General features: G+C 41.6%; 2 protein-coding genes and 1 pseudogene across 2 annotated transcripts; 1 reads left to right on the top strand and 2 right to left on the bottom strand.

Annotated features, from left to right (window-relative positions):
- Nucleotides 1-1,329: 1,329 nt before the first annotated feature.
- LOC104015040 (acyl-coenzyme A synthetase ACSM4, mitochondrial) lies at nucleotides 1,330-13,878 on the bottom strand. Its single transcript, XM_009467736.2, has 14 exons — nucleotides 13,721-13,878; nucleotides 11,202-11,470; nucleotides 10,098-10,308; nucleotides 9,478-9,685; nucleotides 8,957-9,100; nucleotides 8,067-8,223; nucleotides 7,350-7,429; nucleotides 6,460-6,583; nucleotides 5,868-5,948; nucleotides 5,657-5,758; nucleotides 5,157-5,284; nucleotides 4,374-4,473; nucleotides 3,546-3,665; nucleotides 1,330-2,713 (listed from the first exon to the last, which is right to left on the bottom strand). The coding sequence occupies exons 2-14, from the start codon at nucleotides 11,400-11,402 to the stop codon at nucleotides 2,627-2,629; spliced, it is 1,743 nt and encodes a 580-aa protein (XP_009466011.1). The 5' UTR covers nucleotides 11,403-11,470; nucleotides 13,721-13,878; the 3' UTR covers nucleotides 1,330-2,626.
- LOC104015181 (acyl-coenzyme A synthetase ACSM4, mitochondrial-like) lies at nucleotides 13,385-29,897 on the bottom strand (annotated as a pseudogene).
- Nucleotides 26,862-55,276, top strand: PDILT (protein disulfide isomerase like, testis expressed). The gene is made up of 11 exons (XM_009467734.2): nucleotides 26,862-27,138; nucleotides 37,689-37,895; nucleotides 40,853-40,986; nucleotides 43,265-43,402; nucleotides 44,147-44,257; nucleotides 45,236-45,361; nucleotides 46,334-46,531; nucleotides 47,832-47,952; nucleotides 49,301-49,482; nucleotides 53,253-53,342; nucleotides 55,096-55,276. The coding sequence occupies exons 1-11, from the start codon at nucleotides 26,940-26,942 to the stop codon at nucleotides 55,165-55,167; spliced, it is 1,578 nt and encodes a 525-aa protein (XP_009466009.1). The 5' UTR covers nucleotides 26,862-26,939; the 3' UTR covers nucleotides 55,168-55,276.
- The last annotated feature ends 66,620 nt before the right edge of the window (nucleotides 55,277-121,896 follow it).

The raw sequence follows: 121,896 nt of genomic DNA, 5'->3' as shown, positions 1-121,896 counted from the left end.
CAGCCTCCTCATAATGTTGCACTTCTGTAATCCTTATAGAGACCATACGTACCAAAGTCACCATGTTCCTTCCATAGGCTTTGGATGAGAGGCTAAACTCTCAGGAAATAATGTATCAAAATATATTTTATACAGAATACCTTTTCCTATGCAGGTATTACCTTTTCTGTTGTCTCTGAGAATAACATCAAATTGAAGTTGGGCTCTAACAGGGATGGAGAGGAGGTCTCAAAGGGAAAGGCTAGTCTATTGAAAATTATATTTTTCAGCCAGAATGATACAATCCAGTCAAGTTTCAAACTTTGTGGCTCCAAAAGAAAGCTATGTGCTAGAGAGATGCATTTTGCTTTCAACTGCTTGTAGCTGCGAGCCTGTGTCTCTGAAATCATTCTGCATGGATCAGAGGAAATGCATTGGCGATTCTCTGATCCTAGGTAGAGGAGGAGAATTAAACAAATCTTGAACATGAGACAGAAAAGTGTACTGAATATCAATGATAAGAGGTTGCTGCAGCACGGAGCGGAGCACCTCAGAGGCTACAGCCACAGCACGTGGCATGAATAACCTAGCAGCCTGCTTGACTTTGATCCCAGCCCATTCATGCAAACAACCAGGTACTAGAGCACAATAGAAACCCAGTTTCTAAGGTCAGCTAAGCAAGGGATCACCATAAGTGACAGTTGTAGTGTTGAAGCCTGAAGCAAATTATTCTAATGAGCCACACCAGAATTTTGAGAGTCAAGAGTCATGACCCCACTGAAATCAGTGGTAAAACTCTTGTCTTCAATGTGGCAGTTTCATCCAGAACTCTCTTTTTTAAGGCTCTGCACTTTCCCAACTCTGAATTTAGTTGCTTGATTTTAGGTCTTTAAATTTGGTGAGGGGGGAGGGAAAAATCAAGCTCCCAATCCCCAGGCATTACTGGAGTTTAACTGCCCAAACAGCTAACTGCAGAGACATGGATAGTTTCCAGGGGCTCTGAAGTCCAGTTTGTACGCCTGCTTATCATTCCAGTTTTTGCGGACTTTTTGTTGTTTTGTCCACTTTCCGTTGTTTTTCAACACTTGTTTGTTTGCAACCAAGCAGAAAGATCTAGAGGATGTACTCCTGCAAGGCCCAGAAGTACATGGCTTTTAAAGGAAACTGGGTACAGAAAAGAGCTTGAGGCAGCGACAAGTGACATGCCCAAACAAGTGCATTCAAGAAACTAATGATTATCTTTATAATCACGTCATCTAATGCTCCTAGAAACCTTAGGAATGAAATAGTGAAAAGTGTTCTGAAATCTCTGTGAAATACTAAGAAGCATTACAAAAAATGAAGCTACTGTCAAAAAGAATGAAGTAAACATTTATTGACAATTGCTTTCATTTGAGCAGTTCCTAGCACAGAAATTGTTTCACTGACATAAGCAAAGTATTTACTCTCAAGAAATAAAATATTTTACTTTCTCAAAATTAGAATTCTCCAAATCTCACTTTGCAGCTGCAGTAGACACAGAACTCCAGGCAGTGAGACACAGCTATAAAAGACCTTCTTTCCTTCCTAAAGATGCTATTGTTCTCCAGCAATTTCTTCTTATTTAATGAACAGAAGAGGACTCCAAGGCTGGAGATGTTTTTGTCAAATAATGAAAAAATCATGCCAGAAAATGAAATCTTCTTTGAGTACACAAAATTAAAAAAAAAACTGAGGATGAACAGCTAAGAACTGATATAGCCTTAAAGTTTGGCCCACTATTGCATGGGCAAGTGTAAGAAGCAAGGGTGCGTACACTACAGCACATGCTTCTTCATAAAGCTAAGAGCCAAATGTTAAACAGAGATGTGATCATCCAAATCAGATCAAGGGAGATTTTTTCACTGGTTTCAACTCTAAGTGGCTTCAGAAATAGACTGGTCCTGTAGCAAGTGTCTACTATGGCAAAGAACCATGGTCTGTTCTACAAATTGGGTCACCTGCCCAACAGCAAACTTCATTTTAAGGACCACCAGAAGTGGTACAGGAGTTTCATCTATTGTGTGCTAAGATCAGAACAGAGGGCGAGCAATGAAGCTGCTTCTGTATGAGAGAGTATTTGTGGATAAAGCATGGGAGAAGCTGGCACTGCTTGTTATCAACACATGTATTAACAAGAAAGCTTTATGAAGGTCATATGGTGGTATCAATAAAGAGGAGTCTTTCCATCTTCAGTAAATGATAGGAGGGCTGCATTCAGTTTACACATGCTGCATTTAAGGACAGAGCATTTGAACCACTCAAATCCATGCCTGCCTCTTCTGCAGCTTAGAGCTAGACAATCAATATCAGCAATATCTCTTCACTGATCCTGGATGCTATCTGAAAGAGATGGGTCACCAGCCAAATTCTGGTGAACCTGGGGACATTCAGGACTAGAATGGAGTTGTATGGTTTGTTCCTTTTCCCAGCAGTGCTTCAGGAACTGAAACTGTGGTACTGACATTAGAAGCTTCGCAAGCAGGTGCAAACATCACATCTTGGTGTTATCTATAGTTTTTGATGCTCAGGCATTTAACAAAAATAGATCAGAAGGAGGGCCGTTATATCAGAGAAATTTATGTAGTGTTAGTGGAATGAAAAAAGTTCTGTTATATTCCAAACAATACTACATCCGTCCCCACTCTTTGTTTCTTAATTCATTCCTCTTGATCTTCCCAGTGACTGTCTTCGGCAGCTCTTGGACAAATTCCACCTGCATTAAAAAAGACAGATAATGTAGTGCGTTCTACAGCGTTGGTTTTCCAAGACTGGCTCTCAGCATATGTGGAAAACTAAGAGGACTCCCATCAGTAAGAACTGCTTGCCTAAAGCATCAAGTCCAAGCCAAATCAAGGCAGCACATTGTGCCACTTATGAAACAATTTCTTTGGCTACCTAGATGGCCAAACATCTGTGTAGCTGCCTCCCAGCTAACCAAACTGAGTACTGTAACATGAGTACTGTAACAGAAGGATGAATACCTAAATGGTGTCAGAGATGAATGACAAAAAGAAGAAAAAAGGGATGTTATTGGCACAAAGTCTTTAATGGTCCTTAGTTCCTATGAGTTCTACACAAGTGAACTAAGGCACTGCTAGTAGCTCTTTTCCTGTAGTGCCGGGATTACTGAGAAACACCAAGTGTATCCTCCCGGGCTTTCCTCTTATTTATTAACTGTGAGGACCAGTAGATAAAAATTTTTCAGATTCAGTCAGGTACTACCCTAAAGTCACCGGAGAGCACTTTGTTGAAGATTAAATACAAAATGGAGAATTACGATTATGAGCCTGACTTAGAACATGCAGATCTAACCCGGATATCATATGAAGCCTAGAAATTTTTGAGAGGTTTAAACAAATGCTTTATTCAAATGCATGAAAATCAACGTAAACTAATGTTATGTAGGAAAGATTTTCTAGAGCCAGTGCTCTAGCTGAATGTTTACCACTGCCTCTTTCAGGTGAATCATGAAAACCCAAATAGTAATATTCCTGAGATTTATGGAAGGGTGCCCTGGTTTAAAGTTTCTCCTCAGAAGCATTTACCTTTCTAGGGTATTTGTATGGAGCAGTAGTTTTCTTGACATGCTCCTGCAAATCACAGGTTAAGCTCTCCAAGTCACTGGATGAAAAGGTCGGGGACAGGACCACAAATGCTTTCACAACCTGTAAGGTAAGGTCAACAAAAGTGATCTGACACCATCCATTTTTAAGAGCTGATAATACAGGTTACCAGTGAGCAGTACTGCTCAGGGTCATGATACACAAAAGGGAGGAACAGAGAAACCAGCACAATTAAGAAATGGTTGTGCTCAGCTTCTGCACATGTATGTGCAGAAGGGAAAGTTGAAAGCAGAGTCTTCCTGCCCTCATTTGCTCTGTCCTCTCAGCAAGGGTGAAGAAGAAGGAGTAATAAGAGGTGTCTCTGCAGAGCTCTCCCTGAAGCTGAGGAGCATTTTGTTTCTCTCTGAAGTTCACACTGAGGACAGTAGGCCCATATCATCCCAGCACAAGATTGTGCTTTCTCCATACGTAGCCCAAGTCTAATGCTAGGGCAGTTATAGTATAACTTTGGCTCCACCAAGACAGCCAGAAAAGACAATTTCAGTGTATAGACAAGTGCTTAACAACAAGGGGAAAGTAAACATCACTGTAACGTTCTCCACAGAGAAGACCTTCTTGGGTTGAAAAGAAACTAAGACGAGCAAAGGCATGTAAATGGGAAGGGATTTTGCCTGTCACCCCAAGTAGGATTATGCATGATGACATGACTGCCTTAGAGCTGTATGTTATTCAGTAAAGTAGGAACTGCTTTATATAGTTATATATTTAAACAAACATATTGCTTCATCTGTCACTGTTCAGCATCATTACCTCTCCTCTGAGGGGATCTGGGCTGCTGACAACAGCTGTTTCTGCTACTGCTGGGTGCTCTATCAGGGAACTCTCTACTTCAAATGGCCCAATGCGATATCTAGGTAAGGAAACAAAAATGTAGGATTTGGTTTTACGAGCTGGAAAACCAGTACCAAATATTTTTTGATTGTCATATTGAAGAAAAAAAACCAAACCAAACCAAATCAACAACAAACTATAGAAACTTTAGGCAGAATAAGTTGGCTGTGTTAGAAGGCAGGAGCATTTCATGGCAGTCATGTGGTAGAGGACAGCTGGGGCTGTGGATACCTCTTCATCTCTCCCCTTTCCTTGTGGCTCCTAAGCTGGAGCCCCATCCCACTCTGATAGCTGGGGTCTGCAGTACCAGCTGATGCCATGTTATAGTATCACATCATACAAAATCAAATTGTTTCATTTCAATGTGTTAAAATTAAAATGTTTCAATGCTCTTTGAGTCCAATAGAGATGTCCTTCAATTTTAGTCAAAAAACAAATTAGATTAAAATCCCTCCTCTGCCAATGGAAGTCTTCACTCTTAGTTGAAACAGATGAGATGTTGCAGGGGAAACGGATACAGAGATGCTGCTGACATCACCAAGATGATACTGCAGGTCTATGAAAAGCTAATAATAAAAGCAAGTATTCCTAAGTCAAGAGGTCAATAAGTTCATCACGGGACTATCATGTCAGAAGCTCACCAGGAACACAACATGTAAGATTATACAATGGCAGATTTGAAAATGAAGCATGCAAACTGACCCTGAAGAAATGATGATGTCATCATCTCTTCCAAAGAACTGAAAATATCCATCTTCATCCATAGTCCCTCTGTCTCCAGTGACATAAAAATCCCCACGTTCACTTTCTGCGGTTTTCTTAGGGTTATCCTCAAAGTGGTTTACAAACAATAGTTCAGATTTTGAGCATGCATTAGCCATACATTATGCTATAAAGCACATAATGTTAAATGCACTGGAACTTAATGTTTCAGTCAAGGATGTTCAAGAATTGTACTGACATTGCTATAAAATACAATAAAATAGGTTTAAAAAACAAAAACATTTTGATTCTTTAAAAAAAAATTTAACTCGGTCTTCAGCAAATTCTTCTCTTCCCTTTTCTAACATCCGCCAATCCAAACAAATTACTCTGGTCATAAATAATAAACTGGTGAAAAATATTCAGCCTTTTGAACCACTATGCAATTGGAGAGATTTTGGGGAGATTGGTGGTGATGAGGAATAAAATAAAGTCCTTACTACATATTCAGAGAATAAACCAAGTGGTCTTATAGGTTTGCTTCTGACAGCAATTTCCCCCTGTTGTCCTGGAGGCAGAATATTGGCGTTTTTGTCTACGATCTAGAATAAAAAACAACACGTATTTTAGTCCAATGGGAAAAGAAAAACAAACCCAAACCCAACCAAACAAAAAACCCCTATGAAAGGGTCTAAAGAGCAGCCAACAAACCTGCACATCATAAAGGGGAGCTGCTTTCCCCATTGATCCAGGTTTAATCTTAATTCCTTTAAAAACAGAGCAGATTATTCCCTGTAAAAATCAAAATCAAAACAAAGTTTTGCAACAGAAAACTGCTACATTCACATTCAATTCATTAAATGTATTTTCTAGAATAATTCCAAAGTAGGAATTAAGATTCATAGGATCCTACATGTCAGTGCTGTATGGTACAGATAAGCAAAATTAAGAAACTCCATGAAAGAGTCCTGTTCCATTATCTGCGAAGAATTCATGGCCTCTGCTAACCAGTCTTCCTTAGATTCAAGCTCTGCCCTCTTGCCTGCCATTGTCACTTGGAATTTCCTTAAGGACATTTATGGAAATATCAGAGCACATCTCCTCAATCCATGTTTCTGGCAGGTTCTGTGAGGAGAGCCATGAAAAGGTGTTCTTTCACAGATTATCGGGGAGGAGATTACTGAAACATTCACAGAAATGTGAAGGAAGAAACAGGCTGTGTTCTTTGAAAACAAGCTTTAAAGCATCATAAAGCAAAAAGGAATTACACAGATTTAATACAATATTGACCCTACAGATATACCGTTTCAGTCTGGCCATATATTTCACGGATGTCCAGCCCAGTCTTGCTTTTCCACTGCTCCATGACTTCTGGATTGAGTGGCTCCCCTCCACTTAAGCAGTCCTTCAGGTTCATGAATTTGTAGCTTCACAGGGAGTTAAAAGACAAGAGAGGCAGTACTTAAATCTATTGGGCAAGACAAGGAGCATGCAACTATAAACAAATAATACTGGAGAGCTGTTTACTGGGAGAATTAACCCCACAAAGTGGGGAAATCAGAGGATTCCCGATCCAGCAAGGATATCAGTCTGTGCTCAACACTATACATATGAGTAGTAGTAGTAGTCAAACACACATGAAAAATGAAGTAAAATTTTTGCTGAAGTCAGCTGGGATTTAAAGACATGGCTATAACTAACCACAGAGCAATTTGCTGAGCCAGGGCCCTGATTGCTGACCCTCTGCAACAGCCCAAGTGAGAAAGTGCAAGAGGGGAGGAAGGAACGGTGGCAGGCAGCGAGAACTGGAGCAGGGGATGATGTACCACTGCCACAACAAGTCACTCCCTCAGTTATGTTGACACTGACTTTCCAGGATGACAGTCCTTCCCAAGGCATGGACAATTAATGTGGTAATTGAAAATTACGATAAAGAATTTAACAGGCGCTCAGTTTCATACCCTCAGGGATTTGCTCACAAGTTCAGTAGTCAAAGTCTCAAATTTCTGAGGGAAAACATCAGGTTTGTCTGTTTGATCATAAAACTCAGCAAAATTCACAAATTTTGTATGATGGTCTTTTCATGAAGGTTATTTTAAACTAAATTACTACTCTATTTTGGGCCAAGCAGCTAGATCTGGGAGATCACTAGTTAGGGTAAATTAAACATTAATAAATAATTTCTTGACGTACTTGGAGAGATCATTTTGTACCAGCATGCGGAACAATGTTGGAGCACCAACCAGCACATCAACGGGGAATCTGCAGAGAGTCTAGTGAGATAAACAACAAGATGGACATATGAAGCTCAGACAAAAAACTGCCTTGTGGATGTACAGTAAACAGTGATACAGGGAGCAAATGTAGCTCTCCTTTCTATGTAAAAGCACCATATGCTCTCTGTTGGGTAAGAAACCAGCCTACAGTTGGTGTAATATGCAGAAATTCACAGTATATTTGATTGGACAAAATCCCATGCTACCATGTCTACACGACACCCAGACCGCACAGCTTGGAGCATGGACAGAATAAGCCTGTCTCTCTCTACATTATAGGGAGGTTTTCACTTTAATCTTGGCCAGTGTGGGCAGAGAAACTCTTCAGTTTCAGTCTGCATTAATACCAGCTGATACTACTTCCACAGCCACTAGAACAAAAGGCAAGCAATTAGTACTGCTTTTGGATGATCTTCCTTCACATGCTCACCAGCTATGAACAAAATGTATGAATGAACTGCAGGTTTGACCCCTTCTGTGTACATTAAAAATGCAAATAGGGACTTTACGCAACAGATACAGCATCTCGAACACAACTATGGACACAACCCTCATGAAATCTATGGATGCTGTTAAGAATTATTTTTTTGTGCCCTTTCTGAAGATTAACACATCTCCATGAGTTTTTCCTTACATTTAGGATGGCTGCTGATTCAGTCCGTGGTAGCTTATGTATAAAGATGCACGATCCAAAAACCCAGGGATCAAAAACAGATGCCAGTGAAGCTACTATCCATCCTGTGTCTGCTGTGCTCCATATCACGTCTGAGGGAGTCACATCCAACCAGTACCTGATAGAGCAGAAAGAAATGAAAAAATAATGAAAAATTCTTGCTTAAAAAAAACAAACCCAAACCACAAAGAAAACCAAAAAAACCAACAAGGCCAAGGTTTCTGACAAGATACATGGGCACTCCAAATAAGTTTATTTTATGAGCTAGCTCTAGGATAACAGGGCACCCAATTATATGCTTGCATAAATATATATAAACATATACATATGTATATCATACATATATGATGACAGTCATAACATAGGATAGAGTAAGGGAAAGAGAGGAGTCTGAATTTCAATAAAGTGACTTTCCACTAGGCAGGAAGATAAGGCTGAAGCAGCAGCATTCATGGATGCTGTGTTGGACACCAGGTGTTTCAGTTCTAAGGCTGCTGAGGGACCAAGGTGATCTGTGCAACCAACATAAACTCTGCCTTTGCTCATCTACACATGTCACAAAGCTTTCTGCAGTCCAAACAGCATGGCATCTCTTGTTTTTTTGTGCTGAAGTATTCCCAGCTGATGGCTGCCCTTTGAACCACCCTAAAGAAAGCATAAGAGATGTTCATTGAAAAATGGAAACACTGGGGGTGACTCTACTCCCTAGAAATCTGCTGGAGTTTCTAATCCGATTTCAGAGGGAGAAGGACTGGGGCTGTACATTGGTATTTCTTATTCAGTAATTTTTCATCAGTTCTACTATGCAGTTTCAATTATCCCATGTTCAACCAGGCTCAAACATTTCATACCTTTCACTTAAAAGGGGTCTGAAGCCAAGACTACCCTGGGAATGTTCAGTCATCTTTGGAGAACCTGTGGTTCCACTGGTAAAGAAGATGCACATTGAGTCTTGAATCCTTGTTTTGACGCAGGAATGGTCAGCAGATTGGTTTCTTTAAAACAGAGAATGCAATTGTGACTTCAATGGTTACTTTACCCAGGCTTCAGAATGTAATGAAGTATTGCATATCACAGAACATCTACCCCAAATAAGCTTCACAGCAGCTTTTCACCAAATTAGATTAAAATAATGTGGAGTTACATTTCCTCAGAGACTTCCCCTTAAGAAGAACAGGATAGAAACTTCCCAGAACAAGACCACTGTTAGTAAACAACTCTGATGTGGATCAGCAATCAAGCAGTGATGATTAACACTTTAATGTTGGCATTTGATGAGTATTTGTAGTCGATAAATACTTGTAAATGAGCACTTGTGGAAAACAGGTCTGCTTTCTGCATCATGACTGCAGTGTCGCTAACTCATACTCACTTGTACAGGTCAGTGAAGTTCAGCCATCCCTCCCTACTGCCTTTGGACACGATTAGCTTGGTTTTCAGAAACTGACACTCAGATGCCACTGAGTCCACGGCAGGAGCCAGTGTGTCATCGGTAACGATGCATGTGGCCTTTGATGCCTGGAGTCGATATAATATGTCTTTGGCTGATAATTGGGATATTCCTGGAATTAAGACAATTCCTGGAAGAGCAATAAAATTAGTTTGGGATGGCATTTTTTACATTGTTTCTAAGAAGCTAAACTATTAACCATTCCCAAACTGACCTCTGAGATAAATTTGCCCTGGCATTCCCAAGCCAAACAGTTATAGTGGAGTAACACAGCTGCTTGTTCTCTCCTGTAAGGAATGAAACGTGGACCTGTCTGGTGACTTCCATGGCTCCTCCCTGCCTTCTGTCATCTTCATTCCTGCTGCACAGGCCACCTGTCCTATGGCACCTAGTGCAAATCCTTCAGGACTGCCTGCGTAATTGGTAGCTAGGCCGCTCACTACATTACTACATTACTTTTCCTTTATAAACCATATAAATTGTTGATCCTCTCAACTGATTTGCATTAACCAGTTTTACCAGTCTCAGATATGCTCACTGACCTGCTCGCATGCAAGCGACATTCACCAGCCACCATTCTGGGACTCGCGGCAGGATCACAACAATTCTGTCCCCTTTCTGCAGTCCGCATACTTTAGTCAGCACATTGGCCACTTTCCGAGACAAGAACCCCAGCTCCTCAAAGCTCCACTTCACTTCTTCTCCTTTTCCATTTATCCACCAAAAGGCAGGGTTTGATGATCTCTTTCCAGCCTACAAAACACAGGGATTCAAAACCAAAACATTTTCTTCTGAAAGACCATGAAATTATAATGCACAAATATCTGCAAATTATGGAAGATCTGAGTATTTCACAACTGGCATATAAGCTATTATTTTTCCCTTGTCCTTAATGGATCGAGATTTGCTATGGATCAAGCTCAGATTTTCCCAATAAATTCTCCTTTTCTGAACCTGAGCTGTTTACCAGCCCAATTGTCTCCAGACTCAAGTCCTCGTCTGGATCCTATTTCAGTTTAAGCCTTACATTGAGCATTAATATTAATAAATTAATAAATTAATAAATATAAAAAATAACAGATAACATGAAATACTTCACATAATACTCCTGATATTCTGGAGGGAGTTGTGGAATACTGTTAAACAGAAGCAGCACAGGCAGAGAACAAAATAAAACAACAGGACAACATGGTATACCAGGACTCTTTCTAGTCTGATTGCTCAGGAAGAGAGGAGTTAAGTGGTCTCTAACTACAGTACATCTGGATAAATACAGAATCCACTTTAGAGCAAGGCAATTAAACATTTGTGGGAGAATATTCCCGAGCATGCAATGTTATTGTTATGTTACCTATATCTTTATGATGTGACTATCTAACATTATAGTATGCAGAAGGAACAAGCACAGCCATTCCGAGGCTAAATCAAAGACAAAAGGGACTTACCATTGCCTTTTCTACCTACAAAGGGAGCACCAAGGGTCAGAGACACTTTTAAAATAAAGCAAGAAAGAACGAGATTTTGTATAATCTCCTAACGCAAATTGGTTTTGGCAACTGATTTTTTTGATAAAGAAAAAACCCCAACTTACTTCAAATGAAATTTCAAATTAAAGAATCTCATCTGCACAACAAAAGATCATCTACCTTTTCAATCTCAGACCATTTGTCCAGTACGTCACTTGCAAAGTTAAAGTACTTCGGTATTTCCTGTTCGCCCCGCCTGACAGACTCATACTGTGAATATACATCAGAAGCAAGCAGCCTGGGGGGTCCGTGAAACGCCCTATTAGGAGGCTTCAGAGTCCACAAGGATTTTAGAGTCTTTAATTTAAACAAGAACTTCATGGCAGAAGATGATGTACGCAGATGCTGTAGACTATATAAGAAAATTTGCAGAATTGTTGCTATGAATCCTGCAACAACAACAACAAAAGAAGAAACTGAGATTATTCAAAGACAATTCAGTTATGAATGTGACTGAGTTATTAATTGAAGTCACTTAGGCTAGTCACAGCCAAACTGATGTTTTTAACAGTTCAATGAAATGTGAAGTTCCCCATCCTCCTTGCTTATATTTTTTACCACCAGCTTTTTAAGGACTTCATGTACTGTACTGATCTGGCATCTTGTCTGTAGCTCAGCTGATTCTTATAGATTCTTGATGTGTTCTTTGGGGCTGCTAATTGCCCACAACTCTCCGTAGTCAAACACAACATCAGATGTTATTGTTTGCATTTTAAGAAGGTTACTGGTTCTTACACCAAAGCATTCAGTAGCCGATTCTTTATTCTTTTTCCTTCACATGGAGACGAAGAATATTTCCAGACTACTTCCATCAAGATTCTCACTGCTTTAGCTTGAACAGTGGCTGACTGATATATCCATTCACCACATGTATCCCAAGAACCTTCACTTCAGTAATCCCATATGTAGGTCCCCAAATTTGATTTAGACACTTCTACATTTGCTCGCTGTAAATGCCCTCTTCCATCTGTACTCACCATAATGATCCTAAAAGCTCTCAAGTCCAATTACATTCTTCCTTTCCGTTGCTACCCTTCTTTTTTTCTTTCTCTCTTTTTATATTATTATTATTATGATTATTTTCAGCAGTCTAGAAGATTGCTTAAAGAACTGTGCTCAATTTTAATGCTATTTAGAGGCTTCTCGTAAGTGCACATGAAGATTATCAAACAGGGAAAAAAAAAACCTGGCTCGTGTCTGGAAGAGCCCGCAGGCAGAGCAGGAGCCAGTGGAGTCCTGGAGGCCTATGATGGTTCTAAAACCTGGGGCCATCTATTGATTTTCCTTTTTCAACCACTAAACACAAGTTACTAAACTCAATACAAGGTTAAGTGAGTGACTGTTGAAATACAGGTTAATTTTCTTTTCTATTCTTACAATGGATGAAGCTATCCACAAACTAGGAACAAAATTATAGGTAAACTCTTGATTAAATTCTTTTCCATGTGGAATTTCTGTGGCCTGGGTGAAGCTGCAAAGTTTTGCCCTTTGTTCCAGGTTTTGAAGTTTGTTTTGTATTCATTTACCTCTTGCCCTGTGTCTTCAACTGTAACCACTTATCTTTACATCTGATGCATGGATCTCAGTTTTCTTCAAATTTTATTCCCCAAGAAAAAGCAACTTATTTAACAGTGGAATCATTTCCTTATTCCTTAGCAGGAGCTTTTACAGTAATATTTAATTTACCTATGGGGTGGATGAACTCAAATACTTAGAACTTGCACAACTTAATCTTTTCAGAGATATCTGACAGCATAAAAAAAAGCTGGATGCAGATTTTCCCCCCAGAACAGATACTTTGTGAAAACAGTAATTCACGGTGTTCTCCATGCTACATGGAGACTGTGGTAGAGAAATACTGACCAGCTGTAAATAATCCTATAGGATATCATTTGCTCCTGATAAAGCATCATAGGACATGGATATAGAATTAAATGTTATGATGTCCCTAATTGCCACCCACTTCAGAATCAGGATTATAGAGCAAAAACTTATTTAGATGGTACTTACATTTTAAATTAGAACTCTACTAACAGGACCTGGTGGAAAAAATTAATCTAAAAAGGCTTTACTGGTGAAAAATGGTCTTTTAACTATTCCCTAAATACATCCTCTTTGAGGTTGTGACCTATGCTGTTAATGCTAAAAACCAATGGATCCACTTTCATTCCTTTAACAGAAAAGCCTAATCATTTTGATTATTCTTTTTAATAACATAATAAGATATTTCTCATTTCTTAGTCTGCTCTAATTCTATGATTTAGCTATAATCTACAGATTTCAGAGCATTGCAATGACAAAATCTACACAATAGCCTGTAAAGAAAAGAGGAGAGAAAGAACATTCAGAAACAGTATTGAAGATTGGAAATGGTATTCAAGACTGGCAAGATGAAAAACATTTTAAATCCAGGATTCCCTAGTGGTCTAAAAAAAGGTCTGCAAAGTTTTGCTGTGAGAGCCTTCGATGGTTTTTAGCACTTTTTCACCTGCAAACTTAGAGGTAAGAAAATTGAGAAAAAGATCCAGTAGTGGCAAAATCCTCTGAACTGCTGCAAGAATCAGTAATTATTTTTCCTGATTTAGTACCATCTCAGTGATCAGCAACACTAGGATTCAGACAAACAATATTTTCCTGACCTGTTTGCTGTGGACAGTATAGATTGAGAGCTGGCTGGGGTACATCCTCTTCATTCGGCTTTCAGGACACGTGTTTCTCAAACGAGGCACTGTAAAGATTAGCCTTTATCTGGAGAGGTGAAACCTGGATGGTCTTGTCAAAAAGGATTTGGAGTGAAACCCTTTGTACTTTATTATTTACTTCTTTTGAAGTAATGAGAACAAAACATAGCACAAAACAAACCAGGCAGCACAATTCTTTCTGTGGAGTAACTTTTTTCTTGTAATCATTTACGCTGTTGTTAATTGGGCATAACTTGGACCTTAACCTAAAGCACTTTGTATCATCTCTTCTCCGCCACTTTAACCATTTAAGTAGATCACAAATTCACCAAGATGAAGAGAAGTAGTTAAAGAATATGTCTTTCTCCTTCCACTCAGAAAGAATTTGGGAATGTTACAGTGATAGTTTTTGAGAGACAGTATCACTTCACTGCTGATACCCACTACAGGACAAAGATTATTTTTATTAATTTCTCATCTATTTGCAGTTATCAAAATGTTGTAGTTACACTTTTTTTTAAAGGAAGCTATTTATACTAATTCCAGTAAAAAAATTAAACCTTTGTAAGCTCCCGGATCTGTCCCTTCTCTCTCCCATTCCTCATTCTTAATTACTTGCATCTTCTCCCTTCTGAAAATTTGTAAGTCAATGGCAAAAGTGGTTCTAATACCACACATCCTCAAGCCATATGAGTGTTATCTCCTTTTTTTCTGTAGCTTGTTTTTCCATATGTTCTCCTAGTGCTCTGGGTCAAGGGTTTTTTTTAACCCGTTTTAATTTTAAAAATCTGCAACATGTTTGATTCCAAGGAAGCCTAATACATATAGGGAACTTGATGCTTAGAATAAAGTGCATTTCTTTCTATGTATTTTTTTTCCTTTTTACCTCCCTGTGAATTGGATCAGGACTGCTGACAACAGCTGAGTCTGAGGCTGCAGGGTGTTGTATTAATGCACTTTCGACTTCAAATGGGCCAACACAATACCTAGGAGAAAATGCAGATATGACAGCCGTAGCAAGCTAGCCATTCAATTGGTCTTTCCAGATTGAATTTTAACAGGCAAATGAGCAAATCTAAAAGTAACTGACTTACCCAGAAGAATTAATTATATTGTCAGCTCTTCCAACAAAAAACAGACATATCCTTCTTTATCCATAATCCCTCTGTCCCCAGTGACATAAAAATTTCCACACACAGAGGCAGCAGTTTTCTCTGGATTATTCTGACAACAAACATTTAAAAAAATGTATCTGACTGTTAGTGAAATTTAATGCATTTACTTTGCAGTGGTGCTAAAAATGATCAAGACAATTTTTTAAGTTGTTCTCAAAATGAGTATGTTCAATACTATTTTATGTCTTCAATTAAAAAAAAACAGAGCCACATTAATTAGCAGTTTTGTGGTGGAAATATTTGACAGGTGAAAAAGAGCATTTATGTATGTATGGATTCATGTTCTAGGGAAAAAGGGCCGTGCTTTATCAAATGGCCATCCACCACAGCAAATTACTACAATGTATAACCCATCCTCTTCAGAGAAATGACTTATCATTGCAGGGGGTTGCCACAATAACCTCCTTTTTACCCTTAATCTTCAAGACCAAAACACAAATGAGGTGACCTACAGGAAAAACTTCATTATCTACATTGATCTATCAGGTCTACATTACACAGGAAAAACACCTTGACAACAGAAGACGTAACGAAAAACTGAAGTAATAGTACTGAACCAAAACTTTTTTATCACATAATGAGCAGTTACTTTGTCCAAGTTGCTGTTTGAGGATGCTACAAATATCCAAATATGGGGGTTCAGAAGAGGATTAAACATATAGATAGATTCCCCAAAGCTTATTCAACAGGATAGTTCAAATGCAGTGGAGAATATATTTGCCTGATTTTAGTTGTTTTCTTAAGTATATACTACAACTCAGCACCACCACAGAGAGAATACTAGCTTAGATGGACTTTGACCTGAACCAAAACGGCAATTCTTCTGACACATTTTTTAAGCCTGTTCTGCTTTCAGTGGGTAAAGCATTCCCATTTGAATAGTAATGTTTGATTATGTATGCCACTTCCACAAAGCCATATGATCCTCTACACTTGAGGGTTTTGTGCTGTAGCTTGTCTTTGTGCTGTAGCTTGTCTTTGTGCTGTTGATCTTGTGCACATCGTCTGTGTGACAGGGAACTGTACAAAGGGTTTCTCTGACACCAGAGATACGTGCATGCTGGAATGTGTAACTTTTAAAGAATTAAAAGATGAATCTGTGGGTACCTCTGACAGTGGTATGAGGGAATAAGATACCTGTGCTCTCTGGAAAGTCTCCCTGAGCTTTCGACATATTAGAGTAGCCTTTATGGGCTTCCTTCTTTTATCATTAACCAAGGATAGGAGTGGTACAGAAGGGAAAGGAGTGATGCACTCAATGTGAAGCCCATGCCAACCGCTATGTACACGTCTGGAACAAGGTACCCCCTGGTTCATGTTGCATCTTGAAGTTACACTCTGCCAGTCAGTCTGCCCCTGGAATAGCAGAACAATGTACTGATAGGGCTCAAGGCCCTCAAGCAACCTGGTGAGACCTTGTGAAGATCCTGGATGAAATTCTGCTCCTTGGATAAGTCAACAGAACTTTGCCCTGGGTCTCTCTTGGGCTTCTCAGCAGGCACAGACAGACCAACTCAGGCTTACCAACTACTCAAGAGAACAGACAGAATGGTCGCGTTGGTTGAACCTGGACAGCAATGTGGCCTTCTCCTGCAGGCAGAATAGCCCCATGGTCATCTATGATCTGCAGAAAGGACGTATCATTATTGCTTTGATTAGCTCAGTGAAATATCTGTTACAGCACAGTGCAGGACAGAAAAGGGACACAGACAGCATTCCCTTACTCTTGTACCCACAACTGCAGCTGAGCTCAGATGTGACGTATCAACATACCTGCACATCATAAGGGGGAACAGCTTTTCCCAAAGAGCCAGGTTTAATTTCCATTCCTTTCATATTGGCACATATTGTCACCTGCATAATAGATTTTTTTTTTTTAATTTGTGCAACATCTTGTAGACTTTATTATTGTTTGTATTAGGCATGACACCTCTTCATGACTTTGTCGTGATAAGGGCTGAATCAGGGCTAAAGCACTGGTTCTCCAGCACACAGAAGAGGAGTTGAGAGGCATTTCAGGTCATCCCTGTGGAAAGAGGTTGCTTGCGCTCAGTCTGAGCAAGTGGGTTCTTCTGCAAATACTTGAATTTGCAAGACAGCAGATGTGAAATTATTACAGATCTTATTTCAATAACAGGACAATTAATTTGGGACCATATCAAGGGTAAGAGGAGAGAATGCCTGAAATCTGACTCTTAATAGCTTCGTTAACGTTCACTTACAGAGAAGTCTGGGATGTGAACCGATTTAATACTTTTCATTAAAACCTCAGACAGGCCAAATTGATACCCAGAGAAAATTATTTTTTTTTTTAGTTTTGCCTTTTAAGTAAAGATGATGAAGGCATCTGCTACAAGTTATTTGATCTGAGGTAATCTCTGGCATGGTTTCTGCCAGGGGCTGACACTCTGTAGTCATAGTATTTCCTATAAACATTAAAGTATTGGGGAATTTTGGAATTATATCATCATAATTATAGACTCTTTTTAAAAAAATTCACTTAAATGATTCTCACCTTTTCCACTGATTTATCAAGCACATTGTGCCTCATTGTTACCTTTGAAAGGGCATACTGCAAGAATTAATGCAAATGTACTGTTTCAGTCTGGCCATAACCTTCATAGATATCCATCCCTGTCTGGATTTTCCACTTCGCCATCACTTCAGGATTGAGAAAAATCTCACTTGCTTCCTCCGTGCTGTCTTTTCAAGACCCATTCCTGAAGCCTGAATGGCCTAAGGTATGACTAGTTATTCTTATATTTCAGAACATAACTTTCTTTTCTGAGAGTAAATTTTGCTAATTAGATTTCCTTTAATTGAAAAAAATTAAGCAACATAAGGAACAGCCAGAGCTGTCACAGCATTATATCCCAGCCTCTCTCTGCTACCCCTGCACCAGACAGATGTGCAGTACCGGCTCAAATCACGTTGGACCAGCATGTGGTAGGCAGTGGGAGCACTGCAAAAGGCAGTGATGGCGTATCTTGAGAGAGTCTAGAAAAATTTTTTTGTTGAAAAGAAAATGTAATGGTGGGTCTGACCTTGTAAATGTGCAGGTGAGTAACAACTTATGTGCTCAAATGTCTGCAAAATGAAAACCATAAAAACACAACATACATTCAACACAGAGAATGAGAATGGATTAGTGACTATGAATCCTGACTGCAGAGTGGCTGCACCAGTCAGTCCCACTGCTGTAGAAAATACAGTACTTTCTGTCCAACAAAAATCACTCACGTAAATGAATGACCACTGAGAGTAGCAGTCCCAATTAAGATTGTTTTCTGCTTCCCAAGGTGATTGTGTCCCAGGCTCAAGGCTAAGTGACAATAGTGGTCTAGACCAAAGCTTTTCCAATTTTATTCTTGAGGAAGTCTGGGTCTCCTCTCCACACAAGGGGCCAACATTGAGGAGAATAGGCCAGCTGACTGGTTTTGTGAAATGGCAGAGAGGAGGAATAGACATTCTGGCAACTCATTGAAAATTCAGGATAACAGTGCCCTGATTCAGGTCTATGCTATACTCTAATTACTGGCCAATGCTCACCCTGAGCCCTAAGTAGCTGGAAGTCCATACCTGAAGTGAGCTTTAAGCTAAGTATGGGATAAGACAGCAGTGATCCCAAGTTCTTTTTATCCTGCATCTTCCACCACATCTCCTCTACACTGTAGCCATGGCACATGGCGTAACCAGGAGGGAAAACACTTGTTCCTCTAGCTTACTGGGCACCAAAGGGAGGGATGATTGCTTGGGATGTGGGAATTATTGTCCCTGCTGCTACAGAGCAGTGGGTACCTATGCACTGGAGCCCAGCTTGGTTGCTTCATTTATGCAAAATGGAAATAAAACTCACAGTATAAAATGTTACGCTTACCTCTGCAATAACGGCTGGTTTAAAAACTGTGGCTTATTGTGTACAAAGAGACATGATCCACAGATCCATGGTACAAAAACACTGCTCCAAGCTTACTTTACGCAGTCAGTATCAGAGGTATTGCACATTATACCTGAAGAAGTCAAGATCATCCAGTACCTGATGATAAAGCAGAGATGAAAAAAAATGCTTCATATAGTGTGAGAGACTCAGGCACAGGTCACAGCATAATTAAAGGAAAGGGCAGGAGGCTTCCATTAGAAGATGAAGTGTTAGCAAGTGGGGCTCTTTAGAAAGTTTGTAAGAGCTGAAGAGAATCTCAAACATTCTCTTATTTCCCTTCATTCCCTCCTGTTTAACATTTCCAGCATTTGCTTTTCTCCTGAACAGTGCAGAACATCCTTGGCTTGAGTTGCAGAATCTGGACCTAGATCAAAAACAGAACAGATCACTTGGAGTAGGCTTTCCCCACCTTGTGGATTAGAGACATCAGCTAAATCACAGCTTATTTCTCTAGGAAACTAACTAAATTACTTCTGTGGACTCTATACCACCAACTTCCAACTCAGAATGCCTTGGGAAATTCAAACTGAACTGTAACTTTTAGGGTATAATGCTATGGTCCAAGGTTGTTTTGGTTCTCAAGGAAGGTTTACATAATACTAAAGCACTTGACTTTATCTGGTTTTGCTATAAGGCTGCTATCCTTTTTGTTACTCCACAGTCAGCCCTCTGAGCAACCAAACACTGTGTGATGATCTCAAATGAGTCTTCAAGAAGCTTTTAATAATGAGGGTTTCACTGTGAGAGGGGAAAGGTGAGGAAGAAGCAACATCCTACACTCATGAAATGCCTACATTTACTGAAGTTTTTATGGTCACATTTTCAATTTAATTGTGATCATGTCACTTAATCAGGACACTGGGAGCAAGTGCAAGGTATACCGGCCACTGGTTGCACATCCGATGCCATAACTGCTGTGGGAGTGCACAACCATTTTTGGAGTGTCTGTACCTCCCCTAGTAAAATAGATCAGCATTGGGTCTTGACTCCTTGTCTTGACACATTTATGGTCAGCAGATGTCACCCTTCAGAAGAAATAGTATATGACAGTTACCACGTGTATTTTTTCCACAAAGGAAGCAGTATTTTTTAAAGTTTAGGAAATAAAATGGCCCAAAAACTATATGATCTCACTAAATAAATAGTTGCATCACTGTTGTGGTTTAACCCCAGTCAGCAACTAAGCACCACACAGCCACTTGCTCACCCTCCCCTCCCAATGGGATGGGGGAGAGAATCAAGGGGGGGGGAAAAAGTAAAACCCATGGGCTGAGATAAAGACAGTTTAATAGAACAGCAGAGGAAGAGAAAATCATTATAATAGTATTAATAGTAACAACAACAATAATAACAATAATAAGAATAGTAATAAAGATAAAAGAATATACAAAAGAAGTGAAGCACAATGCAATTGCTCACCACCCGCTGCCCAATGCCCAGCCCATCCCTGAGCAGCAATCAATGCCCCTTGGCCAACTCCCCCAGTTTATATACTGAGCATGACATCCTATGGTATGGAATAGCCCTTTGGCCAGTCTGGGTCAGCTGTCCTGGCCGTGCCCCTTCCCAGCTTCTTGTGCATCGGGGAGATCATGGGAAGCTGAAAAGTCCTTGACTGGTATAAGCACTACTTAGCAACAACTAAAACATCAGTCTGTTATCAACACTATTCTCATCCTAAATCCAAAACACAGCACTATACCAGCTACTAGGAAGAAAATTAACTCTATCCCAGCCAAAACCAGGACAATCACATACCACAGGTAAGAGTTAGTGAGCACATTTTGCTAGTCCCAAGTGTATTCTGTATGCCATAACTTTCAAGATGCGAGCACCTACAGCATATTCCAGTGACTTTGTCTACGACTATTTGGCAAGGGCACTCAAGGTGCTTGTTACAGAACAGCAGGTAGATGCAAAAAAAGCTTCTGCCTCAACACATACCGTCTCCCAGTCTGAAGTCAATGGGGGCCATATTCAGGCTATTATGCCAGGTGAGGTGGTCTTAGACACATATTATACCATTTATGTTCAAGAGACTGATGAACAATTCAGATTGCCTGGGCTACCAAGATAGTCAAGGGAAGAAATAACTGATGCCATGTTAGCTGAGCACCGAGAGCTGGCAATCGGTATCTTCTCATTGAATTCAAGAGCCATTAGGCTGCGCTCTAGAAGACAAGCACAAAACAACTGCAAGATTAGTACTCTGTGCTTGTCTTGTGATCACAGCAGAAGCAGAGAGCTTTTGAAAGCTGTCAGGCTGCTGAGTAAGGAGAAGCTGAAAGACCTGAATACAGCTCCCAAAAAGTGTGTTGGAGGGATTTGTACTTAATGCAGTGATTACAGCAAGTTGGCAGAAGGATGCAAAAATATAACTAATTTGTATTTTCGAAATTAATCCTAAAACTAGCCATGTCACCTGACTGATATAGCTTCCTTCACCTGACAGGGATGATGGTAAAAGAGCTGGATACTCAAGCAAAGAATTCTTTGAGGTTCAGCCACCCATCTCTGCTCCCTTTGGCTACAATTAGTTTGCTTTTCAGAAACTGGCAGTCAGGCATGACAGATTCCACTGCAGGTGCCAGTGTATCATTGGTAATGATGCACTTGGCCTTCGAAGCCTGGAGTCAGTATAAGATGTCTTTGGCTGATAATCGGGATGTTCCTGGAATAAAGAGAATTCCTGGAAAAAAGCAACAAGCAATTTAGAAAATTGACCATCTCTCTTTATTATGTTCACAGGACATGACCCCAGCCATAGAAAAGCTGAGCTACTTGCTAAAAACTTATTCTTTGAGAAACAGAAGTAAAGTATAACTCATGTTTGAAGGCAGAGCTTGGGTGAATTTGTGGCCTAGGAATGACCTGGAATCATCTGGCTCCAAAAGACCTCCAAACCCTGCAACACTAATGTTGAGTTTTGTGTCATCCATATTAAAGGTATCTACATCATGAGTAAGATCTAGATTTAAAGTGTTTTTTTGAGCACTTCCTTCATGATTTATGACTCTGGAAGGAAGTGTTGAGATTATCATCCCCTTAAGTATATAAATAAGACAAGCATTTGGATTACATTTACATCTGGAATAAAGCCATTATTAATTTCAGTGAGGAATTAATACCTTTGATATGGGATAAATAGATTGAGGTCAGGTAGCTTACATACATTGCTCCGTCAACATATCCCTCAAGCTTGGATTCACGTTGTAATGTGAACAAACGTAAGTTTGGATATTGAGTACAATGTGACTGAAATCACATTTTCAGGTGGAGGGGAAAAAACAAAATCAATTTAATGCATTTCTATACCTCCTTTTCCCAAGGATTTCAATAGACTTGACCTACAGATTGATTTCTGTCTCCTTGCACCTTCAGAGGTGCCTACCAAATTTTACAATTGAGAAACTGAGGCACTGAGATATGGAATGATATTCTCACATCGTAGTCCAGAAAATCTTGGATACAATAGAATTGGATTCCCTGAGTCTTAGCCCCACTTAAAACCTGCAAGAATCACAGAGCTTAAAAGTGGGACAAAAACACTTGATCATGTCCCTGTTGATGCTGAGTTGTTCTATCATGGATGTTTAGCAGTCTAAAAATGCAATGGGTCAAATTCTTCCTAAGAATTTGCAAAACTGTAACAGCAGAGCAAAAAAATACTGTATTGAATTATTAACCAGTCTAGTCGTATAAGTTACTGCAATAAAACTGTCCACACTGATAATGTATCTGTCAAATCTGGCCTTAGATCGTAACCATTCAACCTTCACTGGCTTCAACTGAGGATGCCGTTTAACTGGACCATGTCTGTTCCGCACCTAGTACAATGTCGCTTTGGTTCCTGTGTGGGTGCTGCCAATTCTCCTACGAAAAAGCTGAATTGTACAGGGCACAGCAGTATATTCCTGTTTACTTGTTTTTCACATTAATTTCACATATTTTTTGTAACTTCAATTTATTTTCTTTCTGCATCCACAAGATCAGTAAGGTTACACACCTGTTCGCATACAGGCTACATTCAGTAGCCACCATTCAGGAACACGAGGCAGAACTGCTATAACTGTCTCCTCTCTGCAAACCACATGCTTCAGAGAGCATATTAGCTGTTTTCCTAGACAGAAATCCCAATTCTTCAAAGCTCCGCTTCACCTCCTCTCCCTCATCATTTGCCCATCAAAAAGCTGGATTTGCTGGTCATCTTCCATCCTAGAATGCAACAGAAGATATTAAAATAAGACGACAATCCTTAAAAGGTTTAATTTCAATCTAAAATAACTCCAGACTAAACAAATCATCCCTGGCAACTAGTCTCTTAAAGTGATACCTGTATTTCTGACAAAGAGAATAAAATAGTGCATTCTACTCTGCAGCTAATATTATCCAGTATTCATCAGGAAAACTGATTTGTATAATCAGAGATTTGTTCTATGTCTATGAAGTAAAAGAAAAATACTACCTTTTCCAGTTGCGACCACTCATTTAAGGTATCACTTGCAAAGCTGAAATATTCTGGCAGTTCCTTTCTACACTGGTTTATAGAGTCATAATGGGAAATAATCTGAGATGTAAGAAGCCTGTTGCATCCATGGAATAATCTGCAAGGCGACCTGAGAATCCACAAACACTGAGGAATCCATGATTTAAGAAATGTTCTCATGATAAATGATGTTTTATCAGACAGTGGGGAAGAAGTCAGATGCACACCTACAGGAATCAGTCATCTGAAATGAAAGAAAATGCATTTAAAAACAGCCAGGTATTGGATGCTGTCTAGTTTGTGATGTTGGATAAATTAATGCAAACCAGCTTGAATAAATAGGTTGGTTGTGTGCCTTCCTGTTTTTCCCCATTATTTTATGTGATTCTTAAAGTGAGTGTTCCTCCTTTTCTGGCAAAGAGATTGTGCACTGTTTTTTCCTTATAATCTTTGTCGTCTACTTTGTCAGCTGATGAATGAATCTCATATCTCCTCTCTAAACTTTCATTTGCCAGTCCTTTTCTAAATATCTATCTCTTGATTCCTGTAAATTTTACATTTTACTTTGCCTGCTTACAGAAATAAAATGCCACTAGTTAGGAAGTGTTTTGAGGACACTTTGTTTATCCCCTTGATTTAAAATGGTCTCTGTAATTATGCTATGTCTTAAATATACACTAGATGGCGATTCACACTGAGCTTAGGCACCAATAAAACTGGGGAATCTCTGATTTATTTCCTTGTGAGTTCTGTTTTCACGGGAGGCATGGAATAAACACAAAATAAATACTGGGCTAGCAAAGGTGAAATGCCAGAGCCTTCCATTTGCTTTGCACTTCAGCTGAAATGTGCAACTTTGAAAAAGATACATGTTGTAAAAAAAAAAACTTGCAAAGAAAGTTCCAGTGCTTCCAGCTTCTCCTAGCCTTTCCTACAGAACATACAGGTAGATGTGTAAGAGACAGAATGGATGATACTGCAGTTATTTAAAGCCCAGCCTTGGAAGTCAAGAAAATTAGATCTTTACTCATACATGCAGAATCTTCTGACAAACTTGTTTTGAGTGTAATCAAGGCCTTAAGAAGCTACCCACCACATTAAATCTAAGGGAATTTTCCCCTCAATTCAATGGAGCCAGCTTTGCTTTTGAATCTTTCTGTGCCGCAACCTTCTCCTTGTTTAACAGCCAACAGCATGTACGTATCTCACAGGGGATACTACACAGTTACTTTCACCTTTGCATTAAGTATTGCAAGTGTAGATGCAGTGACAGCTTAAAGTATTCAATGCCAATAAATAACAGTAACTGACATCACTCTAAAATCACTGTATTTGTGAGGTAAAACAGAGAAATGCAAACAGAAGGTGCTCACACGTGGGGCATGTGTCAATGGCTCTCGACCACACAACAATTTCCAGGGTGTGAGTGGTAACAAAGCAGAAGGCCCAAGAATTGTATTCATCCTGCATCCAGCAATTCCTGCTGACTGGCCCGTGACTTCTGCAGAAGGCAGATTTTCCATAGCTCTCAAACTGTAAAGCACAAAATGAAAGAGGCAGAACTAGTTAGCACAGATGAAGAAATGTGCAGAAATGTGACCTAATCTGCTGTATGCCTAAGAGAAAACATCACACTCCATCAGTTTCACTTTTCTGTTCAGTTCTGCTAAATCCCACTCCATTCCTCATTGCAAATCTGTCCTGGCAGGACTGACAGCTGTATGATCCTCCTCTTACTCCAGTTTCCTTCCAGGACACAGAGGTTAGAAACCCTTTCCAAAATGGTGCTTATTCCCTGGTAGGAGGTTTCCAGGAGGGATCTGAGTTGACTGCTGTTTGTTTCAGTGGCAGACGGGGGAAAACCATCTCTCTAAGCAAATGGTTTTGTCATCCTACCTGTGCTCTGGGAGCCTTAGGCTGTGTTCTGAGCTTACAACATGGCCTGTTCAGATCAAACAGGCCTTGTTCCTCCCTGTTCTTCTGAAAGATGCTTTTTAACCCTCCTGTGATGTTACTTGAAAGACATCTTTGGAAAAGAGCCTGTTACGAAGAGAAAAAGACCGCAAAGTCAAACAGGAGACTTATCTTTTTTTTTTTTTTTTTTTTTTTTTTTTTACCCTTCAGTACCTGATTGCTGCATCTGTATTTACATGTGATCTTATCTTACAAGCAGCCTGAATACACAGCTCCCTCTGATTTCATTAGGCACCCTGTACAAGTGCTAATAGAACACGTCTCAAGGTGCATTACAACCCAAAGCCTTTGAGACTGATAGCAAAGAGTTCACTTGAAACCCAGCCTCACTCACACCAGGCACGAAAACAACCTAAATTGAAGCAATCTGCCACCCGAGATCCTTCACCCCCAACAAAATAGAGGCTACCACATCAACCACCATTACAAACACTCCTTCCTTTTAGCAGTACCCTCCTGATACCAGATTTTTCATCCTTTAGTGTAAGGGTGTGAAGGAGCAAAGCAGCAATTACTGCTCCTCAAGAGGAACGAAGAGTCATTATTGGAGGCAATTCCTTTAAGTATCAGTTTGGTTCTACTAATCTGGACCCATCTGTCCAAGTCAGCTCTGTCCTTGCATGTGCCAACGAAACAACCACCTGGTCCCCTCTAGAGAGGCCAAAGCTTTGGGTGTACAGTTCAAAAACTTCAGCACAGTTTAAGGGTCTAAGATGTTTCTGCTACAATTACAGACTGGCAGATATTTACATTTCTTAGTAAATGGTGTTGCCTTAATCTTTCTGTAAGATATTTCTTAACATGTTCTGAAAAGATTAGCTAGGGAGGCCTCATAGTTCACAGACACAGTTGATAGCTATCCTAAGGATGAAATAGTACATTTGGTACCTTCAGTTTACTGTACAGATTTTAGCTGCCTGAAATTATGCTACCACTGAAAATCAATGGCAAAATCTTCTGGTTTAACCCACAAAGTAGTATCTTACTTGAGCTACAACTTGGCACTTAAGCAGAGATAGAAGCCTCACAGACAAGGTACTGAAAAAAAGCAGACGTTAAAATTACATATGCAAAGCAATGAGAGTTTTTCCTTGGCTTCAGCATGCTCTGAATCAGATCCATAGTAAGTAGCTCTGTAAGTGCAACAGACAACCAAATATTAAGCAGAGGAGCAGCCCTCAAATACTTTCCCAAGTACCTCACTGACTGTTTTGTCTGCAGCTCTGTGCTGGGTAACCGTGACAAGAGCAGGCTGTCTAATTAGAGAAGAGCACTATGAATCGACTGGTGCTTCCGCAGGCAAGTGTTTCCTCCTGTGCTCTCTCACCCTCTCCCCGGGCTTCTGATTATTTACAGAAACAGTAAACTCACCTTCCCCACAGATACTTTTTTTCTAAACACTGCTAAAGATGGGGAAGTAATTAACTACATTAATCTTCCCGTGGAAAGACGCAGTTGGCTCCACTGGTGGTAGACTCCGTTATCAACCTTATCAGCCTCTTAGTTTGGCTGACAGAACAGCAGCCATTTGGGCAGCAAACCCTGCTGCTTAGTGCTCCTTTGCTTCTTTCTTTCTCAGTAACTGGATAAAGGCAGGGCAAGATGAAGACACACCAGGTTTTCTTTCTGCCATTATTGTTTCTCACAGGCTTCCTGGCAGCAGACAGCATAAGCCCAAATGAAACAAAGCTAAAGAAAGCCAAACTCCCCAAAATAAAAAAGGAGAACAGTGTACTTCTGCTGAAAAAGAGCAACTTTGACAGAGCACTGAAGGAAACTAAGTACCTGCTGGTGGAGTTCTGTGAGTATCCATTTCCGCTGTCTCTTACCCTGATGGCTCTGCAGAGCATGACTGACGCTGGGGCACTCAGGTATGCTTGTTGCTTTGTCCTCCAGTAGTGCTTGTTTGTTTTTTTTTTCCTCCATGTATCTATTTCTGACCATGACTACTGTAATTTATTCCTTTTTGGAGTAGTTAAATACCATTCTGCTACGTAAGATGGATACTGACAGGAAGATGGGTCCTCACACGCACAGTGCTGAGTTGGCATTCTCTGCTTCCACTGCCTAATTTTGCAAATACGTGTTTCACAGCAGCGACGGTTGAAACTCTATGTATTAAAAAAAGAATCAGAGAGGGCTCTTCTCTGTCTTACATTTTCATCAGTCCTTTGTATGAGGTTTTTGCCAGATGGCTCTGCGAGCATTTGGGCTTCAGGGAATGGGTTTTTACAACATTTTAGTGTCTGTAATTGCATTATATAGGACTGCAAGACGCTTTCCCTGAAATTAGCACTTGGTTAGGTGGAGGCTGGTTTGTGGTTTTTCTACTAGGTTCATGTTCTTTCCTCATGGGGAGGAAACTAGTGGGACCTTTGAAGTAACTAACTTTGTTAGAAGGTCTGGCTATCTGGGCCTTACAGAAAGTAAATGACAAAAGCAAAAGCCAAACAGTATATTCTCATGATGTTACCCATCTAAAAGTTCAGACGCTGCACAACTTCCCACTCCACAAATATGGAACTGTATTTCCTAGCAGCTTGCTGGTAGCAGAAACTCTTCAATCTGCATAAGACAGCAAGAACTTTGTCTCTGTTGCTTGGGTTTGACCTTGCTTCACTGTGCCATACTCACTGAGCTCAGCGCACACATCCACTTAGCCTTAAATTATACAAACACCTTGCAAACTAGCCCTCCTTTGGAGGCAGGCATTAGATACAGGCACAAGCTGAAAACCCCGATCTATTCCCTATTTGGAAGGCATATTTGAAATTAAGGCACTATCCTAACTTTGCAGAAGTGCATGTAATTTGTTCTTTTGCCTCACTAGCAAACCTGGATGATGATGATGATGATGATGATAATAAGTAGCAGTAGTGTAGGTCAATCTGAAATGAACACACTTGTATTTTTCCAACAACAAAACCTAAAATACACTAACAGATCAATGAAACTAAAAATATGTTTGGATCATATCAAACATCTCATTAATCCTGAAACAACGTTATGAAACTTCAAATATTTTTAAAACTTTCAGAACAATCACGTTAGAAATTTCTTTAAAATTTAACGTTTAAGACTTTTAAACACTTTTGAAAGTGTTGAAATTTAGCAAGATTTTATTTTTTAATTGTAGAGGGTCTAAAGATATTTGCCAAACTCAGTCTACAGTTGTGAACTGTTTTGATCTCTCTGAAGATGCATTATTTTGGTGAAAAAATAATGTATCAGAAAAACCTTAGTCAAGCTCTATTCGCAGCTTTGTAAGAGCTGATTCAAAGCACAGAACCTAAATGTCCAGGTCAGAAAACCTCCTTAGTCCTAGCAGAGCTGATCAACAATGAGATATTGCAACACACTTCAGGATTTTAACTTAATACTGAACGGAAAGAAGACACGTGAGAAGTTTCATAACGAAATGAGAGATGAAGAAAGAATTGTTCAGAATACAGTAGCCCAGGGACTTGGGCACTCAAAGGATGTGGAATATCTAAATTGGGATTTCTTCCCCCTACTTCAGAGCAGAGTCTTGTGCCTCTCTCTCCGATATCCCACCACCCTCGCAACCGGCGTTCTTCAGAAAGGAAGGGCAAACACACTCTTCCATTCCACGCAGCATCTTCCAAAAAAGTCAGAGATGAAACACTGCTCCCCAGCCACACCTTGCTCCAGTGATCCTCACTGCCTTCTGGTTTGGATTCAAGGTCACCATGTCTACCTGAAGGGTTTACTGAAAACTCACGGATTGCCGCCTTCCCCCCCCCCCCCAACTGTAAAGGCATCTACAGTCCCTGCAGAGAATTATGAAATCACTCACGAGAGCGATGAGCTCCACAGCCCAGATACATTATCTGGAAACCACTGGCCTCAATCTCAATAGCTCCCTTTGGAGACATGCCACTAAACAGCCTCCGGAGCAGTGAAAAACCATCCTGTAATGAGGCACTGCCCCAGGATGTAGGAAACCCGAGTCCACAATGCTGAACCAGCTGGTTCATTTGCTGTAATCATTTGCATTGCCACAGCACAAAGAGGTTAAAGATCGGACATGCACATGTGCCTACACAGAGGGACCATAAAGCCCTAATATTTTATGTCCTACTCTTTAAAACAGGCTATCTAAATAAACAATCTATGTGAACATGGAGCTATTAAGGGAACTTAGAGAGACAAAGCAATATTCCCCAGATCACACAGGAAATCTGTGGGGCTGCTAGGAATTAGCTTTAGAAATCCAAACCGAATGCAAGACCTGAGACCTTTCTCTTCTTGACTCATTCTCAACCACGAAGACACAGTCAGAGAATGGGGGGGAACCCAATGGTTCCCAGAAAGTGGGATCTGTTCTGTTGCTGTACCAACATGGGGAAAAGTTTAAGCTCCAAACTTTGATTCAATGCTCTAGGATCTGCCTTAGGCCTATCTGTTATGAGAAAACCCCGACGCTTTCCCTGTTGCATACCATTATCTACTTACCAGTCCCACAGTATTTATCAGTAGAGGCCTGCTTTGATGTCTTCTGCCCAGCGGCTCCCAAGTCCTCCTAATGCCCTTCAGTTCCACCCTCACCATGTCCCAGGTTTGCCTTCTTTCAGGCAAGGCTGACCATAAAAACATATGCTGACTTTCTGCCAAGCAGTATCAGGCTACCCTTGCGAGCAAAGTACACAGGGCAAGTAACCAGCATGGAAACAAAGTCATGACCCAGAAATCTGGCACCCTTCTGCCCTCATTCCAACCGCGTCGTGCAACAAGAAAGCAACCGAAGGGGCAGCATAATGAGGGCGAGGAAGGACACAGGAACACAGGTTCCAGCTTCTCTTTGGTTTTTGGTAAAGGCACTGAGAACAGTGTCTGAAAACATTGTTGAGCAGCACACAGCCGTGCCCCTGCTCTCCCACGGATGCAAGCCCTGCTGCCTGCCCAGCTGAATTACGTGCTTTGTATGCGCTAGGAGCACCCGATCTCAAAGCTCATGTGAAAGGGCTCTTCTGCTGCAGTCCATGGTGTCTCCCCATCCATGTTAAACTGATCTAGATATCACTCAAATGCCTATGAGCACAGGGTATATAGAGCACGTGCCACCAGCAGAAGGTAGATCTTACACCAGTGTTGCCTACATGGAAGAGTTTTACTGCTTACACTATACATTAGGTGAATATAAGTCCCTGTATTGACTTTCATTGCAGAACATTGTTGCTTTGAAAAAAACAAAAACAGAAAACCCCAAGCACTCTGACAAAAATCCTCACCACAGGGAGGATAAACTTTGTACACTTATAAGCACAAACACTACAAGCCCTGCTGCACACCACCGCAAACTGTAACCAGCTGAAGTCAGGTCTTAGCTTACTCTAGTTTTCTGAAGGACAGGAACTGTTTCCACACAGTACACTGCCTGAACACAGTAAAATTCATCTCCTATTTAATTTCTCTTCAAAAGCCTTTCATAAACCTTTCCAACTTTCTGTCATCACAAGGGTTTTTACAGGACTTTGCAACTGTCCCATATTTCTCCATGCAAGAATAGTCCTCAGATCCCCCAAACAGTACGGTGAAGACTATTCATGTTTAAGGCTTCCCCAGGCCAGAGAGGCAGAAATAGCCCACAACATGCTCCAGCCCAGGGGTAAAACATAGCGCATCAGCCCACATTAGCAACTGATCATCTTGCAACTGAGACGTGTTAAATGTACCCAAGTACACTGTTTCTGCAAAGGAGCAGGTATTAAACTGTTCTTTATTTTCACTGGCAATATAATGGGTTTAAACACAGCAGACACTACAGTCAGGGATAAAGACCACCATTCAGCTGGAAGCCTAATGATGTGCTGGAGGAACATGCCTAGGGTAGCTCTGGTATCTGCATTCATGGCAATATTTAAAGCCAGAGTAGTCAAATAGCTGTCAAGATTGGTTCAGATATGGTTTAACTTGCCTTAGGCCAGACCAATGACCTCTCCAAGTCCCTTACAGCTGTAGTTCTGTAATCCTTTAACTTGGCTAGTGGCATATTTTGGGAAACACAAAATGGGTGCAGAACACATGCTAACAACACTTTCTCCCACCTATCAGAAGAATTCAGGAAAAAGGCCCAGACCCCGGTGAATGTTTGACTCCCCAGATCTCTGCTAATGCCTGCTCCTGTCCTTGCCAGTGAAAAGTTTTCAGTTCCTAGATAAACACGGGGATAACCTAAGGACAAGCACATAAGTAGTGCAGACCTTGTGCTGCTGCTTTGTGTGCCAAGTACACTCTCATTTATGAAAAAGTGATGTTTACCTTTTCTAGCAGAACATTTGTATAACCAGTGAGGCACCAGGTCAGCTGTAGGATTCCTGCAGCCTGTGACTGACAATCTGTGCTGAGATAATGACATTTAATAGACAAGATGGGGGTTACTCTTAAAAGAGAAACATCTCCTTTTCAAGGCACAAAAGCTGAAGGTGATGTTATTGAAAAAAACCAAGAAATTGCTGCCTATGTATACATATAGTTCATAAAAAGGGGGATTTCTAGGAAGCAGGGGAGGCATGACTGATTTAAAATCAATTATATAGATCAGATGGTCAGCTCACTCATAAAGCCAACATCCAAAGAATACTCACTCCTGTGCTAAGAACTGATTTCAGCATACAGCAGTCTCCTCATCACAGGAGGTGAATGCAAACAGTTCAAAACCACCCAGAACAGGTATTTCTTACAACTAAGCTCCCTACAGGAAGCTAGCGCAGAGTGAAAGATGGTGGAACGTGATGCGTCGTTCCTGTAGGCTTCATCAGAAATCTGTGTCAGTTTTTTAGGAGTAAATCTTCTGAAAAGAGTCACTTAAATCGTTTGCAAAATATGTGTATAAAAATGAAGAGGACACTGGAAATACATGTCTGGACAGGTACAAGAGTCACCAGATGATCTTCTAGTTGCCTGCTGCAGAGACTTACTGATTAGCACGGGTCCCTTATGTAGGTGTCTCTTACGCATGCTTATTTTATCGAATGCTTTGAATAAGGATCCAAACTGTAGAATAATCCTCAACGTTTACATAGCAGAAGATGTCAAGTAAACTGCAAACATTAGATTAGCTCAGTTTCAAAGTACAGAGGTCAGCACAGGAGATTATGGGCTGTATCTCCCTGTAGAAGAGAATGGGAAAATTCAAGGTCACACAAGAAAGTTTGCAACTGCAGTAAGATTAACATCCTTCCACTCTGATATGTTAAACATGAATCCATCCTTCATCTCAAGAGTCTTCTACAGAGAAATTTATGTAACTGTAGTGAACCTGTAAAACCAGCCTACGCAGAAGTTGAAAAGTGGGACTGCTAAAATGACATTCTGACCATGGCAGAAACTAACAGCAAGGAAATCAGCATTTAGCATGACAACAGGCATATTCACAATGACTGCAGCCATCACTACATTGATGGTCTCATCAATATAGGCTGCAGAATGAAACTGGAGGCCACCAGCAATTAGCTGAAGAAAGAAGAACTCATCATGCTTTCATGTATACTCACTTCAAGAATGCTTTAGGGTCATTAAACACATTTACGTGTCAGCAAAAGCTTTCTCTGTCCATATTTCAATATATTTTAGATCAGTAAGCCGCAGTATGAAAATAAGTAGCAGCTTACTCAGGTTATTGATGTGCTCAAGAGAAAGAGTCTCTCAAAGTACAAGATTTCTGGTTCTCTTCCCACTTTTGCCATATCCATTTGGTGTGGCTTTGGGCAAAATATACTCTGACTCTTTAAGATAGAGATGATGACATGTGATGGTACCCACCTTGTTCTTGATCCTTACGCAGTCATGCTGTAAATTCTTCAGAGCAGTGGGAGTCGTTTCTCACAAAATGTTTTACGTTGCCTAGAACAAGACTGCTAGCGGCTTGGGCTGTAAAAATCAGCATTTTTTTACAGTCTGATTAAAAATCTTTATTCCCTTTCAGTTTGTCGGGCTTTGCTTTCAACGTGCATGCGATCTCACATTAACCTAGTTCGCTGGTTGTCCATGGAAAAACAAAACTGATAAAATTTGAGTTGCTGACATATGAGACAGGTAAAATATAAAAATGCATTTAAGTCCTCAAATATGTAGACCTTATTATAGCTCTTGAAATGGAAAATGTGGCAATCCTCCCACACCCAACACCCTTCCTTTGGGGAATGCAGGTGTATATAAGATTTGCTCTACATGACCTTTACAGGGAGGCATTCTTACAACAGTTCCTAAAATAAGGGAAACTTTAGTTGTCAGGGAAGGTGCTGAAAAATGCAATACTCTTCTTCAGTGTGGGGCCTTCTCCTCACAAAGACAACATGCCAATGCTGTCTGAGCAAAGTGGCTGCAGAAATGGTGATACAGTCTGCCCCCTGCAAGTGATTTAAAAAGGTGACTGGTTGCAGCTCAATTGTTATCAAAAAGAAAAGAAAGAGTAGAAATTCAAGAGAACATGACACAGGTGCTTTTAAGTCTCATAGTTCTGTGGCCCTTTTTAATTCTTCCATATCTGAGCCAAAGAGCTTGAGTTGTTCTCAGAAGCTGGATAATTTATTTTCAGGATTTTCTGTACCCCTGAACAAATCATCATAGAATGTCCTGAGTTGGAAGGGACCCACAAGGATCATCGAGTCCAACTCCTGTCCCTGCATAGGACAACCCCAAAAATCACACCATATGTCTGAGGACGTTGTCCAAATGCCTCTTGAATGTTGTAAGGCTTGGTGCCATAACTACCTCCCGGGGGAGCCTGTTCCAGTGCTCCACCACCCTCGGGGTGAAGAACCTTTTCCTAATGTTCAACCTAAGCCTCCTCTGGCATATCTTCCTGCCATTCCCTTGGGTCTTACCATTGGTCACCAGGTAGAAGAGATCAGGGCCTGCTCCTCCTCTTCCCCTTGTGAGGAAGCTGTAGACCATGATGCGGTCTCCCCTCAGTCTCCTCTTCTCCAGGCTGAACAGATGAAGTGACTTCAGCTGCTCCTCGTACGGCTTCCCCTCTAAACCCTTCACCATCTTTGTGGCTCTGAAATGGTGGCAATCTTTTAAGATGCTCCTTTGGAGGTTCACATCTGTTTTGAAAAGGACACTTCACAAAACAGCAATGACACAGGGTGGGAGGGAATTCAGTGATACTTCCAAAAGACAGGTCAAAAACACTAGGAAAAAAATCTAAAAATCTCAAGTTATCCTTCTTTTTATTTACAACACAACTAAAACTACTGATAATGAAGATATTCTCCCATTGTTAATACAATGCTGTCCCTGAGCTGACAGCCTTTGAAGGGCCTCTCACTTCTGGCAGCTGTGGCACAGCACACTGGTTTACACGGGCATCCCATCACCCACGCATGTCTGCCCTGGTGACCTTGCCACCAGCTCTGTTACCTCTCATCTGTGTCTGCCCTTGTACTCTGCTGGCGCTCAGCTCTCCTCGAGTCTGGAGCCTGTGATGCTGCGTTAGCCTCAGCAGCTGCTTCCTCACCCCAATGCCTGAAGCAATTGGTGTCAATAAACATCTAAAACAGAGGAAGCGAAACAAAACTCAAGAAAAGGCTCCAAATAAAAGGAGTGATGATTTCCTGCAACACTCAGGCGACTTGAAAAATAAAGCACCTGGGAGGCAAACAGAGAATGAGTGGAATGAAAAGGAATTGATGGAAAGCTGAAGAGGAGCCTAATCACTCAGGAAAGCAGGGGAAGGTGCGTAATGGATGTTTCCACATGCTTTCTGGGTAGTCAAGGAAACAGTTTTTATCTGTCTGATGAAGAAGGCTGTTCACTCACTGAACTTCTGTGTCGCAGTTATCAGGTTAATGGTACTTGGATTTCTCCTGGTCTCTGAGTGCAGTGATTACTTTTCACAGGATGGAGTCATGCACTTTTCCCAGCTCCAGCCAGGAGCTAACAACTCTACCAACTCTCATTATCTAAGCATGCTAGTTACATTACTAGTTACCTGCAACTCTGCCTGTTCAGGTCATTCAGTGATAAGAGATCATTCTTAAAAGATCTGTTTGGAACTGAAATATGTCAGAGAAAAATGGATCCTAAACACCCCCCCGACAATCTACATACATGTTTAATGTCCATAAAGTTTATTATTCCCTGTATATTTGGGAAGCCTCTAAGTGGCTTCGACTTCAACAATTTCTTCTGCCCCTTCCCAAGAGAGTCCCATTTCACTGCGCAATAAGCATTTGATCTTCCAAATTCCCAGTTGTAGTAAAACAGCCGTGCAACCTTAGGTTATTAGGAAAAAGTCATTATACTGAAATTGCCTCCGGTGTAAAACATTAGACTTGGAATTAGCTGGAAGGTGCTGGATCCCTACTTGCTGTGTGGCTTCCTGCGTCCTACTCCCACAGCACCCTCTGCGGAGCAATGCGCCCTCCCTCTTGGAAAGCCCAGTAACTCGGTCTAACTGTTCTGGGCTAACCCCGCCACACGCAGTCGTTGGGTATCAGCACTCTTAAATTGCATACCAGGTACCCCATGTTCTGTTTAAAAGTCCACATATCTGTGCAATCATTTTAAGCAAAGATATTTCATAAAGGCTCAACACACATTGTCCATAGAAGCAGCAGTATTTTTATAGGGTATACATGCTATTTCTTATGTTGACAGGTCAGAGCTTCTAACAGATACCATGGTTTTCTGCAGTTACGTCTAGAGCATATCAAGGTACAACTGGCAATACTCCAATTTTTTTTTTTGTGCTGCGAGACAACACATTACAAACTTGTTGGGGAAAAGGTTCATAAGACCATTTTTTATAACTAGGAAAAAGGAAATTGAAGTTAGGATCAAATCTCTCTGTAAAATCAAAATAAAATTAGTTGATGAAATCGTAATTTTACAGGCAATTAGAACACAATTTGCTTTGGACTGATGCCTTAAGGCTCATTTACTTCATTTAGAGAAGTACCTTCTATTCATCACCATGGTATCTGAGTGCCCCCTGAATAGACACCAAGTTTTGTTCTACTAACGAGAACCCCCTTTGGCATGGTAGCAGCTGGAGCAGCTGTTCCAGTGCCGGGGTTTCTGTGAGCCTAAGCCAAGATGGGTTTATATGTGGAAGAATTTGGAAGGGCCTATCAGGTTAATATTTTGAGAAAATAACATTATTTAATGCTACTCTTCACACTCCTCGCTGTAGCAGTTAGGTGGAAGAAAATGATTGATGGCTGGGATTCAGAGCAAGGATAATGATGAATAATGCAAGAAATGTAACTCAGCACTGAGTTAGATTAGTGGTTTTATCTTTCATTTATTAGAACTCATACAGAAATGTTCATTCACTTTTTGGTTATAATTATGTTGGGCAATGTCTTCACCAGGTAGGCTGTAGAGAAGTGCATTTGTAATTTTGTGAAAGAACAAAAGACAGTTACTTTGTTAGATTTATGCTTTGGCACGTATGTGTGCGTGCTTGTGTAAGCATAGATCTGAATGTGTGTATACACAAGAACACACACAAATGTATGAAACCAAGATTAACTGGATGTTTTTCATCTGTTCCTATTTGAAAAGTATATTGATGAAACAAAAATTTTCTCTGCAGAATCTCAAGAAAAGGTTTTGCTCTTTGTAATAAAACAAATCTAACAACATAGGGTATCTCAATTTTATCAAAAGAAAGCCAAATTAATTTTCTTTTCAACCCAAGTTGCAAAACTGCTCCAGGCCTTTACCTCTTATTTGACTTTGAATACAGAGCAGCAATGTCTGACTAGTTTCTTTCTCTTGTCCTTTTTTCATGTTAATATAATTTATAACTCCAGGGCCCAGATTAGGATGGCCTTTCTCCTTCCTCCATACACACAACTGCCATTTGAGCTAGAGAAGGGCTGGCACACAGCAGGGCACGCAGAAATACACCACCCGTCTCTAAAAGGTCATACTCTGTTGCTCTCCTTCCCTCCTCTGTACCTTATCTGGAAAAGTAGTTTCTGCATTACAAAGGTTTGCCTCAGTGAAGTGCTTACAAAAATGGTATCTTATTGAAAAGTCCTAATGTGAGTAGTATCTAACTCTACCCTTGACCTCCCTTTAACTCATACCCAGCATAGTCAGTCAGTCAAACTACTTTTTAATTCCATGTCATTTCTTCCCAACAGAAGACTATTGCAATCCTACTAGTTTTTCACTGTGACCGGTCCGAGGACATGTGGAATGATAAACAATCATCATGAACACAAAGAAGTAAAAAGAGAATTTCTCATTTATTTCTGAGTCGTAAAAGACCTTATTCAACCCCTCCAGCTACTACTTGACACAACAACCTCCACTAGAAAGCTTCACGCTGCGGCCTAAGTAACCCATTCTCTTTTGGTTGACCCTTTCCAGATGTTTCTTTATCTCAATCATCTCAGAATTTGTCTGAAGAATTCGCTGAGGCTGCACGACAGCTTAAAAAAGAAGCTCCAAGAATCCAATTTGGCAAAATTGATGTCACACACCAACACGATTTGAGAAAAGAATTTAATATTCGAGAGTTTCCTACTGTGAAATTTTTTGTGGATGGCAGCAGGGAAGATCCCATAGACTGCAAAGGTAAACTGTCTTATGCACTGATAAGATAATGATATGTAATGACAGGATGTACCGATCTATTATGCTGCTGAGAAGAAAAATATAGATGCTCAGGTAAAGAATATGCAAGGCAGCAAACTGTTTTTGCCCATGGTTTTAAACACACAATTACCTCTGTACCAATACAAGAAATTGGATTTGAATTCATCTTCCAAGTGTATAACTGAACTGTATGTTTAGTTCACACAGCCAAATTAATTGCTGGCGTAATTCCACTGAGTACAGAGAATCACCCCAACAAGACGACTTACTCCCATTTACTACAATAAACATAAATAAAAACCAAACAAGAATTTGGTCCTGAACCTGCTCCGTTTGCAGTTCTTCTAGTTCACTGCAATTCCCATGGGTAGCAGGCCTACCATGGGAAGTAGGCTGAAGCAATACTCTGTGCATCTAACAATGAATTGTGAATTCACTAAGTTCACACTAAGCATACAGGTATACTTCGCAAACCAAGGAGAAGAATTTAGCATTTTAGCCATCAGAGGGAGCTCATATGTGGCTCAGAAAAACCATGGAGTAATTTGCAATCTTTGATGGAAAGTTAAGCAAAGACAACAATATTGGAATAGGACTGACTTGAGCAATCCTGGGAAATCCAGGCCTTATTAGAGTTTTTCTTTCACTGAACATATATACAAGAAAGATACTTAATTTTTTTTTTTGCCTAAAATGATGAACTTTTACAGAGTTGACAAAAATTGCATGACTTGGCCAAGCATCTGTTCGTGTACTCTAAGCAGATACAGTTGAGTCACAAGTTTAATGCAATCAACAAAAAAAGGAGCCTCAAGTTTGCCTCCTGAGCCTATACACAACCGAGTGCTCAGACTTCTTTAACCGCTGAGCCCCCTGTGGCTGCTGCTGCTGAAAGCTGATCTTCAGTATTTTTAGTAACTTGCTCTTCCTTGCTATTGAATTTCTTAACAAGTTCCCATCATCTAGACTTGTGCAAACAGCAGCTTCTGCACAAATGCCACTGAAAGCGTGATTTGCCATACTGAACTTTTATTAGAGGTGCTGATACACGAAAGCGAAAGTACCTACCTTCAGTCTCTGATTAAATCTATAGCATTGACAAGAAAACCTCTTTTAAACTGGTAAACCTATTTGACAGGTATGCTTGTGAGAACCAGTGCATACAGAGTATCATAACGCAACACGCACATAGTCACCCTTCAGCAGAGCACTGCTATTTAAGACAAGCTTACTAGCAAGACACAAGAAGTTAGGAAACTGGCTTCTGTTCTGTGATTTGTACAAGATAGTATCAACTGTTCAGAGCACATGTACCACCAATAATGACATAAACTACAGTTTGTTGACTGGTAAATGCTTATGTACAACAACTAGTAAAATCTCACCTATCGCATATGACTTAAACCATTGAGAACTGGCAACTGAAAATGCACAGTGACCACCCAATGACTTCTCATACAGAACTTGGTATACTTCATATCACAAAAGAAACTGCAGACTTCGCTTAAATCCAGAAATTAACTGAAATATTTTATGGAAGAGGGAATTTTTGAATGGCTGTCCTGGCAATGGACATAGCATGAAAGCCAAATCCTAGACTTTGTAAAATCATCATTTACAACACCAAGGCCAGAATTTGGCCCGTAGAAACGAGCTACACAGGCTGTTTAAAGCAACCCAATAGAAAGATTAACCACATGGAAAATATGCTGAGGGGTCATATCGCTGACATAAACTGCAAGAGCTCAATTCTGCATTTAGATGTCAGAAGTCAAACGCTACGTGGCCACTAGATACTGCTCTGTGCTTTGCTCTGGAGCCTCTACACTCCAGAGCAGATGCCTGCCTGCTTCACCTTAAAAAAAAATAGTATTTTAAACTAGTTGCAGTGCAGCCTGCTGCAAAATGACTTGATGGCAGTAAAATGGTCTGACTCAATTTTGATCTTGTCATATTGCTAAAATGCACAGTACCAGGAGTTGCATCTTTGATAATCCACTTGTACTGTACATCTTGACAATAGCACTTCACAGCATACAGACTTTTTCATATACAGTTTTCATTAACCCTTTGCTAGACTCTTGGTGTGGTCCAACACAGATGTCATACTCACGGAGACGAAAGGGCTGCTGTACAGCTGAGATCTTCATCTCTTGAGCCTCAATTCGTGGCTCCAATTCCTCTGAAAACATGATAGCTAGAAAATGTATTTTTTAGACACTCAAGATTCCTAAAACTCCTGAAAGCTTGAAGAGAATTTACCAAATAAACAGACTGCCTGTAATCTCAGTAAAACTGGTAGCAGTAATTTGGAACCCCAAAGATGGAACAATCCAGAATTAAAGGACAACTTTGACACTTCAGCTTTGTTTCTTATGTCTAAACTGAAAAGTGAAGCTGCAGCACCACAGAGGAATTTTAACACGCCTCTGTGCCTATCAGATTCCTTCTGCAGCACCAAAGGAACAATTTTGACACCTAATTTAATTGAACAGACAGTTCAATAAAATCTGCAATTGGTTTGAAGTCATTTTGGATTAAACCTCAGGTCGATAGCTCTTTATAGCTTACTGTGGTTTTGGGACAAATGAAATCTTGCAGAACAGGTTTTCTACTTGTCTGAATTTCCTCATCTTTATTCTCTATCTGTGATTAAGCAGTTAATTGGGCGTACAGCCATTTGCAGAGGTCCCAGAAAACACAGTACCGATCCATTGTTGATCTTCTAGAGTCAACAACAGTTTAAATGGTGACTAGAACCTGAGGTTGAATTTGGATGCCCCAAGCCCACTTTGAATCAGCTTTGACCTCAGTCCTAAGGAGCCCAAGTCCATTTGTATTCAGGATCCTTCTGCACCTCCACTGCCTCTATCTTGATTGCACAGAAATTTGTCATTCATTTTGATGGTCATTTTAACTCCCTTTTCCTTCCACAGGAGTCAGACAGGCCTCAGCCTTTATTACATGGGTGAAAAGAAGAACAGGACCTAGCGCTGTTTTAATCAACTCGACTGATCAGGCTGAAGCCATCATACATGCTGACGATTTGGCAGTGATTGGCTTTTTTAAGGTAATTCACTGGAAAAGTCAAAAGGCTGGTTTCTCTTCCGACTTTGGGATATACTGCTTGCCATCGCCACCAAACCCCACACATCCAAAAGACCTTGAACTCACCTCAAAAACCCAGGCCCTCAGTTTTTCCTGCATTTTTTTTTTTTTTAATTTAATTGTTTCTATCCACATTTTCACACTTCTAGATAAGCAGCCCAGGCAGAGATAAGAACATCTGACACCACAGCCCTTTTCCTGAATAGGTACCCAGGCAGAGAGACCTACCACTCTGAGGGCAGCTTCTGAGAGCACGATGCTACAGCAGTGTTTGCACAGCCCTGGTCACAGCAGACTTTCCTGTATCCTCAGAGAAAGGGCTTCTGCCAAACCATCCTAAATTTGGTGGCTGGTGGGAAGAGGGCAGAACTATTGACCTACCTATCCTTACTTAACTCCATCCTTTTCTTTGGAGAGACAACCCATTGCTGGTGTGGGTTATACTGCTACTGGAGTCTCCAAATGCAAAAAGTAATACCTGCCCAGAGTTGTAACTGATCCAAAAATCTAGGGTTACCTGATCATGGCATTTCTATTCAAACATGGTGTAAAATCATAGACATGAATAATGGCAGGCTGTTCTGGTGAAGGACTGTTCCCTTCCTGCTTAAGTCCATAAAAAAGCAGTATATATTGTCTAATATACTGGAGTGCCTTTTCTTCATCTTTCCATTTGATGATTTAAACAACTTCAGTGAAACTCAGGGGGGCAGAGCACAGCTCCATGAATATCATGCTAACTGTGGTTTTTAGCTCCTGCCAGCTAAGAAACCTGCGTGGATAGGAAGTCATAAAATATTACACTGTATATGATCCAACTCATGTAGTCCTTTCTCAAGCAAATTCCTACTAGTTTCCAGAGCTGAATAAGGTTCTTAGGATTTGGGGCTGAATGATACAGAACAATAGTCAAACAGTGCAAAATAAATTTCAGTTGTCAAGACATGCAGTCAGAAGTCAGTAAAATGGGAACAGTTTCTTCCTGCTTGTTCAATGTGTCCTTGAAATCTTTAATATCTGAAACATTCGGTCAAGGATTTTCTCTAACTAAAGAGACTTTTACTCTGTTATCTCTCTGCCCAGTTAAAAGCACAGTGTCTGGACTCATACCTGAGGTGATAAGGTCCCAAATGGGCTGGCTACAGTGGATAGTCCAAGTTTTATGGATGTGGAAAACAGGATTCATTACCAAAACGCCCCATAGTAACAGAGCTGGTGAGCACATACAGCATAATAGGACAAACTGTGAAAATGCTCAGTGTGCCCAGAATTTTGCTTTGCAGCAATCTGCTTGCAGCCGTTTATGAAGGAAGGCAGTTTTCCAGTGCTGGGCCAGATTGAGAAGCCCTTACTATCACAGCAATGCTGGAGAGTTCCCTGAACCATGCGGATAGCAGATATTGCTTGCAGATGTGTTTGACTGGACTCCATGATTTCAGTCGGGGGCTGAAATGACAATAGGTGAGCATGATCTAGGGCATGTCAAAATTTAATGGGTGGAAGCCAACAAAATAGTGTCCAAGTAAATAAAGAGCTGTATTTGGCCTTCTATTAGTCACAGATTGCTCACAAATGTGAGTGCCAGGCTGTTTTGGGAGGTCTCAGCATATAAATTACTATTCATCTAGCATGAAATAATCGTCTGATTAAATCAAATCTGGAAGCCCTGTTGCCTTTCATCATGCTTATTTACTCTTAGTTTGAGGGTGGACAGCACGGTGACTATTTGACAGATGTAGGAGTCAAGGTCCCTGCCTCGAAGAGCACTCAGTCAAAGCACCAAACACATCAGTCAGGCCCTCTTGCAAGCAGAGAGCCCTCCTCTCTAATCCATCACACCCTGCCAGCTATGCAGACGGGCTGCGGCAGGGGAGCAGCTGTTGGCATGATCCTTCCCCATCTGCAGAAGTCTTTGCAGAGTGTGGAAATGCCAGGGGAGCGCAGGGCAGATGTGATTATCACAGGGAGGACATAGGGGACCGTGCACCATACATACTGACCCAGCCCAGCCGACACTAGCCGGAAAGGTGAATGCACTCGTGGCATCACAGCACTCCTAGGATCTCCCCTGTTGTGAAGATCTCCCCTTGGAGGAAACCATGGCAAGCTATACCCACTTTACAATTACACTCTCTTTACCTCACAAGCCTTCAGGGGCCTGCCTCACCTGTAGCTCTCACTCCTACACATCCTAGCAGGACGCAGGACACGGTCTTAATAAATACTCTTTCTGGGACTAGGAACTTCACAATGACAGCGTGGAAGTTTTCTGTGAGACGGCAAGAGATGTGCCAGAGATGCCTTTCGGGATGACAGCCAGCAAGGACGTCTGTGCTAACTACGGCATCGAAAAGAACACTCTTGTTGTGTTTAAGAAGGTAGGAATGCAAGCCTAGCAGGCAAGGTGCAGTGAGCTGCCATGGCAGCTTTGGGCTACGGAAAGGCAGTTTGGGAATTTTTCAGGTTAAATAATTTCCTAGTTGAAATTCAACGAGCCTAACACAAAAAATACTGCATTTACAGACAAGAGAGACAAACAGGAGGCAAACAGCAACCTTTGGACAACTGATATTTTCAATCTGGCTGCCTACATTCAGGCTCCTAATTCATAGTTAAGGATCTGGATAAAATGGCTTTATTTTCCAACCCATGTTCTAATCAACATGTGCTGCCAGGTTCAGTGAGTTTCGCAGACGTTCACCTCTTTGCCTTTGTGTTGCTTTTGGCCAGGAATCTTCTTCTCTTCTAATCCACAACAGAAGAAGTGGCCAACAACGAGAACAAAACTACATAGAAGTAGCACCAACATTTAGGCTATGAAGTAGTCAGACCAAGGATGTCCTGAGTGAGTGTATGTCACAGATAGCGTGTATAAATATAGAAAAGATCTTTCAGTGTGTTAAAATTACCAAGCAAATTAAAACTGTCAGCTGTACCTTGAATTTTAGCTATAATCTTGTTCTGTAATCTAGCTGTGACATTCATTTTACAAGCTATGGAATTTCAGTTACTGAGGATCACAAAATAGCAAAGCTGAGAACAACATTTTAGAGTAAAGGCAGTCTCTTTGCTCCGGTAGTTGATAAGGCCAACAACCTCACAAACTTCGCTATTTGTCCAAGGGAAAACCTGTGCATAATGAAGTGCTTGAAGATGGCAGACAGAACAAACTGGATCTAACGAGGCTAATCAAAACCTTTACCTTGGATTTGGTCACTGAATATAATCTTGAGGTATGTGTATTTCACTGTATTAACAAAAGCCACAGCAGAAACACAGGAAAGACAGGAACCCATGCACAACGAGACCTAGGGAGCTATTCTGCTCCTTAGAGTTTGAGAATTTTGCTTGTTTGACTAGGCCAGCCCTACACACATCTAGAAACACCAGCAGAACCCAACAGGCAGCTCGTGGTCTAATCCAAGCTGAAGGATGCTTCTCTCTGGCAAGATGTTGTTTCTTAGAGGAGATGGGGAATGGCTGGCCAAACAGTGAACTTGTCTGAACATGCAAACACCTCCCTCCTGTGGAGCCAACACAAAGCAAACTAGGTGGGGTGGGAGGTTGGAAGGCCAGTCCCTATCCTGGCTCCAACCCTTCCACTCCATGCAGCAACCGGGCCCTCTGGGCCAAGACAAGGAAGAAAGAAACCAGCAATAACTGTTGGTAGTGCAGGTAGGAAGGGAAAGACATGGAAATCCCTGCTTGCCTGGGGGACACCCCATTGCCCCTAATCATGGGGTGGCATGAGAAAAAGGGCAGCTCCGTGCAGGGAAGGAGATGTAAGCTGCTGATGCCACCCAGAAGTGAAGGAAGCACCCCAGCCAGGTCTAGCTCCTGCAGCTGCTGCAGTTGGGCCTCCTTGGGTAACACTGCCTTTTACTTTCAGCACATCTTTAGCATTAATTCTTCAGTGTGTGTTATACAGGAGGTCAGACTAGAAGATCCTAACAGTCCCTTCTGACTGTAAAAATCTATGAATAACGATGAGGTTTTTCCTGGAACAGAGAAAACACTCAGCAGCTGCCGATTCTTCTCACTGTCATCTTTAAAACAATGAAAAAAATCCAACGCTTATGGAAATGATTGGGAACTGAGTCTTAAAAGTGAAATTTGCAATAGCAGAACTGAATGATACTGATCCTCTGAGCCTCTGATTCACTGTTCTGCTTACAAAGAGTGGAACAGATGTTGAGTCTTTTGTTTCCCAGACATCTGTGAAGATTTTTGATGTCCCTGTTGAAAATCACATCCTGCTGTTCACCCCAACGAACTCGGAGACATTCAATGTGATTTATGAAAACTACAAGTCTGCTGCTGCGGAATTTAGAGGAAAGGTTTGTAATGCTGAATCCTGCTTTGCAAATATGAATGCCAAAAGATCAATGGAAAAACACTCACCAATGTTACTGGTAAAAGTACACTGCTGTCAGTCCATCTTCTAAGTCTACCAAACCACTGAAAAACAGTTTCAGTAATTATTCTTTGAATTTGTTAAGGACATAAGCTGAAAAATAAACTTCACTTGAAAATGATTCTTTAAAATGCAAAGATCACACAAACCAACACTAATTCCACCTGCTCCCAATAAACCTGTTTCTGATTTTACACATATGACTTCCTAGGAGCAACTTCCAACCAAAGACAGTTTTAGCAAGGTTCTGGCAATTTCTGCCACTACGAGGAAATGCCATGAGGATCACAGGGTATTGCCTGAACCAAGAGCTGGAACCAGCTACAAAACCTGAGAAATATTGCAAGGCATCTGCATAGCATTGCTTGTAGCACACGTGTTTGCATGTATATAAACAGGTATAGGCAGTCATACACAGAAGTATTTCTGTTTTCCATTGTCAATCACTGTGGTGCTACTCCTGTTCCAAGTACATGAGACACTGGTAAGTCATCTTGTAATAAAATATCACACATTAGTATTGGTAAAGGCATATGGATTACAGATGCTTTAGCTCTTTTGTCCTGTTAAGATTTATTAGGAAAAGCAATAAGAGCTTTGAGGGGTAATTTAGAAGTGTTACTAGAATAGGTGATAGCAAACCACTGGGAAAGGACAGAGGGAAAAGCTCCATTCCTTTTGCCTGCTTTAGCATTTGTTATTAACTAGGATCAAGGTATGATAAAGTCCACAGAGCTATGGTTGGTTGACTGAGACCAAAAAATGGTTCTACACAATTCCTTGCACTTAAGGTTAGATCCTAACCCACTGCCAAGCTCCACGGTCCATTTCTCTAAAATGGCTACACCAAAACTGGAAGACTCAACCAGATGCATGATTCTCTCTTTATTATCAGATAATGTTTGTCTTGGTGGATACTAATGAAACAAGGAATGGACGAGTTTTTGAGTATTTTCGCATCAGGGAGGTTGACGTTCCCGCTGTGAGAATCCTAAATCTGACAAGCGATGCAAAGTACAAAATGCCTGCAGACGAGGTGACTGTGAAGAACCTAAAAGAATTTTGCCAGAGCTACCTAAATGGAAGAGCAAAGGTATGTCCATCACTAACGAGACACCCCTCTACTACACCAGCTAAAACACTAACAAATTTGCAAAACATCCCTTTTTTAATTAGAACAGCGTGCTGTTCCGATCATCAGTTTATTAATTTACTCTTGCTGTGATGCATTCATCTACAGTTGTTGACAGAGCACTCCTCTGTATTTAACAGCTAAGGTGGACTACAAAGTTCTCCAGTCCTCCTATGTAAAAACTGGATAAATCATTTATGGCCCAATATTTTAGTTGATTTCAGCTGATATATTTCAGTGGTTTAAAAACTCCCTAGGTCTCAGTCTTTCCAATACTATAATGGAGATATTTCACTCCCTTAGTTGGGACAGATGCAAACAATGATTGCAATGGATTTTGAGGTTACAGGGAAGTCCAGTAAACAGAAAATTGACAGTTTCAGAGTTGTGAGTTCAGCAGAGTGAATTTTCACAGGGGGGATCATTCCCAATGGTAAATACAGTATTTGTTGTCATAATGAAGCATCATCCTCCACACTCATGTGAAAAATACATTTTAATGTTTTGCTTATCCAGTGCTCTTCAGGGTGATTTACTTTTGCTTCCATCACAAGGAGAAAAGATGAGGTCGTCAGCCTGACAGCAGGCAGAATTTAAGAGATTTGAGTAGTAGATCCTGATTTCAATGTTGGAGGGGGGCAGAAGGACAGAAGAGGTGGGGATGTCTCCTCTTCTCCACCAAGATCTGCTTGAGAGGCACACTCCCGCCTGGGAACAGCTTCCATGGGGAATGTGTGCCTTTCTATTACTGCACTGTGGTGTAAAAGAAAAGAAATTGCCAGCTAACATACTGTAAATTGTAGGAGTCGCATGGAGACTGTGATTGGTGGCAAAGGCAGAGATTTAAGCAGCAATGCACGCTTTCTTGTGTGTTTTACATCACTTTTGAGAGCCCACAATAGGTAAGCTTTTCAGTAGTCTAGCTTCTGAGCACTGGGCAACAAAAATTCAGGACAATGAATGCAAACGTGTTCCAAAGGGTCATTTGCAGACAATCTACTATGGAGTCTGTACTGAAGAGAGGGACAAGTGATTCCGACTACCAGCTATGCAGGGGTCTGAGACTCCAGCTCCGCGCTGAAGGGAGAGAAGGTGGTAGCATGTGAAGGCTGGTTAGGACACAGAGATATAAAAAAATAATGTACAGTAATAGCGCACATTAGGTAGAGAAACATCCCATCGATCTCACGTTAACTTGAGCTGGAGTACAGTTTCTCAATGTTCCCTGCACTTTCACAGCAGTGTTTCTGTTTCTGCTTAGCTACATCTCTCTAGTGAAGAAATTCCAGAGGACTGGGACAAGATGCCCGTCAAAGTGCTTGTTGGGAAGAATTTCAACAAGATTGTCTTCAATAAGACCCTGACTGTGTTTGTTATGTTTTGTAAGTGTTACTGTTGTATTCAGATTTTAAGTTGCTTTAACATGATCAATTGGAAGTGAAAAACGAAAGCTCATGCTTACATACCAAACTAATCTTTGCACTTTACAGAAGCCGAGCTTAATGAATTTCTGTTGTCCGATGAAAGCATTGAAGAAAAATTTGTGTCATATCTATGGAAACACTGTGATAACTTTGCTGACTTAGGGTTGCACTGAGTAACACTGGATCCCCTAAGTAAATATTTGTCAAGGCCATATCAAATCTCAGTGTTGAAAGACAAAATGACACTAGAACATCATGTTGTACAATGGAACGTTATAGGGTGCTGTACAGTAGGAGTCAGGCTGTCTTCCAAGGACAGAGGGAGAGTTAAGTGAGGTTGTCTGGTTAAAATGCTCTAGGATTAAATCCCAGAGAGGAGTTCTGGTTTAGCAAATTGTAACTCCTTTTTCCCTCCTCTGTCTGCAAGGGAAGTGGCTTGACTCTTCCCAAAAACAAACCACTGCCCTATCCCTGTACCAGCCAGCAGGGATTAGTTTGTGCCTTACTTCAGTAGAACAAACACACAGCATTAACATAAATATAGACAACTAGCTGTACTGCCCTGAATTCCAGAAATTCGTAAAGGTAATACGCTCCTGCAGTCCTCCTTGTTGGCTGCAGCCATTTCATTCGTGCAAGTAATTTTTATATTTCAGTATCATGAACAAACTGATCTAAGCAGTCCTCTGGAAATGAAAGGCTGGTAAATGGGATGTAGTATATTCAGGAAAGTGCCCAGAAATGTTAATTCCATCTTTGTTCTCATGACTGAAGGATTGCGACCGTTGTATGCTGTTTAAGGGGATACTGCGTTCTCAGCAGTTTGCCTTTTTGCCAGCCTGCACGAGTGCTCAGAGTCAAAACACCACCACACCTCAATTTCCTCCTCTTAGTGTAAATATAGCATAGTTTACGAACACAGTTAATTTTAGTATGCAGAAAGCATTTTGTACTTCTGGCAAGTATTTCACCATGGGAATGACGCAAGACTTACTTGGGTTGCATTGGTTATCTGGTACACCTCTCCAGCAGTGTCATATAACAAGTGTTGTGTGTTTGTTACAGTCATAAAAGGCTAAACAGAGCTAAAGCAGCACTGCTATCAGAAATGCATTAGTGAATAGCTAGTTATCACTACATGAAAACTCATGAAATTCATTAAGGGTGAATGGTTTCAAGTAGGGTCTGACAACAATTGAAATCCAAAACGCTGTTAACTTTAAGGGCTAAATGGGTCCCAGTGATGGCACCAGCACATGCTCTTCTGCCAGACTGTATCCTTCTACTTTTATTTTTAAATTTGCAGATGCCCCTTGGTCCTATGACTGCAGAAAACTCCTGCCAATCTGGGATAAGCTAGGAGAGCAATATGAAAGTCGCAAAGACATAATCATTGCAAAGATAGATGTCACTGCAAATGACATCATGTCCGTTGGATTAGATCGCTATCCATTCTTCAGACTCTTTCCTGCTGGACCAGATTACCAGGTGAGAAGCTGCCAGGGAAGAATGTGGAGACACAGCTGCACACCGAGGGGGTGTGTGTGTGTGTTTGTGTGTGTGTTTGCATGCGTGCGCATGCCATGGTGAGAAAGGAGTCCTTTCAGCAAGAAAGCTTTGGTCCTTAAGTACTCAACATTGGATTCATTGCTATCAAGAACCTGAATTAGAGGAGAAACCCTTCTATTGTCTTCTCATATGTGTGAGGCTGTGGCAAGAGCCCATGTATCATTTACCGACTTGGACCTACAAGTCATTACAGCCTCACATTCTGCTGTTTAACAACCTCCAATCTGCCTGTTGGGTTGTAGCAACAGTCTCAACTCAGAGTGAACTTACAGATACCTCCTAATCGTTGCAGTGCCTTTTTACTTCAAACCATGACAAGAGATGTACTGTGACAGGACTACCCTGTGCCTGATGTTTCTAGAGCAGGTATGACTACAGCCTCTAAAATGCTGGTACTACTCTTGTTATAACCGCTACATTTTCACAAAATGCAAATCCCAAAACTTTCTTCTGTACTTTTATACCAGTAATTTTACTGCATTCCAGTATCACAGCCTCAACTGGAAATAAATATTTGTTGTAAAGACCAATGATCTTTACAATACGCTACCTAATGCATCAGCTATGTTACACAATAATCAGAAAATGCTGCTGAAAGAGGAGGCAAAGAAAAATATTAAATAGTTACATTCCTCCATCTACATAGATAATCTAATTAAAAAGAAAATATCTCTGAAGCAAAAAAAAAAATTAAATTCTAAGATACTGTTATAATTAAGACATTACTAAGCTTTTCATTTTTCTTCTTAGTCCTAAACTTAAATTAAATTCTAAGACATTTGCCCATGTCCTCATTTAATCTTTGAGGGAGAGATTTTACTCTCCGATGTGCATGCACAGCTTCTAATGAATTGAACTGCAGTCCTGCACACTCGCACCGTGTTTAGTCTTTATGCAGAAAAGCAGAAGCCCATTAAATGCTCGTAATAAATGTCAGTTTGTCAAAAAATATCAGTAACAACTTTCATTAACTATTAAGGGATTGTTTCATACTTACAAATACCCCGAAATTAGAGTATTTCAAATCTCAAGTTCTTCCTTGTGCACCATGTTTTTATACTAGTTCCCTCAACTTCAGAGATTTGAACTTGTACTTCACTACCAGTGCAGGTGTCCTGGAGATGTTGGCAGTCTTGTAGACCCAAGTGTTCTGGCCTTCTTTCTTACGGCACTATATGAATAGCTGGCCACAGACATCTTTACTCACTACAGACAATCATAAATGATCCGAGACACACTCAAGCCGTTAATACACAGTCACTGCAACAGCTCTCAGTCATTTCCTACCCAACCAGCAGTTATACCAGGAATTCTCCCACATATACTTGTCCTTTTCTAGAAGTTAACCAAAGTCAGAGCACAGGATACAAATGTAATACCACAACGTGCGAGGGCTGAGAGTACCTACTGTGTTTTTCACTGTATAGGCACTGCACCAAAATTACAATCCCTACTTCCTTATTCTGGCCATGAAAAGAGTGACAGAAGGGGCTTGGAGCCGAAGAGAAACTGATATGTTCAAGAGGAACTGGAAAGATATACAGTCCAACACCACCACCTGACACTACCTTGATTTCACACAGACATCTTTTTTAGCCTTCAGTATTTTGCTAGTGTTAGAAACACAAACGTGAGCTTTCCAATTACCTCTACTGATCCTTCGCGTTGTTTAAGGCCTAAGGATGAATTGAACACTAGCGCAGAAGCAGTAGGAACTCTAAAGATGAAATAACTATCAGAAGTCTCTAGAAAGCACATCAAAGTGCATGTAAAGAAGTCTGAACCTGCTCCTGATAAACCACAGGAAATGTAGCTAACATAACAGGACCCAAAGCTGTTTTCTAGAACAGGATTATGATGTTCTCTGGCCACCACAGACACTCTTACACTTCCTTAAAGGCAAAGCCATGGGCAGAACACATTGCTATGCAGTCCCTTCCAAGCATTCTCACCTGATGAGATCATATTAGATACTACCCTCCTCCGAACAGAAGCATCTGCTAGGTCTCCAGGCTATGAACTGTCGTCTTTCCAGTGGACTGTCACTCTTTAGTCTGTTTAAGAACAGGTTCAGCTTTTCCTGAAGTTAATGACAAGTTACTCTCTTACTTTCAGTGGATGCAAAACTAGATGCATGACAACGTTTTTAAATCGGGAGCTACTTCAGGTTAACTGGAGTTAAGTGGAGTTGGATGAGCTAAGAGACCTAGATCCATCGCTGGGCATTTAAGCATGTGCCCAGTTTTCCAAAGCACCAACTGAGTGTTTCTATGCTGGGCAACAGTTATAGCCAGAGCTGAAGGAACAAGAGAGTGAATCTTATGAATTACGTGGAGGAGGGAGTGACCAGGCATCATCTGAGCTCCATCTGTGAAGCTGATGAACAACTCATCCACTGCGCCATCCACTCCAAATTTAAGAGCATGACGTCTTTCAGATGGGTTTAAGATGATTCTATTTGTTTCTATGGATTAAGTGAGAAAAATAACATTTACATACTCTCATGCACTGATTATTCTAATGAGAAGTGTTGACACATATCCTCAGTAACCAGTGCAGGGATCCGCTGCTTCTCTGGCTTTACAGGTCTTCAGGCTCTGAGAAATTGCTGTTCCAGCCATCATCAGAGTCAATAAAAATCAAGACGCATCTGTGAATATTAATTGCCTCTGGAAGAATCAAATAATCTTTCTCAAGAAACTTAAGCTTACAAACAAAAAAATTTCAAGGCTGCCACACTTTTTATTACAAGGGAATACCTTACTGAACAGAAATATCAAACCTGTGTATACTTTTAGTGAATTCACCAGAGAATGGAGGTGTTTTGTATACAGTTCCTTTGAACTCAAATCAGGCATAAGAGTAACTAGTGTAAAGTAACACAGCATTATTGGTCTCAGTGGGAGTATGTGAGCTTAACTCCAGTGAGAATAAACATCTGCCTATTTCTAAATATACTGCCGTACCAGCAGACAATTCCCAATGTCATGCACATGAGCTTCTACAACTTTTTGTTAAAAGACTTGTGCAAGATCCTTTTATATTTGCAGAAAGCAAAGGTATTGTGTGTGTGTGTGTCTTTCAAATACAGTATGGTGCCTAGACCTACTCGGGAGAATTTTAAAGCTCTAAATGGAAAGTGCTTCTTCCGTCAAACTTCCTTCGAAGAAAATCCTCAGTAAACACCCAACTTAAGGTGCACAAAATTAATGTCACTGCTCATCTTCCTCCTGTTCTTTCAAGCTGTGCAGCAGCTGGTACTTCTGGATTGTGTATTTAAAAACTTTTTCAGAATCTGAATTTCCACCAAAATTTTTAGACAGCTTTGAATGTCATGGCTGGACACTTAAAAGACCCTGCTCTTCAAAACATCTTGCAAATGTTTATTGTTAAACACATAAAAACCACTGATGTCAGTAATTGGCAGGATCCCAGACTGGTATTATACAATAATGGTTATGTTTTTTATACAAATCCTTTTCTTCTTAGGAATATACATCTATTTCTTCTTTACACTTGAGCTTCAGATGACGTTGGAACCTGCTGTGCCTCTGCCCTTGCTTTCTAAACTGAGCACAAAAGGCTAGAGTTTGGTCAGTCTAAAGAACTGAAATCCTCCAGCTGATTAGGCTGTTATTTCCAGCATTTTGTGTACAGAGTTAAATACTTAACCTTAAAACTCTTTTCAGGAGGTGGCCTATGCTGGAAAGCATACCTTGGAAGCATTTTCTGAATTCTTAGAAGAACAAAGCATGACAAAAGCAGAAGCAGGAGAGAAGGTAGGTATTTGATCCAGACACTGACTGATCTGCTGTGTAATCCAAGGCATGTTCACACCTCGTATAGGCATACCTGAACCGGCTGCAGCACAGCCACACGTATGGGCTTCAGCCACTGCTCATGTCAACGCCTGGGCAGTTCTTAGCTGGTGTCAAGCTGCCTAGCTTGGCATGACCGCACTAGCTGCAGTCATATGCCACTGCCTGGCAGGCACACGCCCACTCACATCCTTGTTTTCATTACACAAAAAACTCTTTTCCCACTGCTCATGTTATCACTGAGTCACTATGTTAACACTGGTAGTAAGTACTGCATGGCAGAAAGGAACCTGCACCTTGACAGGTGTAAGCAAAACTTTGTCAAGATTCAACTGGAAAAAAAAAAGCCCCAGCTAAGTTAGTTTCTGATATAGCTGGAGTGGTTCAAATATCCATTGCCCACCTCATCCTGCTACATTCAGTGTGGCTTACTCTTCTTCATAAAGCAAGGGCACAACTGAGAGCAGACACCGTCCCCTCTCTTGGCAATCTGGTTATGATTATTGTCTGATTCCTCAAGCCTTTCTCCTCTACTGTAAATCAGACCAGATACGCATTAGCTGTCCCAGATCAGCCTGTTATTTAATCCCAGACACTTCACTGCAAAAAGACATATTGTAAGTGAACAATGCGATCAAGCTCACAGACAGCTCCAAGCAACAGGAAAAAACTGACACAGAGATGGAGACACTGTCCACCCAGGGTAAGAGTCATGGGCCCGTTCTGCCTGGAAGTGAAGCAGATCCACAGGGCAGCAATAGTTGTCGTTAACGCTCTTTTCAACTTGTAGGGAAACTGTCTGTGGGTGGAGAAACAGTGTTGAGTTTTCAGACTTATTTCCACCAGAGGCTTTGATTTGCTCCTGAATTCACTGCTCACATAGGTGGTTACAGATGGAGAAAGATGACTAAACTAATACTGGGACACAGAAGTCTGCAGTGAAGCATCAGACATCCAGCTCTGCCCAGTCATTGCACAATCCTGTTTTCCAGTAGCAAAGCCTACATTTGGTGTCTGCCTCTGCTGCATGTTCTTTAGTGATATCTTTGAAGCAGATCTGTTGAGTCCTACACAGTCTTTTACATACAATGTTAGAGCTGTGTATATTCTGTCATCTCTTCATCATGCTTTATTTCACATTAGAGAATAAGTAAAAAAGCCAGTTTAGGAAACACCATTCAAAAACATGCTCTGTGTAGCAAAAGGGGTAAGTAATTGGCATTTGCTCATCTGTTCACATTCTCCGTCCTTACCAAATTTTCCCAGAAGACTGCAGTATTAGACTATTTGCAGTACAGTGCTTGATGTGAAGTCCCCTGTTGGTGTAACTGTTCATCCTCACCTCAGGGCATTCACAAACACAAAACCAAGATAAATAAGAAGGTAGTTTCTTTTGAGATTGCCTAGGAAATACTGTCTTATGCCCGCCAGCTTACCAAACACGATCTTCCAAGTTCTTATTAAACCTTCACACAAAGCCTCATCTAAGCTCTGCCATAAACCAGCGTAAAGGTTTGAAAATAAAACACATTTTAGCAACAGCTGCACCACTTCTGACCTCATTAACAAGCCCTTAAGTTCCTTGCTTGAAAAGATGAAAATCTGCATTTCATATCATCTTAAAAATTTTTTGGAAGTAAAGAATTACTAGAGCAGTTCTCTTTGTGAACATCAGTAATAAGCAGCTTTTCTCTTCCATTTCCTTTTTTAAAAGGATCCTTCAGGGGAAATCAAAGAGGATCTCAGCCAAAAAGAGACTGTAAGAACAGAGAAAGAAGAACTTTAGTAGTACAGAGAAAGAGCAAAATTCTGAGGATTGTGGGGAATCCTTCCTGGAAGGAACTCACTGGAAGAATGAATCATCTCAAGTGAACACAGAGCTGGATCAAAAAATAAAGAATTCAGTACCAATGGCTCATTATGTGTGACACCTCTTCTGAATCCAATTTAACTCCTAGTTTTACTGGGATCAGTTGTCATGGGTTCTTAAAATATTGTCAATTTTGCTTAAATAATGCCTTTACTATCAATAAAACTGCTCTCATTTAGAAAGGTATATGTGCCATGGCAAACAGATCAAGATATGAAACTATTCTTTCTGAACAAAATCTGCACCAGGTTTGCAACCAGTTGCTCTCCGATTTACCCTAAGACAGCCCTGTTGTTTTCAAGGGAGATTAACTGCTCCCAGAAGGATGGGACTAACGTTGCAAAGAGCATTTCTATAGTGATCTTTAAAAGAAGTGATTGAAGCTAGGGGCTATGCCCAAAGGGGCACCGAGGAGCAGTTCATTATTTTTTTTATTATCAAGCAGCAGACAACACAGAAATCAAGATATAATTTAATTCCAGTAAGAAAAATATCATACCTAATACACAAAGTCACAGGTATGATCACATTTTAGTTATGTTAGATCCCCTTAACCACCCCACACATGTTATAAAAGTGCAGCTGGTGAAACTGCCGGACAACAGTAATTTCTTCCTGCAAGGGCCAGATAAAGCAGAAATAATTCTGAAAATTTGAAACTTTTTCTTACAGAATTAGAGAAGAAAGATCATTTATCAATATTTCATTTCAAAAGCAGATTTCCGAAGTCTTTGCTCCCAACTTGTTAATGCTAATAAGTTACTTTCCTATGTAAGCAGAGGAAAAAAGGTGAAAACTTACAAAATGAAGGAACGCCTATTTGAATGGAAGGAGGATTAATCACTGCAGTGAAGAATACAGCACTGAAAGAACAGTGGAAATCTCCTAACTCTCACCTGTCACGCAAGTCAATAAGAGCTGGACAATTTTAAAGTATTGGACCTCTTACATTTTACATTTGCTAAAAAGTGCAGTTCATGACAGATGGCTTGTTTGCTATCCAGGCTGCAATGTGTAATTAAATACCCGCACTTAGAGATTTAAGATGAAATATTAACTTCTCTACTTCACAGTTCTTGTAAATAAGTAGCACTTAACACGGAACACACTCCCCTCATCAGGCTGTCAGTTGGTCTGCACTGATGAGGAGTTAACAAGAAGACACAGAAAGTGAAAGAGTTTATGTCAGTACTTCAGGGGCACAGTTTAATCTCTGCTGGGGCTAACGTTCATAGGGACTGCAATTAAATCCTTTTAATGGAAGAGGATTCTTGTGGAAGCATGTTCAGTGCTAGATCACCATTCCTAATACTGTCCGCCTGGGTTTTGTAGGTCTTGGACCTAGTTTCTTGAGCAGTTTACTTAGACTATCTGAAATTGGTGAAGACCACTGATCAGATGGGCTCCACACATTCAGGTTTCTGCCAGCTGCAGCTCCCTCCTCAGTCCCAGCAACACGACCTACAAGGAGAAAAGGAGCTTAAAGCTACAGAGGGAAACTGTAGCTTGAAAGTCAGGATGGTAGATCGGAGAGATGCAGCCCACTCCTTAACTTGTAATTGTGAACCACAGCTGAGCTATTATTATTTAAAGCAAAATTCTTCTTTGAAGATGCCAAGTAAAGTTTAATTCTCATGTTTTTAGGACAGAGCAGATTTTTGATAGAACCCCAATGCAGTGCAAATCAAATCAAAGTCTCACTTAGTGGCAAGAGGAAAAACATGGGATCCCAGATACCAGGGCACTGGTTTTAAAGAGATCAACCTAAGTTTGCTGTGGGTGGAAACTCCCACTCCAGCTGGACAAGTGTGGGATGCAGTTAACAGTAAGTGTTTCTCAGCACCCTTGTTGAGAGGACTTTGTTTACAAATATCACACAGAAACCATGACTTGTCAATTCAACCACTGAAGTATGCCAGAACTGTTTCTCTTATACACAACTGAAGAAGTCAGTTCTCCTTTGGACATCAAACACGAATTCTCTGGGACGCTGCCAGAAGGGACTTGCACAAAGTAAACCTGATCACTGCCGGATATTGGGTTTCATTTAACTTTCATTTAACATTGGGCATTCATTAACAAACAGAAGCCCTCATTTGATATCCTGGGAGATCAGATTAGAAAGCGAGTGAGATGAACTGAATCCCAAAGAGAGGGAAGTGTCAGCATGCTTTCCCTTTGCTGCTTGCAACATGATGAAATTTGAATGGCAAGCAGTGCCACCAATATATTTTGAACAACTATTAAACACAGAAGCTATAATCTTTTAATTAGTTTCCTCACAGAAAAATGGAGCAAGCAATGTTCAGCACCACTCTGTATCTGGCAGATGGGTTTACCATTCAAGATAATGAAAAAAAATTAATTTTCACTGCGCCTACCCACTGTATACGCGGCTCAATCCTGAAACTGCTATCTATCCTATTATAAGGTGCAAGATTACATATTAATGAAAACATGTGCCATCTCGGCAAATGATGTTCTCATTTCTATTCCAGCCACTCTCAGATGTTGTGTCAAGACAAGGGGCCAAGTGCAGACTCACATGCCATGCCCTGACACATGACAAGAGTTGCAAATCTACTTTATAAAGCACCTAGTAAAAGCCTGCCTGAAAGGCAAGTCTTCCTGTGGTTGAAAGTCTGCCTCGTTACTGGCTGGGTTGAGCTGGGTTCCTCCAACCCTCAGCCATGGCACGACGTGCCCCCCGTGCCAGGCAAGCGGCCTTGCACATTGCCTCATTCTCCCTCTGACCCAAGTCAGTTCCAGAATATTTTCCTGGAACAAAAATTTAAGTGTGTTTTAACCAGATTCAGATAACCCGCCACCAACTCACTTCCCCTATCATGCGAACTGCTGTCAGTTTAATAAACAAAACTCGTAACAGTCTCCGTAGCGACTCCTCAAGCGTCACAAGCAGAATTGAGCCCCAAATGTCTGAAATGGAATCACTTCCTTGAGCTTTGCTAAGTCAACCACTACTTCTTTTACTTTAGTCTAAACATGAAGTGAGTCTATTTAATTTTAAAGAGTATATCATTATAACTGTGTTCAGACATTCTAAAAATTATTTAAATCCATGCCAAAAAAAAAAAAAAAAATCAATGCTTATTAGTCAAATGTGTTCCTGTAAATAAATACGAAAATTTTGAATGCACCAATATCACTGGGCTTTGATCATATGCAAAATCTCCGCATGCACATAAATAAGCCCTATCAATTAAGACCGACAGGACTAAGAGCTATCAATGTGCACCAACTGTGGGGCTGGTTTAATCTGCAGCGTCAAGATGGTTTGGTTATCAACATGGAGCACTGGAAGCAACACTCCCAGCTAGGCATCTTATTTATAGAAGAACTCACAAACAACATGTGAAGCATAGCAAAGTTTAATACAAAAAAGGGGGCAAACCTGAACCATCCCCAAGAAATGCTGACTTGTTTTTTACCAAATTGCAGCCTATTCTGCCTTAAAATACAAGCTTTGAGCACCTTGCAGACAGTAATTCATCTCATTAAGTTCTTTTCTTAAATCCCGGGGAAGAAAAACATGGTTCAGAATTGACAATCATTCATAAATGCTCAGGAAAAATAATCAATCCTAAAGAGAAATGCAATAATTCTTTTCCTCTTTACAACAGCTTCATCCTAGCTTAACTACCCTGGAATTACTCTCAGCTGGCATCAGCATAATAACAGAAACAGAACCACAATACATTAAGAGAGATTAATACAAACGCACAAATGCATTGACTGTTCAAAAAACCCCCGATGTGTGGAAGTGGCATAATTGGTATAAATCAAAAGGTCTGGCTTGCAGGTCAGAAGTTTGGTTTTGGTAGATACATGTATTTGCTATATGCTTGAAGACTGATGGGATGGCCAGAAGAAGGTGTCTAAATCCAGCATTTCAGGCATTAATTCAAAGACTTGGATGGTCAAACTTCACGTGTTAGTAAGCCTTTATCTCTGTCTTGCCTTTCTCTCACACTCACTCATAATAGCAGAGAGAGGGGAGTTTCCTCGAAGGCCACAATGATTTTATACAGAAATATTACTGAAAAGGAACAATTCACACGAATAAAAACATACTATTGTGTTAACTCAAGTGGAGTTTGGCTGATCGAAATTACTCAGCTCAGGTGTTTGAAAACCATGCTCAGTACAAGCAACTGTGACGGGGGGAAGGAGGTTGTATTCATTTAAAACTTTGATTTGGGAAATGCTTTAAACCCATCTGTCCCCCAGTCTTGTGGCCACGCTGTTGCGTCTGTACATCAAGAGTCCCACACAAGCTGACAGTCATTCACTCAAGTTCATGTCTAATTCAGAGGGCTTCCAGGTGGATTTCACTGATCACGTTTCACACTTGATTCACTACATTCAGGAACTACCACGACTGAAAGGCCAAGCCAAATTCAGCTTTTTCATTAGTCTCAGAGGAGGCCGCTGTTTCTCATGGTGCAGTACTGGTGCAAGAGGAATACCATTGCCCAGCCTGCCCTCAGTTTCCAGTTTCTGAGCATCACCTTTGGAAATATTTGCTTTATGTAAAACATTGACAGAAGCCATGCCAGCCCTGCTGCCCACCCCTCTCACTGCTGAACAAACATGCAGCGGCTGCCTTTTCACCAGAGCCTGCCAGCCACGCTACACCAGGTCCTGGGTGGGGAATTTACTGAATAGGGACCCTCGCCATTCACATGCTGGATCTGTATCAGCACTTACACACCACCCAGCGAACACAACTAAAGAATCGTTTTCTCTCCCTCCCCAGCAAGTTAACACCTTGCTGCATTTCATTCGAGCTCTCCTGGGCAAATGCATGTTACCAATAACCACAACCAGTGAATAATAAATATTAATAAAGCATTTAATTGGAATCTTATTGAAAAGCACTTTCACCAGCACAGCTGGCAAGAGCCCCCTTGAACAAATGCTGTCTGCTTGCCAAGTACAACATAGGAAGAATCATAATTAGTCAGCAGAGGCTAAGGACCGTACATAGGTAAACACCACTGCTGAAGCCTGAGCTTTTCAAAGCATGTATTTAATAGACTGAAATAATTTGGGAATTCTGCCTAAATTTCCCTTCTCCGGCCTTGTAATTTTTGAGCACGTGCTGGTTATGTCTTAGCACACACACTACATGTGAAAAGACTCAGACACTGCTCCTGAGCTAAACCAGCACCCTGGGAAAGCATTCCCTCCAGCCCCTACATCACAGGTCACGCCATCTATGGTTGTCAGAAAAATAGATCTTAAAGACCAGTAATGGAGGAAAGGCTTCATAAATATTGGTTAACTATCATTTCCCTTTACTTAGTTTGACACTGATGGGTCTCTGCCTGCCTCACTCTCTTTTCCTTCGAAGCACTGCTATTTGCTGAGTCAGGAAAAAAATCCACCCTCTTCCACCATGCCCGGATCCTTTTCTTAAGTAGCAATTTGCCAAAGTCTGATAACTTCAACGGACCAAGGCATTTACCCAGAAATCGCATTTGCTTGGAAGACTCCGAGCACATGGCAAAAATCTGTATCACTGTTTTATACTGGCTGCACAGCATCAGGTGCCTCTAGGAATACTGAGTTTATGGGTGGCAATTACAACCTTTATAAGAGCGAAGTGTGGGATTTAACAACCTTCCCACTGGCGTTAACTACATGCCTCTAGTCTAAACTATTTTTGTTCTAGTCCTTAATAATTTCCCATGTAATGCTTTATTAAGACTCACTGAAAGAAGAGACTGGACACTTTTTAGTGTGCACTTAACCAACAATCTTTGCTATAAATTCATCTGTGTATTTTCCCACTTGAAACCTTTGCACTAAGATGCTGGTTGGCATAAGAATTCTTTGGATGATTTCCTCAGAGAGCACACTGATGTGGAAATGTGAAGGATGTGCTCCCTCAGCAACCAGAGGACTTCATACAGGACAAGGAAGATGGCCTTCTATCAAACAGTCATTGGTGAAAGTGAATCATAATTTGCGAAACATGAACAGAACATTCATTTGGATAAATGAATGCCTTAATTTTGAAACTTTTCCAAATATGTTTATTCTACTACAACCTTGTTCCTAGTAATTTACCCAAGCCTAGTAGAACAACATATTTCAATCATATGGTCAGAAATGAGAAATAAGACCACATGACTTAGGAAAATGACACTGAGTGGTAAACAAGAGAAACTTAAGGCAATCATTCTGCATGAGATTTGAAAGTGCCAGAAAAGTTACCCAGGCGCAGTCTAAGGTGATGAGCTGGCAAGTAAAAAGGTAACAAGAATAAGCAAAGCTTCCCAGGAAGCCAGTACCACTAACTTCTTCATTAGCAATACCCACAGCACGTCTCTCTCTGCTCCGTTAATGCCACCTGCTGGTAAATCGAAAGATCCTCTTCTCTGTGTTGGCTCCTTGGGGGACTTTCTGACCTCGGGGACAGAACATGGAGCACCAACAGGGCCAAAGAACATCATATTTGGGAGAGAAAAGACCTCATGAGCAATGCCTATGGGGAACCTAAGGATCACCCATCCACATATTATCATGAAAGAGAACAGTTGGATGGAGATCTGCTAGATCCTTCATACCTGTATGTAACACACTCATCAAGCTCTAGGGCTGCTAGAAAGATCAGCTAAGTACCAGTCCATTTTTGAATAAATGCAATTAACCAGGGACTTCCAGTTAATTAATGCTGACATCAAGCTATTCAGAACAGGAGTAACTTAGTCCTGTTGGAATGGGCCTGAGAGATGAGACTTTTTTTTGCAAAACAAGACATCAATGGAAAAAAAAAAGTACAAAATTTCTGAAACCAATAAAACCACCTAACCTAGAAAGTTAAAATGTAAATATCTCAACCTCCATCTAAAGCCTTACTATGTCAAAGTTATCACTGTATGTCAATGCATAAAACCACAGCAATGTCGTTTTCAAAAGTATCAAAATATTTTGCCCAATTCTACAAATTTGAAACAACTGACTGAAACTGAATGCATCAAAATGTGTTATATATGGGAGATGCCAACTGATTCTAACGTTAGTTGAATCAAACTTCTCACGTGAAAACACATCACTACAACAGAGCTACCGTGTCAATATGCATTGAGAAGCTGCAAACACAGCATTGCTACGTCTATATCATGAGACCAGACTGTAACTTAAAAAAATACAACGAAGTGGGTTAGTGATGTTTATAGAAAAGATAGAGTTCAGCCATCTCTGCTGAACCACGGTCTCGACAGAACAAATTCACAGCAAGGGTAATATCCCAAGATAGCTTCCTGATCCTACTAAACCAGCCATTATGCATGGTCTTGATTTTCACTCTTTTTAAAATCCCACTGGCTTATTCCTCCAAGATGTTCCTATTTTGGATGACTGCCCAGTTCTTCTTTACCATATCTTCATTACCATTATTTCCTCTAACACTTCTTTAGCATCCTGGCTCTAGTTTCTTCAATGCTGTCTATTCATACAGATCACTCAAGACTTTATCCGCTCCTTTCTTTTTGAGGGTAAAACTGTTGTCTCTGAAGGACTATGCACTAGTGCTTACAGAAAGGTGATCTTCAGAGATAGTGATGTACTGACGCAAGTGTAGAGTATGTTACAGGTGACCAGAGATCACTGCTGTACAAAATGAACTTTTGTAGGTGGAGAAAAATCAAGCCCAGGCAGCAAAGTAACAGTTGATTTTGATCTCTCTGGACTTTTCAAAGCAAGGTCAAAAATGTACGAATTTGTTCCCAATCGATTAACTGATTGACTGACAGTGTTGAAACACCATCTGCATTCAATATCAGGCTGGGGACTTCCCATCGCCACCACTGTCATTTTAACATCACACTCAAATGCATTTACACATTGGTCAAGGAGGCTGACACACAGCCATTGTACCATCAGCATAACTCTACAATATCTGAATTAACATGTGCTTGAACTGATTAAAACTAAAACCTTTACACGTTTACATATATACTGTTAAGCCTGTTGTACCTTCACTGTTTGTATTTTCCTTAGCTTGCACTGACAGTTTCTCACGCACTTCACTTTCTGGCTACCACAGCTGCTGCACCACAGCTATAGAACTGCAGGGAATTCCCATCCTAAGCCAATTCCAAGAAAATTTTAAAGCACGGAAAAGTGTCTTCACAGTCTTGTATTTTGTGAGATCTGCGTTTCGTAACTAAAAGGAATGGAAACAGTTTTTTAAGCAGTAATTTCAAAATCCCCTAAAAATACAGTCAAGTGGAAAGTGACATGACATAGTAAAATATGAACTATGACAAATAATGACTGAAAGTATAAGGGAAATGCCATGCATTCAAAATGCTATCTATTCCTTCTAATGTCTGTATTTTCAATGACATACCATTTCAGTGACCCTCTGAGCAGAGGCAGTACCTTTCTAGCAAGCTCAAACAAGTAACACTTGTTATTTGGAGGGTATGCATCAGCACTATGCAGGCTGGCAATATTAGCTTTGTTATTTATGAGCAACTTTTTGCATGTAGCTAACATTGCTAGGGAAGCTCCAAGAATTAAAGAGAGTTTCTTTAAAAGACAGATATTTTCCCAGTGGATCTCAACCCGCCTTTCCTAAAGATGAATTCGTCCAGAGTTCCTCATTGCCTCAGAAAGTTGGAAGTGAAAACTGAGGTTGGCGGAGAGTGAAGCGTGGCATAGCCCACAGCATGGTAATCCCTTTGAACTGCCTGGCTTCCCATGGCTGCATTTACATTTCTGCCCCTGACCACACCACCAATCCTCAACACACACCTGCAGCGCCTACACCTGATGAAAGTCAACAGAGGGCTACTTCCTATCACAAGTCAATAGACCTGATATGGATTCCCCTCACACTGAAAGACATTTTTATATGTACATGGTACCTTTATGTCCTTCCAGGCACTGACTTGTGAGGTCTCTATATGTTACTGGATCATTTGTTTACTCATTTCAGAGCTACCTCTGTTACACAAATATGGATGTGCTACTGCATAAGACTTTTTGGAGCTTTCAGGAGCAGCAGGGGCTGCTGCTGCCAGTTCTTTTCCATCTTATTGATTTGTTGATTTTAATGTTCCTGGTGTAGATGAGCTTTGACGACAACACTAACAGGCTCAGACACATTCTCTTCAACTAATGGAGCTAAGCTAGCTGATACACGTTGAGGATCAAATCATTATTTAAAGTCAATTTGACTGATATTGTCTAATTCTAATTTTCATTTGCTCATGAACATGACTGGCTACTAAACATACTCAATTAAAAGTTGATCAAGTTGCTGCTTTGGGTCAACTCTTCCAGTTTCTCTGAGTACATTTTTGACTAAAGAATCCTGTTTTCTTCTCCCTTCCCCTCTCTCTGAGGGGGCAAGAAGGAAAAAGGGTATGCTACAGTTTTATACTTGGTCTCTGTCATGGAAATGAGGGAAGCAGAGTTTGTGTTTTCCCTTCACAAATCAGCTTTTTCTGTACACAAACACCACTAATTACCTTCTCTTCATGTCTGAATATCAGAAAAATTATCTATATTTAGCAGACTGAATATAACATTAGGAGTAGGATAAGGCTTCGGAGCAAGACACAATGAACATCTTGTTCGAGAGAACCCGATGTTTCTCAAAACTTAATGCTATCAATTCATTTGCTTATAGAGAGGAGAGAATGAATTCAATTGAAATTTCTGCTGGCCTTTCAATCTTACGGGTTCTCAGCAGGAATCTTTTAGAGGACAACATGAAAGACTTGTGTTCTGTGTATATTATTCCTTCTGCAGATACTACTTTTCTACATATACTACACCATACTCAAGCAGATAACAAATGACACAATCTCTTATCTTCATCATGTAGTACCCCTCCTTCCCTGCCCTGTTGTTCTAGTGTCACAAAAAACACAGAGGGAAGGGCAGAGTGCAAGGAAGGCAAGGCAGATTTGTGAAATGAAGAGATACGCTGGGGCTGGTGGGAGAGTAAGTCGCTGACTACATATGAGACTCCCACAGGAAGAAAACCTAAAAATGCTAAGTAGGACAGGCCAAGAAAGGATCATGAAGGGAGATACATATAAGCATGAAGAACTGAAGAAGAAAAGAAAGAACTGGTTTCATAAAAGGGGAGAAGCTCTGCTGCTGACTACTCCTGCATCCAGTCCTAAATACACAGCCATATCGTACCCAAGACACCTCACACACAGAAGACCAACTACCAGTGCAAGTCTCCCCATCTCATTTCTGAGAAGAGCCTTTGGATTCCACTACGGAATTATCTGGGTTTGATTTACAAAGCCTCTACTTTAGGGAAACAGTTTTAGTGCAGTTTTATTGAATCCCAGAAGAGTGCCAGACAGTGGAGAACATTCCAGCTAAACCTAAAGTGAAAACTGTCAATATGATGTAAAACCAGTTCCCTGAAATTTTTCTGATCATGAGTTTTCCCATAAAATTGTGCAGTATGCACTATGGATATGTTACACCAGGCTGTGCTGGGTTATTTTTCCAAGTACATTGTTACCATGTTGTCAGGAAAAAGACCAAGTACAGCTGAGAGATTTAGGACATCCCATGACGGTACTCGCCTCGTCTCAAGCCATGACAGGTAAAACGTACATTTCAGGAGTGGGAGAACAGCCCTCATTCACATTCTAGAAGACACTGATGAGTGAGTTTTACTTAGAAGTACTGTAATTATCCACTTTGCAATAGATAATTATCAGTGTTTCTAATTAAAGATAGGTAACCGTACAGGACTTTGTAATTACATGAGATAACTTGCATCAAAATAAGACGTGGCCCACACTTCCTCATTTGTGTTGCATAGCCACGTAGGTTCAGAGCACACCAAAACCATTTCACCTCTAGCCAGCTACACCAAAAGCGGAGGTACAGACCTATATGAAGAGAATCACACCCCTTGTAAAACTTATTGCACTCAGGGAACTAGCACACATGTTAATCTGAGTGACATAAGCAGTATCTACAAGGAGAGTTTGTCAGGCTGGTTGCCATCAAGCATTTTCTAGTAGAAGCTCTAGACTCTACAAAGATCACCAGCTACATAACTGAAGCTTTGATCACACGGGTCTAGCCTATTTCAGCAAATTTATTGGGCATCACTTTGAGGAATAGAGCCTCTGGGAACTGGCAGTGCAGGCATTTAATCTTAACACCCTTCACAACAGTTTCTACAGTCTCGAGCCAGCCTGCTTTCTGTGACAAACTCTTCACCAGATGCCCTTTAGCTTGGCCTGGGGGCCAACCGTAACCGAGGCAGAGAAATACCAGGCAATCACTTTCCTAAACAGTCCCAAATTTCAGGGGTACAAGTGAAAGCAGCTATGCCAGGGAATGATCTGTGCGATTGTCAACACAAAAGTTATGCAGTGGATGAGAACCAGAGCTGCACTTTCCAATCAACAATTTGTTCTTCATTCTCCAACTAGCCTGTCCTCAGGGATAATCACTTTGGTGGTTTTATACCCAGAATGAACCTGCCCTTGTGTGCTTATGGCCGTTCCTTCAGTTTCTACATAATTTCTCTCCTTGCTTCAGCGCAGCAATAGGAAAAGACAATGATTGCTTCAAGACAGTGGTAGAGCAAGGTAATAGCGAGCAGTGATGAAGGAATGTGGATGGGAGGTGTTACCATGGCAACAGGGGGACAGAGAGCTTTCCAGGTTTGGGAAAGCAAGCGAATTTTTCATCACACTCCAAAAGCCCAGCTTCAGTCCTACCCTGAGCTCTGAGCAGCCCTTGGGAATTTGGGGCGGGAGGGCGAGAGTTAAAACAGCATTTGGCCCCAAGAAGCTGTTACATTATGGCAAAGGGTAAAGGATAAAGAGCAGCTGAGCAAATAACAAAGAAATTCAAACTGCTGTTCAGGTCAATGTCTTCAGCATAAATTCATGCTACTGAATTTTGCAGTGGATCCATAAATCCATTATGTTTCAGAAGAACTTATAAAAATCTCATTCCTGTTCTCTTCTGAAACAAAACGTTGAGTATCACATTCCCAAGCGCTGGCTATATTTGCCACATATATGTCATGTAGGGACTGTACAGTAAGTATTTCCTTGCCAAAACTGACTCCAAGAAGCAAGAGCAATACATGACTACAGCCATGGAAGAATCGCATTAAAAGCAAGGAATACAACAGGTCTGTGACTAATTAAGAGCATCTACTGATGGTCCTTTAACAGTAATATCTTCGCCCCTTTCGGTTGGTATAGGATTTTCGGAAGAACGGTATAGGGTGTGGCATGTACAGACAAGCTACGCACATGTGATTATAGCACAGTACAGTTTGAGTACAACACAGTCTCTATCTTTAACAGACATAACAATGATTATATATGTTACTTACACCAGCTATCATTTACATTAACTGTTGTTTCTAAAGAGCCCAGCATAAGCACAGAGAAGGCCAAAATTAGAACCCCATTTTCCCCATTAAAGTTACCAAAAGATCAAACATAGTTTGAACATTAGCTGACCAGCTAATGTGGCTCCACTATAAAAGGGAGCACCAATTTTTGTTTAAATGTATAATGAAATAGCAAAAAGGCTGCAATGCTTTTCTGAGTTAAGATGAAAAACTCACTGTGAGGGTGAGTGTACGTGTGTGCTTAAATATACAGAAGCTGTTAGCCTAAAGGATGAACCACATGAACTCTGCAAGTTGGCAGAAGATTTACAGAGAGGCAAAGCTGCCAATTTACAGAGATCAACTCCTGGGGCATGCAGTCTACAGCAGTTATAATTTCTGAAAGAGACTGTGGGAGTGCTATTAGAGGGAAGTGTCATTTGGAGTAAAGGAACAAAATGCAAGAAATTATATTTGAATATATAGGTCTGCTGATGGTAGATATCTCTACTGGTCAATACAAATACATTCTGGAGGAAATAATGATAGTTCTAATATCAAAGTAAAGACTGATAATAACAGCAAGAAGATGCAAATCTTTCACCTTCTGAGGGACATGATACAGCTGACAGTGATATATGACATAATCCCTCCCCCTGCTTCTTAGGGAAGCTGAGCATGACAGGTAATCTCGCACTGTTTTTTGGAGGAGCAGATAAATTCACCTGGTGAGCCCTGAAGACCCTTGTTGAGGTCACAGCAGTTTTTGCAGAACACCACATCACAGCTGCAGTCAGTTGCACTTCCCAATTTGTTTCTGACTCCCTCCACAACCAGACCTCAGCAGAACACAGAATACAGTCCAGATTGCTTTTAAAATATAAAACAATGGTCTAGGAGCAGGAGGTTAACCCACCATCAGTAGTGCCCAGTGAGGCATGCAGGCTGCTGGTCACATCAAAGAGAAGTCTACAATACAGCTATGCTATTCCAATCCAAACGTGGCCTGCCTCTGTCCCACAACTCACCTAGGGCAGGAAAAAACAAATCCCTCCAAACCTGTAGCCATACAGTACTTTGCACTTGTGGGATGGGGAGCATTAAAGGACTGAATTGATCCCTTCACTCACTGACAGTGAACACAGCTGTGACCTCCAGGTTTTCTAGGAGCAAAGGATGCTCCCTCCAAGCCATCCCTTAAACATATACAGCAAATGCCCCTCCTCGCCTGTTTTGTTTGCCCCCTCAGCTGCTCTCAACTGTGGAAAGCCTGTGATGGAGTCTCTGTAGGTCTTTGGAGCAAGGTCTATAGATGCAAGTGCCCTATTAACATCGCGTCCTCAGAGAAGCTCTGTTATCAGAGGCACACGGTACCTTCCCAGGCACCTTATACATCAGACTACTGCAGGCTCTGGCAGAAGAGATTTATGTTTAACCTCTCATTTCCCATATCGGTCTTTGATATATTCCGCTTGCTGGTAAACATGTAATACAGCCAGGGGAATGGCCACTGTCAGCTTCAGTCAAATATGCAGGAAAAAAAAGAGTCTGATGTTTCCTGAGAGGACACTACATCATCCACTGATCTAAGGTGGGGGAAAATCTGGAATGACAGATTTGTCTCCGTCAGATGATGTAGAGACACTTCTTCTATGTGAACTTAGATGTGCTTCTGGGAAAATGAGAGGGCACAAGTGCAACAGCTGTAGGCAAACAGATATGATCACTAGCTTTGTACCTCCCACTTAAACCCCAGAGACCTGTTTTCTGGCTCTGTATTAACTCCCTGGAAGACTGAAATAACGTGGATTGACCTGTTACCAGCAACCTTATCAGAAGTAACTCCCATCACACCTGAAATTATGACTTCCTTAGACAAGCAGAGGACTCCTCTCCCCTTCCTGTATCACTTCAAATGGTAATCCTACAATTTAACAGATGATAGCGCTTGCAGAAGCAGCTGTTTTCACTTATAAAATGGTCCCTGACAGTTCCTGCACTCTCATTAAGAGCATGTTTACATTCACAGCGGGGTGGGTACCTCTTAAACTGGCAGGTTAATACACTATCAGACCTTTCGAAATCAAGATTTCATTTTTCCTTATTCAAATCTCAGTCCCAAAGGGGATTCTCTGTTAGCAGCCTGTTAACAGTGGTCTGGATCAAAATAACATGGTGACTGCAGCCAGATGGTCTGGCAGAAGGATTTCCATCAGCATACCCAGCAGTTTCTGTGGAGCGAGGACTTCACTTACACATTGCGATCACAGGAGGGAATGTTACGGTGCTGTCTAAATGTATGCATTTTGGGTAGGATGCATTGGCTGAGATCAAGAACAAACCACAACAAAACGCTATAGATTAGTGTTGGCCAGCAGCAATATTAGCATCGGTTTATGTCCAACTCTATTACACTTAGGGCACATCTACACCCCAAACCAAGTACACTGCAGTGATGTCTGAACAAGTAGCCACCACCCAAGGGCCAAAACCAGAAGCCAAATAATGGCATTAGCATGGTGCTGGGCCTGCAATCATTAAGCCCCGCTGATTGCAACCAATTTTAACCAAACCAGTGCAAGGGGACACGGCACCACAATACACCCCAACTCCCCCACGTTTTGAGCCAGCGTGAGTTAGTCTGGTTTGCAAGCTGCGGGACAATGATCGATCGGTTCCTTGCTTCTCTAAGCTATACTGCTTGCCAGCACTGCAGTGGTCACCAGGCTTCCCAGGATGCAAGAACTGTTCCTGCCAAAGGCTTCCCTGCAGCAAGACCATGCTGAGGATTAATGCTTGCTAGACTTTATCCCTACAGCTTAGAGTTGATGTCTCCAGGACACAGCACTGGGTATTACTGCTGGTATGGCTTTCCTCCTATTTAGGGTCACTGGACCAAAGATGCCCTTGTAATGTCTATGCTACAGAAGAAGCCCGACAACAACTGTCCTTAGCACAGCAAGATGGGGAAGCAGTCCCTTTACAGTTTGGAAAATGTCCAAGAAGCAAACTCCTAGGGAGCCCTTGGGGACTACAAAGCGTTGCAGTGGCAAAATGCAAGCAGAATGCAGAAGTTTTAGATGAGGGATTACGGTAAGGGCAGGGGAGCAGCAAAGAGGTCCAGAAAGCACTTTCTGGAGACTGGTTTGCAGGACGAAGAGGATGGACAGATGGACAGAAGAGGAGAAAAGTTCATCAGCTCTAGTTTTGAACCTGAACTCCATTCCTCACTTCTATCCACGTGGCAATTATGAACACTGACCACAAGGCACCAGGAGACTCTATCCTCCAGGCAGCAACCTGATCAAGCCACCGCCTAAGGTGAGTTGGGGGTCTGAATACTTCGGACCTGAACAAACAGATGGTTCCCAGGTGCTTCAATACCTCTTCAGCTGGGATGAAAGAGAAAGGAGAACTGCTTCTCACTTATCCAGGCTACCACTGAGTCACATTTCCAAGCAAAACTAGTCATGTTGAATACATTTCTTAAATGCCTCACTAGCTGTTCCAAATGATACCATGACAGCAAATCAAAGTGAAATATAAACTACGGTTGCTGAGCTCTTTCATGGAACTATCACACTCTACAGAAAAAGAAACAAACACCAGCATTTCTTTTTGGGAGAAAAATACAAAAAAAGTGAAAGGAACAAAACAGAACAGATACAGGCAAACTCTGCCATACACTCTTCAAGACTTTTGGAGCTTAATGTGGAACAAATACCTTACCAAAAGGAGAACCACAAATTCTGAATTTCTGCATTTTCTTTCAATTTGTCTTAAAATACTATCAATCACTCCTTAGCAGATAAACACACTGCTAGCAGCTTCACCTTGCCATAGGGATCATCTCCATCTTGAGCCAACAGAGGTGAGCAAATGTTCTGTTTTTGCTGTGCTTTGGAAAATCCTGTAGATATACTGGGAAAGGAAAATTCCCAGCTCAGGGGTCCCTCAAGCCATAAGCAAGCAGAAAAGCCTCAGCAGAAGGGGCTCGCTCTGAACTGTTCGCACCAAGTGCTGCAGCAGCACTTCCAGGGCTGCAGAACAGAAGTGGACTGAGCAACTGAAATGTCCTATGGTCCAGCTTCCAGTTTGTTCAGTTAACACAAAGGTCAGGCCAGCAGACAGATGTGCTTTCTATCTCATGGCCTTCAACTCACTCTAATATTCTGGGAACTCTAGGCCTCAGGAAAAAAAGCAGAAATTATTCAGTTTAAGAGTGTGCTGTCTAATCTTTGCTGGCCCATGGGCAGTAGTACTGAGCCAGTAACTGATGAACTGTTGCTGCCCATAACAGCATGCTTTCTCTCTCTTTTAACCTAGGCAGTGGCAGCAGCAGCAGCTTCCTCCGGCCACAGGCAGTGGCTGACAACAGGAGACTGGAAAAACACTCAGGTGGGAGCTGAAAGGAAGACTGGGGCTATGTTTGGTGCAAGCCTATTGATGTGTCTTCTCCTCCCGGGCTGATCCAACAACACAAACATACACCTAAATTGTTTTAGTTCATATCTGGGAATCAAGGGCAGGAAGGCTAAAGTTAATATTTGCTCTGGACCACAGCTGCACCCTATTACTGATGCAGAATACATTTACAGGGTAATCTTGAGGAGGCTGCAAGTAGTTCTTTTTTACACCACTAAGTTAAGGAGGATCATCTCTAAAGAGTCAGCCAGAGACAGAGTATTTTTCATTAAGCAGTTATGAAAAATGCATTGTAGCTTGGGAGGAAAAAAAAAAAAAACCTCCAGAAGCATGAAACTATATTCCAGTTCCTACTGCCTTTCCTGTTCATTCCCAAGGCACACACCAGCCAGGCTGGCAGTCCTTCCCCTTTTCACCATTAAATAAGCCTCCAGGTAAGAAGACAACAATGCAACAGAGCAGCACGCTGTCAGAATTGATTCCTCCCAGTCTTCAAGCTGACTTCTTGACTTTGCTTTATTCAGTTAGTGCCTGTGACTATTACAACACAGTTACTATGTGTACTCTCTTTTGATGTAAGCTTCTTTACATAATGGTGAGTTTAGGCTACTTGATGGGGAAAGAAAAAAGAACAACAGCAAATAATTTTATTCTTACAGCAGAATCTATCTGCAGGAGAAAAGAGCTGGTAAATTGATGTCATTTTACTGTTTTGTTTGAATAATTTTCTGTAAGAGAATTTTAAATGCCTTCTGTATCAGGAATGGGCAGCTGCTCCTTTTTCCAGATGGGTGTTATAGTACGAAGCACTGATACAATTTGGAAGATGGACTATTGACTGTTGTGAAATGATGCTGAAAATGATGCAATCAATTTAATTCTCTAATGGCCTAAGGAAAGGAGGGGAAACTTTCTGGGCATTGTTTGACCTGCCTTATGAGAGGCTGAAAATCCTGTTCCGAGTAATCAGAAGATGGATATAATTTTAAACAACTTTTTTTTTTGATTCAGTAGCTGAAGGATGAGGAACTGAATCTCAATTTATAATTCTGGATCCTTCCACTATTACTCAAAATGAATGAAGACGACAGCTTTCGTTCCAAAACCCGAAGTGCTTCAAGCCTTTAGATGACCTTCAAGAGAACTGCAAGACAGTCTGACTATAGTCATCAAAACTTTTCTGGTACAATTGGATCTTGTAGAAGTGTGTTATTTTATCAAATATTTTGTGGCAATGAATTAGTTTGAACTTTTCTTTTTTAAAAAAATAAATAGAGAGCGAGGTGGCTGTATCATGGGATGAAGGGAGACAGCCGTTCAATTCCCTGTTCTGACCAAGTCAGGGATATCTGGGATGAAAGATGATCTAAGCACATAAACCTCCGTGTGCGCGACAGAGGGCGAGCGAGACAGCACATGCATCTTGGTGTCCCACACAAAACTGAACTTTCATCCTGAAAATATAAGTTAAGGCAATTCCACATTCACATAAAAAAGAGTTCATATTGCTCCACAGCAGAATTAACATGCATTTCAAAACCTGAAAAGCTGTTGAAATTGGAGTTGCTGCCCTTTCATCAATAAAATACTGACATAAAAAATAGGGAAATGGTCACATCCTCTTGATCAATACAGGTTGCTTCAGAGAGCGTGTATACTACAGAAACAATCATTTCTGTTGCATCATTCTGTACAGTAGAAGCCAAAGACCATGTTCCTCTTTTTAAAAAAAAAAAAAAAAAAAGACTTTTTTAAATTAACAAGAAAACTACAAAAGATAGCCTTACCTCACACCTGGTGAATTGAGTTTCCACAGACATATTCAAAGTAGGTATCATTTAAACAAACCAGCCCTAAGTTGAGAGCACTGTCTAATGCTCTGCATCTGAAGAGCCCCTGTGCAGCTGTGAGGTCTGTCCTGAGCCATACCCTGGGCAATGCTATTGGGATGGCCATGGTATTTCAATCCGTTTATTGTATCATGAATTATCACTTTGTAACAGTCTCCTGACCATATGCACATTAACCTGAGCTGCTCTCAAATCACAGCAAGGTTCCGGGAGGAATTCTAATCCAAAGTCTGTCTGCTGCATTAGCTTGGTGCTGTCTATAAAGGACTTGGATTCATGAGACCTGTTTTCAACTCTCAGTTCTACTACAATTTTCCTGAGCAGGTCATTTCATTTCATTAGAGCTTTCACCCACTCTAAGCATAAGTGAACTGCTTAAACTGTAAATTACCCAAGAGCAGGACCACCTAACACTGCGTACCTGTAACAGCTGGCAGAGAGTGGGGAACGAGTCGCAGCTGGACTCCCATGCAATACTGCATTACAAACATTAAGATACCAAGCAAGCTCCTCCCAGCCAGCACACCCCGACGGGGCATTTCTCCCACTGTTTCACTGGCAGTCACAGGCTGGACATGCAGTGAGATGCTCTGAACAAAAAGTCAGGCTCGCAGCTTTAGGAACCTGCGTTTTGCATAAGGACGTGCAAGTAAAGTGTCCAGGACCTGATGCAACCTCGCTGGTTCAGCCTGCCTCCCCCTGTATCCACCACATACTCCCTTTATAACGAGCCTTCAGGATAAACAATGCCTCAACATTTTTGATTAAATGCTTTTCAAGCTCTTGAAGTCCCTAGCAAGCGAGTCAGTTTGGTCTGTGATATTGCATTATACAACAAGAATGACTGATTGAAACAAACCTTTTCCCCTTTCACTCCACAGCTATTTCCACAAGTATTTTGATTCTGGCAAGAAGTATGAGATTATTGATTTACTCTGCACTGCTTGGTCTGGAGCCTCATCTGCAAAAGCATTATTCTTTATTGCTTCAATAATTTCACTGAGTACAGAGAACTCCATTGTATTTTTTTTACTTAGTGTTTAGTGATTCTTTAAATTTTTTATGTGCTCTGAAGCTGAATATCAGCCATTTGCAGAAATGCACTGGAAGGTAACCAGAAATTCAGATGTCTCCATAGACATGGGACTACTACTCTTGCTGATCCAAAGTTCCCCACAGAGGTTTTGCTTGGTCTGGGACACTGACAGCACATTGCATTTATGCAAGATTTAAAGTGATAAAGAGGACTGGGCAGGGAAGGGAAACTGATTCTGAACTCAGGGCAGCACCAATTTCGGTGCTCAAATGACTCCTGGTCAGTAAAAGTAGTGTTTGATGGCTGAGCCAGACCCACAGCAGATCCTAGCAATGGGTCTCTGAAAGCACCTTCATTTTACCCTTTTTCCTTCCAAAGCCCTCTGTTCATAGTGCTGGATGCACAACAAATTCCAGACCACTGAAAGATCCAAGGGCGCCTTGAGTGTACGTTTTTGGCAGATTTCCAACTGCAGACCTGCCCATGTAGCCTGTGAACGTGTGGGGACTTTCTGAATACAGAATTTGCACTTTGACACAATACGAAGTTTGATTGTCTGCTGTCCCCTTTGGTCTCCATATCGAGATAAAAGTCTCATGAAAAGACAAGACTGCAGCTGATGCGCCGATAACAAAGGGTGCCAAAAAGGCGCCACTTGTTTGCTCAGATAGAGGAGTTTAGGATAACGCCTTAAAAACCCTGCATGATTTGAGCATCTTCTGCTCTTTGAGAGGTGAACTGTAAACCCAATGGGATTGGAAAACAGGTGCTGGGAGAAGGAGCATCTACAAAGTCAGGGTAAGAGGCATTCAGCCTAGGAGCCACTTCCACATGGAGGAGATAACAGACGGACACTGGGCTCAGAAACATTCTAGAGGCTCCAAGGAAAGGCAGTGCTGTAGCCCACTCAAACTAAGGGAAGCCCAAGAAAACACAAATACAGTGTGGCATGACTTGAAGGAGCTTTGGTCCAGTGGTTTCGTAACGGGCCAAGATCTACCAGGAGAACCACTGATCACTGCTTATTTTCACAGGCTGTTTCCTTGTGCTTCAGCTATGTGCTGTAACCCAGCTTGCAGGCTGAGGGCCAAAACAATTACAATAAGACAGAAAACCTCCCACTCTCATTAGAGATGTGAATGAGTTGTGATCTTCACATTAAGTAGCATTTGAAAGTTTCCAGGATACCGCAACATACAGAGTTATTTAGCAGCCTGAAAAGGTCACATCCACTCTGCCTCCCACCACTGTTTACAGAGCACAATAGGCATCAAAAACAATAGGTCATGTATTTTCATGCTATAGATTTTGGGGGAACAGGAGTTAGAGAAAAGAATGTGTTTCCAAAATAACAAAACTGTGAATGGGGCAAGCAGACAGCCAACACATCCTCCGTCATGTGAAAGTTCCCTTCCACAGGTCTTAAGAGGAACACTGAACATTTTCCACATCTGAGGAATCAGACTCAAGCCTTGAATATTGAGCTGAGAACGAATCCCTAAACTAAGATTTCATTATGCACAACATCTGCCCAGAAGCCATTTTGCACCTCAGTCTTTGCTTTATAACCAAAGAAATTAACAGGTTCATGTGAGGCGTCAGGCAGCGAGTTCGTAAAACTGAAACCCCAAAGCTTCTCTTTGTCAAGCTGCTAACTTGTCTGTTTTGGATAGCAAAGGGTGTTCCAAAGAAAAAGACAATATTATACCCCAAGATATTGCACTATGACACTTTAAAGATGTATAGTCTTATAACAGATTGTGTGGTAATTTTCCCATGTAGAAGATAAATATCTTTAGAGGAAATGTTTAGAGGAAGGAGAACACTATAAAATGTGCAATGCTGCAAGCATATACTGAACCTCAATATATAAAACCTTTTCACAAGTTTTCTCTCTCTCCAAGCAGCTGGATGATCTGATGAAACACAGCTGACTCATTCCCATCACCACTACCCTGGACTGTATTTCCACACAGGGTGGAGGCAGAACATTATCCTAATAATCACTTCTAGAAGAGCTTCGCTAACCACCTCCTTCCTTACTTCAGAAGTAAGAGATCTCTTTTCAGAGCAATGGAAATTCCACCCCAAATCCTCAAATAAGCAACTCTCCCATGAAGGTGCACAGACCTGATCCTGCTTGAACGCGCAGAGCCTGGACTGCCAGTGTAACTATGGTTCCCCAGCACCGCTCCGTTGCACCACTCGCTGCAAACGCTCACAGACACGCTGCTGACAGGTTCAGAGCAAAGCTACATTAAAACACTAAGTTCAGGTTTTGTATGAGTGAAAACTGGGTCAGCTCCCCTGAAATCAGCAGAACGCTGCCTCTACACCAGTGAAGAATTAGGCTCAAAACTAATTTTGTAATGTTTTTAAAGACTGTCCCAGTGGTTTTAAACCTATTTCTTTGGTTGTGCGTTTATTGACCTTATTTAAGAGACTTTTCAGTAGTTCTAATCTGCACATCTGTTCAATGCAACAACAGGGCAATTACAAAAGCAATTTCAAAAGATACTTCTAGTCTTTAGGACTGACAGATTCTTGCAGGTGACAGCTGTTTTGCCACACTGCCAAGTCCACAGCAAGCTTTGTATCACACCCAGAACGGCTCCAGGAAAACAATACACGAGCCACAAGTCACTGTAGTGGAGACTTTTGTCAATGGATAAAACATCACACGGTCCTGCCAGTGCACCGGGGAGGCTCACCCCACCTCCTCTCCAGCACTGCAAGATCCATGGCACTGTCTTCCTCACATGCCAGCACCTTCGTGCTTTCAGAAAGCATGCCCTTTCTTCCAAGCACATCTGCCACGTACAGCATCTTTCCAGACACCATTGGGAGAAATGGGGGGGGGGGAGGGGGGACAAGGAGGGAGGGCATTATTTTTGTCTTGTTCGTACTGTTACGGATTTAGCCTAAGCCTTTAGTTTAAGGGGTACACTTCTGCTCATTTCAGGGAAATTGGGGGCAGTTTAAACACTGTTTAGTGGTTTGTTTTGGTTTTTGGTTTGTTTTTTTTTGTTTGTTTGCTTGTTTTTTTAATTAAAACCTACATTTCTTTTTCAGCGTTTAATGCAAACCTTGCTCTTAACAGCTGGATACTAACTGCCATCTTGCAGGTTGTCAGCCAGTATCAAACTAAGTGTGAGAGGAAGACATTGCCTGTACTACTGCAGTATCTGGTACTGATTAGACCACACCAACAAACTGGGACATGCTCTGGATCACAGCTGCTCTTCAATGGTCCATAAATGTCTGCACTGCTTTAAACACTCTCTTCTGATTTTAATCCTTAGGGCAGTCAACGTCATTATGGTGAGTGGCTTCCCTGTCCCCAACCCTGCTTATACTGTGTTGAAGTATGAACTTCAAGAACATCTTTCCAACTGACTGATCAAACTTTTCTTTGCTGGATGAGCGCAGGCTTTTAATTTTGTATCAGAAACAGGTTAAGTCCTTAGCCTGTTGTGAATAAACTAAGTTTACTGAAATATTGTAAGAGGCTGTTCTCTAAGAAGTCATTAGAGTGAAATCACTTTCTCTGTAAGTAAACAGGTAGACTTCCTTTGAAATACTAAACATCTCCTGCTTTCATTATTCCAGTACAAAAAGTGTGATGTAAGTAAGCTTTCTAAGCTAACAGGTCAGTTTGAAGGTCTACATGAAGCTCAGATGTTGTAATGCTCCCATATCTAATTTAATATTTACTGCTACTGCAAACATTGTTCACAGGTTATTTTGACTTCGGATTTGTGAGTCAAAGGAACTTATCTGCTCGTAGTTTGCATAGTCTAACGCCTGCACAAGTGCAGGACTGCTACCTAATATATTTAGCAAAGATTGGAATTCAGAGAGTGAAGTTCGGTGGGAATTTTGCTCTCTCTTTGTTGCCATTTTCCTAACAGCATTTTTTTCTCTCCCCATCCTAAACAGTACCAGCTGTAGGCAGCCACCTGTCAGACTCATTTCCAGAGGCCTCACTACTGCCAGTCACAGAAAGCTGGCTTCATTCGGTGACTGCTAAGTCCTGTGAAAAAGAACAGCGCCACAGCTAACAGTAGCATCTCTTCAAAATATGACTGCCAATACAGTGGCTTTAAAAGCTCTTGCCTGACTTATTTTATATGGTCCAGAATACACACTTTCCTTGCTATTTCAATCTGCTTTTAAAAAGAAGAAAGAAGATAGATAAATTAACTACTGGTGGGGGATTATATAGGGGACTTGTTTTACAGGAACACAGAAAACCACTGCCCGGCACTGGAGAATAATACAGCCACTCTCCTCTCTCACTGAATCCACCATTTATTATTCCACTTGCATCATCTGAAATGAAGCAATGCATTAATGTGCTTTGTCAAATAAGAAATGGTGGAGATCTCTAGCACTTCAATAAAAAGATGAGGCACGTGTTGAGTTCTGAATTCAGTATGCAGGTAGTATTCAGTATTTCCCCCTGCTCTGCAGCAGGAGGGCAGGCTGGGGACTCTCCTCTCTATCCCCTGCCAAAAATCTTCTCTGGCAGTTGCTCATTTCTCATAGAAGCTCATTACCTTTAATAATACAGAAACAACATTATTAGACCACAGCGTGCAGATTTGTCACCCTCTTTGCCAGCCTGTTTTCCCCACAGCCTGTCCTCATTTGGTTGCTTTTCCCCCAGTAAAGAATAGCAAATCAAGTCCATCAGAAAAACAGCAACCCTAGAATTTTTTTGTTGTTTTGACACTTAAAGGACTATTTTTAAGAGGGTCTACTTTCGCAAGTTCAGTTCATTCCCACTACACTTGTGCTTTTATTCACAAGTATAGCAGAAGCCCCTTCCACCTCTGTGTTTTTTCCTGAGTTCATGTGTCATTTAGTTAGGAAGAGGTGCCAAGTGTTACACTTTCAATGGGGAAATATTTTATAAACTCTGTATTTCACCTAGCCAGGACACACCAATCAATCCAAAACAGAACCTCACTCTTTTGAATGTTCTCTGTTAAGAAAACAGTAACAGGAGACCTCAAAACTACATTAATGTAGCACCGAGCACTTTGGCTGCAGAGTGCTTTGGGGGCTCGGATAGCCTTTTTGTTCTGTTTGGACTTCAAATTAAGTAAGGGCATCCAGGCCCTCGATCAAAACTCTTTACAGTCATTTATACTAAGCTGATCTCGGAGGAATACCAGCTAGGACACAGCTATGCTGGATGACAGAATTTGGTCCCAAGAATACAGTGAGATATTCCAGGATGCTTCCTCTATTAATTTTCTCCAATAAGTTTGCCTGATGGTTTGAAGCAATTGAGCCATTGTTAATCTGAGGTCAGAACAGAAGATTAACATGTTTTCTGTCAACGGTTTATGTGTGTTTACTGCATATCTAACTCCTTACTAGATTTGGGTAGTGTTATACCCAATCTACCAATGTCTGACTTTCTGTCTGGATTTGCGAAGGAACATAAATCTGGCGAATGATCACAGACCCATTTTTCTTGAAAAAACTAATTTTATTTTCAGAGATTAGTGCTGATTCACATAGTAACTGAATTTTGAAAAGCACATTTTCAGATGTTTCGATCTTATAAGTGTTTTTAAATTCAAGAGCTTCATCCACACTGGAAAAACATTCAGAGAATACATACAAAAAAGGGTATATGAATTAATTAGGGTTCAGCTCCTGACAGAAGCTGAGCATCTGCTGAGCACACAGATCCAGTTTCCACTGGGAAATAAATACCTAAAAATCAAACCCTGAATTAAATCAATTTGTATTACAGGCACTTAGAACCATTCAGGACCAGGCATTTGTGAGCTAACTTTAACATGAAGATAATACTAAAGATGTTCAGAGTTAACTGCTGTAGCAGCTTTTTCACAGGAGTCTTAACATCAGTATAGCATTAGCACTGAGGAGTTTGGGCCTACTTCAGAGAAAAAAGGAGCTGCCTGTTAGCAGTGACCTGTATCATACCCGCTTTTGATGAAGGACTCAGGATATCTTACAGTATCCCATACCATAAATAGATCAAAGTATGATAATTACTACCAAATGCAGCTGTTTTCATAACAGAATTTACTTCCTTGTTGAGACAGAAATTAAGTTCTTGGGATAAGTTTTTAGTACAATTCTCAGTGATTTAGCTCTGTGATTCAGCTCTGTGATTCATTAGAAGTCACCTTCCTTAAAGCCTTCTATGTTGACTGTGAAATTTTCACTGTTGCTTGAGACTTTCCTGTCATCTCTCCTCTCCACAGTTTGTTATCAACAAATCCCTTGCTAAATCACCTTTGTGCTTAATGCTGTGTATTAAGGACACCCTCCCACCTGGGCCACTCAAGTCATCAAGGGGACTCTGACACTGCATGTATTCTTCTCTTCCCTTCTCTCACCTCCACAGGAGAAGTATCCTGACATGCCTCAAAAGATGGTAGCACAAATCCATGTATGAATGGGGCTTGGAAGATCATTTAAGGAAACAGGTTTTTAGTTCAGATGATTCATTGCTAAATAGAACTTTATGGCAATATATATTTTATACATATGGGACATACAATAGTCCATGCAAGAACCATTCTTTGTAAAGACCAGGTTCCCAAAGACACCACAGTTATCCAAAAGGTGTAAATATGAAAACTTTAATTTCAGAGGGTCATTAGCTCTTAAGAGCAGGAAGCAACAGATATAATCTTTAAGGGTGATCAACTTTGCCATGCACAGGTGAGCCTGCAGACAGGCTGGTGCTCCAGATCAAAGCACCATGTGCTGTTAGCATGGTGCCAACATCGAAGTTATTGATAATTTAAACTGTCATTATTGCTAACTAGGTTCTTGTTGACCTAAAAATGCCAGTGACTGTTTAAGACACTTTCAATATGATAATTGAGTCTACTTGTGATATACTGGCAGGGCAGATCTCGGTTTGTGTGCAGAGCTTGGAAGAGAATTATTTCTCCAAAGCCGTGGTCTTCAAAATTCTGTCCTGGATGTACAGCCTTTGCTTGTAACATGGAACCCATGTCTCAGGAGAGAAAAACATTAATAAATTACACACCTCTTACTGCTTCAGGATGCTACTGTTGCCCATTCATTCTTTCACCCTCTCTGTTTTTTAAAAAGACAAAATCTCTCAGCCTGGTGATAACTTTTTGGCATATTCCAATATGGGATCAGAAAACAAAACCAATAGGGAAATATACACCATTACTAATTAATAATTAAAAAGGATGACCAGTTAAAGTCTAAAACTAAATCTATCACATGACTGAAACAGTACAGGAGGGTAATTAATAGCAAACTGCAACATTATTACAGCACTAATGCAGTGCAATCACATGGGAATACTGAAATCCCTGGAACATGAGAAGAATTTAAAAGCCAGCTGGTATGACTGTAAATCATCACTCAGTGACTGGGACTGCAGGTACGAGTTGTGCTGAAAAACTGGAGAGTGGCAAAACTCCATCATTCATTTCATTATCTTCTTTCCCCTTCCATCTCTCCCTCTTCGCAATTTGAATTTCCATCAAATTTCTGGCAAAATCCACGTCCTTTTCCATCTAAATGGACTATTCTCTTCTAGCTAGCACTAACCCTTTGGTATGAGAATTGCCTTCTTGCTTTTTCACTGCCTTTAATAATATACAAGACTAATTAATTATTTTGCAACAGATTAATTTGCAACTAGAATACAACAAAGATACAATGCATGCCATCTTGCCAAAAAGAGAAGTTAACAGTAAAGATGATGATCAGTTGACACAGCCAGGAACAGGCCTACAATTTAGAGTAATTTTTATTACCCTTCATTTGTTAATCAGCCATGACTACCAATTAATATGTAAAATGCATCTAAGAGCTCTACAAAGGTACATTATTTTAATCTAGATTTGGTCAGAAGTAAGAAGTTTAATCAAGTCACTGTTTTGTGAAGGTTAGAAAAATCTCACTTGAGCCACAAAACGAAGATAAAGTACTGAAATGTCAGCTGGACTGGGAGATTCTGTTCTTTACAAAATTAAATAACTGTAGGCTTCAATGAATTTTTAAGTGACTAAGTTGGGCCTACTTCAATACAGTTCTGCCTTTCTAGTTTGCACTCCTCTACTTAGCCGTTCCTCCTCCTACTTTAGAAGTGTTTTATGGCCTTCTGGAAACAGCTATCTGGGATGTTAGTGCTTGAGAAAAGTACCTAGAATTCTGGAAGGTCTTCTCTGAAAAAGTGAATATGTAAAAAAACATCCTATGCAACAAATTACTCCTACTATATACCAAATTATTTCCACACCCTCTTCTATCCTGCCTAAATAAAAGCTTTCATTTCAGAGGGTCATTAGCTCTCAAGACCAGGAAGGATGCTCTTGGACTTACATAGGAGTTGCAGACTAACAAGCTGGTGATGGTATGTTAGACCTGGTGTCCAAGATCATCTGTCTACAAGGAATCTGCAGCTGGCAGCCAATGGCATGGTAATGACTGGAGGCACTGTAGCCAGGTTTTGATTTCCATTGCTACCTGACATCTCCCCACTTGTCAAGACCAGCTTCTTATCGGTAAAAATTCTTCATTCCACTAACGTGTCAAGCTCTGTGCCAGTCTTTTGCTCTCTGTACAGGCTATTCCTTGCCCACCACAGCTAAAAGTATTCTCTCCTTTGTCTGTTTCAGGAGCATAATTAACATGGGGCAGGGATCAAATCATCATCTACATAATAAAAATGAAAGGAAGCTATTTTCTAAACATGAGGTTGTAGCTGTATTTACCAAGACATAACCAACACTCTGAGAGGTTACTAACTATAAGCCAAAGAAAAACATCTCTTTTCAGAAGCCAGGTTTTGCCAGGAGAAGTGCCATCTATAGCAAGGTTTTGCACAGGTACTGGCAATCGGTGAATAATGTTCTGCACACATACAAGCTTTTGTGAAATCAGGACCTAAATAACTTCAGAAATACAGGTGGAAACATCCACTGGACTACTGATGTATCACACTATGCTAAGTACATTTTAAGACGCTCTTATTTTCTACCAGCGTGGTATGAAAATACACGCATTACTCATAAAATGAGAGCACAGCAGAATCATGGGTTTATTCAGAAGTGTAGTGGCACTGCAGTATACTACCACATCCATGTTCCCACCAGATCAAACATACCAAGCTTTAGACTGGCATTTAATACAGATATTTGTAGCCTGCAGGAATAACAAATGAAACTAATTAAGTTTAATAATTCAAGAGAACCTGGCATGCCTGACTGCTATATAAATGCTAATTATTTTTCTCCTCTTCCAAATCTCCCCCCACCCCCCAATAAAAATTATTCTGGAACTTTCATAAAATATAAATACATTTAAGAAAAAAAAAAATCACAATGGTGACCCCCTTTCAACACACACAAAACACCCTGGGACAGATTTACAACTGATGCAAACTTGACTAAAATCCTACAGACTTTAAAAGAGTAATGCCTGTTTTCACAAGGAGTCAGCTTAGTCATAAAGGAGATTTATTATCTTATATGTCCTCTCACCACAGAAACAGGACCCAAAAAGCTACCTTAGACAGATGTTACTAAATCCAAGTCATCAGCTACACTGCAGCAGAGACTTCAAATACTGCAATAACTGTACCATTTGGTTCATGTGTTGGCACGCAGTAACTCTTAATGAAGATCTACTTCATTCAGCAGAAGAATGTTTAAAAGCATGAATATTTCTAGAAAATATTCTCTTCTTTCCCCACATTTGCCAGTCAGGGCTATTATCAAAACACAACTATAAATTAACTATTTAAAACCTGTAGTAGTATCTTAGACTGACAGAAAAACAATTCATCTCTTAAGAGAAGATAAAAGTGAGAAAAGGTTTTATCAGAAGCACTGGACTCATGAAGGGAAGTATACATGTGAAGAGTTTGCCCTGGATGCAAGTTATTCAGTGTGAAGCATGCCAGACTAGCAGGCACCAATACGAGGAGCAATATAGCAATATGCAGGGTGTTTCTTTCTAATAAAGAATGTACCACCAAATTAAAAAAAAAACCCAAAAACAATCCCAGCTGCATCTATTCATTTTCTTCCAAAATCCACTTCGAGCCAATACTCTTTTGCCAAGGTGAAGAGTTAAAGAAAATACTCTTTAACAGATGATTAATTTCCTTTGCAGTACAGTGAAAATCTTTAGAGGCAGAGGTTGGCTTAGATTACCATGCTAACTAATAAAGAGAGCAGGTTTTTAATTAGGTCGTCTAAAGCTCATTCTTCCTTCATTATTTATGATTCTTCTTTTGCACAGTGTAATTACTACCACTAACATATATATATATATTATTGAAAAAACCTACACATACACATATATATAGGTATACAGAGAGAATATCACGTCAGTGAGAAGCAGAGACATTTCCTCCTCCTGCACAGGCATTTCTACCTAACAGTAACTGTGCAAAAAGAGACTTGGCATGTGCAAAGATCAGCTTTGCTCTTCTTCAGATCCCTCTTTTCCTAGGACATCTAGAAGATAAATTTAATAGGCAGGCTGCTGGGGCACCCAGTGTAACAATTACCACAGCATTTCTTCTCATTGCCTATATCCATTTGGCATCCATGGTTTGACTGGAAGCCCTTCCAGGCAAGGCTGTTTTCTCTTGTACAATACCTAGCACACTAGGCCCTGACCAGCAGTGATGGATTCTCAGCAGCATCATTAAACCCACCATTTTTTGTTTGTAAAATATATACGCTTGCCTGATAGAATAACACTGAACAAGGTTGGCTCCCATATCCATGTTTGAAATTACCAGACATGATAGGTTTCATATATATATATATATATATATAGTGTGGGATGTGCAGAGAGCTGCATAAAGGCTGTGAAATATTTACACATTTACCATTATTCATTTCAGATGAGTTGCCTTTGCTTACTAAGTCCCATGTCTGTTCATTTACTATGAGCATCGGGGAGTCCGTCTTAAGCCAGCAAACATCAACCCAAAGCATGTGTTAGACTTGCATCTCACAGAGGACTGGATGTACAGCAGCACTGAGGAGCAGGCTGGGGGAGACAGTGCTGTGACATGCAAGAGAGGTACCACAGCCAAGCAGCTCATCTTGAATGTCAAGCTGTCATTATTTTCAGGCAAAGATGGCTACTGAAGACAAGCAAGTAGACTATAAGCCTACCCACCACTAAAACAAATTTACTTCCCAGGCTAAAGGGCTTGTTTGCCAAGTCTTCAGTTGTTGCAACCACAGCTTATTCCAAAACCTGCAAAGGCTCCACACTTTCCACAATATTCGGTTTTGTGAGAGTCTTTAGGACAGGCTTTGCTGTTTCATGTATTTCACCTCACTGGAGTTCTGTAGTGCAGATTTCTTCCTTTTCCTCAGCTGTGCCCAGAGAGAGCATTTAAGGCCAATAATTACATATGCACAGCACATCCTCCTTCTATTGTATACTATGCTTTTTCAAAGTTTAATAAGCCTCTGAAAAAAAATGAGCATTCCTGTTTGGTTGCATCTGGGTGTAATGAAGTCGTGGTTTTTTGTTTGGTTTGTTGGGGTTTTTTTTTATTATTATTATTTTTTTCCCCAAGGGTTGAATTAATTCACTCTAGCACCCTGCTTATGCAGATATACTGCTACCTCTATTTGGGCACAGGGAAAAAAAAAGTTTGTGGCATTGTTCATTCGTGTTGTAGCAGTCCTAAAAGCTGTCATTGACTAAGCAATAATGCCTTTGTATCCAAACAGATCAAGAAGAGCATCTCCAGCCAGTGAGCTCATAATCCAATCTTACAGGGAAGCTTTTACTTTTTTTTTTATCTTTGGTTTGGGAAAAAAGCTTATTAGGTTCAGAAATTACCTTCCTCCATGTACTTTGCATGCACAAATCAAAAAAACTGATGTCAATCTATAGAAAAAAAAAGCCCTGTGCAAAAAAAAACCCAAACAAAACCACATTTGCTTTTTGCTTTAAAGCACATAAAGGGGGGAGTAGAAGGCAGGGGGGCAGGCTATTTGAGTAGCTTATAAACATATGGTACAACAGCTTCCCAGCAGGAATGCATAGGTTCAGTTTTCTGCTCAGATACACTGGCATGCAAGGTCCCTGCTGCAGGAGGAAGGACACCGCTAAGGGCCATTTCTTTGCAGAGAAGCAACTTAGGATAATCAACTCCACAAAACAGGCAACTTCACAGCTACAGTGAAAAATATATTTAGTGGCTTTTCTGCCACATACCCACCAAAAATTCACGCTCAGAGTCCCACACAATGTTCTGATGGCTCTGGCTATCTACAGCTGAAGTAAAGACCTCTGGGGCCACAGGTACAGGAATAAATTGGTACAGACCTGTGCCTACTTTGATGCAGGACCCTCTCTTTTGTTCAGATCAGCATGTTTATGTTAATTGTGGGTAAAACTGAGCAATAGAGAGGTCAGACTGTGAGATAGCCAGTAACAGGACACACATACTGTTTCCAGGAAATGCAGGGAATTGCTAGAGATCCCCCTAGCTCACTCGAGAGATCTTTCTCCCCATTGGGTTTATAAGATTTAGATTACCTAATTCCCAAATGATTCTTGTTAACTGTCTGGCTACTTGCTTTTTGTGAAATTCTGATATAAGGTTTCACTGCTTGAAGTGGGTCAGATCTTCATGCAGAAGGTTTTATGTTTCTACAGGGAGTTACTCAGCAGAAGTTTGGATTCCCAACAGAATTACGGTACACTCAGATTTTCCCTTGCTGATTCTACAATAACAGGAGCTCTTGCCCTCCTTTTGGCAGCTTGCCTCATCTGTCTAGTGGCTCCTCAAACATTTGAATTTCGTATTCCTAGAAACCTGGTATTCAAGTCTTCAAAATATGCCATCTCCCCAGAACATGAAATGTATTTGTGAGGCAGCAAAAAGAGCCTTCTCTACTTAGGCCTGATACGCTAGAGCATAAATTCTTGTTACAGATACTTAGAACCTTGTGTTGCAGGCACACCTCAAAAGAACAGACACGAAGATAGTTACCACAGAACTGTATGACCCACTAAGATGAGATACTTTCTATTTTATTTTGCTCATGAGGGGCCCTGGTACAGAGCTTGTGATAACCAGCATGTCTTTCCTTCCTCACTGAGCAGCGATAACTAATAAAGAAATTTGCATATGTACACACATGGCTTTAAAGCAGCAAAGACGTACTTGCACTACTGAACACCACGGACATTCAATGCACAGTATGTTCTTGCCTACAAGCATTCAGTCATGTGCTTGCAGTGCTCCTGGCAATGCTTGTAATTGCCCTTAGTTGATTTACATGTCGCATTTTAAGCACTAGAGATGAGCGCAGAAGTTGCCTGCGGGTCCGAATCCTTTTGAAAGCATTGTATATCATGGCAGGGGAGGTAGATGAAACAGTTCTCTGACAATATAACAGCAGGAAGAAAGTTCCCTCCAGTAGTTCTGCAGCTTCTCTTCCATACATCAATGACTAATTTGGACTCCTATAACTTCACTTAGGCCAATACGATTGCATTGGAAGGAAAAATTATGCCATTGTGTCTATACAAAGGCCTATTCCCTGCTTGTTCCAAAACAAGGGCCTTTTAAATATACATATATTGGTGAATTCAGATTAGGCATGAGGAATATTGATATCCTCAGCCAGCCAACAACAATGGGACAGATTCCAATAGCATTCCTGACATGTATTTGATAGTCTATTACTTCAGTGGGGCTAGTGTATGAAGTGTGTGCTACTTGGTACGAGTAAGGCTACCAAGAACCTAACCCTATATTAGTTATTCACCCATTAAATTTTGTGAAGGGTCATCCTTTAAAGTGGCAAATGTATATTCAACAGCAAATACACATTAAGAGGAGGCTGAGGGGAGACCTTCTTGCTCTCTACAACTACCTGAAAGGAGGTTGTAGTGAGGTGGGGGTTGGTCTCTTCTCCCAAGTAACAAGTGATAGGACAAGAGGAAACGGCCTCAAGCTGCACCAGGGGAGGTTTAGGTTGGATATTAGGAAAAACTTCTTCACTGAAAGGGTAGTCAGGCACTGGAACAGGCTGCCCAAGGAAGTGGTTGAGTCTCCATCCCTGGAGGCATTTAAAAGACGGATAGATGTGGTGCTCGAGGACATGGTATAGATGGACTTGGCAGTGCTGGGTTAACAGTTGGACTCGATGATCTTAAGGGTCTTTTCCAACCTTAACAACTCTATGATTCTATATGAAGTTATGGCTATGATCCTGCCCAATACTGGTATGCAGGTTTCACTCCCTATTCAGGATATATAATTTGCAATATCTGCTTAACTTTAAACACATGCTTAAGTCTCAGAGAAATTACTGAGAACTAAATGCCACCCTTTGAACAGATGCTTCTGTCCAGTAAGTCCATTGGATCAGAGCTCTAATATTTACCAAAATGCATGTTATTACTTATCAACTCAACAGAAAAAGAATTTAATTCCTTCAATACCTCTTCATGTAAATTTTAATCACTTTTTCAACGTCAAACCTTTAATTAGGCCATTCCTAGGAAGCAGGGTGAACAGGCCATTAGCAATGCAGTCATAGAACAAAACTCTGTTAGGAAAATGACACTTTCACTTCAGTAGACTCAGACATATACCAATGTAGTTAATCTGACTCTTATATTCTAAGTAAAAACAAGAAGATACTGCAACAGCACTGAATTCTGAATGCCCCAAATGATTGTTCATCAGAGCTGTAACCTGTACATGTATGCTACCATAAAATTGTACAGAAATGCCAAGGAGAAAGCCTGAGTTTACTGTAAAGAAGATGCGACACTTTCATGTTTGCTAGTGTTATGAAATTTCTGTCAGAAGAAGCACTTTCTTCATTTGCATCCACTGCAGGGAAACAGACATTTCTTCATTTCATTTAGGAGAGCACTGGGGCAACCTGCAGAACAATGAACTTGCAGTACTGAAACACTAAAGAAGCAGATGAACCACAATAAAAATTGCTTATATTAATTACAAAGTTGACAGGCAAGGAACTGGACTCATCTAATGCATACACTAGTTTGTAGTACCCAGCAATAAATCTAACCAGTATTATAAATAATTCTGTCCTCTTGGGTATTGGGAAATGCTGTCCTCTTACATCTTTCCTCAAAAACACTTGCGTAGTCTCCAGGGTTTAAGTTGGATTGCAGAGACTTCAAGCAATACACACCATCATAAGAGTATGGCAAAGCAAGAAACATGGCAAGCAAGGAGAACAATGACGAAAAGAGGAAAAATGCCATTACATTCAAGTTATAAAAGGATGAACAGAAAACAAATCTTAAACAGTGGAAAAAGCAACAAAGTTATAGCTAGCGATTAAAAGAGTACAGTGGCTAGACCTTGATGACTTGAAGAGAGTTTACTCGAAGAGCTTGAATTGGAACAAAAGCTCCTCCATTTGTATTAGTAATGGAACAATAATCAAGCCTCTGGGCAAAATATGAGAGCAAGGTACATCAGAGCTGAAGTGCCGGACGTGAAAATTTTATGCTCAATCTTAGAAGTGAAATGTTTTTATCTGAGGAGGTTATTGTAAACAGTTTTATTTTAGGAGTTGCCCTTTGAGAAGCTACTACACAAAAACGCACACAGAAGAAAGCAAGATGGTTTTCTCTATTTGAACTTTGCCTTAACAGAAAAAATGTTGTGTGCTATTTATAAAAAAAAAAGTCAGAGAGCCAACAACTCTTAAAGCATACCCACACATTTCAATGCTTTTATACTTTTAAAAAACCAAAATAATCAACTGATGTTCCTATGAAACTTATGCAGATCTGCTGAGTCTCTTACTGTAAAGCTGTAAGTACAACCCATGAGAGCTCATCTTTGCTTTATACATTCAGAAATACAGATGAGTTCAATTCCAATTTTAATATCCATGGTCAGAGAAGTCTGTGAATCTCTCATGCACAAGAAGAAATAGCCTCTGTGAATCTTTCATCTCTTCAATAAGCAATAAAATGCACCTTAATTGTTTTGAAGATTGATAATACTTACTATTTAAAAAGGCAATGTGGAAATTGCCAAGTGGCAGAAGTGCAGAGACAGTAGACAACAGGGTGCAGTGAACTTTATGGGCGACGGCGAGTGTCATTTTTAGGAATGTTAAATTTCACAAGCATCAGTGCTCTGCTGTGACTTTGAGGCTAGCTGGAACAATGAACTAGCTCTTGCTAAAGATGACAACACAGAAGGTTAACCCAAGTTCATCATGCCCTGTTCCTGTGACTCAAGGACAGAAGTTGCTGATACTCAGCCCTGATACTCAGGCATCATCCTGAACCTAAAGCGCTAGTAGTAGAAGATAAACTCTCCTTATTTAATGACCATTTTAAATTCACAAAACAGTCTTCTAGAGCCCCACTCCCCTCTGCTTCCCATCTCTGATAACAACTCACCCAATGTGGTATTGGGATCTGCAGCATGAGCTAATGCACAGGCCCGGGGACACACGTTCTCTAAAGTATCACCTGCCATGTTTCTTCTCTTCAGTAGGTTATTTGACCAAGCTGCATTCCACCACAGCAGAAACACTGTTCATGGATTTTTTTTTCCACAGTATTTAATAATTAACTCATTTTTTCTGCCATATAGACCTGCAAAAACGCTCCACCAGCAACTCCCCCCTTCGCCACAAGCTGCTCTAACTCTGGCTTCTTGGTTTAGTCCAGCTAAGCCCAGGAAACAAAACAGGAGCTAAACAACATTACCCTCAAACACTAACATACCGAAAACACACATTAGAACAAGGAAAAGTTTCAGACTCCTTCCTTCCTTCTGCCTGGGCAATGGAAGCGGACACAGCCGCGCTCTGCGCAACAGCCGTGTGCGGCTTCACCCCACCGGCACCCCGGCTGCCGGCACAGCCGCACGCAGGGCTGCGCGGTGGGGAGAGGCGCGACGACAGGGCCGTCCCCAGCGAACATCCTATGGATGTCATGATAAGGATCTCACCACGGACAGAAATCCTCCGGGGAGCACGTGCCAGTGGAAGCTTGCTAATTTGCTGTGCAAACTGCACTTGGCTTTTCCGCTCCTGTGAGATAAACAGCCAAAGGGGAAAGCAACTTGCGCAGAGAGCCGGTTTCAGGGTGGCTGGTGCTCACGTACAGCACTTGCCTTTCGTGAGGTAGCGCCCGGGACACGACACACCACCAACGCCCACAGATGCGAGTGAGGCCGCCTTACCTCCACCACGCCGCCGCGCCCTCGGTTCAGCCGCCGCCGCAGGCTGCCGCCTCCACACGACGCCTCACACCTGCTCCTCGCCCCGCAGAAGCCCGCACCACAGCCCCCGCCCCACCGCTGCCAAACCGCCCTCCCTCAGCCTGCGCGGCGCCTCTATGGCCGCGCCCTTCCCGCCATGCACCGCTGGCGGCGTGGCCCCTCAGCCCGCCCATCGCCCATCAGCTCGCCCCGGCGGCGAGTACGGGGGCGGCCGCCGGCTCGGGCCTCGGCGGAGCCACCGCCAGCACCGGTCCCCTGCCGCCTCCTGCCCGCGGTGCCGCCGCACCACAGGCTGCGGCCCCCGCGCCCGTACGTCCGGCTCGGGGCATGTGCCGGGGGTTTCCCGTCGAGGCAGGGCCTGGGGCCGCCGTCGGTGATTCCCAGCCACTGCGGGTCTGCCTCCGCCCAGGTGTTCGTTACACCCCCCTGTCAGCCCTTAATGGGCTCTCTTGTCCTCTTATCACATTTCCTTTACCCTGTTAACACCTTTTTGGTTTCAAGGAGCACAGAAAAAGCAACAAGCTGAAGGGAACTGAGAAAAAGCACAAGCAAAGAGCCTGGTCAGACTGTCCTAAAGGTTAAAAAAAACCCAACCTGCCAAATATAGTGATATATAGTGATTTCCTCTTAACTCCCAGAGCTCTGGCCACTTTCCCCGTTTCTGTGTGCCTGGCTGTAAACTGTCCGCTCAGCACCACTGCCAATGGGTGCTACCCAGCTGCGGCGGGCAGCCCCAACCCCTACCTGCCATGGACTGAACAGCCCTAGCCCCCAAACCAGGCCGAAACAGGTACAAGGCACTTGTCATTTTCTCAGAAGGATGAGAAGACCCCAGCAACTACAGCTCTACTCAGAGAGGTCTCCTTCGCCTGCTTACCTGCTACTTACGGACTGGCACTCTGCAGAAGGTTTGCTGAACCCGAATGCTAACGGAGATTTAATGACGCCATCCAGCTAACCTTTCCGATGTACCTGGGGGGGATGCTGGTGTTCTGCCCTTGACAGTTCTCACAGAAACGTCTCGGTTGCTCTATAGGAGACAGCAATAAATTCAGTGACAGCATGTACAGATCCTGGACCAAGTGTAATTTTACTGACATGCATGAAGTTACATCAGAATTGATTCACCCCAGTAAGTTAGACTTCAACTCACTGTCTGCATCCCTGTTGCCCTTCAAAAGAGTGTGTACAGTCAGCCCACAAGGACAGATTCATTGCTTCCTCAAACTCAAGCCCTAAAACGTGCTCCCACGATCAGGCAGAGCAGGCCCACATGCGCAAGTTCACCTCATGCCTTGGGAGGCCATAAATACTGTGTTGAGGGGCTCCATACACCAGCATGGCATGTCCAAACAGGCTAGGAAAAGCCTCCAGCCTGCCACAGAAAGGCAGAGAGTGCATTTCAGCTATTCCTGAATATGAGCTGTAAATAAATAGCCTCTGGATTAGCTCTGGCGCTTTTACATCCCATAGAGTAGGAATTAGTGACCCAAAGGATCTAAATAATTTTGGTGGGAATGCTCCTAAGGATCACTGATTTTTTTTTTTTTTTTTTTTTAAAAAAAAGGAGGGAGATTGACTTTCCAGAAGATCTTTTCTTGTTGGCAGTGAGGCAGTGTGCCCTTGGCTTCTTGTGATCAGTGGGACATTCAGCAGTAAGCACTCTCTTTGAGTTTCGTCGATATTTTCAAGGGTAGGCGAGAACTTCACTCCTTTTGAGTACCACTCAAAGATGAAAAGCTTGTGAGGGTGCCAATTATATAACCTGACTGAGCTGCCTTGTCAGTGAAGAGCTTTGCAGGATGCATTCTGGCTTCACAGGATGGAAATTCAGCTTTTATTCAAGTAGTTTGATTTGGTGACTTCACTGTTTAATCCATGTAACCGCTGTGATCAGTCAGAAGCAATAACTGAAAGGGAGGTTGCTCAAATTAATTCGACCAGGATTTTACTGTGTTGACTATTCTGTATCTCTCGGGTAGCATGCCAGCAAGACCATTTCAAGACAAGAGCCGATGCATGCTGCACTGGGCACGACCTATCCTTACACTGCATGGCAGAGCCCAAAGCTGAGATATTGGACAGGCCCCAAGTAGGTCCGTCTGGCACGCCAGATCTGCTCTGGAAGTTGGATAGCCACATTTGTGCTGAATTACATCCAGATCAGTAAAACTTGTCTCCTGGCTTATTATTGTGGGCCGTGTACCAAGTCATATACAGCCATACTGTTTCCCAGCCTAAAATGGCTTGTGTAGAGCTGACTGTGTCAGAGACAGCATTTCTCCTCTCCCTGATCTACAGATATGTGGACTGTATTAGAGTGTCTTAGATTGCCAGGCCTTTGGGACTGGGACAGGGACAGGTCTGGGTGATATTTTCCATCTTGTGGTCTCACTCTTGAACATGAATGCACAAGTGCTCTTGCAGTTTGAGTAATGCCAGCTCTTCTTTCTGTAGCAGGAGGGCAGAGCGATAAAACTCTTACAGAAGCTGAAAGAGAGAAAAACTATCAGCAAAATGTATCCAAAGGAAAACCAATGCTGAGCTTATTAGCCAAGTTGCATGCAAGCTTAAAAATATATCAGTCTAGACCTGGAAATTTATGTTCAAAGCCACGAATTCAGAGTTAATTTATTATGCAGTAGATTTCCAGCTCCACTAAGCTTAATGGGATTTGTTATTCTGTTAAATGGGCTTTTCCCTCAGAGCACCTTCTTTCATTAGACCATTTAACAGAGGTTTGGGTGAATGAGGTGTGTAAACACAACACAGCCACACCAGCTGCCCTTTTGTTTTGCACACTGAAGTGCTAATTCCTCTTACAGACTGTGAGTGCACATGTACTGCACTCCATGCAGGAGGGCATGCATGTACCCTGGTCGTGGAGGCAAGGGCGGGGGGAGTGGGATTTCTTTTTGCTGAAAGCCAAAGAGAAACTGCAGGGAATTTCACAGATCCCTTGAGAGAAGGTTTTGACTTGCTAATGGTCTCCAGTGTGTTTAGAGTTCAAAATTGGAACTATATCTTCCTTGCACTAACAGTGTTGACAACAGGTTCTCCAAGAGCATGACAGATGTACACAGAACTGCCTATAATTAATAACACTTTGATTCATAGCAGGAGTAAGTGGACGTGACAAAATCAAGGCCTCGAGGCTCTCCGTTTCCTGTAAAGTGTCTAAAACCTAAGTGTCAACACAGAGAAAAACCACAAGGAAGGCGACAGATCAAGCTCCATTTCATGGAAGTGAAATCAAGGCATGGAAGCAGCACGAGACCCTGGTGACAAACCTAGAAGTGAACCTGCACCCTGCTTGTTCATTCAACACCTGAATGAAACTCCTTTTCTGATGGTCCTCACAGGGACCTACCCCAGTGTGCCCAAACTACATGCTGTTCATCTCAATGTCCAACTCTCTGATGAGAAAAGAGATCCTTCCTCTCCAGTGCTAATTGGAACATTAATTTTCTGTCAAGTTTAATTTTTTAAAATGAGAGGAGTTCTTTGCCATTCTGACCAGCAAGTTGAGGGTAAATGCTATAACCCTTAGTCAAGCAATGCATCCATTAAGGAAACATTTTGCACATTTTCATGATACAATCTTATACTGCACAACTGACTGACCTCCGTATTCCCACTGTTTACAATAATTTGACTTTCATTTGTATATGTTTCCCAAGGAAAACTTAAAAGCAATTCCAGCAGCTATTAGGCATTGTCAGCAAAACTCCATTTATGGTGAAGAACAGAATAAACCCCACAAAACTGTCAAGGAAAACAAGAAAGTCAATGTCTAAATTCCTGACAACATCAGTAACAACAAATCTAGTGTGAAATGGCATGAGTTTTCCCCAGATATCCATTTTGTAACTTGTATAGAATAGAAATCTTGTTGAAAATAAAATTAATGTACAGAACAAGGACTGCACAAATTAATAAAAGCTGTGAGACTTGAAAAGGAATGGATTCTTTCTCTGTCACTTTCATTTGTGCGTGTATTCATGACTGTGCATAAATCTAAATACATTCCCAAGCCTGAGGGCAATGTGGATTCAGAAACGCAGAACAAAAATTAAGGAACCAATGGTTATTTCAACTTGTTGAAATAAATGGCAAAACTCCCTCAATTACAGCAGAGACAGAATTTTGCCCCAGATATTTGGGCCAAACTTATCAACAGTCAGAAGGTAGTACATTTGACCTTTGAAATCCAGTGAACAGGAAGAGAATAATGGTCTTTGGATTGTCCATCTGTTCTGTAAAATTTTCCTGAAAACATATCAGACAATGCTCAAAACTTGCTTCCCTACCCCAGCCGCCTCATACTCTGGTGACTCTCTCTACTACCTCAGAGGTAGTGTGAGTTCCTTAAGTAGATGTGTCAGTCTAGAGTTAGGTGGGATAAATACACCCCTTCGTGTGAGACAGGCCAGATCAGAGTTTACTTTCAAGATGTGACAGATGACTTCACACTTACTTTGCGTTAGGAGTGTGCAGTGGGGATCAGTGCAGGCTAGCTCAGGTGGTGTACTTCCGTGGCACCATGTACTGCTTACCCACTTCCACGTGGAGACAAGCCTGTCTGTGCTGGTTACCGTGACTCCATCCCTGAAGTTTCTCATCTCCTCACACTTACCCTTGCAGCTGCCCTCCTGAGATATAGAGAAGAACTATATATAGAGAAGTCTCTCCTTTCCAGATGGAGGCACTGAGAAAATGAGAGACCGTAATTCAGCCTCTTTAATGTGTTTAAACTGGTTTCAGAGCCTGAGTTACAGAGAACATAGATGTCATGGTGTGCAATGAAGCTTGCCAAGATATCTGTTGATCTCCCTTGGTGGCCCACCAATGCCTGCATGATAATCGTGTCCTTGCAATTTCTGTCGCTGTAGCTGCTCTGGACCATGCACTGAAAAACAATCTGGATGTCATCAGCAGCTCCCTCGGAGACCAAGAAGCCTGGACAATTTCATTGATGTCGCCTGTAGAGTGTTAAAGGACTGTGTTTGGAAGATGGCCTCAGACGTCTCAGTCACTGCCTTGACTCTAAGGACTTGACCACCCCAAGGAACCTAACCACAGACTGACTGGGGTGGGAGGCTGCGAGGCTGCGTAGGGACAGCCATTCTCTTGTACCTGGTTCTCAAGTGTCCTGTGAAAATGGTGATGGTATGACATCAGCTTCCCACAGACGCTATATCGTGCCCTTGCATTTCTAGAAGTTTTGCACACACTGCTGGTGGCCCAGTGGTCCTCAGCCAAGCTTGACTACTGCACCCAGACCCTCTGGCTGACTGGAACAGAGTGCCCGTAGCAGCACGGCATAGCAAAATGCTACTCCATCTCTGCTGCATTGGGGAAAACGAGATGCAGTAGGACAGGCACGGGTTCGTTCCAGAAGGCTGCCTGATCCTACAAATGAACCTTCTTTCTATTGGCATGAGCCCAGCTCTTCTCTCTCCTTGTTACTGTGATACAAAGCAGCAGTAACACCTACCAGACAGGTGGGATTTAATGCCACCATTATAATAACAACAACAACAGTCTTCAGGCAGAGTGGAAGTCAGAACAAAGCCCCAGCTTAAGGTGGAATGATGCATGCCTGGGACAACCCCTACTCTTCTAATTTTTCTGGTATTTATGTTTCATTAGCTAGTGGTTCAGAATGGCTCTGGGAGTAAATCCCTCCTGGCTGAGTCCCAAGGTCACTTCCATAGCTGCAGGATGGAGAAATGCACTGAAGCTTGGCCAACTGATAATTTTTTGCCTTGCTCATGCCAATTGAATCCTTTCTTCTCTTGGACGAACTTATCCTGGAGCTAGCTAGACTGTAGGCCCCTGTTAAATAATGATGATTATGTTCTTTTTGCTCACTGCCGACAAAGAATTATAGCCCCTCATTTAGAGCTCATTTCAAAACCATGAGATTCTGTAATTGAAAGTGGCTGAGGCTAATTTGATAACCCAGTTCTGAACACAGCCGACTAACTACTTTCCCTTTGTCCTTTCAACAGTAATGGCCTTGTCAGGAAAGTCTTCTGTGCTACTTTTAAGAGGGCAATTATAACAGAGGTTGAAAACTATTGTTCTGTGACAGGCTGCAATTTCAACATTGCCTTCAGGTTGCCAGCAAGGCCAGGGGCATGGCAGTAGGTTCAAATGCCCTCCAGCCACATCTGCCCTCTGAAACACCCGCCCAGTGCTCACTCTCTTGGGCGTCTGACTCTGTTGCGCTCCCCAAGATGCAGAGTTCCATCCAGGAGAGCGTCTGACGCTTCCCAAGCCAACGCAGATATTTGCTGGGTTCCCCCAGGACAGAAGGGAGAAGAGTGTCTGAGTGCCTGTATCCTGGCTGGCAGCTCCCTCAGACATGCTGGACCATCGACCCTTGCTGACTTAAATCCCAGATCAGGACACCCTGAAGGCTCCTCCTCACTTGCAGCCGCCATCAGCTGACTGTATGGGGAGGCTGCACTAGTGGTTAGGTACAGTGAATCCCCTTCTTGTGCTTAAGAGGTGGGTAAAATTTCTACAGCAGATAGGAAGGAGAGGAACCCTGTTTACCCCAGTGAACAGCCACATGTGGACAGACTACAGCAGGGACACATGCACATGCACTGCTGACTGCACTGGCAAAATACCTTCAGTTAGGAACACACTCAGGCGAGCGGGATACCCTGGCAATGCTTCCTGCCCTCGGAAAGGTCAAAGCAGCCTAAACAGGGAATACGACAAAAGCTAGAAAATAAAGCCTGAATGTGATGCCCGCCTGGTGCTCTGTCTGCCACACTGCTGTCTCTCGGACTGCTTTGCTCTTGTGATTAACAGCCCTGATCCCTGAACACATATACTGTAGCACAAGCTACAGTGCAAGAAGCCCCTTTTACCTCTAATTCCTGGCTGTCTCATGTTCACATCTGCACCCAGGAGTGCGGTGGGTTCTGGAGATGAGAGCAGCTTTCCGTAAGCCTCCTTTGCAGTGATCACTGAGGAAAACCTGCTGGTTGCAAGAAACATATCTTTCGTATCTAAGTAAATTTCTCCTGGTGTTTTTTGGATTCTGGGCCTTCCCCATGGCAAACAGAGGAAATGTAAATAACATGGCAAACATTTCTCTAGCCACAGCCTGGAGCTGTGCTCAGAACTGCTCTGGCTGTTGTAGTAATTAGCATAAGCAAATTGCTAAATTGTGTGCTGTGATAAAATGATGGATTACAGCACGGAAGAAATCATTAACACATTGATTAGCAGCACATGCCTTCAAAATCACTATCTAAGCAAATTCTGAGGATTGTGGGAGCTTTGTAAATGGTACAAGCACTGCCTTCCGTAAGCAAGCCTCAGGAAATATTAATATATAAATCACCAAAGTACCAAAATTAAATTTTAACTATTAAAGTTGGTTCTCAAATGATTTCTAATATTTACTGTAGCTGTTCACGTGGGGCTCCTGTTCTGTGTCTCCCTGTACTCACAGGGAGAGGGCTGTAACGGTGTCTGCGTGAGGCAGGGTCTGACACTCTGGGAGCTGCCTCCAGGTTTCCTGGTGCATGTCCCCCTGCTTTTGTATCTCTGTCTCTGCTGCATGGGTTTTAAGCATCACACAGCAGTGGATGGTGCAGTGATGTTATCATACCACACAATGTATACCTTCTAGCATAGAAAAAGGGTCATTTATATAGTTAGAGCATGGATAGTACTTTTTTTTTTTTTTTTTTGCAGAATAGTTTTGCTTTGAATGTAGTGGAAATTTGGTTTTTTTCTGTTTTTATTAAAGGAAATGTTTCTCTGCACTTACATATTGAAAAGATCTCCTGCCCAAAGTCTATGTGGTTCACTGGCAGCATCTGCTGCTAGGTATTCCCTCATGGTGGCTTTAATAATCAAAGCAGCCTGTTATTGCCAAAGCTAATAGCAGCAGGCTTCACTTCTTATTCTGCACAAGTGCTCAGTAGTTTATAAAATTACTCATTTGAATGGGTTTCCTTTTATTAGGATTAGCAGGCCAATCCCATCCCTCCTCGCCCCCACATCTCCCCCCCCCCCCCGTCTTGTTTTAAATAAGACGAGACACACATATTGAATTTTAATATGTCATTGTAACAAAAATGCGTGTGTCAATAGTGGCTAGCTGCTGAGAAACAGGAGTACAGGAGCCCTCCCCATAGCTCTGTGTCAGCACATATACCTAATCCCAGAGGGTTCCCAAATTCATTATCAGCAGAACATAAAATCAATACAAGGTTGTGATTTCACTTTCTGACTTGGGTACTGCCACGGTAGAGAAGATTATACCTGTAGGCCTTGCTGTGGTGCTTACTGCCAGAAAATATGAACACTCACAACCACCAATGGTGCGGAAGATAAATCCATGTGCAGAGCATTGAGGCCCAGAGGCTCCGTCTGGGTTGCAGAAATGCTCAGCTCAGTCCCTCCCCACCACTAACCATGCTCAGCACTCCTAACTGGTGTGGCTTAGAGAACAACCCCACCTGAAAAAGGCCTGGTTATCACCGCTTAGACCTGGGGAGGTCTCCATTCGCTCCCGTGCATCCCTCTGCCTGTGTCTTCTGGCATTACTAACACTTCCCTCCCTATACATGCAGAATGCTCTGTGCCAGCTCCTGCGCCTGCCTGTACTTATTTCTTTATTTCTGACACCATTCTGCCTTCTAAAATGTGTTGGTCTCTCCTATCAACTGTTAGCCCAGTAGGACCAAAAGCTGAGCTATTCTGACTATTTTACAGACCCCACAGTGCACAGCCAGGTCATTAAATATGTTGCTGGGTCCTACAGTGGACTGGATGGGAAGAAGAGAAAGAGATCTGAAAAAAGTTTGCATTTGTTTTGTCAGAGGTGAGTATCAGGGATTCCCTCTGTTTCACTGTGAGATTAAATCATGGACATGGAAACTCGTGACCAGTGATTTCAGGGTCTGCATCTGTAAATGAAAGAGGGTTTCAATAAAAGGGTAATTTATTTCGCTTAATTAAACCCACTGATTTGTGGTATGAATTCACTCAGTAAAATGCCCTTTTAATAAGTAAAAGAATACCTTTCAAAATTGAAAGATTTGCAGATGTGATCTTCAGTTCCTACTTCAGTTCCTGCTGCAAGGCCATTCTCAGAAATTGGAGACAAAGCGTTCTTCTCCAAGGAGAGTCCATTTTATGAGTGCCTGGTGGCGTACTTAACTGCTCACTGTTTCTCTCCTAAAATCTAGCATCTCATTGGAATTCTTTTTTTTAACTAATTAGGCAATTTTATACATAGTTCTGAGCGTACCTCTCAGGACAGCATTAATTTTAATAGCATCTTAAAATGACAAATTCAAGATATGCCACTAACAGTGAATATATGTAGTTAATAGATTTTCCTCTTGCTGCACTTGCTTGGCACTACATTTGTCATAGCAGTGGTCCTGTTTTGGCACCGTTCTCATCCATTCCTCATCCACTGATTTTTATATCATAACATATCTTTCACTAGCAGTATAATTTCTGCACTACCATACAGGCAATGTCACATACTTAACAAACTCTTCATAAACATTTACATCAGCAGCTGTCTGTGTTAGACATCAAATGTTCTTTTCTGGAGGAGTCTGCAGTTTCACCTACTATTATGGTAAATTATCTCCCAGAAACAGTCTCAGAAATATCCCTCACAAATTTAAGTGTCATAACTTCCACGAACAGCCTTCACCTAACCAGGCGTAGGAAATTGTCCCGGTTCTTCATCAGCCAAAAGGAATGTGCAGGCTGCAGGCAATGCTGATGAATAACACAGCAGCCAGCCCCTCGGCTAGATAGCCCCTCTCAGACCAGCCAGACTAACAGTTTGATAGCACAAGTCCCTGTTTTCCTATTTTTAGTAGGATCTTCCCGTTTTTGTCTTTCTTCAAGGAGTCTGGGCCACCTGACATCGTTTGTGGCTGTTTGAACAATACCTGCTGTTTCGCAGTGACACAGAGCAGCACAGTACTTCTTAAATTTGTCTTCCATCCCCTTTGAATTAGGAAAGCTGGTTTGTTAAGACTAGACTTTTGGGTACTTATTCAAATGGAGTTTGCACCTAAAAGCTATGCAAGAGCAGAAACAAAGTTTACTGCCATTAGTCCCAGGATAATGTAGACATTGAAAATCTGAAACCCAGGAAGAGCAGTTATATTTTCCAGTTACATTTGAGTGATTTCATTTGAGTACTTACACACTTTTTTTATTTTTTTGGCACTTCATGCTGGCAGTAGCCAAGAACAGCACAAGACTGCGGAGTTAAAACTACCTGCTGTGCTCTCCAGCACACTGCAACTATTTGGTTATCAGCTAAACCGCGACACTTGTGTTCCTTCTAGAGTCATCTGGAAGTTGATCAGTTGAAGAAGAGGAAACAAAACCATTGATAAGTCCTCTACAGTACAAAGCAATTGTTTTGGTTGTTTACTTAGGGTTGTCTCTCACTGGAGCCTAGTGAGATAAAGACTACAGCTGAAGGCCTTACACTATCCAGCTGGGGCAAGGAGTATGTATGAACAAGGATGGAGGCTGCAAAAGGGCTCATGTTTTCTGGCCCGTCTTCTCAGTGTTAGAAGAGCATGGGGACAGAGACATGGAGCAAAGAGTGGAAGAAAAGCTGATTTGGCAGGTTTGGGAATTAGCCCTCAGGAGGGCCAGCTGAGAGAAGCTGTCCTAGGGATTCTTGGAGAAACCAGAGTGGAGGACCTCATGTACAGAAAGAAAACATCTCTGTAGCTTTCATGAGAGGAGGAAGAAAACAGCTGGCCTGGATGCAGAAAAGAGGAGAAATGCAAGGCAGTAAGGCTCACACTGCTACGCACACTTCCCCTTCCCGGGGTGTTTGCACCACTTCCCAGCCAGCACCTAGCTACCAGGAGCCAGCTTACACCTCCGGCAAAGAGAAGGATTTCAGGACACAGCATCTTCCTTGGGCACAAGGCTATAACATTGTTGGTGTATTAAACATTATAGTTGGTGAACTCCTCATTCCATTGAAGGCAATGCCAAAACTACCTCTGACTTCAGTGGAGCAAGTATTTTTTCCATCCCACTCTCTCCAATCCGATCTCTGTTTCCTGTTGTTCATTCTGTTTTTCTGAAGCTCTTCCAAACGTTTTCAGAGGAAATGAACTGAGTTCATCTCTTCTAGTTTTAACACTTCTGTAGTATAATTGTATTCTTTGTCCTAAAAGGAAACTCTGACAGTATACTTTTCAGGTTTTCCATCTTGCATAGTTCATTTTTGTAAGAATCAGTAAAGGTCATGCTATTTAAAAATGCACAGCCTGAGCAGAGTACAGAAAAGACCACAGAACTGCTCGGTGTTTCCACAGCAATGCATGTTTGTTGTTTTTTTTTTTTCATCAGCAGATGGTACGGCTGACATCTGCAAAAGCAAAGGGCACAGCTGGGTTACATCTCAGGTTATGGAAAGCAACAACATCTACTATGTGTCACCTGTTTGGACTACATAATTCATCTTTCTCTGAGAACAAAGTGCTTCCCCTATGCATAGAAAATGACTGCATGTTTCCTATTTATGACAAAAGTGATGCCTCGTACCCCAGTGGCGACAGAAGAGCAAGAGCCTATAGTATTAACAATCAGGTACGACATTCATAACAAAAAGCAAAGCTACCAACCTTCAAGGTGTTTTCTACATTCTGGAATTAAAACGCTTTTCATGGAAGATGTTAACCTAAAAGCAATAATCAGTATTTTGACAAAAAAGGCAAGACCTTTTTCTGTGGGAAAGCATATGTTTCACTACTGCACCATTTTTTAAAGCAATGGCGATATTTGCATTGAGGATGTCGGCTGATGTGGCCTTGGCCTGGCCAGAGCACCGTAGAGGCAGTGAGGGCTGGGGGAAAGGGGTGCCTGCATGCCACATGGCCAGGTGGCACCAGCAAAGTGCCACCACGCCTGTCCCTCCCCAGCTGGCTGCAGGTACTGACAGTCATTTCACCCCAACGGAGAGGAAAACAGCTTTCAGTCCTGGGGAAAGAGCTAGCAAGCAAACCCAAAGAAAGCATGCAGTAAATTTCCAACCACTGAGCAGAAACTGGTGAGTTTTAGATCACAATAATTGTATTCTTTCTGGCTTTACTGTCCAGCACTGCCGAAAAGGCCTTTTTATAGCTCTGTTGTGATTCAGTCTGTGCCAAGTGCTTGCCAGTCTGGATTCCACCCCAGGTATTCTACTTCTGTGCACTACTTGAATGTACCGACCCAATATACAATATTACAGGTAAGAGACATCTGTGGAGATTGATATTCTTGAATGCAGAACAAACAGTTGATGCTGTCAGATGCTCTAATCTCTGCACCAGTTCTGTGCATTCAGAGCAGCTGATAATGCAATTTGGTGTTTCCCTGGAAGCAGGCGGAGGGCATGCACTTTCAGAGGAATAGATGGCATGACTGCAAGAGCACCCCAAAGTTCAGTCCCACCCCCTTATTTGTACTGTATTAAAGATATTCTGAATGTGCGCTTTCTGTCAGGGACTTTTCTGCATGCTGGTGATAATGTTGCCTTGTTCAGAGGGGTCAGCAAGAACAGTACAGAGTATTTTCCAATTAAATGGTCAGAATTACTTAGCTGAGTCCTTTTATTTGAAAAATAAAAAAAAGTTGCTTAACATCTCAGCAAAACAAGATCTCTTTGGCCTGATTCAGGCTTGCATCTAAAAACAAAAAGGGCAAGAGTGTGAATGGCATCCTGTCCTTGGAGTGGGAAATCAACCCAAAAGTGCAGTTATGCCTTTCTTAACTATCTCCAGATTTTAACTCTTGATTGTCATAGTTCAGCACCGAGATGCTTGTGCTCTGAGCATTTTTGATTTTTCATCTGATGTATAGCATAGGCTCAGCAGTATAGCACTTCACAGCTTGATGAAACTGTAGGACTGTTCACAGCTTTCAAGAGGGTCCAGAAAATGCTACAAAGTAGCAATGAGATTGGATACAAGCAATAAGATATAAATAATTCACACTAAGGCAGTCCAGTCACTCTCTTGTTATCATTTTATATACAGCTAATACCAGTAACTATCAAAAGGGTAATACTACACCATTAGACAATTGATCCCCATCCCCTAAATCAGAGAGGCAGTTGATACCCAGCTCATGGAGGCTACTGATTAGGAGAAATGACAACAAGGAACAACAAAACAGGATTTTCATGCATAACTCATGCCTGGGGGTGTCCTTGGCCTCTAGAAATTGGGAAAGCTCTCCCCATTCTTACTTGTCAAAGCAAGACCTCTGTGATTACAGCATTGGAAACTGGGCTGGGGGCACCCTGGGCACCCTTCTCAAGCAAGAAATCAAGCCCTTGGCCTGCAAGCTCAAAAGAAAAATGGGATCTTTATTGGAAAGTCACTATAACTACCATTGAGAGCATCTCAAACCTGAAAGGGAAATACATGTATTTTAGCAGCCTGGTGACTTCAGAGCCAGCACTATCTCCAGTGGTAGCAGGTGGAAGGGCTACAGGACTGCGTCCTCTGCAGTTACAGAGTAGGACCCTGAATCCCCAGGGACGGATCGGTGGGGTGACTGACACTGCAAGGCATCTGAGGAACTGCAGAGTAGTCTCTAGCTGGTTTTCCTGTTGGACGGAGAAACTTTTCCAAAGCAACCAACTCTGTGCAGTAGATGGATGATGGCTTACAGGGTGGGGTAAGAGCAGGAAGCAGCAAACTGTCTGGCTGGATTAATACTACCATTAAATAATAGCACTATGTATTTCAGAGCCTCATTTTGCAGGGCTCCAGACCTCTCATTTCGTGCTCTTGATTCACTCTCTCCTTAAAACAAGTCTGTACCTTACCTTGTGCTACCCTGTATGACGTTCTTGAACACTCCTCTTCCTGCTGGTTAAGGATGAGGAATAATGGACAACTAAGTGTAACTATCTAGCGTGATGCTATCAGACACAGCATGGATTTAGCAATAAGCATTATGTGCCATCAGCATTCATTCGTTTGAAAGGCAGTTTCTGCCTTTGCATGCTCCTTGTGTGCACTCCTGCAAGAAGCCTGCCAGCAGGGCTATGGGAGGAAGGCATGGGAGACTTCACCTGGTGTTAACACTTTCTTAGGAGAACAGTTTCCTGCTAAACGTAGGAAGGCTGTTTCATTGAGGGGGACACCTTCTCCCTTGCTTGGAAGATCAGAAGGCACTCCTGCTTGGCTGGGACGTAGCAGCTCCTGGGCTGCAGCCACTGCATATTGCAGCGCGGAGGGGAACAGGGCCAGTTGAAAGCATCTTCAGGTACTGCAGCAGGAGCTTTCCTCAACCTTGTCCTCACCCAGGTGGGATGCAGGAGCGCGCTCCTGTGTCCGAGGAATACTGTGAGCTAAAGGCCATTTTTCAGCTGAAATCAGCGACAGCTGTGATAGTGGCTCCTGGTCTCTACCTCTCCCTAAAACGGCCCACGAACCCGTCCTGAGGAGAAATGTGTGCAGCACTCTCGGATATTTGCCCTGGGGCAGATTTAACTGGACTGGAGGTGCCCATCCTCCGTCCTCCTCAGCTCCCTGTAAAAGGCAGGGAGGTGCTCCTGACTCTGAGAGTCGCATAATCATAATAAATGCATTTGCTGGAAGAAATTAAACAACAACAGGTGTCCTTCAGAGCCCTCAATGACTGTTAAAGGAATTTACATTTGTGAATAAACAGCAGTAGAAATTATTTGTCTGACAGCTTCTCATTATTAAAATTAAGACCCTGCTTAATCCTGCCAATGTCAGTGGGACCCAAGATGACCTGCTAAGTGCTGGTCACAAAAGTTAATGTTGCTTAAGGGAAGTTTTAATGGAAGCAGCCCATTTAAAAAAAAATATAGTATAAAAATATTTCGGAGCTGTCTTTGCGGCTATTGAAGTCACTGGCAAAATCCCATGGCTTTCAGTGAAGCAACGAAGCAGAACTTTTAGAGCCTGTCTGCAACAAGTGCCCTGTGCAACAGTGCAGTTTTGGGGACTTACACTGGGAGGAATTTTCGTCCTACACAGTCAGATGTGCTCCACCAAACAGTGCCCGAGGCAGAAGCTCCACATCCACTCAAAGAAATTTCCTTATCTGCTACATGGCCTTCCTATCACCTTGACAGACCTTTTTTTCCTCTGCCTGCAAAATGAGGATGCTAGTGGTCATCTGTACTTCTAATATGCTTTTAAAGTTTAATACACTTGAAAAGTTTCTCCCTAGCGTTGTTGTTAAATTACCTGACTTGAGGTATAAAATATCCCACAATGCTGTAATTTCGAGTGAGACCTTAAATTCAAACCCTGATGACTTAGCAGAGAGCATATACCACATATGCTCAATGAGGCTTACTGTGAGCAACGTTAAGTAAGATAGGGAAGGTTTAATGCTGACTAGCTTTGCTTTTTTTTTTTTTTTTTGCATATATTTTATTGCTACTCAAAAGTCAAGGATTGATAGGTAAAACAATGCATTTGCAGCAGATTTGTCAAAATGTAAAAATATTGATTTTTGAAGAAGCTTGCCTACAGTGTAAAAGTAAGTCCAAGTTAAAATCAATAGGGATAAATTAGGACTTCTCCAGCTGTATAAATGTTACAATAACAGAGCCTTTAATGCATAAAAATCCTGTACATCAGATGACAAAAATAGTTTAAATTTACTTTTTACTTCAATTTTAAAAGGCAAGGTAAAACATCAATTATCTGCTGCTCTAAATTTTGAACAGTAGAGTATATTATTTTTCCAGAGATATTCTTTTCCAGAGATACTATTTTTCTAGAGTACCAAGAATCCTATCGATGCTTATCATCCTCGCACGATTGCACTCAGCCTCTGCTGTACTGACACAGGACTGCACAGCTCCTTCTTGGGGGAGACACTCTTGTCCCAGGAGCACAGAGACACACCGGTCTTACGAACTTTAACCTGTTTTGTGGCCACCTCCAAATGCTTTCCACCTGCCTATAAGCCATTAGCCCAAACTCCAGAGCCACATCCTGCACATACAGCTGTCTCTGAAGAGGGTGGAAGGTGTTAGCGCCCAGGACTTAGCCTTCCTGATGGAGTTTCTCACCTAGCGTTGTTCACCACTGTGGTTTAGCAATGGGATAACTCTGTTCTGGGCCTTTTTGCTAAATTAGATGCCACTGTTGGGATGGTAGACCCATGTTACACCTGTTCCCTTCTTGTTTTTCCCTTCTTGTTTTTCAGTGATTCCAGCAAGTTCCTAGCATAGCTCCTTGCTTGATCAAGTTGTCCTCCTGCATTTCTCTCCGATTATTTTATCTTCGTGATGTCTGGTTGAGTTAGGCTAGAGGTAACAGAAGGGTATGATTTCCCGGGGAGCAGCAGACAGGACCACTACTCTGACCTTACCCCAACGTTTCCCTGGAGATTTTGGCCTGGTAGCTTTAAATAACTCTTTGTCCCAGATCACTAAACAAGGATAGCGCTACCTCTCAGGCACTTTTTTGTATCCGTATGAATTATTTTGTTATTTTGCTATTTATGAAATTCTTCTAGTGACCTAGAGAAACACTCTGGATTGTTGGCAATATCCTGTGACTGACCACAGAAAGGGAACGAGCAGGTCATCAGCCTCATAATTGGTCTGAGAGCTCAGGTGCGGTGGGTGTTTGCGGGAAGAGAAAGGACAGAAGTTTATCTCCCACGTGGCTGCCTGTTTTACCGGCAACCTTACATTCAGCCAGAACTTGCTTGTGAGAGAAGGTCGGCAGCTATTCCCCTTGGGTCTGAGAAAAGATTGTTTTAAATACTTATGATGGGCTTTCAGACCATCCATTTTTTGCAACAGTTATACTATTCATGAGGAGTTGCTCAAATGAGACTTTTCAATTGCTTATGTGGGAGGAAGCATTTGGCAACCGGACAGAGAAAACCAGGTTTTTTTAGGAGATGCTTTATCCCCAAAGTGCAATTGTTTTGTCACACATTTCTTTCACTCTCTCAAGGTTGAAAAGTTTTTGGCAGAAATAACTGTAGAGCTTGCAAAAGACATGGTTTCCAGCACAGCGTGTCAGATGAACCTAATGAGACAGATCCTTGGCGGCTGTAAGCGAGTACAGCTCCATTGACAACGGTACAGCAAGGCTGATTTACACCTGCAGAAGATAAGACCCGATATGTGTTAAATGTGGCGGTTGCAATTATAGCTCTGAATACAGCTTAATGGCTCATGCCTTTACTCTGTTTCAATACTGCATATGATGCCATTTCCATGAACTGTGGTAATGGGATATTATACCATTACAATAGTTTTGGTTGGCTTCTTCTTTCTCCTCATCTTTTTATTGGAAGTATTCATGCAATTGCATGTAAATAGATTTCTTTTACAGCTCTTGGTGCAAAATGACTTTTTAATGGTATTTTTGTTGCCTCTGCTCCAGTTGATGATTAGGCCTGAGAACAGGAAACTTTCTCTAGCACACTTTTTTGACTCGAGGCTGGTAATCGTTCTGGTGCTCAAAGGACTGGACATATGCAACAAATTGAGCCCATCAAGCTGATCTTTATAAGTGCAACTGTACTAATATGAATGCAAAAATACCTTCTCAATTGCATGCAAGCTGCACTCTTTTAAGCGGCACAGAAAAATATTTCCCTCCCCAGTAAATGAGGTTTTACACCCTGTGTTGTACTGGACGTGATATCATGTGACTTGGTTCATCTTAACCTGGCAGATGGAGAGTCTATATATTTTACTTAGTATACTCAACATTCACACTCAGGAGCACTCACATACACATATGCAAAACTGGGAGTTTCCCCATGCAGGCAGATTTCTGGATGCAAGGAAATGCAGAATTTGACAATGCAGCTGTGTGCTCACTTCTACTTTTACAGATGTACACAAATGGTTGTAAACAATCCTAAACTGACAGGCACGAACAGTACATGCAAAGGTTCACACAAACAACTGGGGACATGCTGGATGGGTTCAGTCATCCTGGGTTACTCCCTGGTAATATATGCTTAGGAAAAGCGGACTCTATGGCCTATTCTGTTTACTTGAAAAGGCAGGTCTCCTATTTTCATAGCTTTTCCTTAGGAGCAAGGTAATAATCAGGTCCTGAGTGTTAAGTGGAAATTAAAAAAAATAAATCTATTTTTCGTATTTATTAAAATTCCACAGTGTGTAGGCTCTCTAAAGAGTTGTTAAGTGATGAGTTCTTTACAGAAAATTTAATTTAACTAATTTCCTTATAAAATTCTCCATACAGAGCTTCCCAAAATGTTTACCAGTGCAATAAACCATTACAGGGATAGTGTTAAGTCATTTGCCTCCAGACAAAATAGATATTTTGTAACATTTTGATTTCTGCTGTCTAATAAATGAAGTGCTACAATTCTAAACTTAATATCTGTCATCACCACTATTTTTCCTTGCTTTACATCCTTCCTAGAGGTTCACTATGACATAAAAAGATAAACTGTTGTAATATTTTCTGCACATTGGGAAACATTTATTTTTTCCTCCAAGTTTGTCTTTCAAGATGACTTACTGTAGGCTGCCTTTTTTTATTTTCCCAAGTATGTTTAGTTTATAAAAGCTTGACCTCTAATTAGAGGCTAATTCACTGGAGCTGAGAAATGTCCTGTAATAAATGAGAACTGTGGATTTTTGGACAGAACCCCACTGACTGGGAGTGGACCTCGTCCTTCAAGAGCCTAACAGACTTAACACTTTCTTAGTTTAAAACTTTGATACATTTAAACCTGAGCTAATTTATAGTTTTTCTTATATTTGTGCTTATTCTAAGTGAGAATATGCCAATCTTTTATACTATAATATAAACACTTCCCCATCATCACCAAGAATATTTTAATTGATGCAATTGAGAATCATGTCAGCTCTTCAGACTGGACACTTTGGCAGCTCATCATTATTTTACAATTGACCAATGTACTCAAGTTTACAGTCTCCAACTGCTAAGTCTGCAGTTTGTAGCAAAAGTCCCTGTAGTCTCTGACACTACATCCACCTTGTGGGACACAGATGCTAACGCCTGGGACACATCCACATGCCTTCTTTGGAAAGCACCCCAGTGTTTATCATTCATCCCTCACTTTACTCCATTCCGTAGTTGTCACTGCCAGCACCAACTTTGCCAGCGTTAAAAGATATTTCAGCTGGCGTCACCAGCCACTGTCAGTGCCAAGACACGTAAGGTCTCTTTGACCTTAAACTATGGTTAGAGAAACAGACTGTTAAAACATCCATTTCATGATCTGATCATCTCATCTCAGTCTTGCCATCTAAATGCCAGCAGAAATGAATGCTTTACCTCAGACATGGTTCCTGTGCCTCTCTGTGAAGACCTATTGCTCTGGAGCTGTTTAACCATTCCAGCTGCATTCATTCATTCATTCATCACATATTATGTCACTTATCTCTTTGCTTCTTGAAGCATTACAATTTTAAGACTCATATTGTACGAGCTGTAAATACATTTGATGCAGTTTCCCTGCTACTGAATATAAACCCAAGAGTTTGGAAATGGAAAAACACTAAGTCCAAGCACACTTTGTATAAATAATATCATACTATACCAATGATACTCTGGAAAAAAAATAAATGCAAAAGTTAACTGAGTTTCAATGCATGCCCACTAGGTACATACAATTTAAGAGCCTTCCTTTAGAGGGAATACCATATTTCAAAACATTAGTTAAATAATTTAGAATATTTTATATTCCTAAAACCTAATTTATATCTAGTGCAATCTATTTACATCATCCCTCACTACAAGTTCCCACTTGAAGATTTAAGACTGCAATGCTCAGAACAGCAAAAGCGCCCTGGTTACCCAGGAGCCCAGCCTGACGGGAGGACACGCCAGGCTTTCTGCAGTCCCACCTACGCCTTGCAAAATAGTTTGCAAAATACTTCACAAGAATATGCAAATCCTGCTTCCTGATCCATTGCCTCCTCCAGTATCATCTTCAGTTTTAAGCACATTTTTATAATTCGACAAGGGCTCTGTTAACCCAAAGAAACCCTGCTAAGTCTGCTGTGATTTTTGTTCCAAAATGCTCCTGGATATCCAATATCATTATAGACAATATATAGACATCCCAAAGGAGGGAATGGATGTCTAGCTATACCCCAATCCTTTGCCAGCATCTATAAGATGACTTCACTGCCATCGAGCTCAAGCCTAAGCCTGCTCTCAAACCTAGAGTCACTTACAGCCACACTTCACATACCAGCATGCACCGAGACACAGACTCAGCCTGAGCTCCCTGGAGGGATCCGTCTGATCACCTCTGGTGTCTTTGCGTAGGCTCAAGCACTCACTCTTGAATCTAGGAACAGGCACAGAGATGCGTATGCTGAGTCCCAGTCCCAGCTCTTCCTAAGCCCAGACGTAAAGGCAAACTGGGAACAGAAAGTGCAGAAGCTGTTGGGCTTGGCATGCCTGAGTCCACTTGCAGACCCACTCCCCAGTTAACGTTCTCCAAAGGTCACGAAGACAGGGGAATCCCAATAGACTACCTCATCCTTGCCACTGCTCCCCTTGCTTCTCCCTACCCTGCCATGTACATTTGGTGTTCTCCCAAGCACTCAAATTCTCACGCTCATCCAAACTCTCACACCTCTGTCCAGCTCACCTGAGCCAGAACTTGCTGGTTTTTAACACTTCAATGGACACAAAGTCCTGTGACATGTTTAAGTTATCTGAAGATAACTTTAAAATCACTTTTTCTGAAAATCCCTCCATGTGAGGCAGCAAACATCATTTTAGCCACTGTTCCCAAGACAGACCCAAAGTCCCCAGAGAGTAAATAATTTGCCTAAAATTCCCCAATGAGTCAGGAGCAGATCTGGCACCTGAAACCAGAGCTGCCAAGTCCTCCTGCACTGCCACAACACCCCGCTAACGCTGCTTTCTCTGGTGTTGCTGTTAGTACAGTACAAACACTCCCAAATCTGGTTTGGTCTCTGAAATGAAGTACTGGGGCAACTCTGAGCCCCTAGAAGTACCAAACAACTGAAGCGCTCCTGCTGAGCTCAGGCTGATAACCTGTTTCCAGGGCTGTAGGATTTTAGCAGGAGAATAAAAGATCAATGTTTTCTCTTGTCCTGTTCTTCTTTTCAGAATTACAAGGATTTTCCAGTCTCCTGGTTAACAGAGGAAATATACAGCAACCCAAACACCCATCAGGCAATAAAAACAACTCAATCAAGACAAAACCTATTTATCTGCAAGGAAAATAAGTGTCTGGAAGAATCATGAATGATACATATCGAAACCATAAAGACTTGCTCATCTACATCAATGCTTCCTGAAGGAACTTAAGTCTTCATTTTGCTCAGGATTAATGGGATAACCCAGCTACACCAGGCTCTGAGCAGAAGTTTCTCCCTGCCCACAAAGCCAGCTGAGCTCCTGAGTAACAGCCAAGGAGCACCAGGGGCACGGAGGCTCTTCCCGCTCTTCTCCTGACACCCTTACGTGCACCAGGGCAGCAAACAGTGCAGCAACAGGGAGCAGAGATGAGAGGCAAGCTCTCCAGAAGGCATCCGCTGTGGTACAGCAAGGACATGGACATCCATACAGTGGGGCAACACCGAAACTAAACTTTTAGTGCTGTGAAAGGGCTGGGTGTGCCACCTGCACCTGCAGATACAATGAAGGTGGGAAGAGATATTGCCAAGTCACACAGACACGGTGCTGCTGGTTCTCCCGAGCCGCGGCGTGGCAGCACTGCCATTGGAGCAGAAATGTACCATGATCAACTATACACTTTAAGAAACGTTTCAGCACAGCAATTTGTTACCAAATTGATCTTTCTCTTTAGCCATTTGCCTTTCCAGAAAGTCTCAACTCTTAAATGCTGCCAGGGTACATGTCAAAAAAGTTTCCCTCTCCCTGATATGCTGTAGCCCTGAAATTGATATTAGAAATCACTTATTACTACCAGTTTCAGAGCAGCTACATCAGCATTTTATAACTTCAACAAAATCTAAGTCTTCTTAATGAAATGTCCCTGTGCTTACCCATAACAAAGTCAGCTCTCTCAGCAATCTTTTAATTCAAAATGGATTGTCTTTATATTTTGGGATTAGCTTGACTATACACATCAACACTGTCAATGCATAATCACAGTTTATGAAGCCAATTTGCCAAAAAGTGACTTCGTACAAACAAAGTCAATGTTTGCATGCCTTTATGCGCTCAACTGCACTAAAATGGGGTTCTGAATAAACGTGGGAAGGAGGTAGCAAGAGCACCAGCACTGAGTCATGCAAGCCCTAATTGTGTTTGCATAAAATCTACCTGATTGGCTCCCTAATGACGTACACCCCGACTTCCCACTGATTGTCTCTGCTTCTGCATTCGAATCAGAATACGCAACCTCAACACCCATATTTAGAAACATTTAGCTAGGACCTCTAGGATAGGATATATACAACTTGCTAAAAATGTGAGTTTCTTGTGGGACTGTCTGGGTCAAAAGAAAACTAGGGATGTTCCTGCAAAAGCAGCAGCTTGTTCCTTCATCCTGGGAAGCTCTCCACCTTCCCCTTTAAAAGCTCAGTCACAGCACCATCAGTTAGGATGATTTTTGTAGGTTTGTCTTAACCAAAGCTCCCTGTGAATACTGCGGGCCCAGCTCCCTCCATAGACCAAAGACATGTTCTGAAAAGTTTTGCATGTTCACTGCACAGGCTATGCCCACACTTTGCAGTATCTGAAAGAGCTGCTCTTCCCTTTGCCTCAACGTCCATGTCTTCAAGGAGAGTAAATAAAAATTAAGAGAAAAAAAACATCTGTTCAAAGCTCCATTTGGAGGATCTCAACTGTGGTGTTTGGCTCTTGGTTGGAGTTTGAGCTCGTGCAGAAAAATAATTATACCAGAGTCTAGGTCTATCTTATCTATAAGAGAGAGGAACACTGGCCTTTGCATTGCAGCGGTATAATGAACAGAAGAAAATACATACAGAAGAAATTAACTTGAGCACATTGAGCCTTCCTTTTTTTTTTATTCAAGACTCGATTTAACTCACTGCTTTCTAAATAGATTACAGTACTGTTCTTCTATCTAGTTTTGGGGGTGGTTTTTTGTTTGTTTGTTTTGTTTTTAAAAAGACCTTCCACTGTCAGTAACTATAAAGTAGTCCTGGACTATGCAGGAAATGTGTCTCAGTGGAACGCTAATAAAATGATGCAGTGGAGTAGTTGGAGACAAGAGCATGCCTTTACAGCAACAGCTGGGATTAGCTTCATGTTACGTGACAGGAAAACGCGTGCAAATAACAAACTTGCTGTCATTCACTTTTTCCCTTTAGTTATATTACTAAAAATTCATTAGTACAGGAATCTCCTAGAAAGTCAACACTATCCCCAAGAAAGGAACAGTGAAGGCATCAGAATTAGCCAGTTTCTGTTATTTCTGCTTGATGAAGTAGATTAAGGGCTGAAGATCATGCAGTGCATCACAACAGTGCTCCATATTTTCTGTTTCTGCAAGCAAGATCTGACATTTACAGTCTGCTAAAGTACAGGACCCAGCTCTCATCTACTGTAAATTGGTACAACTCTACTGGCTGCAGTGGAAAGTACTGGTTTATACCACTGGAGCACTGGCTATAGAAGTCAGGATGGGTGCTCATTGGGGTCCCCACCTTATATTTCCAAACAGTGGGCTAGTGATTACCAATCTTGTCATCTTCTCGTTAGTACTGGACAGCTTTACATAAAGTGGATGCTTCCACTTTTTTTACTTCTCACATTTTTCTAGCTTTGAAACTCTCCCTTACAGTTAGTAATATATCATCAAGGCTATAAAATCTCTTTGAAGAGTAGCAGTACTCTTGCTCAGGATTTAGGATTCCACCAGGTCAGCCAGACTTTAGTTTAGGAAACTTTATAGAACAAATATTAGTCATGAATGAATTTTACCCTTGAGAACCCCACTGCAAATCTGATACAAGAGCCTGATGGATCATTAATCAGCCATCTTCATTTTAACACTGTTTAAAAACTACTGCTAGAGTGAAATCACAGAAAAAAAGAAGATATGCAGAGCATCATTCCTCACTTTCAATAACATTTTTTTCCAGCACATTATGCCACCAAAACACCATCCAGATGTTATTGCAGCCCTTTCAGATCTTTATACATAGGTCTCAATGCAGAGAAACCCAAGCTGAATACATAACAGCAATTACAAGACACATCTGCAGCACTCCTTCTTCAGCTATCCTGTCTCAGGTTTGTTTGTGTTCTTTAAACATGATTTGGCAAAATAAACACAACCAGAGATCAGAACGACACTCTTTGTCAAAATGCACTGTCTTTTTTCTATTTGAAGGTATATATTGCTCCCTGCTTCGTTGGATTTAATTTCCATGTTAGTGAGTGTTTGTGGTATTTATTCAAATCTTGTACTTCACATCTTAGTATTGATCTTTATTTCTTCTGTCCTTGATCAGGAATCCCAGAGTTAAAAGGTTCTCTAATCTCAGCGGCACAGTCTGCTCGTGCTTGTCATATGTATTAGACTGGTATCCGAGAAGTACAAAATGCTCCTCCCCAGGAGAAGGCTGATGGTGAAGTTACTTCTCCCTTCTGCTCATCACTAGGGCTTTTCTCAGGAGGAGGGACTCCTTCTGTACGTATTCAGACTTACTTTGTAGACTTGAATCTCGTTCATACTCCCAGAAGACATATCGAAGCAATCCTTTGGGTCAAAGATACAGAGCAGTACATAGTCCCCTCCCGTGGAGCCAGGAGATAGCTGTGATATCCCACGGCCTCCCAGGGGACAGCTTGCAGCGCTGAAGTGATGCTCCCCGTGTGCTGGAGTTTCACAGCCATCTGAAACCCAGTGAGAGCAACAGCATAAACACAGCCCACTTATCCATCCTACACCAACCTAGCACAGTCAGCTATCCGTGTGCCTGTGCATGCTAACTGTTACTCAATACTGTTTACACTGTTTACTGGGGTAAAAGCAAGTCATACAGCAACAGGCTAGAAAGAAGGCAGCTGAGTTCAGGAGATGGAGAACTACACTGGATCTGGCTTCAGACATCAAGTAGTGGAGGTAACACTCTGGTGGTGAAATTAATGAAAGACACAAATTCCTCTTCCAATAGACTACTGCACAGTCTATTCACTATACTCCAAAACAGGATACAAACTTTTCACCACACCAAAGGCTTAATTGAGAACATAAAATATTCCTGAACTTGCCTGCCCTAGATGGATGCTGGGGAGAATTTAATTGCAGAGAAACATAACACAAGCAGTGAGAAGATGTAGACTTCTGCACCTACATTTAATCTGACCAAAGAGTTCAGATTTCAGAGCCATCGAGTAGCATTGAGAAGGGGCCTTATCAGAACTTAACTTAAAACGATCATCAAGAGAGAGGTGAGTAGGTTAGGTTGCTTTCCACTCATTTCACTGGGATCACAAATTTAGTGTAGGGCATGCCTTGATGTTGATGAAGGATCATCGAGCATACAGATCTATGAAGAGATGGTAGCATACACAGATATCAAAGAACAGAGCCCTCAACAGGAACAAGTCCTAAAATGCCCTCTAAAAAAGACACGCATAGTCTGCATTTTGAGGATAGCAATACCCTTCCCCCCTCCAATCTCTTCATTAGCCTTTACCTGTGCCTCTTGCTACCCTGGTCTCAGCTACAGAGATCCGTCAGGTTAGGTTTGTCCTCGCCAGTGTTTTCCCATTGGGAACCATGACATTTGACATTTTAGAGGACTCAAAACAGAATTAAAAAGAACAACAACCTGGTTTAAATGCAATAGTGGAAACAACACAGAACAAATGATCGTGATTGCTCTAGCCAGCCCAAGCTAATGCCTGTCTTTCCAGCAGCCATCCAACCACCTACACACTGGCAACTAGGTTTCAGGCTGCTTCCTAGTAGGTTCTGGATGAATTTTTGTCTCATCCTCTGCTGCAGCAGTTTCTTAGATACTCATTGTTTCCTTTTTTCCCTCACCTGAACTCTCCCATTTGCAGGTATGAGCTCAACAACAAAATACGGCTTAGGCAGAGCTAACCCTTGCAGAGGAACAAACCCCTTTCACTGCTGAACAGGGGACTTGCCTATTCCATCTTCAGCGTGGCTGTCATTATAAAAAGAGCCTGGTAACAAATCTACAGGCAGAACATGCAGTATTACAGGCAGCTCCACAAACTTCATTAAGTCTCTAAAAGCTTCTGGTCTAATACAAATACATACCTGACCCATCATTCTTGATGTCTAGTGTTCAAAATGTCATCTTTGGGAAAGTCCACGGAGGATAGTAAGAGGTGAAAGGAAATCACTACCCGTCCAAACATTTCCAGAAGCAGTTTGTCAGTGTTGACAGAAGCAGCTGTAGGTACTTCCAGGTGCCTTTTGGTGTGCCTGTGGTGCTAGGGCCCCTGTGCACAGAATGAGATTAACTAATTAGCTAATTAGAATGAGATTAGCTAACATATTTTTTTTTACAAGCACAGGGCCATGGAAGTATGCAGTGCCTCTATGGTCCAAAGTCCTGCAAAAAATCATAGCCTGTAGGGAGTTACTTTTCTATAAGCACGTAGAATAATTGCTTTGTAGCCAGAATCTCTGATTTGAAGATGAGTTTTTCTTCTCATTTCATCATTCCTTTTATTAGGACACACACTACTCCTTGTCCCAGCAGGCGAAGTCATGCGTTCACCAGAGGTGACCTTCTGGGCGTGACCGCGTTTACTTATTTATCTGTTGTACAGGATATAAGAACTGGGGAGCCTGCCTGCTGTTTTACAGAAAATAGCATTCATCATGCAAAAGACAGTCTTATTATACTTATGTTAAACTATGTCAATAGCACCTAACGGAGGGAACAGAGATAGCAGATAATGTCCTCAGGTGAAAGCTGGGGAGCTGAACCTGATTGCAACCCGACCACTCGTAGGGTGAAACTTTATCGTTGAAACACACAACTCGAGTGACTTGGCTCTCAGGACAAGCAGCAACATATCTTTATGCTGTCTGGTCGTTTTGACCATAATGACAAGTGAATGACATTATCTGGTGATGATCACACTTTCTTCTAGACAAATCTGAGCACTTGGATGAACATTAAGCTAATTTGATACACATTGATTGAGGATGAGGCTAGAGACAGTCATCTAGTTTCTCTGCGCTTCAGCTTCCCATTTGTAAAATGGATATAATATTACTTCAGGGGTGATGCAAGGACAAGTGAGTTCAAATTTGCAAAGGTCTTCCATTGGATGGGATTAGGAACAACTTACAGCTGTGAGCCTCATCGGGACAGCACACCGTGCTACAACCCCATAAGCCCCACCAAAGACTATATATCTAAGAGTTCTTCTTTATACGTGGTTCTTGGTTTTTCTTAATGCTGTATATACAACTACACCTGAGAGCTACAGATATAGATAACTCCAAAAACCGCAGCCATCTTTTTTGTATAGCACAAAGTGATCTTGAATTTAATCTCTGGTGCTACCTTAATCCAGCAAATGATCACAGTTCACATCATTCCATGTTGGGGTTCTCCATCTACATAGGTTTTCTGATTAAAATTAGACTCCCTTCCTAGCCAGTGGTAGAAGAATAGATCCATATTTACAGGTTGGCTTACTCATTCTCATGAAGATTTGATAACACAATTTACCTCTTGATCTCCTGAAATAATATTTAGCATTGAACTAACACCACCCATCCAACGGAAAAGGTAAATATATCAACATATAGACACATAAACATGCCTATAAGAATCTCTGTTATTAGGTCGGTGCTAACCTACTGACTACAGAGTATTTTCATGGTACATGAAGACCCTTACCTTACACTTAGATCTCCGTAGAATGAATCAAGAATTAATTCCTACAAATAACCAGGCAACTCTAATACAGGAATTATTTCAATGATTTCAGTGGAGCTGTCCTGAGCTGCACCAGCTGATGCATCAACTCACTGCAGTTACTTATGGTTGTAAAACTGCTGAATAAAAGGCTCCAGAGAAAAATGTCCCAGTACATTACTCAATTATTTCAAAAGTAGCACTGTAAATCAGCAAGGCTATCTACACTGGATTTGGGACTGAGCAGATTCTTAGCTTTGTGTTAGTTCATTAATGCCAGGGAACAGCTGGGGTGTGACTACTCTGTGTATTTACTACACTGTTTGGAAAAGCATCTTATATGCCGCAGATAACATTGATCTGTAGCTAGGCTTTCTAATAACCAGTTTTGCTTTGCAAAGATATATGAGCGCTATAAACAATGATAATACCTGCAGGTTCATCTTTTATTATTTTTCCTTCACAGCAAAGCAAACTCAAGCATATGAGTATATACAAGAGGCAATAAAAAAGGGGAGCAGAATACAGGAGGCTCTTATGAATCGAATTAATAAATTCATGTAAATCTATGTCTACATTGTTATGCTGATATATGCAGATTTCTTTTGTTCATTTACGATGCCACCGGGTTACTTATTGGTATCCACATTAGGGTATCATCCCCCACCAACCATTATTGATTTGCTTGGGTGAGTGTTGCAGTCTAAACACAGGCAGCTGCAGTGGTGCTCACATCTAGTTACTCCGGAGCACAGACTTCATTTTGAACTCCTGTCACAACAATCTCTCGTCACGAGAGCACTCACCCGTTGGATGTCGTGATGGATGCCACCTCCAAACGTCCCAGCAATGGAGGCAAAATTCAGCTTTGCGTTGGTGGCAGGAAGCAAATGGCAGGGGGTGGGTGAGTGGGGTGAGATGTCTCGCTGGGAGATCCATGATTTTTAGAGTCTGGTTGGAGAGAAGTCGGGATGTGACAGCAGGGATGAGCAAGGGAAGCGAGTGTCGGTGGTGAGAGCGGGAGGGGAGATGCCAGGCTTAGGAAGATGTTGGGAAAGGAGGGCTGGGAGGGATGTGTGGGATTTTTGAAGGGGGCTGCTGAAGGGTTTGGAAACAAGTGAGGCATAGCCTCTCCCTGTTTCCACAACCTCTCTTCCTTCCCCACTGCCCCAGGCATGGGGCATTTTGTGCTGTCTTAGTCCTACCCCCGGCCAGGCACTGTCTGCTGGCACCCTCTGCGGTGAGGCTGCGGGAAAGGACACAGCCAGGAGGGGACAAAACCCCAGAGATTTCTGTTCCTGCTGCCAGGGAGGATGGGGAAAAGGATGAAGCCAGCACTGGCAGCACTGGTGACAGCCTCCCACTCCTCCTTCCTCCCCTGGCAGAGCGCTGTGGGATCTGGGAGCAGGGCTAGCTCTTCCCATCCCTCCCCTATTCCCTGCAGCCCTGGATGAGGAGAGGTGTCCCCTGCAGCCTGCCAGGCCCAGCTCCTGCCTCCTTTGCCCGAGCTTTGGACCAGCTCTGTTCTCAGTTCAATCTCAAAATATTATATTCAGAATTACATAACTGAATTCATGTCTAATTTAGCCTAACCTCATCAATGTTTAAACAATTAAACTTATTATTGCTCTTCTATCTAATCCAGGAGGCATCGTAATGAAATAGCACGTCTGGAAGAAATGGAAACAATTGAGCAGTTGCAGACAGAGGTCCAGAGGAAGGATGAAAACCCAACAAGGGCACTTAATGAGTGTCTGGGTTACCACTTCAAAGAGCTTCACTCTTTCAGGCTTCTCAGCTCCCTCGGCATCTTGCAGACAA

The sequence above is a fragment of the Nipponia nippon genome, unplaced genomic scaffold (assembly GCF_047370975.1).
Source record: "Nipponia nippon isolate SJK-2023a ecotype South Korea unplaced genomic scaffold, ASM4737097v1 scaffold_5, whole genome shotgun sequence".
Taxonomy (NCBI): domain Eukaryota; kingdom Metazoa; phylum Chordata; class Aves; order Pelecaniformes; family Threskiornithidae; genus Nipponia; species Nipponia nippon.
This window is presented reverse-complemented; position numbering and strand designations above follow the sequence as displayed.

Bases quoted from the DNA above. Each gene is read 5' to 3' on its own strand.
- PDILT (XM_009467734.2), top strand. From the start codon at position 26,940: ATGAAGACACACCAGGTTTTCTTTCTGCCATTATTGTTTCTCACAGGC. The intron at 37,896-40,852 runs GTAAACTGTCTT...TTCCTTCCACAG, and splicing joins AGATCCCATAGACTGCAAAG to GAGTCAGACAGGCCTCAGCC. The intron at 43,403-44,146 runs GTAGGAATGCAA...TATTTGTCCAAG, and splicing joins CTCTTGTTGTGTTTAAGAAG to GGAAAACCTGTGCATAATGA.
- LOC104015040 (XM_009467736.2), bottom strand. From the start codon at position 11,402: ATGAAGTTCTTGTTTAAATTAAAGACTCTAAAATCCTTGTGGACTCTG. The intron at 9,101-9,477 runs GTGAGTATGAGT...TCTGTTTTAAAG, and splicing joins AACTTCACTGACCTGTACAA to AAACCAATCTGCTGACCATT. The intron at 6,584-7,349 runs GTACGTCAAGAA...CTCCCTGTGAAG, and splicing joins GTACAAAATGATCTCTCCAA to CTACAAATTCATGAACCTGA.